This window comes from Plectropomus leopardus, chromosome 7, assembly GCF_026936395.1.
Source record: "Plectropomus leopardus strain MGB_pleo_1.0 chromosome 7, ASM2693639v1, whole genome shotgun sequence".
In the NCBI taxonomy this organism is placed as follows: Eukaryota; Metazoa; Chordata; class Actinopteri; order Perciformes; family Serranidae; genus Plectropomus; species Plectropomus leopardus.
Window position 1 is genome coordinate 8137990 of NC_142182.1, and position 144179 is coordinate 8282168.

The 144179-nt window shown below is 38.7% G+C and overlaps 3 protein-coding genes across 4 annotated transcripts; 2 read left to right on the forward strand and 1 right to left on the reverse strand.

The window, feature by feature from the left end:
* Window positions 1-23408: 23408 nt before the first annotated feature.
* olfml1 (olfactomedin-like 1) lies at window positions 23409-28692 on the forward strand. Its single transcript, XM_042496412.2, has 8 exons — window positions 23409-23907; window positions 25448-25551; window positions 25652-25842; window positions 26112-26215; window positions 26743-26934; window positions 27578-27758; window positions 27842-28001; window positions 28258-28692. Exons 1-8 carry the CDS (start codon window positions 23764-23766, stop codon window positions 28412-28414), a joined length of 1233 nt encoding a protein of 410 aa, XP_042352346.1. The 5' UTR covers window positions 23409-23763; the 3' UTR covers window positions 28415-28692.
* A 1572-nt stretch (window positions 28693-30264) lies between these two features.
* Window positions 30265-95050, forward strand: LOC121950580 (uncharacterized). Of its 2 annotated transcripts, none has more exons than XM_042496620.2 (15): window positions 30265-30519; window positions 33000-33087; window positions 33589-33696; window positions 34553-34745; window positions 34936-35061; window positions 36509-36632; window positions 37322-37391; window positions 40256-40370; window positions 41147-41264; window positions 46896-47008; window positions 68557-68661; window positions 70630-70820; window positions 73837-73943; window positions 78658-78951; window positions 94677-95050. In XM_042496620.2, exons 1-15 carry the CDS (start codon window positions 30377-30379, stop codon window positions 94741-94743), a joined length of 1962 nt encoding a protein of 653 aa, XP_042352554.1. In that variant the 5' UTR covers window positions 30265-30376; the 3' UTR covers window positions 94744-95050. The 2 variants fall into 2 exon arrangements, with proteins under 2 accessions (XP_042352554.1, XP_087935911.1); XM_088079785.1 differs by lacking the exon at window positions 30265-30519 and adding an exon at window positions 31708-31973.
* A 23200-nt stretch (window positions 95051-118250) lies between these two features.
* rassf10a (Ras association domain family member 10a) lies at window positions 118251-123219 on the reverse strand. Its single transcript, XM_042496771.2, has one exon. The coding sequence runs from the start codon at window positions 122757-122759 to the stop codon at window positions 121308-121310; it is 1452 nt and encodes a 483-aa protein (XP_042352705.2). The 5' UTR covers window positions 122760-123219; the 3' UTR covers window positions 118251-121307.
* Between the last annotated feature and the right edge of the window lie 20960 nt (window positions 123220-144179).

Sequence of the window (144179 nt, forward strand, 5' to 3'; positions counted from 1 at the left end):
CGCAGCATCACCTTAACATTGTGTATCATCAGTTATGCAACATAAGTTTAATAGTGGTCCTGACAGCTGGTTCTTACCGCGGTTAAAATGAGCAGTCATTTCAGAACACCTGGGAACGCCAGCTGCCACGTAGATTTTGATGCTGGTCTGTTATGGTCTGTAATGTGCTTGTAGTGGCCGAAAGCATATAGAAAGATCTGTATTTCAGAAATAATTTCTCACATTTGACACAGTAAAACAACAGTAAATTGAACATTATATGAAATCTACTTATAATTAATTTTGAATGTATCTACTGTACTGTTTGTTGTGTTATAAAAGGAGCTCCAAAGTTAAGTATCAAATAACAAATAAGTATTAAATGACCCTAACTATGACCATACAAAGGTTCATATGGTTTTGTGTCATTTTGTGCTTAGTTTTTAAAGTCTTTTAAGCATTATTGCCCTGTTCAAAACATTGGTTAGAAAAGTAATCAAATGTAATATTTTAGATTACATTCATGAAGTTGTGAAAATAATTACATAACATTACATTTTCACAGGGTAACTGGTCATCTGTAAACTATTTCTTTTCCAAAGTATCCTTCCCAACAATGATTATTTACTACAATAATCCTCTGATTTTATCAAGTGGAGACAATGACAATGTTATGGTGCAGTTTGTTGTAAGATTCGATGTTACAATCTGTTTTAATATGAGTTTCTATAATTCAACACGTTATGTTGTAAATTATGTTAGAGTATGATTTTTTTACCTTTGAGCACAAACCCTTGTATAGGTCTGCACAGCCCTGGTAATGTGCAATCAAACTGCTCTAGCGCTGAAGTGATCTCTCAAGATGTCATCCATTTAGGAGCCAGATGATGCAATCCTGTCAGCTTAAGTGGTCAGCAGGTCCAAAATATCAGCACAACATCGAAAAGCAATTGCTGTGCATGATGATGCAGAGCTGTTGGTTTAAAACCATGTTCTATTCAGCAGTTGTTGTTGTTGTTGTTGTTGTTGTGTGTGTGTGTAGGAGTGTAGGAGTGTGTGTGGGCGCCTCAGCCCTTGTGTTTGGTTTCATCTCTGTACACATGTGCATATTTATTTGTTCGTTTCCAAATGCGTGTGACTGACACTCTTTGCATTTAAGCGTGCACGTGGACTCATCGGTGCGCCTGTGTGTGTGTGTCACCTTGGCGTGTGTTTGATTTAGCATTATTTGGGAGGATTCAGCCAGGCTCGGAGCCAGCCCAGCTGCCTCAGAGGCACAGAGGGCATCTGTTCAGCCTCCACACCGGTTGCTCTGTTCTTAAACGCTTCTCATAAAGCAGCATCTACATAGAAACTCCTAACAGAGGTTAAAGGGCTAATCGCTGTGATTTTAACTATCCTGTGGCTAAGAATGGTAATTTTTATATATCTGCTTATTTTTAAAAGATTTTGATTTTTCTCTTTTTTTTTCAATGCCACTGACTTCAGCATTATTTAATGTATGTTGGAGGTTTCTAGCTTTACACTGAAGGCTGTGCTTTAACTGTAAAGCCTCTGTTCATTGGAATGCCAGCGGTCAATGAGGTCGTGTCGACCTGTAACTGAATTGTAAGTGAGGCGAAGGAATTCCCATATAACTTAAAAGCACCGCTGCTTTCGCAGTGCTTTCGGCATAAGATCCCGAAACCAAAAGCCACCTTTGATGTCTGCATGATAAACCGCTGGACGGTTTCAGCTGAGAACGTGGCCGGGCAGAACCAGCCGCAGTGTTGTTATACGCCACCGAGCAGCAGGACAGCACCTGTCAATGCAGCTTTATACGCAGCCCATCGGCGTCAGTGAGAAAGCAGCCAGACAGAACCTGTCACATCCAGATGATACGCCGCTGGATGGCGTCAGGTTGAAATGCTGCCATTAACGACATCATATAAGGAGTGCAAAGGTGCCTTTGGGGTGAGCGGGATGGGTGTAGGATAGATCAAACAAACCTTGAGCTTTCATGCGTGAGGGATGGTATTTATTTCCCATTTGGATGTGATGTTTTTTGCTACACCTTACCATAAACCTTCTTCCCCTAAACCTAACCATCCATTCTCGTGTTGCCTAATGCTACCCCCCGTGCCAGCATGTGCTTTTGTTGACATCCTGGTGTTTGTTATCATGTGCTTGTGTTATCGAAACATAACCACGAGCAGCGTCATCCCACCATGTGCAGTTGTTGACATCACAGTAGCGGCATACCGGACCGTTGACAGCAGAAGCAGGGGATTACCCAGAGCACAGTATGTAGATGTCGAAGTAATATGCACACATCCTTGCACTGGCCACCTTGTATTGTTTAGTCTTAACTTATTTGTATTATTTTATGGTTTTGCCACCACTAAAGAGTTGCCAAACTGACTTTTGTTGTTTTTAACAGTGACAATAAAGATCTTATATTATCTTACCTCACCTGTATGTTTTTTTGTTTGTTTGTTTGTTTGTTTTTAGATTTGACTCCACCCATATAGATACAGCAACAGATCTGTTGCTGGAGACTGTATTGGTCTCTTCAAGGAACCACTTTTGTATTAGTGGCAGATGTAGAATTCACGTGCAACCCCTTTTACAGTGCACATGTCATTTATTCTATTTTTAAGATGAACATTTTATTTTATTTTCAAAACATAACCAAATAAAGGAAGAACACACTCAAACAATGGTACTTCTCTAATTACTGAAGCAGAGAATGGACTCTATTTCGCTGGTCAGTGACCAGTTAATGAGCTGTTAAGGTCACTGGTTTGACAGTACATCCATGGACATTTAACCTCGACAGACAGAGATGATAAACTGTGTCAGCTGTCCTCCAGATCTTTGTGTGTGTTTGTGTTTGCTCCATATTACCTCCTATAAAGAAAATCAATGAAACCCATCTGGGGTTGCGACACTGTGTGGAATCTACATACTAATTGAACTGAACAGTGCAGCTATGTAGCCTCAGCCGGCTTGTAGTCACATCCTTTATGTGAAACCCCTCAGTCAGATTTTTAAAATGTTACTGAAGGGATTGTGAAAGCACCAGTGCTACCTTAGGAAAATAAAGATTCTCTAAAAATATAGTTTTTTTCTGTATTTGTTTGCAGATTTCCATAATTTTATCTGTTAGTCTGGTATTTTTCTGTCAAGGATAGCAAGGAAACACATTTAGAGCAGGTCGAAGGGAGAGGAGAAAACAGGAAGAGAGGTAAGGGTGCTGGGGAAAGGACACAGCAGAGAGGATTGAAGAGAACAGTGAGGCAGTATTTTGAGGCACTTGGTGAACAAACAAGTGATTCTTTGAAGGTCTTGGCATTTGACAGCAGGATGTGAGATAGCAGAGAGAAAGATGTGAGGGAAAAAGTTAATTTGGTTTTTTACAATGGAGAGTCTAGAACCCTTGGACCTTTTCTAACCATCCATCAGTCTGAAGCTTTTATCAGTCAGCCCAAACACCAACAAATTCGTCTTTAAAATCAGTCTTGCTGACATATTTCCCTGCATGAAATAAAATAAAAAGTTTAGTTTTTCAAAAGGTCATGGTCCTGTAAATATTTATCCATTACTAACCTCTGTCACTTTAATATTTATTTTACTATTCAGCAACTAATGTAACAGAATAATGATTCAAGCATGGCAACTTAACACACGGACTGTAAATACAGTCATATCTAAGTCGGCAGTGTTTACAGGGAAAATGTTGTGGTGCGAACTAAACAGTGTAGCAGCAAAAAAAATGTCACCAAATATCATCACATTAATTGTGGTTATTAGCATCATATAGATGGATTAGAGGGTTCCTCTACAACAACCAGTCATTAAATATTGTTGCTTTTGCAGGGATTTTGGCGTAAAATGTTGACGCTGAAAGCCAACTTTCGTGGCTGTATGATACGCCACAGCATCAGCTGAGAAAGCAGCTGGACAGAACCATTCAGGGTGTTATTGTACGCCACCAGACAGCTGGGTAGCACCTGCCGCATGTTGCGGACGCAACGTCCGCATGATGTGCAGTTGGAGGGTGTCAGGTTAAAACGCTGCTGGTAATGACGCAATTTAAGAAGCACAAAGGTCCCCATATGGCTGGCGAGAGTGGTGGTGGATGTGTCCAACATCCCCTGGACTTTCATGCAGCAGTCTGGTGTTTGCTTCCAGTCTGAATGCGATGTTTTGTCTACACCTACCTATGTGCCTTTTTGCTTAATTCTCACCATCCATTGCAGCATGTGCTTTTGTTGATGTCCTGGCATTTGCTGCCATGTGCATTTGTTACCTTAACATAACCACATGCAGCAAAATCCTCATGTGCCTTTTTGACACTCCAGCATTTACCAGCATCCTGGAATGTCAACAGCAGACACAGAAGGATACCTAGTTTGTATGCAGACGGGGAAGTCCAATGACAAAAAGCAGCAATATTTGATGACATTGGTTTTAAGAGCGAGAAAGTCCACATAGATAAGTCAGCTAAGTGGTAGATGGGTAAAACACAAGACTTTCCCCTAGGAGACAGGGGTTTGTGTCCTGTGTCAAAATCTTCACATAGAATTTTTTTTATGATACCCTACACATTAGCTCCCAATTAAACATAAAGTTAACCTAGCAATCCTTAACATAAAGTTACATAATTAACATAAAGTTATGGTGGTTAGGACACCACATACGAGGGGTTAATGTCATTTATCAGGAATTAAAGGACTGGGAGGCCATCAGGTGCACAGTCATGACTTAAAAAATGTTGAGGAGAGCAGCAACAGTCATTTACTTGGGACAAACAAACAAAACAGAACTAGTTAGCATTAGCAGCAGCAGCAGCTGCTGCTGTGGCTGAGCAGGCAATGAATAAATGAATACAGTGCCAGGATAAATTCTTATAAAGCAACAGCACTCTAAATGTATTTTGTTCTCATTGTGGTTTAAATATTTGAGGATGGAGGAATGAAAGCCACTACAGAACTAACAGCAGTCTGTTGGTGAAGCTACACAGCTTTGATGAGACTCAGAGAGACTTGAGAATATTTACAATTCCTCACAATAGCATCCACGTTGCTGAAATTTTGAAAGGCTGCATTAGAGAGACAGGGTGTGCTTGTGTCCAACAGGCAGACTGTGTTGTCGTCTGTTAAACATAACTTGGCTGGGCAGCTTCTCACAGGAACTCATGTGAACTGATGAGAGACAGTCAGAGCTGCTCTAGTTTTTTTTCCTTTTTTTCCATCTCGATGTGGGAGTGCTTGCTTGTCAACTGTAACAACTTAAGGGTCTAAATAAGTTCCAGCACAAGCTGTGTTGTTGTGCACCTTGACATAAGCATGGAAACAGGCATACATATAAAAAATAAAGTAGAGCTTTTAATGATCCTCTCACCATCCTCTTCTTGTTTTCTCCCTTCTTGTGTGTCCAACAGATACAAATGCCTTCAGCTACTTAAAAAAATGTAGTTTGATCTTCACAGCAACTATACAGCTTTTGAACTGGAGTAATTTTAGACTAAAGCATCGCTAAACTGCAAGTGCTACTATGTAGGATTTTAAAAGAAAGAGTTGTTTTTTTACACCTAGGTTGGTTTTTAGTGACCAACTCCACCACGCTGTGCCACAGAGGGTTCCTTGTTTTCTGTGGACATTGAACTCGACAAATCTATTACCACATGTCGAGAGATGGACTGCAGAGGCATGAAGTGCTGAGGTGGTTCCAGTTTCCATTTCAGCGCTCATCTGCTCTGTTTGTTTAATCGCTCATTTGCTCCCTGGATTACTGTCTCCCTGTGGTTTACAATCATCACAACTCGTTGATTTACATGAAATAATAGGTCATATTTGTGCAATATTATGAACAATTTCATGGACATAATCATATACATTACGAATTAACCATAAACACATATTCGGTCTCTAACAGCACCTGAGGGAAATATTGCCTCTTTAGTTGTTTTTCTTGTGAAGAAAAAAGAAAATTATGTTTACATTTTGTGTTGATCACCACAATGTACTGTGGGTAAAATGACATTACATTAAATTAAATGCATTTCCTCATCTGCAATTGTTAAAACTCATATTAGGCTAATGGTCATCTTCTTCCTCTGCATTGCTACATTTCCTTGTATTTTCCCACTACGTTTCAAAGGGGTGAGGATGGAGGATTTTATCATGCAGCACATTTATTAAAATGTCCATGTTTTAAGATTTATATAAGTGACCTTTTTACAAGGTGCTGCCTGATTATATTTTTTTCTGTATTCACTGTGTTCTTCCTCACTTTTTTGTATCTTAGTATTGTATAACAAGTATGTCTTCCATTTTGTATGCCTCAGTTCTGAAAAACTACCACTCCCAGGAGGTGGAGCGTATACCACCAAGGTTGCGCACAGGTGTTGTTGCATTCTGCCGGTGATTAGACGGGGATTACTTTTACCTGCCTGTTCAGTGTTGATTCAAGTGTGCTCTGATGAAGGTCTGACAAACCGAAAGCTCAGGATTAGGTGAAACTCTGCAAAGATGTGAATGTGCAGTAATCTTTCAACAAGATTCCACACAGCACAGTGTGGTGCAGTCTTGGATGAACTTTTATCCAGACAACCACGTAAATGTGTAGGGGTAATTCCCTAAACTTGTGGTTTATGGCCGTAGAACTTAGCAAATCAAAGGCCTTTCAAGACTGAATTTACTGCACACATGTTGCTTGTTTCACCTTTGTGACTCTCCAATAACTGATCTGCTGATTTTTTCGACAACAGTAGATGGGATTTACAGCAGATCTTAAATTAGCTGATGGATTTGCAACCTCTTCCTCATAAAGAAATCAGCTCAGCTAATCTTGCAATGCAGCAGACAAATACACTTTGCAAAAACCATTGAACACATAGTAAGACAGTCATTGCATTGGCCATACACACAGTACATACCCGGGTTTGTCTTACAGTAAAGTGATGCACACCACATTAATGCTCTTGGTCAGCAATGGAGCATTGAATTATTAAAGGGTAAATTAGCTGCAAATGACAAACAGGACTAATCTGTTAAACTGCTCTCGGTGGATCAAGAAGCATGTTGTTTTTTCCATCATTTGTGTGCATGTTTTCAACATCTGCTGTGATACTGATCACTGGAATTGAACTGCAAAAACAGAAAACAGTATAAAGACACCTTTTCAGACCAAACGTAATTGAAAAAAAGTGAAGAGTGTTGTATTGTATCAAATCAAGCTTTAAGGGGACTTCAGGTCTCCACTCCACTGGAGCCTGAAAAGATAAGATGATCGTCAAATAGTCTTTTTTGACCTTCGACAGAGATTTTGTTCTAATCATTCACTTCAAAGGCGAAGAGCAGACATCACTTTATTCCCTAAGATGATTCTTAACCATCTACGAACATCTTGGCTTAGCCCTCACTTCACAAAAAGAAAATCAAATGTTTTTTTTGTTTGTTTGGTTTTTTTTTTACAGTTTAGATTTATTTTCTAGCCATTAGTTTGCATATATGAAAATAAAGATGCTTGAGTTGTATAAAGGCACAGGAGGTGCTAATATGCTGCCTATGCTACACAGCCTGACAGACATTCTGTAATCCATCACAGTGAACATTGCATCTGCATTCATTTTTGTCAGTGCTACATAATGTTGGATTATTACAAAATGTTGGCATTGCTTTGCATACTAACCAAACTGAAATGAATGTAGATCTGATGTTAAATGCAATCGATTACGTGCATACTAACTGATTTTCGTAATGTTATTCTTTGAAATACAAAAAATGTGTTTCATATATGTGTCTAGATTTGGAAAACACAGCAATATTCGTGCAAAACAGTTTAAAGCAGCATTAATTGTCTTTTCTGTAGCAACTTGGGGGAGACAGGACAAGCTGTAACCACATGATGAACATGTTGAAGATGTAAGCAAAGAGCTGACTATTATCATAGTCATGTTTATAGCCATCTAACAATTGGGAATTTAATATTTTGTGTCTTTTTCACTCCATTTTGGTCTCCACTATCCCCTGAGAAAAATATTAGTGACTTAAGCTGCTAAATGGTCTGCTATGCTCATCAACTAGTCACTAACTTAAGTGTTTTTTTCCTGAGGCCAGCATGGTTTCTTAAAAATATTTTTGCGGTGGGAGTGCCACGTAAATACAGATTGTTCTCATCTCAACTCATCACATGGTGCCACTTTGTCAGTGACCTTCTGTGTCTACTTATGACATTTTAAGTATCCTTATGCGTCAGCTGTTTATACTCCAGATGCTGTCACTGCGATGCTTACAAATGCACATGGTGGGATGACAGCACGTTGTTATGTATACACAACAGCACATGGCAACCAACACCAACCGTGACAATGGTTAGGATTGGGCAACAAAGTCGTGACTGCTTAGGTTTAGGCAAAAGATGCACAAGGTAAGGTGTGGGGGAAAAACAACGTACATCCACATGGGAAGCAAATGCCGGACTCCCGCATAATAGTTGGTTGTTTGTGGGACCCATCCACATCCCCACCAACCCACCCACCCTATAAGCACATTTGCACTCCTTTTATTACATTGTTACCAGGAGTATCAATACCTGACGCTGTATTTAAGCATTTCATGCGCAGGCAACCTGTCCATTCAGCCCTGTGCTCAAGTGACGCCGTCTGTGCACATTGCACATGGACAGGCCCAGCGCTGTCCGACTGTCCGCTGGTGTATAATAACAACTGCATTGGTTCTGTTCAAGCGCGTTCTCATCTGTGGCCATCTCGCCACGTTCCAGTTGGATGCAGAAGGTGGCTTTTGGCATCACGCTCTATGCTGAAAGCATTGACAGAGTGGACGTATTTGACAAATTTGGAGTGGGAACAGCTGGTATATATCGCTGCACTACAAATGCCAGCAGCGTGAGGAGGCGCTGGGCATAAAGTTGAAAAACTGAAAGCTGAAAAATGTTCAACTTTGGTTAAAAACACAGGGAACATCACTGTCAATTCAGCCATTCACTCACAGTGGAGAAGGGACAAATACATCAAGGACAAACTGTCATGTAGAAGTACAGGAACAAGTGCTGAAAAACAGGAGAAATATGTTAACATACTCTACATGTATCATGTTTCCTCTCATGAAGCAACACAGACCGGCAGGCCCGTCCTCTCCCTATATGCTTCAGCCATCCTGACATCCAAAGCAGATACTCTACCTTGTGCCGACATGTTTACGTCTGCGTATATTCCATAACATAGCAACCAGATGCAACCAAAGCATGTCAGCTAAAAAAAAAACGTGGTGCCTTCAAAGTGCTCTGAAACGCTCCTAGCTGGGTGTTCTCTGAGGAGTGGGAGGCGTTTTCAGTAGGGGAAAAATGGTTGGATGGACATGGCCCCTAACTTTGTTGCTGTTATGTTGGTAGGCACAGGACTTGCAGCTTCAATGCCTAGATTGTAAAGAAGTTCTCCCCCAAAAGGCAGATAGCCATATTGACCATATGGGATGACCTTCAGTGCGATCAAAAGCAATCAATGATTCCTTTCATCCCCTCAGTCTGCAGACTGATTTGGACAATACTCAGGCCATATCTGTTCAATAGCTATTGAACCATCTCTCAGTTTATGTCTTGAGTGTGCATTTGAGTGTGAGTATTATACTGTTTATGCAATGACCCATTGGTCACTCTCAAAAACATTTTAACCAGCTTTGTATTCAGGCATAATTGTAGTATGAAAGTGCAATAAAACAATGTTATCATCTCTTATGATTCATCCCAATAATCTGATACTACAGCATTCATTAGAATAAACTGGTTCTTTTTATAATTTTAGTATTTCTGGGAAAAGCTTTGGACCAGCCGGATATTATCTCCACTGTCTAACACACCCTGCGAATTGAAAGGTTCTTTTTTATGGCCTGGAGTGAATTTATAATGTAATCTGGGGAGGATTTGAATTAGATTTTCCTATTAGCCAGTCCCTGACTGAACCAAGACATCTGCTTTGAATCTCGCCTTATACAATAGAATTATCTCTGAGTCTGTTCGGGCAAGGTCTTCCTGTCCAGTCTTTCTTTCGACTTCAGCTCTCCATCATATCTTACACTCCTACTGCTGTTTGTATTTTTCTTTACAAAGTCTTAACGTTGCTACTGCACTATTTTGATATGTACCTGATGGGTGGATAGCACTAACCGTTGATTTTCACAGCAGCATATTGTGTTAAGTGAGAATCTACACAAATGCTGACAAAGTGTTTGGACTCTGTCTATCTCTCTCATCTTAAAAAAATTGTCAAAATTCGGAGTATAAACTGTTTGTTCTCTTAACTAACATATTTCATTGTTATAACTTAAGTATTTTGCTTGCCACTGATGAAAAACCTGTAATGTAAAATATGTAACTGCAACTCATGTGCTTTTAAGCAGCAGAAGTGAAATTGTTTTACAATGTTGGATATGTAACTACATTTCCATGGCAGAGCTTTTTTTTAATGAATAGATTTCTACTAAAACTCAGACTGAATGCAGACTTCTCCCATGTGTTTTTAATGGCCTGATAACAAATGGGTAAAAATGGTATGCAAATGCAAATTAAATGAGCAGATAACGGCCTTTCAACCTAATAGTGGGTGTGTCAGGCCACCTCAGACTCATATCTACTAGGCTTAAAATGACAGATAATGGCCATTAAATAGGCTGATAGCATCTTAACATGGTTGCACAGTTTTGTTAGGTTACACTGTAACTCTCATGTTCATGTGCAAAAACTATGTGTTAAGTTTAATAAAAATACAATATTGTACACAGGCGAGAACAACAGTCAGTGATAACCTTTGGTTACCCATAGGTGAAGGTTGTGTGTTTCTTTACGTATCTGCCACCCCTCCTTCCCACCTACCTACTTGACAAAGACTTTCTTTGTCCTTATACTACATCTCTTTACTCCTTTCATCATTATTACAGCCATAAAAGGATTAACCCATGTTTATTAATAACTACCATACCGATACCATGTTCTTGTGGGGCAATCTGCGTAAGATAATGAGGACGGTTAGTTTGCACACAAGAGTCCGTCTGACGAACTTCCCTACTCACATCAACTTAGCGTTGGCAAAACGAACTACGCAACAATCTCACTACAATAAGATCACAACAATAAAACTGAATGGACGATTAACACATTATGTAATAATAATAATGCTGAAATACTCATCGTAGGTGTTCAGGAAAAGATGTGGTAAACATTGCTTTCTATCTGAAAGTAATAATATTTACAGATTTCTCTCAGGACAGCTTTTTTGTCTGTTTTGCACAACCTTAAGTGCTTCCCAGCAAACATAAACATGTTAGGTGTGAGGTGGGGGAGTGGGGTGGGTATTTATGCAAATAAAATCAGATCACTCTATTATGCCCATGCTATTTTAAGAGCTTCTTTGCATTAAACTAACCAAATTATGACCTCGACACAGTTTCTGTTTTGTGAGCATTAGCAGTAAATGTGGCCACTCACGCAGATGCAGACTTGTTTATAATATTGTTTTCCAGTAATTACATTATCTCTCACCTGATAATCAGAGAGAATTGACATGTCAAAATGTCTTCCATAAAAAAGGTCTGATGACTTTGTATGCAGTCGCACCACCTCTAAAATTTGTTCCATCTGTGATCACACCTTTAAGCTGCTTTAAATGGATCGATGGGGTTCGTCAAAATGGGGCTGTATGAGACACTAATCCATAGTCAGTGTATCATATATAGTATGTCAGTCGGTAAGCGCCCACTTTGGAAAGGCAGGGTGCCATACTGACACAGAGGCTAAGCAATGTACTGTTATGGACGGAGGCAGCAACAAAATGTATTTTAACCACCTCTTGTCGAAACCACCTGTCTCCATTCAGAAAAACAATAATTTAAGCTTGCTGAACACAGGAGCTTTAGGTCTGCTGCTGCTGCTTTGGTCAGTTAGATAGTTTGTGTTATTGTTTGATGTGAATCCAAATGAACCCTTTTAAATTCCAGAGTCACACATAACACCAACTAACTAACTCAGAAGTGTCAGAATTTTTATGAATGGGTGCCAGATTAGATGATGTGAAATGCCTACGGACCAGCTGCTTCTACTTCCACCACTCCTAAAATTGAAGGCCCTCACTGTTGCTGTGGACACCTAGCATGAAATGACTGCTGCCGATAGTCATGCCATCGTGAGGTGAAGGGAAAAAATGCAAAGTGATCTTGCTTGATTAACCAATATCGTGTGGTGAGCGACATATAATATATTTTGAAAGACAGGCTGGGAGCTGCTTAAATGGGTCGGTGGGGCGATTGGCCCTGGGGATGGACTTTTGACATGCCTGAACCAACTAGAGACCAGCGGCTTCAGTGATTTTAAATCACTGTTTTTCCCAGTGGAGTCAAGCTTTCATGAGTTCAGAATACCGGCTTTGTTTTCCCATTTGAAATCACTGTCTGACATCAACGTAAAGCAGTGAAAATACTCTCAACACTCTCACAGCAGTACTTTGCTTAGCTTCGATGTTGGACTCCAGCCTGTGTGCTGAATGAGATCTACTTTTGTCATATACTGTCTATGAACATCTATTAAACTTCATATAACCTCACTTCAAAAAATCGGAACAATCCCTTTAAAAGTATTAGCATCACACTTACACACTCACACACAGCATTTCAAATTTATCCTTATCTCAACTGAAGATGTACAGACACCGTGTGTTGTGTCCTATACAGATGTTAAAGGCCCACAAGAAAAATAGGTGATTTTGTGATATTGGGCTATTTGAGTATAAATAATATTTACTTAACTTTACATTTTATCTTTTTACTATGTCAATGAATAAATCCCATGAAGGGACAGAAACCTACATCAGAATTTATTTTCCAGCAAACACACCTCTGTAGCTGTAGCTTGGAAAAAAGGAAACAAACAGCACACTTTTCTGCAAAAGAACTTCACTGTCATCCAAAACCAATTAAGTGTGCATAAAAGAGCTGTACCTTAAACTTAGGTGACATATTTCTTCACCATGAGCGGATCTAGCATAGTTTATTCCTCTCCTCTTGTTAAATCGGGAGCTGCGTATTGGACCATGTGCAGACACATCTGCCAGATCAACACACCGGGCTGCTTTCCAGAGATCGATAATACTGTTGCAGAGTTTTTCAGGAAAAAGCAACATGTCACCAAAGGGCATCTGTGTGGCCTCTGTATGTGTTTTTGATTGGTTTTGGACAAAAAAAACTATAGCTCCCATGAAAGTTTAACCCTTACGAGACAAACTTTTATCTCAGCCAAGGCTTGGATAGTCAGATCTCAGTCCTCATTGGTGTATTACAGGTGAGGTAATAACAAATATTAAGCGTGCAGGAGGTGTCATGAAATAGAGTGTGGAAGCTTGATGTTTTACTGTGATAAATATCATATAAGACCCAGCAGAAACATTTGAGGGGTTAGAGTGGTTTGTTGGGTAAACAGGAGTTAAAAGGAATATTGTGTCGAGCAGAATACTAAAGAAATAATAGCCAACTTTCAGTTTTAAAGATTTAAGACAAGATTAGGGGAATAGAAAACAGTTCAACCATTAAATTGTGTAGCTCAAGAATTCCCACGGCTCCTAATGTTCCTATGAATCTTCTTTTAAGAGGCTGTTTATTCTTACATAACTCTATGCAGGCAATGTACTATTTCATGAACACTTATTCTTATGTATCGCCAATTAGCTTCAGACAAGCTTCGCTTAAAACGATCCAAGAGAACAAGGAGCACATTCTTAATCTTTGGTTTTTGTGTCACATCTAAAAACAAAAAGAACATCTGCTCTGAGATATCCTCCCACTGAAACTCTCAACAGGGATCAATGGACACACCTGGTTGCACAGCACACTTCAGTGAGTTGCATTCCCCGCTGATTGTGTGTTTGTTTGTCCTTGAATGAATGAGAGCATTTGCTCATTAGCAGGGTGTGGTTTCCTGCATATGCACCATGGAAATGGGCTTCTAACAGTAGCACTTTACTGAGAGTGCTGTGATGGCCGAGATAGCATCAGACCCTCATGGAGCTATGCATTTGAGTAACGTCGGTGTACGGATATGGTTCTGTTTGTTATTTATACAGCAGCTAGCTAATTAGACTGACTGCATCATTATACAACATTAAGTTGTTGTAGAAGTTTATTATCTGCATTTTATATAATGTACAAGCTCTTAAATCATGTGCAAGCAATAACAAAGTCGGGTTTAGTGGTCATAGTGCATGTCTGTTCTGGCATTAAATGCAATTATGAATAAATACATCATTGCATTATCTTTAAAAACATATTTCCTGATCCGAAATCAGGGAGAAATGAACATCAGCAAGCAAGATTACAATATGGAACAATCGATATTATGAAACATCCTTCCATACGTCCATTATCTGTACTTCATAAGGGTTGCAGGGGGCTGGAGCCCATCCCAGCTGACTTTGGTCAAGAGGCAGGTTACACCCTGGACAGGTCGCCAGACTATAGGGATGGCACACAAAGACAGACAGACATTCATGCTCACATTTACACTTAAGGGCAGTTTAGAGTCAACAATATGACCTGATCTGCAAGTATTTGGAGTGTGGGAGCAAGCTGGAGAATCTGGAGAAAATCCACATTCAGTACATTTACATGCACAAGAAGTTGAGCCATGGTTTTGTAGCTCAATTAGGTCACTTTATTAGACTACTCTCCTTGTCGAAGATTACAAGCAACGGGGGAGAATCAATTTCTTGCTGGAAGTATATCCAACTCCTCCAGGTGGCGCTTTGCTTCCTTTCGGCTAGTTGCGATTGGACTTTATTCCAGTTAATCTATTATGTCACATACCAAACAAGTTAGCAAGTGGCAAACGGGTTGCATGTTGAATGGTGACAACACAGATGACTTTTCGGTGCTGTACATTTGTACGTACTCTACTACTTTTTGTTTATTCCTTCATCTTGTCATGTTTTCTTCTCTTCCTCTTATTTTTTTTTAAAGGTTACTTTTTGGGTGTGAAAACTACACACAGTACAGCATCAGCTCTCAAAACCGGAGAACAAGGTCCACATTTTAGATGTTTATTTTTTTGTCAAAGCTGCTGTGAGGCAAGAGCTGCTAACTGTTGCAACGACTGGCAAAATAATTAAGTAATCAAAGTAATAGTACACTGATTACTCTAGTTACTGTTCCCATGTGTTATCCTGACCAAACATTAGTCGTGTCGGACCAGTGAGACTTAACATAATGAGGCTTTAACTTGATGGATTGGGTGTATCCTGTACGATGTAGACATAACTGAAGGTGAAGTTATAGATCTTACAAAGTCACTTGTGATGTTTCTTCAAATCACAGTTGCATGTTTCATATGTATTTTATCAAGGTTTCTAAAGTGACGTATATAAGCTGACTTTGTCAGCAGGCAGCAGAGGAGATGGTAGATGGTGTGACACCTGCAAAGTTGCACAGCACTACAGACCACGTTTCAAGACCAATTAACAACTCAAACATTTGCCTTTTGCTGTGATTTGAGCACCTTTATAGGCACCAAATTTGGGTGTCTTTTTAGCAACCTGTGGCCCTTTTGCCAGTGGCTATTCTGCCCCCAAAGGTAGGTGTTTTTAGGGACCTGTTGCTGGGTTTCTGGAAGGCACAGTGCCCCCAAAAGTTGTTTTTGACAGTGACATTGTTGCATTTTCTACTAGAATAGAGGCAAAAAAAAGCTTTTTTTTTTTTTACATCACTACTCTTCTAGCTGATATTATGCCCCCAAAATATGGTATTTCAAGCCAAAATGAGATATTTGCCTCATCTAAACCAAGTGGTTTTGTGCCTAAACCCAACCTCCTGTTAACTACAGCTTTCTTTAAATGTGTCGTTTTAACATATCCACAATGTAATAACATGGCTTACAGAACAAATCAGTGTAATGAATCCAAGTCACTGTTCTGCAAGATGAGAATTAAATGTTTCTATCCTTAATTAGATGTGAAAGCTCTGATGCAACATTCCCCTGTGCTGAAGAAGGTGTTTTGTCTCTCAAAATGTGTTTTGCAGCTCATAGAAGTCCTGAAAAGGTCACCCAATAAAGCTTTGGGTTGCGTGTTGCTGTGTATGCCCATGACTGCTTTTGTGTGTCTGTGGAGAGGTGCTTTGTGACCCTACTATTACATTCCTTCACCAGTACACCTATACACTTCACTCCAGTCTCTATAGCAACTAATGTCCACTGTGGTGGACATTAGTTGTTCTTCAGAGCCTCTCCACTGCAGTGTAGTCTCTGCAATCATTTACCAGTTACTCATCTTCCATTGTATTTCTTACTAACAGTGATTCTAAGGTTCACTTCGTAACTTCCTGAAGAAGGCTGGACGCCAAAACGTGTCATTTTTTAATCACGTTCTACTTTTTGAACCTGCAAATGAAATAAAGGCATTTTAACTTTCTTTTCAAATAAATAAATGCATTGAAACAAACTGCTTGTGATGCATGTGTAAACAGACTTAATTGGACGTGAAAAATGATCTAACAAAAGTAAAAATGCTGTGACCACTGGTGCCAGATGCATTACTTTTAATGCCTCTGAATATCCTGTGATTTTGGCAAAACAGCATGAAGAGTTTAGAAGTAAGGTGCTGTTAACAAAAACACATTTGTCTAGTGGTAGTCATTAAGACAAAAATGGCAAAGTCCACATGAGGCAGGCCACAAGTATGCAAATAGCAGGTCAGTACAATAGTGTAGTGATTAATGACTCGTGAATGTGCTGTGTAGGTCATTTTATTTCAGCACCACAGACAGCTCTGCAGGCAGAAAATCCCAAGGCTGTTCATGTGAGATTTTGTTTACCCTGAATATAGCCCTGCAGCCAGGCGTTTCTTTCAGTCTTTGCACACATTACACATCCTTTTCAAACAACAGATTTTTGAAATAGTAATTTAACATAAAGCGAGGTGACACATAATTACAATTTTTTCAGTCTGTTTCATTATTTACTTTGTCCCTGTGTCTGGCATAACTGATGATTGCATGAAAATATTTAACTACAATGATAAATGATCCCACTCATGACTTTTCTAAAAAGCATCAAATGACTCACATTTGAAATGAGATTTATGCCTTCTCTCTCAGTTGCCTGCTATAAACAACTTCATTTCTTGTCTGAGAGTGTTGGTGTATTTCTGATTCAGTTGAAATGCCCTGGGCACTAATTGTTCTGTGGATAAGGAGCTTAAACTTAACACTCTTTTTTAGCACATGGCACCTTATTGCTCAAAGGTAATAGTGTATTTCTGACATAGGGCTTTTCTTTAAACCTGCATTAATCTATTTTCAGACCACTTGCGGGCAGCTCAACAAGCTTTGAAGACCACTCTGACATCTCATGAAACTAGAAATCACTTAGCAAACAGTTGACAACATTAGTGTTTATATTGGGTTGTATATATTTTCACCTGATAAATGTGAGTCCAGTATTCAGTATTGCAAGGGTGGCATGAAGTACGAGTGCTGCTGTAGATACACGCATTGACTTAGCTTTAATTTACCATTTTTGTCTACACTATCCATACCCACTTTACTAACATGCAGTGTCTTACATTCCTGATTATAATTTAGTATCAACTTATTTGCATGTAAAATTATTCAGGCTACACAACACTCACACATTACTGCTTCTCAGGTTTAAGACAGAAATAAACCTATAGATGAAAATGTGTTTTACTCAAGTTGTTAAACAGTTCCAACTGAACATATCAAGGCCAGCTGCAGATAGTGTCTTCAGTCTCAGTCAGATCCCGCCCTTGCTCCTCTACAGTGCCAGCCTCTCAGCCTAATATGGCCACTTCTGGCTGTAATACACCAAAAATGGCTACAGCTAAAATGCCGAACTTGAGGATTAAAAATAGAAACCAAGGTGTGATCTCACACTAGCTATGTCCATTTTTTTTAATCCTTTGTAGTGTACAGTGGGTTATTACTGGGGGAAAAAAACAAGAAACCACTTGCTATGGTACTGCAGCTGCAACACAGCAATGTAAAACATATTGATCCAGGGTTGTAAATTTGGGCGGGGGCAGTCTCTTTACTGATTGTATATCAGAAAGAACCAGACATGGTGGAAGCAAGAGGAGAGTCATAACAAAGGGTAAGACATTTTCCATTTGTCTTATTGGGAAATTAAGCTTTTTTTTTTTTTTGCAAAAAATGTCATAATAAATTTTAAAATTTTTAAAAATTGGGAGATGACAAGATGTCACAGTTTGAAAAAGAAATATGTGCATTATAAGAGACTAAGGAATATACAGAAAGACGGGACAAACAACAGCTGATATACAGTGTCATGCACCTGTGTTGATTTACCTTAGAAAATCATTGTGATAGTCTTGCATACTTTGAATAAGAAGAGTTCTCTCTTTAAAGGATTAACCTCGTTGTAGTTGTGTTATGTTCGCTCTAGTTACATGTTCATTAGCAAATGCAGACAAGTCTAATTTGCTCTGAAATATAAATAATGGAAAGGGTGAAGTTCCTGACAGTAGAAAGGTCACAGTGAAGTAACAATACATTTTACTTGAATTAAACCTAATTAATTTCTATACCTGGGGTTGACTTGGCATTCACCTTGACTTACTGCACCAGGGAGCGTCCTGGTAATTAAATTTTTAAGAGTGGAACCACGGGAAGTCAGACGACCCACGGAGTGACAGAGAGATGGATGAAGTGAAAGAGTGAGGTGGAGAACAGAGAGGGAAGGTCAGAGAGCAACTGTGGAACAAGAGGAACAAGACGCACTTTGACACACAGGAGATATTGCACACATGCCGTATGAAATGGGAAGGTTAAGGTGTTTTATACAGAATAGGATGAGTAGACGAGAGTAGAGAAGGATAGTAGTGAAAAACAGAAACAAGACTATGAAAATACAGCAATGTTAGCTAATCATGACATTACCTGTAAGCAAGATTTCATTAGCTGTATTGATATAAGGTCTTCATCTGCATAGACAGATACCGAAGCAGTAGTCTGTCAAATTAATCCAAATCTTTGGGGAATCAGCATGAAAAAAATAAATAAAAATTTCACCTTATGGTTTCTGTTGGGGGTTTTTTCTCCATGAAGTGACTGAGTTCGAGTGAGTGTGATATAGTGGACACATGTCTTTTTTCACTCTCTGTCCTCCACATTGTTCAGCCTCTACAGAGTCAGCTGTCTCCAGGCGGAACCTGTCTGCACTGGCTGGCATTAAAACCTCATCATCTGCCAGAAACAAAGACTGGCAGGAAAGGTCAGAGATGATGTCAGATTCCCAAGAGTGATGGGAAGTTGGCATCACTCAATCACTCACACACACGCACACGCGCACGCACACGCGCACACACACACACACACACACACACACACACACACACACACACACTATACTGTAAAAGTAATACATTGAAAGCGCATCCACAAACAGGTACTAACACAAACTAAATGTAAACACATATACAACCTTGGCCTTGTTGTAACAGAAAAACACATTTGCAACAGTACTTAGATAAAAATGCACATACAGTGTAGGGCCATTATTGTTGCAGAATTATGTGCAAATGTGTGTAGAGAGCAGGGGTAAAGTATAGTTTATTGTTGTGAGAATACTGTGATCACCAGGATCAGAATGGCCATAAGCAATACCCAGCCCAGTAATGTCCAACTGAAAATCTCTGAGTGCAACTGCTGACTGGCCGAAAAGCTACTGAGGCACAGTGCAGGCAGAGCAGAGCAGTACAGGCAGATCTCCACAAGATCTCCTGCCTGAGTTGTATCTGATGACTCTCTTTTCAAGCTCTCTTCTTGTATGCATTCACAAACATCAGTAGGCATTTAGAGATTATTTTACGCATTTACAAATTTGATTAAACAAACACAGATTGATATACGGTTGGACTACTCTCCACACACATTTGCAAATAGTTCTGCAGCAATAATGGCCCCATACACATGCATAAAAACACACACAGGCTTCATACACAGACCCACATGTATACACAAACACACTAAGATAGTAAAAAAAATATACAGGAATACAGTAAATATGAGCAAAAAAGTAAACATATTGTAAACATACTAAGTACAGAATCAAGCACAAACCTAGCCTACACACACACACACACACACACACACACACACACACACACACACAGTTCTATGGATTGCTGCTGTGAGTCCTGAAAGTGAACCCAGTCGGATGTCTTGCTGAGACTCTATGGATATTTTATAGGTCTCTTCCATGAACTGGAATGAATCTTTCATGAGGTTACATCCCATTGTGTGTGTACATGTAGTTGGTTTGTGTGCCCACATGTGTTTAGAGCACAGTTAGAGGACTACAAAGTAGCAGTTAAGACTATCAACTAAAATTAGATAAAATCTTACTTTACCTTACCTCTCCACATGTACCTACTCCCTGAAGACGGATACTTAGCATAGGGTGATTCTTGTACTGTATTCTTCTATGTTTCACTCTGTTTTGTCAAACTGAATGGTCCAGATGGACTTCAATCTCTGGAAAGTATTTAGGTTGGCAGTGAGTCCAAAATGATATGCAGAGGAAAACAAAATGTTGAGCTTAAGTTATCAGGATGGCGTTATGAAGCTACTGGCCTGGAGGGTGTGGAACAAAAGATTTTATTTTGTTACTGGAGCGTTGTGAAAACACGGGAGAAAGTTACAAGTTGTGAGTAACAATAAACCTACCAGAATTTTAGCAAAAACAAAAAGAAAAAAATGTGTGAAAAAAAAGATAAATATATATATTGATATGCCTTTGTAGCCATGTTTTCAAAAGAAGTCAAATCAGTTTGCTTAAGGTTTTGAGGTTTACATGCATGTGGGGAGCATCTGAATGCAACACGAGAAAATTAATTTATAACAAGGCAAGGGTGGCAAAAAAAAGGTTGTAGAGCCTCAGTTGTGTTCCACTAAGACAGCTGTCATTCTGCATCCATTCATTATCCATAACAGCTTATAATAACGGCAGACTGGAGCTAATCCCAGCTGATATTGGGTGAAGGTGGGGTGGACCCAGGGGGTACACCCTGGACAGGCTGCCAGACTTCGCAGAGCTGACACATATTCACACTCACATTCATTCTTACAGGCACTTTAGAGTCAACAGTTAACCTAACCTGCATGTCTTTGGACTGTGGCAGGAAGCTGGAGGATGCTGGCATCCTCATGCTGGCACAGCGGGAACATGCAAACTCCACAAAAAAAGAAGCCTGAACCTGAGCTTGAACCCCAATCCCTCTTGCTGGGAGGTGACAGCACACCCACTGAGCCACCCTCATTCTGTATAATGAGTACTGTATTAGCACTTAAAGTACTCAAGGAAAGGTTGACAATTTTTGAAGTCTGTTTATGCTGACCAATAAAAAAAACTCCATAATATGCATTTAATGTATGTGATAGATTACAGTCCACAGTTGTTTCTCTGCAAAACAAAATATTCAGAAGTTTTAGCTTTCAAATGAGGCTTCAGTAGTTTTTTTTCAGTCAATCTTTAACCGGGTTGCCAGAAGAAAATGTTGGCATTGCACTTTTCTGTAAATCACGCACTTTTTTGTACCTTTCATATGGATCAAATAAAATGTCTAAAGTGATGTAGTTAATGAGCTGACTTTATCATTGGGAGGAGGTGTGGATGGTGTGACTCTTCACTCTGTTTTCTGCTGTTTTTCAGCACCTAAACGTAGACATTTTTTTAGGGATCTGCAGCTGTGTCTCCTGTAGCTTTTTAGTAAGAAACATGGATGTTTTTAGCAACTAGTCGCTGTTTCTACACTTGAAATAATACCACAAAAGCAGTTTTTTTTTTTACAGAGACGTTGCTGTGTTTTCTGTCAGTACCAAAATCAGCTATGTCAGCCAAAATATGCTTTTTCCCAATGAAAACCGTAAGGATTTTCTGTGGAAAACTAACCGCACATTAATCATAGTGCTGTTGAAACATAAAGAAAGTAATGCACAGTTGTAAGATATTCTTGGTTTGCAGAGTCCTTTCAGTGTTTATACATTAGGTATACTGCATGAGAGACTATTATAAACATATTTCAGGGCTACATTTAAAATAGCTTATGAGTCATAGACTGAAGTCACACACAGAGATTTTTTTTTTTGTATTTAGGCGATGCAAGCCAAAAGGTTAGAAGCCACAGCAGCTGAGTGCATGTCTAATAGGAACCTGATTGGTCCCTACGTATTCCCAGCTGCCTTATTATTACCACTGCACCCTACAAAGGATTTAACAGTAGGCTATAATAACAGACCACAGGTGAATTGGTGGGGAGGTGGGTGGCTGTGGTGGGGACATGGTGGTTAGGTCGGCTCCTAAAAGACTAGTGCAAAATGTTGTATGTGGTATTCCTTTTGTGATGTGGCGCCATCTCATGGTAGAATCCTTGTAAAAGCCTGACAGAAAATAAAATACTCAAGATCTCAACCGAAGATGTTGAAAGGGATATACTGTATATTTCTTTGTTAGCATGTTAGTGTCTTATCTTCTATTGTCCTCGTCTTGTTCACATAAAGTTGCTGCTCTAAGCAGTGCTCTGTGTTCAGTATGCACCAGATCTAGCAGAGTGTTAAAAGCTGACAGCCAGATGTTGTCTGTCATAACAAAAAAAGCCCAGGAAGCCAGCCCAGGTGGCTCTGAAAAGCACCAGATGGAGATTAAAGTCGTCAACCAAGAGCAGCAAACCACAAATTATCCATAATGGCAGTGACAACTTTTGGACCTAAATCAGTCAGAGTGTCACCAAGAAGGGTAATAAGACCAGAAACCTCACTGCCAAAAAATGTTCGAACTTGGATTCTTAAAGTCAGATATCTGTTCATTTTGTTTTGTCTGACTTGTTAAGCCTTCAGTCTCGTCGGTCAAAATAATCACTACTTTTGGGGTTATGGGGACATTAGATAATAGCATATCTTTTACAGTATAGTCTAGAATTAGTAGCAAAAAATTACAAGGCAGCTATGTAATATTTGCTTTGTGTCTATATAATATAATATCAAAATACAAACCTGTAATCCTGCAGGTGGGAACATCCGTTGTGTCTCACAAGATAACAACATACTTAGTGTGTTTAGTTTTCTGATTTCAGTATTCTTAACTGTGCTTAATTTTTATACAAAAGGATGCGATGCTGATGCTATTGTAAGTTACAACCTTGTTAACAACTTTATTAAACAGCCTCTGCTCTGTTTGAGAACTGAGGACGTGTCAGTGGGCCATCTGGAGAGTATTACAACAAAAAACTTGCAGGATTGACCAATAGGATATGAACTGTCTTTGTTGTTTCTCTCTCCCCCGTCTCTTTTGGTTTTTTTCCTCATACCTCAAGTACACAAACTCCAGAAATGAGAAGAGTGGGCGAGAGACAGGCAGAGAGACAGAGTGAAAGAGAGAGAGGGGCTGGGAGGGACTGTGGGTGAGGTTCACTTGGATCCCTTCCACTAGAGCAAAAATTGTTTAAAGAAGCAAGACGGAAAGTTCTGGAGCTCTAACAGTGCTAAAACACTTAGTGAGCACAGCAGGAAGAAGGAAGAATATTCATCCATTTAAGAACCATTAGGGATTTCTTTTAACACGGAAACAAACTGGAACTGAAGCCACATGGATTGATCTTTTTTCTTACTTTCAGTGTTCAGACTGTGTCAGTGGGTTTTACTCAGCAGGAGTGCTGCAGAAAAGGAGAAAGAGTGAAGTTTTTACTGCAGCAGTTTCAGCGGTGACTTGTTGATGGAAGTTCGAGTGATGTTGGGCAGAGTGGTTCCTGTCCTGCTCCTGTCTTTCTATCTGACTTTGGGTTCAGTCCAGAGCCAGGGTTCCTCTCAGGATGCCTTTATCATCCAGTACCTGGAGAGGAGGCTGTCTCAGATAGAGGTATGTACAAGCTGCACTTTTTCTTTCTTTTTTTTTTTTTTTTTTGCACAGCTAAAAACATTCATTTTTTTCACTGCTTACTCCACCTGATAATGACTGCAGACATATCTTAAACTTCATTTTATATCATTTTGAATAATATTTTTATCTTTGCATCTCTTGTCTGCACTTTTGCTGTTTTCTATTTTACCTTATATGTCATTAATTGTAAATCTGTATCTTTTATTATGTTTCGAATTTACATCTAAACATCAGCTACCTGCATCCGTCAGGCGACATCAGAGCACTATAATTTAAACCCTTGCAGCTGTTGCTCATACATGACTGACATGGAGATTTTCAACTTTTCTTGCTATGATGTTCTTTTAAAAATCACATGTTAAAATGAGCAGAATAATGAATTACGTAATGACAATACCACATGTGTTATGGTTATACCATGCTCAGATTATCTGGCTTCCACATTTTTGGCATCCACCTAATTTTATAATGTCTTCCTGTCACTGGTAAGAGCTGAGTCAACAAATCTCTAATGAATATCAATGAATGTGTTTGCCAGATCTGTAAAAATACAGTGTACTGCATGTCTCAGTGAGGTTGTGTGGTATTTTATTTCAGTGCTGCCAGGTTCTAGTGTGAATAATCTATCATTAGCATCGGCAGCGTTTAATGCTCATGCCGAGACAAAGTGCAACAAATTGTACTTTAATATACTTTTGAGGTACTTACAATTTACTTGAGTATTTCTATTTCACGCTACTTTGTACTTCTATGGCATTATGGAGGCAAATAATGATTCAGTTTTATTCATTGTGATTAAACCCTTAAGATGAACCATCTTGTTTTTGAGGACTCCTACAGTAAAATGTTTTACTTTATACTCCTTTACATTTATCTTGCAGCTTTTAAATCATGAATACATAAAAAAAAATCAAGTAAAACTAAATATGATACACGTTTATTATTTAAGACACCCATCAGTATAAGTAAGCTCCACTTGTACCACCTGCAGCATTAATGCATTATGTATTATAATCCAGTAATGTTTTGCATATGATTCTGAAACGGACAGCTATGCATAGTGTGTTTTTACTTTTGGCACTTTAAGTATACTTTGATGCTACTTGAGTAAGATTTTGAATTCAGGACTTTTACTTGCAAAACAGCATTTTTATACTGTGGTTTGTGTAAGTGATACTCATGTGACAATAGTAACTCAGCTCGAAAATATTGGTGTAATATCAACTTAGGCCCAGACACACCTAAATGACATCAAAGAACTAGTAGAGACAAAGCCAGTTGTTGCGTTGCTTCAGGTGTCTTGTGTCTAAGCAAAAAGTTCTTTGAAAATACCGCCAAGACTACAGCCAGAAGCCATCTTGCACAAATGTTCTGCACCTAATATGACGAGCCTGTTGAAATGAGCAAGGGTGCATTTTATTCCCTTTGAATTCACCAATTGTAAGAAGATGCATTCTTAAAAGGTGATATATTATTGCTTTAATTCTGTATTTATAACATTTTTCTGTGTCAATGCCAGGAGCGTCTGAGTCAATGTGAGCAAAAGACAGTGAGCGTTACCCAGAAGACCTATGACCTCTCCTCTGAAGTCAGAGGTTACCTGTCCACTCTCAATGTTCTGAGGTAGGCCTGTCTGTAAAACTAATGTATCATGTGACTTAATGAAGGAACCACAGTAGTTACTTAGTGAGATCTGTGATAATTAAATTGTTTTGCACCATAGGTCAGAAGTGAGGAGCCAGGTGGACAGCGTATGCGTGCGTGTAGACAGGGTGGAGAGAGAGCTGGAATATCTTGAAAACAAGATTCCCACTCAGACTGACATTGAGATGGAAGAGGCGCTGCTGGAACAACAGATAAAGGCTGCAGAGCTGGACCAGCTGAAAAAGAGAGCCACGATCAAAGTGGAGAATGGTAGGTACTGCACATTGTGTTTGTGTGTGTTGCTACATAGCGATTTTAGGGTTTGGGATGGGGGTAGGCCTTTGATGTAATAGTTAAGGAATGGGTAAGAGGTTTCTGCAAAGATAGAAGTAAAGGGGTGTGTGTGTGTGCTTGGATGGTATTAATGATTACCACATTTAGCTGTTTAGTGGTCAAAAAGAAAAAAAGGAACGGATACAGGATGTATTGCACAGGACATTGTGCTGCAGTTCATTCAGTCTTCTTTCCAACATCCCCAGACTGCAGCACAGCTTTGAATCAAATCAAGTCTCTCAAGATCGTGAAGAGGACAGGAGACCCTTATGGTTCCTGGTTCAGGGACCCAACTGAAGGATCAGAAAAGGTCTCTACTTTTTAAAGATGACATGATTACTGTGATAATGGACTGTTTACAGTGGAGAGATCTTTCTGTGTGGGCAGCAGACTTTCTCCCAGTATGGGGCTGCTGGTCAACAAATCTTAATTTTTGTACTTATATTTAGGTCTAATTACGGAAGCCCTGAGGGGCAAGTTAAAAAAAAAATTAATGTATGAAATAGAGTGGGAAAAAAAAATATTTGCGAGAAAAAAAATTAGAAGAAAAAAAATAATTTAGCAAGAAAAAAATGTTCTTGCAAAAAAAAAAAAAAATTCTGCACTTTATTTCACGCATGAATGGTTTTTTTGTAACTTAGAAAATGGATCACCAGAAAAAAAAAATCTCACTTGTCCCTCAAGGCTTCTGAATCTAATACACCCATTGATGTTAAACAAAAGGAAATTTGCCAAATGCATGAACACCACAGATTAATTAATAATATAATTGTACTTATAAAAAGAATAGAGGCCAAGCTGCAACTTCTCAACTGGTCACAACTGTAAATCTTTCAGGTCTACCTGCTCAGTGGAATTCGAAACGACACTCTGCTGGAGTACGTTTCTCTGCACAGTTTCACTGAGAGGACCACCAAACCACCAGCCAGGGTCGTGCAGCTGCCCTTCTCCTGGCAGGGAACAGGTCATGTGGTCTACAGCGGATTCCTCTACTACCACAAGGCGGACACTCCCAACCAGATATTGAAGGTGTGTGACTGAGTAAAGTAATCAGAGTCAGGCAGTTCTTTGTTACTTCTATGTTTGTATAACATAGGAGTTGAATAAAACAGTTTTTTCCCTGTCATGTTGAAGAAACACATTGCTTGGCAACAGTTACTGAGAACAGTTACTGACTGCTGATTGCAGTTCACTGATTGTGGATTTTGACAGTGGAGGTAAAACTGCAGTGCAGCTTTTGTCTGGAGACTGACTTTAGACCATTTCAAAACGGCTCAGACATTTGGAGATGATTGTTGCCTTATTTCCTGTTAGCTGAGGTCAGTGAGCTAACAATGCCAAAAGAAACAATTTCGTTCCAGTGAACTGAGTTGACTTTTCTCAATATACTCACAGTGTTTTGGAACAGATAATTGAGAGTCTACTGAGAAAAAGCATGTTTTAAAAAATAAATAAATACAATTATACTATTGGAAATACACTAGCTTGCAAACCCATGAGCACTGAGCCTAACTATAGCATGTTTAACACGATTATATCAGAATTGGATTACCATTATTGTACGCTTCCAATTGTGTACCTAAAAACATGTCTAATAAATCTAAACAAAATCAGTACTATAATGATAGTATTTCTGAATGTTTCCATTGTAATATGTTTCCATCACATAAAGGTAGACCTGTTGAATGGTACAGTGGTTGATAGCACACTGCTCCCAGGAGCAGGCCGACTACCAGTCTACAGTCTGAACCCTAACACCTACCTGGACCTGGCTGTGGATGAGCTAGGCCTCTGGGTCATCCACGCTGACCCCGAGTATGGAGAAAACCTGGTCATCACCAAACTGGACAAAGGTACAGAGTGTTTGTACATGTATGTATGGGTAAGGTAACTTGGTCAATAATTGGCTTTTTTTGTTTTTTGTTTCTCACCTCAGTAAGTTTGGCAGTGGAGTATACCTGGGATACACAGTGTAGAAGCCGTGATGCAGAGGGAGCCTTCCTAATATGTGGGACCCTCTATGTGGTCTACAACACACGTTATGGAGGTCGCTCCACCATACAGTGTCTCTACGACATCCATGACACCATCCACAGGTTGGATTACATACTAACAGACCAATAAGATACAGTATAGCCAAGATACTCGCACAAACACGAATTCTTATAATAAACTACCCCCATGTGTATGCACATGAAAACAAAGAGCTAAACTAAATGTTAAATCACAATGTTAAACTTTTTACCCAGCTCACACAAGCATACTTTGAATTCACATCATCATGATTTCTCGGCTGAAGCAATGTCTTAATTGGATTCTACATTTTCCTTTTTCTGTGCCATCCATCTGCAGTGGTGAGAGTCCTGTAATGTTCTTCCCAAAGCGTTACACCAGCCACAGCAGCATTCACTACCACCCTGGAGAAAAACAGCTGTACACCTGGGACGACGGCTACCAGACGATATACAAAGTGGAGACACGCAGAAATGACCAAATCCCTGCAGAATGAGGATGATCTGCGGTGTTCATCCTTTTAAAACGTGTGTTATCTCTTCAAAAATAATAAAAATGATGCAAAAACAGCACTTATAGAAACATCAGTTAAGGAAACTTATTGATAAGCAGCTTAGATTCAACTGTTGCTCAGTACAGTGATCCTTTGCTGGCAATGGATGCTACCTTTATCACTATTAATCTTACAGACATAAAGATCATGTCCAAGCAAAGGCTTTTTATACATTATGTAGGCTTTACTTTGTATTACCACAATAAAAAACATTAATGTGTCATGTGGATTTTTTAGTTGCCCTCAATGAATGATTTAAAATGCTACAATAAGATAAGAGTGCGGGTCCAAATGTGGCATACAGTTGTAAATGTGGAAATTTTGGAGCTTTCTAAGTACTCTACTCTTTTGCTTTTTATTTGAAAATAACTTACACCTGTGTCACTGCTTAAAGGCAAAATATCTATCTATCTATCTATCTATCTATCTATCTATCTATCTATCTATATATATATATATATATATATACACACACACACATATATATATATGAATGAATGACACAATAGTTTCAAAAACTACATTTCACGTCTCATTAACTTTTTTTAAACATATTTTTTTTTTAGCAGAATAGGAAATATAAATGAACTAAAAAGAAGTTTCTTCAACTAACTTACTCACTCAATCATCTAATAATTGATCTGAATGTAATAACATATGAAAATGTTGTAATATCTCTTTGAAACAGAGCTCCTTTATAGCTATCTATTGTTATTACCAGAATAACTGGAAGAACTATTTGTATCCTATGGCAGGATATTTTGGAGATAACAATGGCCATCAGCCTATTAAACATTTACCATTATCTGAAATTTAAACAACTAAAGAGGGTATTGCACCATTTGCATGATCCCCACATGTTACAGTAATAAGTCAGGAAAGAGAAGACTAATCCACATAAATTAGTGATTTACCAACAGAACTGTATCGTGAAACCAATATTCCCAAAAAAGGGGTTGTGTCCTCGTTATTTAAAATGACCATAGACAGGCTATAAAATCTTTATTTACAGTGTGTGCATATGACACACTGTGTATATTCTGAGTCATCCCGCCCATTTTCAGTTGACGGTGACGTAATTGAATAAAGGGGGCAAGCTTACTATGACCGTTGAATTTGACAGCAGCGACTCCACCAACAGGGGACTCCCTGAACGGGGGCGGTGCCTTACGTCCTGCGTCACATAGGCTGTTGTGTGCCTGATGCGCGTTCACGTCGGCTCGCAATGGGTCGTCTCGTCATATTTTTTTTAAAAAGTCAAACCAACAAAAACGTGACTTATGAAGTTGTTTTTTTTCTCTTTCATTAACCCCAAATTTCATGTCTTTTTTAAAATATTATATATATATATATATATATATATATATATATATCGATATATATATACTATATATATATATTAATGATGATGATATATACCAAAACAGTATATATATATATATATATATATATATATATAATGCAACTGTGACTTAACTCCCAGTGCATATTTTCATGACTTTTATCTCACTGCTCATTGACCAGCATAACATTATATGATATTTCTTCATAGATGACTAGCCCTTGCATTCCAGGCAAAGTTTCAAATTTCCTGTTTGCTACACCGGTGTGAAACCAAAAATATAAATTATAGGGGAACATGAATAGTATTTTCTGTATGCTTTCACACTTGACATGCATATAACTCCCGTCATACTATATACATGAGCGTGCACACAGAGCACGAGACGGTTACGGAGCTCGCTGCAGCGTGCACTGTTACGTCCTGCTAAGCCACGCCCACCGCTCGCGCACCACCAACAGCCGGCCGAGCATTGTTCATTGCGGTCATTTTTGAAACGGAGCAAACTGTGTCCAGACAGCGTTGCTCCTCTGTTAACCTCCTCTGGAAACCCGTGGACAACTATGAGAAGGAGAAGCAGTAGTAACGCCAGCAGGAGAAGCTCAACTATTAGGAGACGCAGTGACAATTTGCGTTTTGATGAATTCGGCTTTGCTCTCACTAAACGAAAGGACCAAAAACTTCACCATCGATGTCACGACTACAGGTGAGGGACACGGAAGGTAACGTCAACGCTAGCTCCTCAAAACAAAACAAAAACACAGTTAAAGCTCTTTAAGCTTTTTGTTTGCTGTTATCTGAAGCTAAATTGACAAGACCAAGAGCATTTAAAGTTCGCGAGGACGGTTAATTTTACGGTTGTGTTCACTTTTTAGTCGTGTTGCCGTACTCGTATCACTTTGTTCCTTTTTTTAAATGGTTGTCAACGTTAAACCTCAATAAAATTGTGTCAGGGGTAACGTTAATGAAATCTTGTTTAACCAGTTCGGCATTTGGAAAAAGTGAAAATTACACCCATGCCTTTGTGTCGTTTAATGTGTGTTTAAAGTGGTGTTTTGCTAAATTTGAGGTAATATTCAGCCAGGAGCGTTTCTAAGATTTGAGGACAAAAGGGGGGCTTAGGTTAGCTCTGTTGTGTCAAAGACTGTTTCCCTGTCAGTATGGGTTTCCATTTATCTAAACCAGAACCAAATCCTTAGGTATTTATGGTTTGACATTTACAGCACAAATCGGTTTATGGTATAATTACAAGACAATAAAAAAATAACAGATAAAAAAAAACAAATAAAAAAACACAAGAAAAGAAAACACTGAAGGACAAAAACCTGAAAATAAAAATCAGAGGCCAGAGGGTCAATAGTAGAAAAAAAGCACTGGAACCACTTCTATTTGAAATTATTTAGATCTTTTAATTTGTTTTTCATAGATGTATTTTCTTATATTTTAATATTTCCTGATCTATTTTTTCTTTTAAATGTTTTATATGTTGTATTTTATATTGTTTAAACTGTCGTTTTAGCACTAGAAATTTGATCAATGCAATCCTATTGTTCAGTGGTGAACCTTAGGAGCTACATAACCAGTCCTGCTTCTGCCCCTCCTTAGCATCTTGTCCAAATCCATTTTATATGATTTTTATTAGAAAATCAATCAAACAAAACAATCTGTTATTACCTCCTCGAGGATCCTTCTCTAGAAAATTTTGATGAGCAAGCTTTTTTAAATGCTTTTTGTTTTTTACTTTGGTAACTTAAATACCCTTAAAAAGATTTTTTCCCAAGTGAATTATGAATTAAACATGGATCCATATTATCCTCTTTAAGGCGCGCCCTTATTTTGAAATTCTGTGTCACCATGAGACAGCGTCCGGCGGATGATGGCGAGAAGCGACAGAAAGATGTTGAGGATAAAGCTTTTTACTCGGGAATAAATCATCAGTGTGGAAATGTTTTGTTTTCGGAGAAACTGCGAGTCAACAGACAGCACACGTCATACGTAAACAAAAGCTGTATTCAGGAAATAGGATGTACCTGCTGGGCCACTTCACAGACTTCTTGCTAATATTACCTTAGCAATGTTGACTGAAAAAAACGTGCATGTAAGACTGAAAGTCATCCGTGCTGTTCTGTCAGGAGATACAGGGACTTAATCCAGCGGCAAGTAAGTCAAAGCATAAATAATAAAGTGGTAAAGTTAGGAGTAGAGGCAAACTCCGCTAGCCGCTAGGCTAATTTGTGCAATGTAAAATGCCATAGGCTTATGCTAACGTCATTAGCATGTTGTATATGTGGGCGTAATGTGACCTACCAAAGACAGTTGTTTTGCCTGTTATGCTTGATAGTTATTATTGAGTTTTATATTTTATCGAAAAGCTGTTGTTAATCCACGTTTTGAGGATGTTGAGAGAAGTCTGTAGTCATGCCAGACAGCCCTGAAAGGGGTTGCAGCTTATCCTGTAACCGCCTGTTAAATAAGCACATAGTATTGGCTCATATCGGTCGCAGGCCCCTAAATCAAATCGAATCGAAAACGTATCGTGGTAGACTTTGCGTTATCGGCAAATATCATATTGTTGTCCAAAGTATCGGTATAATATTGTATTGTGATTCAACCAGTGATTTACACCCTTAGTTAACAGTGGTGGAATGTAACTAAGTACAATTATAAGTGCTGTTTGAATGGAATGACAGTTTATTAGATGTGGGGATAAAAATAGTCATAAAATTAAATAATTTAAAAATAGGCCAATTTGGTGATTTCTTGTCAGACAAACCTTTGAGATAGAATCAAGATTATTAGAGGTTATATAAATGTCTCCACTGCTTGTCAAATTCATTAGTTTGGGGGGAAAAGTCCCGTTACTTCCAGCACTTCTGAAAGTAGGTAACTGGAGCTGTGGAGAAAAGTCCCTCAAACCACACTGAAATGATTTCAGCGATCACAGGATGAAAAGCAAAAGTAAAATCTAGTCATGCACACTTTATACTTAGAGGGAAATAGAAACTGAATGAGGTCAGAGGAGTCACATCAAGTCAGGCCGGGTGTGATCATTGATGATCATCCGTCTTTGAATCATCAGAAGATGAACGCTTGATGACCAGTGTTTACAGTGAAAGCCAATATCTGCCTGATTCCTATAACTGCTGAATCAGTCCGAGCTCACCATGTTGTTGTTTTCTCTTTCAGCTACCCCCAGCTGAGCTCAGTGAGGGTGAAAGAGCTGTGTGAGCTGCTCAGCTACTGGAATGGAGCCAGCTTCATCTGCAAGAGCCAGGTTGGACACTGTGTCATATAAACTGGCTCACATGTTAGACAAAAGGAGGGAGAATACACAAACAAGGGCAGAGGTCAATTATGAAACTATTTATCAAATGATTTCATTTAGAAAACAAATTATGAGAACGATCAGTAATGTCAGTGGTGTATGCAAGTGCCAGGGTAAGTGGAAAATAGCGTATGAAGATGTTGAATGCCAAAGATAAAACAAAGCAACCATGTGGGAGTGGAGAGAGCTGTAAGAGAGCGTGGCGGACTAAACAGGGCAACTTTTAAGGCTCGCTAGCTCACAAACAACCTGCACTGCCAGCCCACTACCTCAGAGCGAAGGAGAAACCCAAGCAGGCAAAGCAGAAACACAGGAGAGGGTCATCACACTTGTATAAACTGAGAAAAAGTTAAGATGTTAATCATCACCCCTGATTTTTCAGCACTGTTACCATGCAGTTATTGTTTTATCAGACAACTTGTGTTCTTCACTCTCTTGCTGTGTTTTCAGATTGAGCGATTTATCAGGATGGGTGTTCCTCCAAGCCTGCGAGGGAGAGTATGGAAGTGTCTTCTCACCATTGACAGCCTCAAAGAAACCAGTGATTTCAACTATCAGGTAAAGTGTGACATGCAATGGAACAGACTGCTTGTGTTATCCTAATATAAATAATCTTGCAAACTGATTTGATTTGATTTATTTAGTACATATTAAAAAAAACAGCAATTTTATACATTTCAATAAAAGGAGGCATGCAGGGGAAACAAGTGAGGTTCCCCATGAAACTATCAATCAGTGCATACAGTCTCTTATCATTGATAAGAAAAAAAAGTTATAAAATTGTTTAAAAATATATATACATATAGGCCATAATAAAAAAAATCAGCTTCTAATGTATGCAAGTTGACATTCCCTCTACGGTTTGCTTTTGAGCTGAAACAGTTAGTCAATTAATCAATGTCACAAAGTGAATTAGCAAATAATTTGAGGATCAAATATTTGCTTCAGCAATTTGTCAAAACAAAAAAAAACCAATATGACAATTTCAGATTCTCTGATGTGAAGAATTACTGCTTATCAGAGAGGTGCTGGGCTGTTTTAGAATATGAGATGTCCCTGCCAATCTACCACAGTGATTAAAGCAGAGCTGTAGACTGTTTAAAAGTAGTCACTTTGTTTAAAATAACTTTTATTAAATAAATTAAATCAGCAGTGAGACCACTTGTATTCTGATTTACAATTTTATCCTTCCCATAAATGCTACACGAAGCATTGGCCGGCAGATGTCCCCATTTTGCCTCATTGTGTCAGAAAGCTTAATTTTCACCATCGCTACCCATAAAAATACTTTTATTGTAGTTAAACAGGCTGGCTCTGCATGTTTTGCTGCCTGAACAATCCTGGTCATTCAGTAGCAGCAGAAATGTCACTAATTGATTTTTAATAGTGAAATGTGTCGGGCTTTCGCCAACAGAAGTGTTTGTTAGAGGTGCGAGGGCCCCTGGTGGATTTGGGAGTCAGTGAGTATGGCATCCTGTCGGCGATCACCACACTCAGCGAAACCCAGAATGATCTGGGTTTGAATAATCAGCAGCCCTCCAGCTGCCCCGAGCGCAGATACTCTGTGGACGACATCACACTCTTCAGACAAATCGCCCTCGACCTACGTGAGTTCACAGGGGGGAATTAAGTTGTATAGGACTAAAGTGTGTGTACTTTGAAAGTTTTGTGTTGAGAACATGGTCTCAGTTTTTTAAAGGGAGGATGTTTTGGCGATTGAGAACAAGCAGATTTTAGATCTATTGTCAGGGAGGAAAAGTAGAGGCATACGTTGGACTAATTTGATCTGTTCCACAGAACGTTCCTTCCCGACGCACCGCTCTCTGATGGGGGAGAGCCCAGAAGCCATTGAGGGTCAGGCGAAACTCTTCAGGATTCTCATCGCTTATGCTAAATACAGCCCAAAGGTTGGATACAGCCAAGGTAATGAGTGGTAAAATCATATGACTTTGCTATATTTATTTAAATAACACATTTGGAATCCTAAGAGCAGTCTTAAACCAGTATAAAATGCCGCTCTCTTTGCCTCCCAGCAAATAACATTTAAGTGATTATAATCAGGCAGTTGGTTCTGTTTCAAACGCCCATTGAGAGGATGTTTATGCAAATCATTATTTTCCACATTCTTCAGTAATTTAATGAAGATATCTGCAGTACACACTGTGAACACTTGATGGAAGCAGAGGCCTATTAATCTAAAGAGTAACCGCCTTATGTTTTTCTTTGGTCATAAATTCTGAGTGAGCTACAAAACACATCTTTTTCACATTATTAATTACACATAATATCAACAATAATATTTTTCATTTATTATTTATAATAAGCCAATGTTCTAATTGATATGTGTACATATATAAGACACATTTGAATGTAGTTTAAATATTCAGTAAAGGTTGATATTGGATGAAAAAAATTTGCAGTACACAATGTGGACACTGGATGGAAGCAGACGATTATTAATACAAAGAGGTACAACTTCATGTTCTTCTCTGCTCAGGAAGTCTGAGTCAGATGAAAAATGTATTCCACATTATTAATTACACATAATAGTAATAATAATATTTTTGGATTATTATGTATAAGAAACCCATGTATTTATATATCATTTATTTATTTAAAAATATTTATTAAAGGTGAAAATGGGATGAAAAAAACAAAAACGCCAATCTGGGTGAAAATCAGATTGCAAAAACATAATTTATGTTTTTATTTTTATTTTTTTCAGTAGCTCTGGATTATCAGCAGCTCTCTTTAATTATTATGTTAAGATCAGAAACTTGTACAAAGCGGTTCTCGCCATTCTTGAGAGGCTGCAAAACCTGAACAAAAAAGATCTTAAACCTGAAGTCTTGAATCCCTATATATTTGATATATTTTCCAAAGGACTGCACATTCATTTTTTAGTTTTTGCAATTTTATTGCTTTACTTTTTGTTTCTAGAAAATAGTGTGTCCATTGTGATAGCATGGCATAGCAGTAAGTGGAAAAATCTAATGAAACTTTCCTTCTATTCTTGATTAATATTTTATTCATGGTTTACATTTCCCACTCTCCAGTGATACCTCTCCGCATTACACTTTGACCTGCCATGTATGGAAACATTAACCACTGCATCTTTCCTTTCCTTATGGCGAGATCAGATATGCATATTTTGCTATACAAAGCATGCTGAGGTTATGCTCTGCCATCTTGCTTAGTCATGTACTTTACTGCTCCTTCTAATGAAGTATTTTTGTCACGTCAGCCATTTCAGAAACATGTTTGGACCTGCTTCTTAAATGTTTATAATGTAGTGTATCAAACACCCATACCTGATACTGTAGGTAATGCAGTTTTAATTTTGGAAAAATTCTGTGCGTGTGTCTCACAGGGATGTCCTACATAGCTGCAGTGCTGCTGATGCAACTGGGAGAGGAGGAGGCGTTTTGGGCTCTGACAGCCTTGTTGGATAAACCCAAATATTTGGCCGAAGTGTTTGACCTCAGCCTCACCAGGTAAAAATGGGCTAAAAGTAAATAATAAATAAAGATACATACAGTACATGTAAATAATACTGAACTGTGAACAATAACTCTAAAGTGATTATACAGATGATTTAAAATGTACCACAAACTACTGGATGTAATGAACTTTTAAAATAACAAAATTTCTTTAAAACAATAATAAAGGGAAATCAGGAAAAAGGTAAATTTCTGTTTTTACATTTTTATGGTGCTTTGTGATGCAGTGTATCATCAAAACATTACCAAGTCTGATCCACACTCAAAGTGGCATTTTCTATTGTTTGTTTGTTTTGTGCAAAGAAAGATTACTTTTTTTGTTACATATAAAATAGGAAGAAAGCTGTTGGAAAGAGTAAAGCCAACTATGTACAAACAGCAGGGCACTTGTAGCAACATAACTTTTGCATGGGGCTCAATAGAAGAAACCTAATTTCAATCCGTTATACAGGTTTGACAAACAACACTTCTGTGGTGTAATTTGTGTATGGCCATATGATGTTGATATATGTATATATATATATTTAAAATTCCAACTACTCACTTTTTGCAGTTGCACCTGAAAAATATATCTGCTAAAATTGTTCCGAAACATTTTTTTAATGTGATTCCCAAACTCTGTTGCTGTTTTCTTGAAATTCTTGATTCAGTAAACTAAAAACAATTATCGTTGGTCTTCTCAGGGTCCAGCATCAGGTGAAGGTGTTTGACCAGTTCCTGAAACACAGGAAGCCACAGCTCTCTCAACACTTGGTGAGTGTTTTTGGATTTTTACTTCAGGTCAGATTTTCTCTCACTTGGGTTTTACTGATGACACACTTCATTTCACTGTAAAGTGACAAGCTGAGTAGGAAATGTTTCAAGTATGAATCCTATCATGTATTTATGCTCAGACATTGAAAACTGGGAAGGAAAATAGTATCTGATTGTACTGAATTTTTGTGAGTTGACTGAGAGGGAAAGGACACTAAAAACACAAAGACAAGAAGTATCTTAAGTGTGTGTGTGTGTGTGTGTGTGTGTGTGTGTGTGTGTGTGTGTGTGTGTGTGTGTGCGCGCGCGCGCGCGCGCACGCGCATGTCAGTATGTGAGTGTTTGCAGAATTTGTTTTTTAGGCCAGATATGGCCAGGTGTTGAGTAGTTCCTCCCATCTGCGAGGAAGAGGTCGCTGTAATGTATCCATCAGCAGCTGGGCCTCTCCTGTCATTCACTACATTAGGCTCTAGGCTCGTCATGTTCAGCAGCATGGGGGGTTGCAGCCTACAGCTGTGTAATTTCCGTCCCCTGCCTCTACTGTTATTTAACTATTTTTACTAACTTCAAATAGCCCCCAGCTCTCCCACCTTCCTCCCAAATGACCTCCATGCCAAATTTAAGCCTCCCAGGGCTTGATATCTTGATATGGGATGGATTGCATTGGAATTTTGTACAAACATTCATTGTTTCCAGAGGATGAATCATACTGACTTTGGTGATCCCCCAACTTTTCTCATAGCGCACCATGAGGTTTATATTTCTAGTTCTCAGCAAAACATCTCAACAGCTAATAAATAAGTTTCCATAGAATTTGGTAGAGATATTCATGTCCACTTTTGAAAGAATTGTAATACATTTGGTGGTTTCTTAACCTTTCACTTTTTAATTTGTCCAAAAATCTTCTATATGGCTAAATGCCTGCAAAATTGACATTACCATCAGCTTCAGCTGTGTCAAATTGCCAAATCATGCTTTACTATGATGACTTGTGAGAAAAATTATACCTAATAAATATAACAATTGTTATTAGGGCTGCAAAATATGCAAAAGAAATCCTATTGTGATTATTTTGACAGACAGGGCATTGCGATATAAGTTGCAATTTAAGTAGGAATAGTACATTTTATATTTCTTTTTTCGAAAAAAAAGAAAACGATGTGATTTTTGATGGCATCTGTAGTAAACAAAAATGCTCCATTTTGTCTGGAATGTGCTTTGTAGGCTGGAGCGTTTCTGTAGCTCAACAGTGTTTAGTTTTTTAATGGTATCAAAAATGCAAGAAAAGGAGCGCTTCCTGGCTTTAAAGTCAGTCTGTTCGAGGTTCTCTTTTTCGTAGGGATGCACCGAGACTTGAAAAATCAAAAGAAAACTCCAAGATATTCTCTTTAAAAGGTTGTTTTAACATTTTAAAGACTGTGCCTTGGAGTTTTCTTTTGATTTTTTAAAAATGTATAATGGTATGTTGTGACAAATTTTACCTTTATTAAAAAAATGTAGCTCCTGGAATTTGAATATTGCACTTGATAATATTGTGAGTTTGATAATATTCTGATTAATTGCTCCACCCTTATTGTCTTTGAAAGCATGTTAGCATGTTTATGTGGACATTTAACTCAAACTCTACTGCGCCGAAGTACAGTCTCATAGAGCTGTTTGCATGACCGTTGACTCTGAAGGCAGCAGTATGCTTCATCAGTTGCCTGGGTCCAGACCTTTGAATCCGCCCTCTCAACTGAGTTTGAGTTGACTGATTCTGAGGATGGAAACTGTGTCACAAGTTGACAGTTCTTTCTGATAACATGCAACTTCATCTGTGCTTGTCACATGGTCAAACAGCTTCAGAAACTGTCCTTAGTCCCTTTTGAAAATAGTGAGCCTTCCTCTGAGTGTTCCTCTTAGCCATGTTACAGTTGCAGTTTAGTTCTCCACTGTTCAGAATCACTTCTACCATTTGTGCTGCTCAAGTGTCTTTGAAGAGATTGTTATACTTCACGTCGACTCAGCAAGTCTGGGAGGAAAGCTGCCCTTTTGAAGCCAACACACATACACACACACAGCACAGGGGCTTATAGTAGACACAATAGTTACCCGCCCTTACAGAAAAAATCTATTACACATCAGTGGTCAGCGTTTCCTTTGTAATAGAGCTGTTGAGTAAAGTAAAGTAATTTTGTACTTGGGCTGTACCCACCAGACCCGAGCAAACAGCGACTGAATGCATTGTTAGTGCCACACATTAAGGGCCCATAATATTATAGTCTTTTTTGTGAGACACATGTCCACAATTTCAATGATTAACTTAACAAGACATGTCCTGCAAATTACAAAAACAGTATTACTATAAAAAATCAATAAGGTGTATTGGGGCAGGGGTGGGATTATTAGGTATTATTGAAAAAACAAGGGGAAATGTAAGTAAAACTAAAATTCTAGTAATTACATATTCAAAAAAGAAAACAAAAAAGAATTTACAGAAAAAAATGACAAAAAAATTAAATTTACCTCTTGTCTTAACATTGTTTTCTTCGATTTTAATTTCTGTTCTTTTTGTTTATTTTTAGGTAATTTTCTTGTAACCTTTTACTGATTTCTTGCTCATTTTTTGAGCAATTTCTTGTTAAGTTTCTCATTACCTTATTGTGTTTTTGAAAGAAATCTAACCAATGTGCTTAGGTTTCAAGGGTTAGGAAATTCATTCAACAATGTCTCCACATCAACTAAACTGCATATGTCTTGGAAGGGTGTTTCAGTGAGGAGCTCAGTAAAGGAGTAAAGTTGACAGAAACTGGCAGAGAAGCAAGTCTTCAATCCATTTGCTTCTGCCAAATCACCCCCCCACTGTTTTCCCATCCTCCCTGCAGGAGTCAGTAGGAGTCCTATCAGTCCATTTTGCGATGCCATGGTTCCTCACTCTCTTCACTTCCCTGCCCTGCTGGGACTCTGTGCTGGCTGTCTGGGATCTCATCATTCTACACGGTATGTATTCACACATGCACAAATGTACAAGCAAGCTGATGAAACAGACTGACATTATTGTAGATTTATCATTTGCTCACATTCACTCAGTGGGAAAGGGGGAATAAATTAGCTTTAATCTGTAGTCTTAAATGCCCAAGAAAATAATTATCTCTTTACTCCGACTTTTTTTTTTAAATTAATGTGTGCATAATTCAGTTTGATCCAGTGCCAGGGAAAAGATAAGTGCGTAAATTAGAGTGGTTAAAAGGAATACTTCACCCACAAAAAAACTATTTGTCGAAGTCAACTTAATTGTTAATTCTGCCATATGTAGAGGACACAGTTCATCAAGGTTATGCTCACTTTTCACTGTTGAGGCATGCAAGGTAAAAAAAGGTTTTGTTTATGAATTCTGTGTTATATAATGTGAGTAATGGATATGCAAATGGTCATGTTTCGGGTGAATGGGCGCCTGGTGGCTCAGTGGATAGAGCAGCGCCCCACATACAGAGGTTGTATCCTCGCCACAGCGGCTGCGGGTTCGATTCCGGCCTTGACCCTTTGCTGCATGTCGCCCTCTCTCTCTCCCCCTTTCAAGCTTAAACTGTCCTGTCCATTAAAGACAATGAACCCCCCCCCCAAAAAAATGTTTTGGGTGAGGTATTCCTTTAATTGGTCGGTATGTCACATGTAATTATTTTTTTCAATCCTATATCCTTCACACCGACTTTGTATTGAAAAAGTGTTTTGTGTATACAGTAATCATTTCTGGAAATCTTTCTGTCTCTCCTCAGGCCTGTCAGCTGTGTTTCGCACTGCTTTGACCATCATGGAGCTCCTGGAGCCTCAACTGATGGACCTGAGTGATGAGGGAGCAGTGTTACCCCTGCTGTTGAGAGTGCCTGTTGATGTGTGAGTAAAATTAAGTTTAACATCAAAAAAGCATCATTAATGAACACTGCCTGGTCTGTAGACAAACTGTTGTTTCTGTGCTTGCAAACAGAAATTATCTAACATAAAATATATAAATATACATCTCAGTGACTTATGAAATCTTTTGGTTTTATTCTTCCAAATGTGGGCAGTTTGAATCTGTCTATAATCTACATTTTGTTTAGCACAAAACACCATGAGACATGTTGTCTGAGACCTGCATCCATGAATATTGTCCCGGACCACCCTCGTGAAAGTATTGAAAGCGATGGTTCTTTCTGAAGAATGTGCAGCACAGTTCTCAGTGCTGAGAGTTTTAGACCCGGTCTTAAATAAAACCCCAGGCAGCTCATGAATATCAATCAGCTCATCAGCACTGGACATATTTTGACACCAAGCATTCCAGAAAACGCAGAATGTCATTGTTTTGCCGTGGTTGTCTTTGTACATGTTTGGATTAAACATCCTTTATGCTAAATTAGTTTCTTCAATGGCAGCCCACGCTGCTTTCAGTGGAACCCCTCTGTCCGTCTCTCACTACATTGAATATAAACGTCACATGCAGACGGGCATGTTTTGTTGACATGGAGCTGTAGTTATGGCAACTCAGCAGGGTCACTAGGTTTGTGTATACAGCCAGTGTGTTTGTGACGGACTGGTGCACAGTTATCCAGTTTATCATATTTGTTTTAATAGATAAGCTCCCTTTCAACTACTTAAATTTCACAGTCGTATGTGCTTGTGATTGCAGAATAGGCCCCACTGTTTGGGCCTAAGTTTGTTTACTTTGGACAAAGATCTGTTCAGGAGACTCTGGATAAATGAAGGCCATACAGCCAAGTGGTTTCCATGAAGGTAGCTGTGTCACAGGCCGTGATAAAGCACTTTATCATGAGCCAGAGGGGGGTGAAGGCGTACTAGGTACGCACCAATGACTTGCAAAGTGGATTATGAAGGACAAATCTTTGGGATTATTGTGGGAAACAGCTAAACGAATGTTTAACTGGCCGTCTGATTAGTCTTTTAATGCTTTACTTGCAACATTTTATTGCTCGTTTTCATAACCACTAAATAGCACAGACAGGCTCCAATAATAACTTATGTTTTCTGCACTACAACGAAAGAAACAGGACATTCTGATCCATGTGTGAACCTCTTCTTCTGTTTGTATATGCATGCATCAAGGGCAGCAGTGACAGTCCCGTTTTGTTCGAGCTCTGGTGTTCAGTGGGCAGCCTGCCACCATGTCACATTGAGAAGTCCTTGTTGCCTGCTTGGCATCGTTACGAAAGCCTGGTCAGAAGTCAACACTAAGTGGTCCGACTGTCTCCCAGGGCAGGATCCTCTTACGCTGGGAAGATACTGTTGAAGAAATAGGGGAAGGGAGTGAGTGTGTTAAAGAGCGAAAGGAAGATGAATGCAGGGTCAGAGAGAGAGAGAGAGAAGATACACTAATTGGGGAGGAGGAGGGGGGCAGAAAGAGAGAGAGAAATTAAGGAGAAGAGCAAGGCAAGATCTTCAGCCTCTCTTAATTTTCCTAAGGATCTCAGCTCTTTAAGTCTCTGTGAATGGCATAAATAGGAGTTGTCATGCACCAATAAAGCCCATTCTGATTAATGGTTGGTTGAAAGGCTCATCCATCTCATGTGTCTGTCTGTCTACACCGGGCTGTCAGTCAGCTGTCACCTCAGTCATAGGCTGCAACAATGACTCCCAGCACACCCTACGTCACCAAAGAGCAGATTCACACTCTATGAAGGAAAAACACTTTGCTTGTATTTCTTTATCCTTATCCTCATTTAAACGTTTGGTTTCGGTATAGATAAGTTGAGCAGCACTTTTTCTTCTCTCCCCCACTAGTCAGTATTTGTACCAGCTCTGCTCTCCCAGTCTGTTTTTAGCCATCCTTTTGGTGTGGCTCCATGGATGACAATGTCCACCTGTGGGTCTGTCTAACATTTTGGTCCAGACTGAAATATCTCAAGACTTACTGGATGGATTACCATTCAGTTTGTATCGGGTATTCACAGCCTACTAGAAAAATATAATCAATTGTTTCTTCATGATTGAAGTTAAGTGGGCAGACTAAAAACATTATCTTATAAGATAATAGAGGTGTTGGCGAAGTTTTCCTTTGGGAGCGTAATTTGCAGTTAAAAAAAGTTAAGATATTGCAGTGATATTGTGTATCATGACCAAAATATTGTGATAATATTGTATCATCAGGCCTGATTCCAACCCCTGTGTCCCTGTCAGAATGAGTTGTAATCACTTTGGGAACTTTTGAGTGGGAAAGTTTGCCAATTTTCAACTAGCTCTGTGTCACTGCATTGTGGGCAGTGTGGAGGAAAGCCAGACACTGTTCATCTGCACACACTGCCCAGACAGTGGTGACACTGAGCTGGTTTGAAATTTGCAAAGTATCCCTTTAATTTTTATTCATTGTGCTGTTATCAGGAACATCAAATGTGTAGTCTGCGTGAGCTATTGATTAGTCACAAATTAATATTTGTTAGTCCTGTCATCTGGCTTGAACACAGTGTTTGTGTTTGTGGTGAATCTAATTATTTATCACAGTAAATTATAGCACTATACATTTTTCATCATTGCTCTCCATACAGCCTAAAACATCCACTGTTGCACAGCTGACTTACTTTCCTCTCTTTCAGCACCTATATTTCATTGTTCCTCCTCCAGTGTCCATATCTCCTGTGCCCAGTCCTGCTGGCCTGTTTCCCCCTTCCCACTCACTGCCTATGCACACTGTTTTTCCAAATGCCCTCCACCGGTCCTATCTCTTTCTCTTTTGTTTGCCCCCTCCTTCACAGTAGTCAATTCCCATAAACCTCCCCTGGGCTGTCCCTCCTCCCCCATGTTCTCATTTACTTTTCGGCACCCCCTCTCCTCCTAGATGCCTCTTTTCATTCAATCATTTATCCTCATTGACACAGTGACACCCTCGTTCAGCCTGAGGGGTCCACACATCATTTGTTTACTTCACACTGACAAGGCTGTCTTCAATAAAGTCTCTGCTTAACTTTCTTCCCTTCTCTTTTCTACATTTTAAAATTCCCAAATGCATTTAGACCGAGGATCACTCCGTGGGTCTCGCTTGTGTTCTTTCTTCTTTTGACATGATATGCATTTCAATGATGAGCGAACTAATTCTTTTCACAATATTAGCTCTTTTGAGTGTGACATAAAATTGTTTTGATCCTTTTGAGTTTTGATACTTTTTGCAAAAAAAGGTGTCGGTTTCTCTGTGACACTCCGTTATGGTACATGCACGTTTAACAGCCAGTGCTGCCAGCGCCTCAAAACTCCTCTCCAGTGCATTACCAGTCATCAAGTTACCTCAATCAGATGATGATCTTTTGTTCTTTGTTTTAGACTATTTTTGGGGCCTTTTGCCTTTAATCAAGAAGACAATTTTAGCATGAAAGGGGGAGAGAATGACTTGCAACAAAAGGCCAAGGTTGGAATCAAACCTCCGGCCGCTGCAGCAAGGACATAGTCTTTGTACATGGGGCGTCCGCTCTACTGGGTGCGCTACTGGGTGCCTCTGATCTGTTGTTCTTTGAGGAACAAGTAGCAGATGTTCCACTTACTCCCACTGCCTTTTTCTTTATATTTCATGGCTGATCTCTTTCCGTTGCTTGTCGTTATCAATTTGTTGTTTTAATTCTAAAATCCAAATTTTAGACAAAAGAGCTTTTAGAATATTTTATATTCCTTAAGTTAAGCTACTTACAAACTGAATATACCTGTATGGAGGATGCAAGTCATATCTGTGAAAGTATACTGAGGTCAGTACAGTTTCTGGACACAGAAAAGTCAGATGATATCTAGAGTTGTTCAACTGTTGCCTGGATCTACAAATGAGTGATTTACTTAATGTAGCAGGCAATCATTAGTGAAATACTTGCTGGGATCTTTTTAAATGAGCTGAAAGGGTCTTATACACATCATTCATTCTTCTTTTCTTATGATCTCTCTATTTTCATTCTCTCCCAAGCACACTTTCTATTGCTTTCTAAAACCATTTATCTTTATATGAGGATGGATAGCTCAACCATGTAATCTATCTCAATTACATATCACTGTTTTATCACCTTCTCCCCTCCTCTGTCTCCGTCACCTCTTCCTCCATTATTCTCTCCTCACATTAATGTTGCATTATATTCACCTGCATGTCCACACCTTAATTAATAAGAGCCAGGGACAAATGATAGGTTCACAATTATTTATTTATGTTTGTAAACCACACCTAACATAAAACACAATGACAAACAAAACATTAGAATGTTCATAAGGGAAGAAAAATGTATACTCGTGTGTAATATCACAAACTGAGAGGGGGAGTGTTACTGAGAAAAATCATAGAATAAGAAAAACAGAGTATTTACATATCATATGCATAACCATACTGACATATTCATACACTCAAACATTCATCTGCATTCATGCTTGTATACTGTATGTACATACAGTGCACACTGTAAGAAATACTGGCCAAAATAACAAAGATGCACAAAGTATCAAGGTTATTTCTTTTGTTTTGAATTTATTAAAAATAACAGACCACTTTGTTGTTTATATATAATAACTCTTGCTCTGTCTTTTTGCCAGTATTATTTCATAAGATGTTACCTTTATTAAAGAATCACGCCACTCCTCAAAGAAAGGCCTTTCAGAGCTCTTCTATTATTTTAGGACTAATCTGAGCACTGAAACAATTGCCATGCATAGAATTTTGGATTTTACATTATTCAATTCGTCTGCCTGAGATCTGACACATATAAGCTAGGTCCTCGAGTTCTTGATAATAGTTCCCCATGACTATCATCCATGCTCTGTAGGGCCCAAGTCAGCTCTGCTCAAAACATTACACAGGATTCCCCTTCCCTAGCTTCTGTTTTATTCCTCCCATATGTAACCATGTCGCCCCAACTGTTTCATATTTTAAATCATTTTACAGTACAATTTTCAAGTCTGTTGTAAAGCAATAACCAGGCTGTCATATGAATATTGGAACCCTTTTTTCCTTGCTGTAACAATTACCCTGTTCAAATTGGCCATTAAAGGGATAGTTCACCCAAAAATTAAAATTCAGTCATTATCTACTCTACTGCTGAGTGAAAGTCGGGTGAAGTTTTACAGTCCACAAAATACTGCTGGAGTTTTATAGGGAGAAGGCATTGCACGCCAGTGATGTTTTTCAAAACAACTTGGGACAGCGGGGCTTTAGGACACTTGGATTACTTCGGACGAGTAGTATGGAGACATTTTGTGATTTTATAATGTATTTTTTTAACATTTCAATCCTGGTCACCATTTGCTGCAATTGTTTGGGAGATGAGTGCAACGCCTTTTCCCCGCAGTGTTTTGTGGACTATAAAACTTTACCGGACTCTCCATTGTTATGAGGGGGAGTAGATAATGACTGAATTTTCATCTTTGGGTGAACTATCCCTTTAGGATGAACCTTTGTATTGCCATATCAATGTAAGTGGTTTGGTGGTCCATGCTACCACCACCTCTGGTTGTAACCAAAATTCAGTTCCAGGTAGCACCGTCTCACTATCCTGTACACCCCATTGTCATCTGCAGAGCCCAGTACTCCGTGTTGGTCCCTGCCCTGTGGAATACTGAAGTCCAAGACTGGGAGCTTAAATGTATGAACAGTCTGGTGCTGGATGAGAGCCACCATGGACCCAAAGCAGGTACAACACATACACACACACACACACACACACACACACACACTACTCACACAGAGCAGTTGTTCTTAGGCAGGAGCTAATAATGCAGCGGGACGCAGGGGACCACTCAGCATACAGTCCCTTAAACTTTGGTTACTTATTCAGGCTACATCACTTAACCTTGGCGCACACGCTGATCCTGTTACACACATACACACACAAGTTTTGTTCTCTGGTCTTAATGTCAATGTGTCTGGTGGTTGGACTTTGGGGAAGACATCTCCAGCGTGTTCCTGAGAACACTGTGACAAAAAGAGGAAACAATCCCCCCTTGTTTACCTCTTTCCCTTAGTTCTTTTTCCTATGTGCTACGCCCTCTAATGGGATTCACTATTGGTTTACTCTTAGAGGGTCCACCCCAGCAGCCTGAGAGAGATCTCTACACTCACTGCCCAAGCAAGAAGTAGCAAGCAGGGGCGCCAAGTAGCTCAACTGGTAGAGCGGGCGCCCCATGTACAAAGGCTATTTCCTAAGTCCTGTTCAGCTCTCTGTTCACCATGATAATCTGGTGCAGTGCCCGCATCACTGCTGACACCGCGCTAAACTGCCTGTCCAATTCACACTTCATTTTACCTTCTTGTGAACAAGATCCCAAGATAAGTTCGCTTGAGACAGTGACTCACTTTAAACCTAGAGGGGGGAATCCAAAGTTTTCTGGCAGAGAGTCCTGGCCTTGTGCTTGCTTGTACATTTACATTTTCATACGTTTACATATCACCATATTTTTCTTGTACAATAGCTAATATCCCAACTCAAGGGGTTGTAAAACAGAAAAAATCACAAAGGCAAAAATAAATATTTCTGAAAAATAAATGGTCTCCCTAATTTAAAGAAGCTATCTTTCGCTCCTGGGAGGATTTTTTTTTCCATGCTTAAAAAAAAAACATCACATCACTCAGCTAGATTAAAAAGAGGGAATGGTTTTTGACATTTCCAAGATAATGATATATAGCCTATGTATTTTTTTAGTATCCTTTCATGTAAACTCTTCATTTTCATTTCATTCTTTTGCCATTTCACAAATGAGAGAGCAAAACAGTTTGTTCATCTGTCGGAACTGGAACTGGACATTTAAAAGCTTTACCTCATACTGCCCTATAAACAAAACACCAATTAGCAAAAAATGGGAAATAGTTCTCTGATTCTGGGCAAACAGCATCTAAATGGTTTCAAAGAGATTTTGTCTTATTTTATTCTGGCTCGACAACAATAGATGGGCCTTGAAGAAACAGCTTTTACTTTTAGGTGTGGCATCAGTTGACAGTCCCCAAAAGACAGTCAACTTCACCCTGCCCTGATGCCAGAGTTCATGTAACAGGCTGCTAGTGTGTGTATGTGTCCGTGCTGACTATAACTTGACAGATCAAAGGAGCTTTTACCTTTTGAAGGTTGTTCAGATATCAGCTCCTCAAGATCTGGAAACCCCTCACCACTGGAGTCTCATCTTCACAAAAGATTGGAATGCAGACCTGATTTTGTGTGTGTGTGTGTGTGTGTGTGTGTGTGTGTGTGTGTGTGTGTGTGTGTGTGTGTGTGTGTGTGTGTGTGTGTGTGTGTGTGTGTGTGTGTGTGTGTGTGTGTGTGTGTGTGTGTGGTTTTTTCATGACTGCAATTGTGCACATATGTTTATGTCTGTGCCTACTCCTTGACTGACTCTGAAAGGCAATAAGAATGACTCACATGTTGGTGGCTACAGGGCTGTGTTTGCAAATGCAGCCGGGAAGGCGAAAGAAAGAAGGGCAAGAAAAAGAAAAGAGTAAGTGTGTGTGTGTGTGTGTGAGAGAGAGAGAAGGAGAGAGAGAGAGACTGAAAGAATGAGTTGTGTAAGTGAGAGAGTATTTGCTAAAGGGGCAGAAGAATCCGAGAGTGCACGAGAGGTTTCCTTTCAGGGCAACTGGAAGCAACAAAAGCATGTTTTACAGGGGGAATAATCCATCACTCTGTGTTTGTGTATGTGTGCCCACCTGTGTGTGTGGTTGTATGTGAGTCAGGATGAGTCATCCTTATTTGCTGGCCTGTCAGACTGTCTGGCCCTCAAGGCAGCAGGGGAAACGAGCTGATTCATCCGCTGCCTCTCCGACACAATCAAACATTCCTGTATTTTCTCTCTCACACACACTTTCACTCACTCTCTCTGTCACTGACACCCACCACCGTCATGATGTTGTTACAAACATTGTGGCATGTGTTCCACACTCTAATAAACAGTTCAGGACCTTTACCCCTGAAGCCAAATTCATGTTGTTAACAGCTAATTGGAGGGTGCTTCTCTGTAAGAGCTGTTGCTGGAAAACATTATTGTTTGCGTGGCATCAAGAAATCCTCATGGATGAGTGGTCGTAAAGATAGAGGGTGCTGAACGCTGTAGAAAGATTAGGATTTATTCATGATTTCTAGCTCTAAGGTGAAAGTAAACTTTAACAAAACAGAAGAATTGAATAAGGCATCAATTTCTTTCCCTTGTTCACTGTTTATCAAATAATCTACACTAAATTACATTTATATGTCAGATGTGCAGTAGGGGTTAGCAGTATGGATGCATTGTGACAAAAATATTTTCCATACAGGGCTCAAACTTAACTTTTTTCATTGGTGTTCCAAACTGCCCTAAAATACAGTTTAAACTGTTCATGTAAATATTTGCCGTCCCAATTATAAAATTACTGTTTTTTTACAAAGACATAATTTCCGAAATTAAAAATGTTGGGTGGCATAAATTAAACACAATGAAAAGTACAAATTGGCTTACAATGTGTAAGAACATTTGTTACTCATACATAATCATTAATTCATTCTTATCACATGCATTCAGTTCTTAAATAGGCAGGTTATTTTTAATGTACTATCTGTAAACTTTTTCCACTGAATGTTTTACCTGTTAGGCCGCTGGTGACAAATAGCCTAAAATCCCTTCTTGCAGCTTTGTAAGTACCTGACAGCCACGACAGGTACACTGCTTTTAGATGTCACTGTCACGGTTCATTTTCCCCCTGTGTATGTGTCTATCAGTGTGTCACAGTGATTCGCTAGAGATTAATGTTATGGTTAAATTATAGTTGTTTTTTGTTGTTTGTTTTTTTAGCCTACCTTCCGTCCCGCAACCATCACAAAATATATTTATTATCTTTCGCGATCATTTGTTTGCCATCCCCTGGATGGCAGGATGCCCTTTAGTTTGAAAAATGTATCTACATATTTGAGATGGTGGTTCAAGTGGATAAAAAGGTTTCATGTGGTGTATTGTCCTTAGAAGAGGTGGTGTTGTGAATGGTGTTGTGAAGTTTCACTTGTGACAGTAGGGTTTTCTGGGGCCTGTCCAACAGCAGGCTGAGTCAGCAATAAAGAACAAAGTTGATGTGACTTCAGGTTATGCTGAGTCAGGTTTAGAAGCTCTGAAAGCAGGTAGATTTGTCCCTCTGTCCTTCCGTGGGATACTTTCCTATTGTATTCTTCTTGTTTTCCTGCCCCCACCTCCTCTTCCCCTTTCCCCTAATCTTAGCACTTTCCTCTCCTCGTCCTTCCCCTATCTTACATTATTCTCATTTTTATTCATCTTTCTTTTCACCCTTTCCTTCCCTCCATTGTTTCAGCTTCTCCTCCTCTCTTTCTTTACTTTGCCTCTCCTGCCCTTGTATCTATCCTTTTTTCTGTGACTCCGGGTGTAGTGGCAGATGCCAGAGTCCTGTTCTCCTCAGCAGGCTCCCATGATACCTACACCATTTGCTTCCTGTCCGCCTGCTGCTCAAGCCTTTGTGCAGTGACTCAGCATTCATTTTTTTTATTCAATGCCCCTATACAACCTCCTACAGCCAGTGCTGCTCTCATACTTCATGCACAACAGATTTTAACTTTATGATTTTTCATAGTTTGATCTGATCTTTATGGCAGTCCTGGCTTTGTAGGATGTGTACAGTGTCATTTACTCATGTATTTGATCGGCAGGATGACCAGTTGATTTAATAAGTTTCCTACCCTGAGGATCCACATTTCTCATTCATAAATAAAACACAATTAGAAAATGCTGAAATTAGTATTTACTAGTATATAGTGTTTTGCTTATTGTACTGCATGCCTGTGTTTCCTCAGTCTTCTCCCAGTGAACTCTATGTCCATCTGTTCTCTAAATCTCTCTGTTTTATCCCCTTGTTCACACCATTTTTTGACCTCGCTGTCCATCTGTTATTGGCTCCAGCACACTCACTGCAGTAGTTTATGTATATTAGTGTGTGTGTGTGTGTGTGTGTGTGTGTGTGTGTGTGTGTGTGTGTGTGTGTGTGTGTGTGTGTGTGTGTGTGTGTGTGTGTGTGCGTGCGTGTGTGTGTGCGTGTGCGTGTGCACGCGCTCTCCGCTTCCTTGGCTTATGATAAATGGATCCAGCACAGAATGCTTACTTAGTGACTCAGTGTCATGCATCTTTCATGATTTTGCTTTGTTTCAGATAAGCACAACAACAGAAGATATTTTCTTAAGGTTTGTTTCTTGCACAACTTGGATAAAGAGAAATGAGAACATGCGCTGAGGGAAAAGGGGTTTGAAAAAGGAGCGGATAGTCCATGTTGAAACAAGCAAGGTCAGGTTAAAAAGGAGGGTCAATAGAAATTGGCCAAGGTTCAGAGCTGGAGCGACCACACACACAAACAGATTACGAGAGAGTCGATGAAGGGTGTTTCAAGGGCCATAATGTGGTGTTTATTGCCTACAGAAGGTGTTCTCTTTGTAACACTACTGTTGGCACCCTAAGGGCTGGTGCAAGGGGTCATGGATTCAGGTCACAGGTGTCCAAATTGAGAGGTTCTTTAAAGTTCATTAAAGGCGATAAGGCTTCTGGTCCTTGCCAGGCTTGTCAGAGCGTCCTTAGAGCCTCTTAATAGATGGCCTCACCCTCAAACTAAAGTGTATTTTGGAACACAGAGAAGTGTTCAGTGAGGTAAAAGGCTATTTTGAGTTAGAACCGGAGCAGCACACCTAATATATTACATAATCTTTACATTGTAGATTTAATAATACTCAGGACCTTCAGAGCAGTAATCTGTGATTCTGCAATCTGATTAGACTAATATTAGATCAATTCAATTGCTCAGCCAACCTTGAACTGTTTCAGTAGATCTGTTCTATTGATCAGACAGTGGAAGTCACCTTGGATAAAATAAAGCTGATAGCATATTCAATGCTGTTTGTATCATGTAAGATGGACCTGTGTTTATATAACAGCAAATGTAGTAGTAACTGCAGACTTTGCATAGTGACAAATTAGGGTTGGTCCGGTTTAAACATTTTCAAATCGGTTTGATGTTAAACCAAACACCAGACCAGATTGGTATACTGAATTTTGCCATTAGGTGTTGCACTTTAATCAGCAGCCGCTCCTGAGTGGAGTGTAATGACAGTGTGTGCCAACAGCAAAGAAGCATCACTGGAGCACTGGAGCTCTCTGTCCACAACAAATCCATTACCTATGCACCCCTGTAACTTGAGATCAGATTGGAGACATAAACACTTTAAATATGGGTGAGGACATTACTTGCTATTTTTCATTTGTATTTAAAACAGAAAACACGTTTATGTTGTGATATTTATGGGAAATGACAAACAATATGGCCAACACCAAGCAGGTTGTTGTTAGTGATGGTCATTTGCGAGAAACTTTCAGCTCTCTAGCAATTTCCCAGCAGCCAGCTGCCACCTTTTTTTACTTTTTGTAGTGAAATAGGAATGCATTGTTTAGGTAATTACTCATTACAACTTCATGAATTAGTCATTCCTTTTCCATTGGGGTGCTTTCAAAGCAAGCGACAGGAGCAAGTGGAAACAGGGCATTTGACAACAGTTTAGCTCAAAACAGCACACTGTGTTACTCAAGGCCAGTTAGGACACGTCTTTTGACTACTTTAGATCCAAAATATTTTCTAATTTAATCTTCAGCGTCATTATTTGTTGCCCCCAAACACATGAACTCTTTGGCAAGTGCATGTCTCTCCCATTTCCACCTCCATTGATAATTGATCTCCATGTAGCCAGCCTCAGCTCTGCAGTCAATTGAGGATGGCCTGTCAGACACCAGTGGCTCTATTTCTCTGTTAATAAAGAAACATAACATTATGTTAATCACATTGTCAAATTGCTTAATACAAGTTTGATTTAGCATTTAGCATCAATGGCACACGTTGCTGTCGTAGGCTACATTTTAATTTGCCATGTCATTATGAAAAATGCTTGTTCAGCTCCTTTGCATGAACTTAAACTGGTTTAAAATTGTACACCAGAGTGGAGCAGCAAAACCTGACATTGACCCAGCAGTACTACAAATATTTTTTGTGATGAAATATGTTGTAGAAATGGTGTTTTTACTAGTATGTCCTAGTCAAGTTAGAGGTTAAATGGAGAAGGTTGAAATGTCTGGGTCGTCATTATTATGGTCTTGTCGTTGGAGGCCATTGCTTGAGCTGGATTGCATCTATAAGTCCCACAAGAATGTAACCTTTGTAACCTAGGTAAGGCTTTTTAGCCATGGGCACTTAGCCTACTGATGACCTCGTAGTTGGACCTGCTTTCTAGTAAGCTTTGCTCTTTGAAAAGATTTGTTGTGATCCCTCCTCCTTCTCTATCTCCATGTGTTTGTGATGGTTAAAGTGGAATGCCACCTGCTTGATCAGCCCGAGGCTAATCTACAACCCTCATTAGATACCTTTCTTGTGAGCGGGACCTTTACCTGTATAATTTGGCCACATTCTGCAGCCCATGGCGGCTTTTAACAGATTCCATTTCTATCATATACAATACTATACAGGAGTCTATATCTCACTATGTATAAGCTAGACTTGGTCAGGCTTCCAGCAGAAACAAAGGGTCAGGGTGCTTGTTTAACTGTCTGTGATGGTAAATGCCCTTTTTCAACTGACCTTTCTCTTTAACTCCAATGGGATGGGGGGGGGTCACGACTTTCTTAAGCTTGTTTGTGTTCTGTACACCAACAATGACCTAGATTCTGTACGTTGTAAGTTCTTTTGTTCAACTTCAACTTGACTAGCAGGTCGCAGGAAATGAGCCAATTACCTGAGGCAGTTGCCTGGCTGTTCTCATGTTGACTGAGTTGCTGTAAATGTTGTGTTGTTGTGACTCCAGCTGACATTTGCATTCAAATGTCAAGTCATACAAATGTAATTGATGTGTCAGATTTTTACCTGGCAGTTTTTTGTTATCAAGTAATGATTTTCATATTTGTACTTGTCAGTTTCCCAATACATGTACATAAATGAGTGGAAATTCTATCAGTGCTTGTACTGTTTACAGCACAAGAACAGTTAATTAATTTGGATCTGTAATAAGCATTTCTTCAGTTCAGCACAAAGGCCAAAGAAAGCAGTTTAATAAGAAATTAAATGCCCACCAAAATGTCTCAGAGCCCACAGTGACATCTTTAAATTGCATGTTTTGACAACAGTCCACATCACCTCTAATTGTCACGTACGGCAAAGAAATGCAGCAAATCTTCACTAGTGAGAAGCTTTTTGCTTTGCTGAATTTTTTGCTTGAAATATGTTAGAAACACTTAACAGGCCATCCAAATAGTTACATTTCTTTAGAACAACTCATGGATTAATTAGTTCATTTGAAGAGTTTGGGATTTTTTTTGTAATTCACCGTTCTCCTGAAGGGTTTGTAATGTGGAAGTTGGCATAATGTTGTAATTTTACTAGCTTCTCTTTGTAAATAAGGAGTTGTCGAGATTTAAAAAGATGGACTTTTTGGCAGGTGAACTATCTCGGCAAAAGCAAGAAAACGTAGGTTTGCATCACCTCATCTCCCCTCATTAAATCAGAGCAAGGCAGCTGGTTAGGGATTCTGTGCTTGTTTGCATATGGTCCTTAATGAGATAAAAATTTGTATGAGAATTAATTATTTGTGATTTGTGTATAAATGTGTGAGATGATGGGATAAGAAGCCGCAGGTAGGAGAGGAGATGAGAGGGCAAGAAGAGAGAAACTAATCTGTTCAGAGGGGAAAAAAAAGGAAATTAGCGCTGGCTTGGATCCTGCCAAGCCCCTCAATACTTTCCTCAAGGGTTGGACCCTTAAGGCTTTCCTGCCTGCTTGCGTTCCTTTGTATGTGTGCGTGTGCATGTTCACACGCTCCAGCTCTTGCTTTGTTTCTCAGCACTACCTTCTCGCCCTTTACTGATGTTGCACCCTGTGGAGCCCCTGTGGCTATCCTGGAGTGTGTGTATTACTACATAATTGAGGTAAAAGGATAACCAGTTGTATGTGCTGGGTATTTGTTTGTGTGTGTGCGAGAGAGAACATACACTGTTTTGCGTTCATGCATGTGAATAAAGCAGCTTTGTTTGTATTCTGAAGTAGAACTTGGCTCTCAAACTCATGCAGGGGATGTGTGATTTTAATAATTAATAGATTTTCTTAATTATGTTTACTTCCGTTAAAATCTAGGGCATAATTTGTTAAAGAGGTTATGATGGGGATTTGCATACACTTAAATTTAGGTCGTCCTTTTCTTGCCAAAAAAAGACAAAAAGAGCTTTCTTGCAGCAATTTGAGCTGAAATACAGAAGAAAGAAAACATGGATAAGAAAGAAGGCATATTGATAAATGTTTGAGAAAGTGTGATTGTAGGTCAGAAAAACAAGGACAGAGGGAGGCAAACTGTTTGAGAATAGTTACTTGAAATAGAAAGACCAAAAAATGCAGAAGGCCAATGCACACAATCTGTAGAATCACACATGAACACTCTGACCCACAAAGAATTTGGAGGGCTGGTCTGACAGGCGATCACAGAGGGAAAGATCTTAACTCCATTTAACTGTGTTTAACCATACCATGACACAATAAAATATTAAATTTGTGGAGTTTAAATTAGAGGCCCAGACTCTGTTTAGATTGCTCATCACTCTAGTTTTGGCAGATATAATTACAGGTTTGAAAGTAGAGATCTGGCTGTTTTAGTTCCATTTCTGTCCTTCCAATTTCTCTTCCCTACTCTCTATTCATCCCTCAATCTTCCTCTCCCTCCCCTTCCCATTTTTCCTCCCCTTACTGTCTTAATGTGGGACACAACCTCAATTAAAAATAATGTATAATATATTAAAAGCCTGGGAAAGTTCAATCAATATTTGTGCTACTCTCTCTCAGAGTCAACAACCAGAGAAGTAAGTCTCAATATTGTGATTTCATAAAAGATAAAGTCTGGAGCTGCCTGTTTATACGTAGTTTTACCATTTGTTTTGTTAATCTGAACACAAGTTGACTGCTGAGAAAGATTGCCATTTACTTCAGGTCTATCATGTACCTCTAGTTGACACAGTTTTTGTTTGCTTACTTCACTTACGCTGGTAGGTCAAGGGGCCCCATGCACAATTACATCCACACTATTACTGGCTTCTTACTTGCATGCTTGCTAGTCACATTAACAATTTTGTTGGTACAGCTGGAGATATCTCTGTCAGCAGAATTCAACATGACACCTCCCCTAGGGAAAAAAAAAACAAATGTTAGGCAACACTTTATCCAGCTCGTAGTAAATTTGGCACCTATTCCTTACTGGATGAGATGCAAACGAGCCAACAGTTTTTCCCAATGAAGATGCCAGACCAACGAACAGCCTAAGCTTCATGTCGCTTGTTCAAAAAACTGTTTACCCTGGTTCTATATTTCCATGCACCTCCAACCTATTTTCAGAGCAACAGCAAACTGTTGCTTAGGTTTGATCAAAGTTAGATAGGCCCCCCTGTAGTATGTCTGGACAATTTTTTGAGTTCCATTCACCAGGGTGTATATTAGAAAGAGGTGTTAAAGAGCTTTGGTGTGCTGTCACCAAAAGAACCACCACGCCCTGCACTGATGACATGGTCCTTGTCGGGAACGCATAAGGACGCTTGAGTGTTGACACCACAAATGTTTTGAGAAGATCTGGATACAGCACTGAGGTGGGGCCCTGTTCATTCATATGAGAGCTGTTTGGTAGCGCATGAAGCAAAAAAAAAACTCTATTTCTGCAGTATGAAAGTACCGGGATCTTCCGCATTACTGGACCCATGAGGCTTTTGCACTAGAGACTTACAACGGCTGAGCACACCTAAGTGTGCCCGAGCGGGTAACTTCTGCCAGAGGAGCAACTGACTTCCAATTTAGCGCTTCACTAGCTTAAATGGTGGTCAAAGAAAATGTAATCATGCAGCTCTTTTGACTTTACAAATGTTATCAAACTGAATGGCTTAAATGTGCTTAAATAGTGAAAGGGGTCATTTAATGGGGGCTTTGGATGCAAAAAAAAAAAAAAATCATCCACTGATTTACAGATGTCTCTTTCCCAATGTAAGTCAATGGGAAAAAGTCTTTCTGGGCTTGTGGGCTTCATGTGACGCACCCAGACGGTGTATTTTCACTTTTGGCCACTGCGTAAAATTCGCCTCAGACCTGGCGTACTTCTTGGGGACTTGGTGGATCCTACAAAACAGTTGTCAAATGCGTCTCAGACCATCCGGGCAAGAGGTTTAAATGATCGGATCACAATGTGTCTTGATGGTCGTTTACACTTGTATTTAGCCCTGTCCACTTGATTGGATCACCCGAGGCGCATGTTAATACCAGGTATAAGGCTCTTAGACAATGAATAGAAGTCTGACTTTGTGGACCCACAGAATATTTTTATTTTGTTTTATACCCAAATGAGTTTTATTCTGTTGTAATGTTCTCAGTTGTGAAACACAAAATGCACCTATATACTCAGAGCATCCCCCTGGATGCTTTCTGTGTCATATAGAACTTCTTTCATCATTCATTGTATTTTGGACTGTCTTAGACCATAGGAATAACATATATGAATATGGAAAAAGGGCATATTCCTCTTTAAGGGTATAAAATCTGTGGCTTTGTCAACCTATATTCTACCGTGGCTTGTGTTGTGTGTTACTTATTGCTCAGTGCCCAGCTTCTCGTAACCCAGCCTCTGGAGTCCTTGTTGGACCTTTGCCCTCTGGGAATGAACTCTGACCTTGCAGTAGGCCTAAAGGCGCATTAAGAGGCAGACTCTGAATGACAGGGTGTGGTAAAGGTCAAAACTCACAGGTCAGTGGGGATCGGGGCGAACAAGCCCACTCCCTTCCATTATGTCTTTCTCCTCTGTCGTTCTCCAACATCCCTTTCTCTATCTCCATCCTATTTCGCCTCCTTTGCTTTATTCCTTTTCTCTTATGGACCTGGCAGCTTCTTTCACCCTCCACTCATTTATCTGATGTGTTTTTTCTTTTGGCTGACATTTCCACTGATTTATAAAATCACCAATTCTTTGGTAATTTGTAATTGTAAGATTTTAGTCTTAGTTGATTTGGCAGCTGTTTACTGCTGGTGGTAACAGTAAGTGTGGATTAATACTTCATGCTCCAGAGTACCCATGGTAGCAAACTCTCCTTGAGCAGCTATTTTGTCAGAAATACAACAGAAGAGCAACTGGTGTATCTGTTCACGGCACAACCAAACACATTCACATCATTTTGATAATGAAGTCAGTCAATAATTGGCCTCTTTCCTAGATGACATGAGTAACTCGTGATCTGATTTCATGCTGCAAACAGTGTAAGTAGTTTTCCACACAACAGCAGCGCACAGTAAAAGGACTCGCCTGCAGCTCTTCATCAAACAGCTCATTTTGGCTGCTCCCCTCTTCTGTTACTGCCAGTAATATTTCAAACTTACCTCCTGTCAGTTTCTCCGTATTGTTTATTGTTAAACAGTTGGAACTAAAGCCAATCCTTATCAATTGTAAACTTAAATTTGCATTCCTAACTTATACCCACCTCTGAACCTCTGTCCTCCCCCTCCTGCTCTCCTTTCCTCATCAACTGCCTTGCCTTCGTCTTTTCTTTGCTGTTATTTTGTTTTTCGTCTTCCCACACTCCCTCCCTGCTCCTTCTATTCTCCGAACCATGCCCTGTTGTGGCCTCCACACTCTTAAGCCATTGATTTACCAACGCAGGGACTTTCTTTGAGCTTTGTGGGTGTGAGTGACTGAATCTGTGCATTTGTATTTCTATTAAGGGCTCACTTTTTTCCCTCTGATTGTCAACAGACACATGTTGACTGGGGTGTCTATTCACAACCACTAATTAATACACACTCAGGACTAAACAATAACTTTTAAAAATGGTTGCCAGGCATCAACTTTTAATATACCTAATATTTTCAATAATTTAATACTATGCAGTTGTACTTAAACACTTTAAGTCAAATGCCAGCTCAACTAGCACAACAGAGCAAGCTACATTTCAGCTCAGTTGAGGAGGATGCCGTTTACTTTTTGCGCTTTTACAAACGCAAGCCTCTGGTCCATGAGTAGATGCTAGCTTCCCTCTGCACGGTGATATGGTTGGCAAGGGTAGTTTGGTAGAAAGAAAAAAGTTCCTACAAGCAACTGCTCACAACAAGGTCTGTGGATTATCTTGAACTATTTCGTGATTTATAGAAAGAGATATTGCTGTTGAGTTTTTCAGATGTTTCTTTCATTGTTTTGAGAACCAAAAGCCAAGTGCCATCTAGTTACATTATTTTGGAGAGAAGGCAGACATGTCTGCGGTTGATATCTCCAGCACTCAGCAACTCACAGCAAAACAATCTCAATTCAGAAATAGCACTACAGGAAAGAGGAAAAAATGTATTTTTGATTTTTGGGGTGAACTGACACTTTAAATGCCACTTATGCAACACATATCCAATGGCAACCTGGCAACCGTTATTGTTGAGCCCTGCACACTACTCGGCTTTTCCTGTCTGTCAGTTACACACACACATGCAAAGCGGTAAACACACAAAAACCAAACAGCGGGAATTATGCAGCTGCTGTCTGCTGTCTGATTAATGAGGACATACAGTCTGTGAGATGAGATGTTGATCCCTTTGGGTACTGAAGTATTATAACAAACCCAGACTGCTGCGATAAATATGAGTGTGGGTGTTCACGTTTGACCGTAATTCTGTTTATGTGTGTTTGCTCTCGAGGACTGCCTGAGGACAAGGATATTTGCAAGAGGTTTGAACAAAATTGATTAGAATTCTTGAACGTAATAAGGAGTGATGATTGAGACTGTTTGTGGTCTGATGCTAATGAGGCTAGATTAGATATTGTAAACACTTGTTGCCATCAAGTGACTTAGAGCTGAAGTCATGATGAGAACTGAACAGGTTGAGGCCCTGCTTTGAATTCATGACTCAAAGACTTCTTCATTCATTGTAAGCAGAGGAAAGTTATCAAGTATTCATGAGGAAAACACAAAAAAAAATCATATTTTATTGTATTTTTGTTAATTTTAATTAGATTATCATCTGCATAGATGCATGAAATACTTACAGAATGATTAGAGGGAAGAAAAGAGCTGCATGACAGTACTTGCTGGAGAGTCTGGCATGTGCCTTACTCAAAAACACTTTACTGTATGTATATCTGATGACACTAATTCTGCATGTTTTTTTTCTTTATTACCCCAAAAGCACAAAATCTAGATTTTTTTAAACCAACCCACATACACAGTCCTTTGTCTAAAAAATACTTATTAAACAAACAAATGTGTGCTGCAAGTAGCCCCTAATAAATGCACTATTTATCTCACTTTGAATAATGTTTGCTAAGACCTGCAGTGACCAGTAACCTTGTTTTAAGGGCATATGTCTTGAGTAGGAACCAGTGAAATGGGGGCTGTTGAGTTAGCAAAAACAGCAAGTATTTGCGCTTCTGGTTACAGTCTTTTCATGGGATTATGGAGAAATACTAAAAACAAGCCTTATCCTTTTTGTTAACACCACTTTGTTAAAGGTTCTTTATATGACATTCAGAGCATTAATATAGCAGCAAACCACTTTTTGCTATGTAAAGATACAGTGGCCTACTGGTGTCCTGATCATAGAATGAAGTCAAGCTACATCTGTGTGAGTCTGTGTGTGCTTTAGTCTGAGCTTCTCTGTGTTTTGCTGTGGTAAGCCAGTTCGACCACATATGGCAGTTGTTCAGCGCCATTTCGAGTTAGCATCATTAGCTGCTAGCTGCTGACTCAGCTACCTCCATGGTGAGAACGGACTGCAGGCAACTCATACACTCTGAATTTACACGCGTAGAACCCCTTTAAATAGTTTGTTTAATTGTATAGTAATATAATTAACTGGCTTTACTAGGTCAGATGAGAAAAATTTGGTCTTCAGTAACACATGTCTATGAATGTTCATGCGTCTGAAAAAAAATTCTGGTAGATTGTTTCTTTAGCTGTTGTTCTGCTGTTTTAACTTTGCTTTTTTGTGAGTGTGTTTTACAACATTGGCTCTACTCCTCAATCTTAGCTCTACTCCTGTCAGTGTTTTTCTGTATGTTGTGTTTCTTTAACCTCATTATCTATTTTCCTCCATCACTTGGCCTTTGACATTTCTCTGACCTCATGCCAATCTAATGTTTTTCTTTCTTTGACTGCACATACTGACCAAAATACGAGAAGACATGATATGTCTGTATGACAGATAATAAGAATGAGAAGCAAAACAGACTGAAGTGTGAACCTTTCAGACGCAAACATTTTTGCACCATCAGTTTAGATATTGTCATTGTGCCACTGATTTTACAAGGATTTCATCTGACATCTGACATTGAGGTAATGTTAGAAAGAAGTGTTGAAATTGTAGCATACGAGTGAAGTAAAAGAGTTTTCTCTTGTGACTTTGTTCTTTGGTTGAGTGTTTTTCTTTTTAAGTGGACCACATTCTCTCTGTGGAAATCCCCTTGTCTTACTCATAATCATTGCCTCCATATTTCTGTCTATCTCCTCTTTTGTCTTCATCTTCCCCACTGTTTTTTCTCATGGATATTTTTTTACGTCTGTTGTATGAGTCCGGGCAAAATAAATGAGCTGTAGTTAATTGTTATTTTAGTCACCACATTTTAGCCTAGTACAGCCAAAATGATACAAGACCTAATTTATCCAATAAATCTTTCGTTCTAGTAGAAACATAGTAGGTTGTTCTTTCAGGCCAGTCAGATCAAACACTACAAGGTGGTTTATTCTTCATTGTAATAATACCCTTAATTTAGCCTCTTGAGTTTGGAAGAATCATTGGACGGCTGCTGAGGGCTTTGAACTATAAACAACTTTGATGTTAGAGATGAGCTAGACTGATAAAATAACTACATGTCCACACCCCTGGCCTCCGTCTGCCTGGATAAACCTTGTTAAACCCATTTGAATAAGAAACTAATACCTTTGTTCTGTGATTCAGCCTCAAGTTCCACTTACTTACCTACAATTTCTAGTGAGAAAAAGTTGCAGAAATTGAATTGTTCTGGGTGAAATATTTATTTTTTGTCTGGTACCATACATACATAGCAAAAAAAAATGTTTTTTAAGACACAAGACTAGAATCATATGCAGTGCAATCCTATTTGGATTCTGATTTGTTTTTCATTCTTTTGGCCTCAACAGTGGATGTCAAATGGGACAGTGACTATGAGATTTTAAGTGCTGTATGGTCTCAGTCAAACATTAAAAAGCCAGCAGTATGACAACATTCACTGATCTACTGCATTGGTGTTTGGGGGGGTGCACAATTGTGTGTATTTTTGCACTAATATGTGCTTTTATTTAAGTAAGAGAATCTGTGCTGGAAAGCTGTCCTTATCTTTGTTTTCCCTTTTGTCAAGTTGTCAGCTTATCTCTAACTGCACTTCAACATGTGGATATTATTGCGCCATTTTTCTTTTTTCTCTCTTCTTACTCACTGTTTTCCTACTTTCTGTCCCTCTCATCTCCGTCTCTCACCTTATACTTTTCTGTTTTGATATAATCATATCTTTTTCCTTGTGTTTCTCTTCTCTGCTCTTTATCTTGTTGCAGGCTGCACCCAGTACTAAAAGTTAAAACAGTCCTTTGTGTTATGTGACCCAACAGTGTGCAGAGGAAGGACATGGGATGATGGGAGGTTGTTCAGGGTCATGTCCAGTAGGCTAAAATAACAAATAACTGGACCATCTCTCACTGTTGTCTCACTGTTGACCAGCCAAAGATTATTTCCTTCAGTTCAATAGTGGTAAACTGCAGCAATAGACTGATGATTTGTTGGTAAGAGAATCTTGCATCAGCATTGTTACTGTCTTTCCACTGACTTTAAATGCCAGCTTTAAATATCGGTTTGTGTTGTTTGAAATGTTAAAAAAAAACAAAAAGATTTTTTTTCAAAGACATGTCAAATAATTGTTGTGCCACTTGGTGACAAACACACTGCACAAATCACAGGGATAATATGGCCTTAAATGTAAATAAAAGGAATGATGAAAGCAATCTCAGCTAGAACTGCCTGGAGTGAAATCTGCATGAGGTGCTCACACTCTCACCACAAATTCTTCCTTTATAAATACAGGTCTATACGTAGGAAAAGATGCATGCATGGTTTTTGTGCATGCATATTGTTTGTACATCTGGCCCCTGGCATGACCTATAGTCACCATAAAATCCAAGTCAATTTGGCATTTGATTGATAGATTAAATAATTATAAATAATGATCTGAGTTATGCCTTCACTCAACTGACTGTATCTGTACAGTCAAAGCATTCTCTTTAACACACATAATTATCTCCCCCAGGCTCAAGCCTCGAGTGGTTCATGCATTTTATTCGTGTGTGTGCATGCATGAGTGTAAGTGTGTATTTTTCTGTCTGCAGCTTATACCGCAAAGTATCGGAAAAATTAGCCTCATATTTTGTGCACATATTTCTGACTGTATCCTGAAGGACGTCTTGTAGTTATGGTGATTTGCAAATGTTAAAAAAAAAAACAGTTTAATTAACTGTTCAATACTATTATTGACTCCTGACTCCTTACTGTTCCCAACTGGTCAGTAGGGGCTGCAAGTTTTTTTTTTTTTTAATCGGCTTGGCTAAATTTTGGCTTTGTAAAACATAAATAAGGAGTTTATTTTTCATGAGCTTCTGAAATATGCTGTGGCACATCTTGAATAATCTTGAGTGGCTGCGATTAGCTCCTTTGGCCACCTTGCAGAAATCTGCATTCTACTGAGTGCACTTTTCTTCTTGATTAAGGTGTTTTTCTGATGTTGTGCTGGTGGCAATCCTGACAAGACAAATCAGATTCCAGTCTGTGTGACCTGAGCTCAGCATGATAGACTCTTATTACTTTGAAGAACACATTAAAAAAAAGCTTAATACAGATAGTTTAAATTTGCCTTTAGGTCACTGTGTAACTGTTGGTATTGCAATCTTGAGAACCGCTCCCTCTTTTCTCCTTACTCCAATTAAACCTAATGTTTTCTGGCTTGTCTCTTGTATTGAGCTCAGATTAGTTTTCCATTTTTTACTGACTGTGCAACATTTTCCTTGGAGAGCGTAGAGGCCATAATTTTCAGGTGTAGCATTTGAGTTACTAAGACATGTGGTATGAATGCAACCCTCATCTTATTTCTGTTTTGCTTTTGCCTTGGTGTCAAGGTTGTTGTGGAGTGGAGTTTTTCAATTTGTCTTCATGTGTATTTTCCCCGTCTTTATTCCTTCCCTCAGGACATTTTTGTGTCCATTTCTCCTTTTTTTCTGTCTACTTTTCCCCCTCTGCAAAGGATCAGCACTTCAAAGCTGCCATTGAGCAGTGTCAGTGAGCTCCCAGGCCACAGGATCTGCTGAGCCCAGCCTTACATTAGAGCTTATTCAATCCTAGCTACAGGTGTGCTGCCCCCGCCAACTCCCAGAGGACAGCAGGCGCTTCAAACACACCAAAACACAACCTTCAAAAGGCTGCATGTCATCAGCATTAATTCCTGAACACTGAGGAATCAGCAGAGTACTCTGTCATCTGAAACTGACTTTGAAAGACACACAGGGAGAGAGAGAGTGGGCAGTAAAACCTACACTGTCATTCATACCTTCTCATTATATCCCTGAGTCATAGAGAAACCCCGGAGCTGAGCTCACAGACAGTGACGATCCCAACTGCTATGTGTGTGAGTTGTTATTTAGCCCGTATGTTTTGATTTAATAGCTTAACGTTACAACATCACATGAGTTACGCAATTTTTTGTCTTTTTTTGGTGTCTGTCTGTAAATATACTGCACATGAGTGTGTGTCTTAAAACAGACTTTGAGTTACACCAATAATGACAACCTGGGCTGCCTGACACAAACACGACCCTGACCCCCTTGCTGTGTGTTCAAGCAAGTGTTGACCTGGGTCAATTGCAATAAAGTGACTGTGCATGCAATTCACTCACTCAATAAAAGAGTCTATAGTCATGCCAGCACGCAGCTCTGTGAGAGTATACTTAGGCGAAAAAGTGCTTTGAGCTAAATGCTAACATCAGCATGCTAACACATTCACAATAACAATGGTAGCATTCTGATGTTTAGTAAATGTATAGTTTGCCATGATAACCAGATTAGTTTAGCAACTGTCAGTATGCTAACATCATGTGCTAATTATAAATTATAGACCATCTTGCAGTGGGCTTACCAGCTCTGATGCCAAACCATGCCTTAAAACGATTGTGGGCCAGGGGCAAAACTTCAGGGGCACACATTTTCATTTAAGCATTAAATCAAAAATTCAGGGAACTGCCAGAATTACAGCAATCAGTGGATAACTGAGGACTTTGTCCTGCTGATGGCAGTAGAGGAAATCTCAGAGAATCACCAAATACACGGGTAGGAAGGCATTTGGTAGACTTAACTGATTGACGTGGTGACGAGGTGTCAGATGTAACCCTGTGATATGTTGCTCTGTTAATACTACCAGAGACAGCAGAAGGACTTAAGTTCTCACACTGGTTAATTTTAGCTGTTTGGCCCTTGATATCAATATTAAAGCCTGTAATTTTAAAAAGATATGTTCTGGTACACTTCACTGAGCATTTGTCTTCTCAGACTAGTGATTCACTTTAGTGTGACAGAACAACCTGTGCTACAAAAAGCTGCTGTTTGTTTTGGATGTGGCAGTTAAATTAAGGCTGTGTAGGATCCAGGGTTAATTCATTTGGAGCAGGTGCTTTGATGTCAAGCCAACTTCAGCTGAATTATAATGAGTTTAAACAGCTTGTATTGTTAATGCTATGACTTCACTTTTCAAAGTAAAGGCGGCTGTTTTCCCAGTTAGTGAACTGAAGTAGACCAGGAAAAATAAGAGCAAAAGCAACCGATTGTGTTTTTAGACTAACCAAAAAATGATCAGTGTCGACTAAAGGCCAAAATGTTTAACCCCACAACAAGTAAAATACTTAGGCCTGAGAAACAGAAATAAACTGACATAATAAAAACAGGTTGTATCACACACACTCTGTTTTCAAACCTAGCCATGCTGAAACTATAAAATTAGAAAGTAGTGCAAAACATAACTGTGCCAGTCCAGTGAAAAATATGCAGAACGTATAGTAGCTCTCCCTCTCTTTGCTTCTGTCTCCTAACTGCAGCTTTTCTCCAACTGTGCTTTATCTGAACAACTTTTGCAGTGTCCTTGACACTGGTTGGCTGCATGACATTTTCTACTGCTGTTTCAAAATCATTTTTTCTCACATGATGCATACTTAACCATTAAATGGAACATGACATCCTACAGTAAAGTGCTCCACGCAGTGATGTGGCTTTGTTAACCAGCGGTGTACTGCAGTTGTATACTAAAGATGAGACAACTCTTCTCTCCTTCTGCCAAACTAGACTGAGAAAGACTTAAAACATCATAGATTAAAGTAAAGAATATTGCTACAGGTGTGGCATTGTAGTTCAGTGCTTACTGAGACACAGCCAGAATGTCGGTCCAAATTAACTGGCCGCAGGATGTCTCCACCTTGCACCAAATATATTTTGAAATAGGCTGTGGCCCCCTGTGATTTTGTACTCTATAAGGGGCTTTACACAATTATTAGAGGGACAGAATATTGATATATTTAATTGTCTTAATTTACCTGTTGTTTTATTCTTTCAGCCTTGTGATAGTCTGGCGACCTGTCCAGGGACAGGCTCCAGCCCCCATTACAGCACAAGCAGTTGCAGCTTATGAATGTATGAAGTCATTCTGTGTACCGTTCTGTGTTTTCTCAAAAGCTTTTTCTTTTTAAAGAGCATCTGGACTTGTGAGAATGAATCTGACTGATGGGTGACAGCCTCAGGAGGAGTAGTAGAACCTGTACAGAGCTGAACTCAAGCAATAAATCTCACAAACACAAACACACACACACAGTCCCTCAGACCTTTTAATTACAACCTTGAGTCATACAGAAACTGTGCAGGTGAGCTCATCGGTGTTAATGCATCTGTAGTTTGTTTGAGCGTGCACATGCGTGACTATTTTGGATCTATGACAACACATTTATACCTATAATATAAAACTTATATATGATGTCAGTTCCTTTGGCTGTAGTCAGACAAGAGAAGTGTGGAATTGCTAAAAATGGTTTCAATTTGGTGTCAATGGCAGTGAACATATTGTCAGACTTACAATAGTTGACTAATTCCCCGTCTTAATTTGTTTCAAAATGCCATATGTTCCTCTCTAGTTAGTCTTTGGGTGGGAGACGACGGGAGATGTGCTGTGACATGTCAGTGTTTTTGAAGTTTGGCATTTGGCTGTGGAAGGGAACCTCTCCTTAACCGATGTCTGACAGTGATTGAGATAGATCGGAGGGAGGGAGGGAAGGAAGGAGAGAGAGAGAGAGACATGAGGCAAATGGAGAGAGCCATGGGCTGTAGGAGGTGGGGAGGGTGTGTCTGGGAAATGGAGTTGTTTTAACATCAAAGATAACCCTGCTCAGGACTCTGCGAAGACCTCACATTAGGCCAGGAGACACTGCACTTTATCATTGCCTCTTCCTGTTTGGCAGAAGCTTTATCCTTGAGGCTTGTGTTAAAGCACTGATATAGACTGTTACAAATTAGAAGTCAACATCACCTCCCGGCCTCCCACGACACAATCCTGCACACGGACTAACGTCTTGGCCTCACTCTGACCCAGTGAGTAAAAACATACAAACTAGACCTGGCTTTTCCAGAATCATTGATTATAATATTGTAAATTTTGGTCCAGTAACTCACTAGTTCAGTCTGACTTGATAGACATACATGGCAAAGACTTAATAACTTACTTTGACAAAAGATGAAAATAGTCAGCTGAAAATTAACAAGCAGTTGTATAACTGTATTTACCAGTGACAACAAATCTCAATTTTATTGGACATACTGCTGGACAGAAGATGCTGTTGGCTAGAATGGCTAAACTGGGTCAATAATTTCCAAATTACTGTAGATCTGACCCAAATAGCAACTTCTGCAATGTTTGAAAGTATCCGAGTTCAATTGACAAACCGATTGTCTTGCCTTGTTATTTTTTTTTTTCTCTGCAAGTGGCTTTGTGATCCTCCTAGGGTTAAAAACTACATGAACTGTGTAGAAAAATGATAAGTGATCAAAATGATAAGTTCATTACTAGTTGCGGCTAATGTAGCATCATGTATTTAGTATGTTGTTGTGTCTTTTACAGAACAGTGTCAAAAACAGGGTGCCACACTGCCAGCCCAGCAGAGTGGAGGTAAAGGAAAAGAAAATGCATCAGCACCTTCAGAAGAAGAAAAGACAACTGAGAAAGGTGTGTGTGCGTGTTTGTGTGAGTGTGTGTGTGTGTGTGTGTATGTGCACACGCATATTTTTAACATCTGTCTCTTTCTATTTTTGGGGTGTGGTGAGACATCATTAGTCTATGCAACAGGTCTAGACCTCCCACCTCCATATATCTTAGCCTGACTGCTGAATGGTCTCAGCTCATTCAGGAAAAAGTATGTCAGTGGTACTAAATCACTATCAATTCGGCAGGTTCATCACAGCGCATACTTGCATGCAAAAGGTTGACAAGTACCAGCCTGCATAAAAGTGCATTAAATCACAACTTTGTAAAAAGACAATCCTCTGAAATATTTTAACTACAGTAAATTGCTTGTCATTGACCGAGGACCTTAAACAATATGTTAACTGGGGGCTGCAGCAGCTCTATTGTACAACAACAGTAAATCACTGCTCACTAAACAAATGTACTTTTTTCACAGTTGTCCCAAGGAAAGTCATTTGTGCCATTTGTGACCTCTTGGCACTCTACAGCCAAATAACAACATAACAAACCTCTGTCACATGCAGAAAGTGTATCAAATAGTACTGTTTTATTAATAGGGTTTGGTAGATAATCTTGATAGATTATGTCTCACTGCAGAAATGTTAAAAATCAAGAGTTTAAAACCCAATTCTCAACACTATGCACTACACTAACGCTTTTTAATTCTTAGTGCCACAAGGCCAGCATCCACACTTTAACACACATTCATACGCTGATGGCAAAGGGGCAATTATAATTCACAAACACTCACACACAGATGGCGCAGCCTGTATCAATTTTATAAGACTGAGCTGTAGTTCCTGACAGCTGAACCAACTAGATGTGAAATGTAACAGATTCATACTTACCATTGATGTATTGATAAAAGACAATGGAAGTAAATTTATCTTTTTTTATTTTAATTATGAATAATTAAGAATACACCATGTTTTAAAGGTAGCAAATAGTCTGTAAGGGAAAATAAATCTAGAGAAATGCACTGAAAATCCTTTTATAATAGTATTGTTACCCTTTGTATTGGAATCAAATTGTATCTAAGTTAGTCATTTTTTTATTATCTTATGCTGTTCTGCAAACTGATAATTTAGAACCAGAAAACACATGAAAAATCTAATGCAATGAGCATGTATCATGTTAACAAATGCTATGTACAGGGTCCAAAATCTGCATTGCTTCATACGGCAGAGCGTGTGCGCAACCTATGGTGCATTTAACTAAACCTTGTAAACTCAGTAATCTAAACTGGAACAGCCATGAAGGTCATTGAAATGGGGGTAGTAGTATACTGCCATAAAGTTGACTCCAGAAGATAGCAGAAATTGTTCTAATGCTAAATCAGTGTTGAAGTTAGATTTGTCATGTTATTAAAACGATAAATCAAAATAGATTTCCTTACATTACACAGTCTTCATAATTGCCACATACCATTTAACCATTATGTTCTCCTCATGTCATTAAACATGAGCCACGGCTTCAGAGTCGGTGTGATTGTATGCAGGGGTGTGCTTACACACAAACACGGACAGTACACTGTATAAGTGGGTCTTTGTGTTCACAGCTTGCCTAAGCAGGCAGATTCTGCCCCCTGAGTAAATATGGTAAGCCACTGATAACATTAATTTGTGTATAACAAGGACACATTCACACACTAAAACACACACACAGGCGATTCAGTAGGGGTATGCCTGTAATGGAATGATAACTTGTTTTGTTACTCTAACATGCACTGCTTACAGTATCATTACAGGGTCGTCCCCACAAATTTGTAACTGAGTGGTTCTCAGGCTCTGGGTGTCTGCAAAATACAAGTGTGACTATAATAAGATGGAGTTTTGCATTTTCAAACCATCATAAATTACATTTTCTACTCTTTGTAGAAAGCCCCTGATGATCACAGAACTCAGTCCAAGGAGGATTTATGATTTTGACTCATTGCTTTTTTACCTGCAGACTCAGTTACTGGGGCTAAAAGCGTGCTGACCCGGGTGATACGTCTGGCCCAGCGGTATCTGTTGGACCCAATGGGTAGACAGAGGGTTGAAGTGAAAGGTCCTCAAACACAGGCCAAGCCCAGACAGCGCAGTCCTGCACCTGGACGAGTGTTCAGGAGTCGGACTTCAGCTTCATTAACACAAGCACAGGTAAAGGTTTGTCAGTACACTGGTAATCATGGCTCGAAACTACCTCATGCATCTTCTTGATAACTATAAACATTTTTTCTGCAGCTTTTTTTCAATTTGAATCTTTGGAAAGCAAAGCTGCACACCATAACTCATTCTCTAAAGTAACAGATTTTCTCAGAAAATTGTGCTTTTCTTTTTTTTCTTCTTTCTGTCTAACTTGTTTCGAAAAAAGTGACATTTCAGTTTTAACTTTTGAAATGCAGCTTTAATTGCATTCAGTTGATGCAATACAGTAAAATTACCATTGTACTGATGCATTTTAGTCATAGAAATATTTTACACATTTCTTTCCGTGATATTAGGTCAACGTGTTGCAAAATAAAAGTGGGAAAATCAAGAGATGACAGAACTTTTAATTACATAAAAGCCACACCCTTAGCCTTTGCCTTGCACATTTATTATGTTGTTTATTCTTGTATTTGCACTCTTAAAGCCATAGTTTGACATTTTGGAAAACAAGGCTACAGCTATAAGCCAGTTAGTTATTTTAACTTATCTTAGTTTAGTGTAAAGCCTGGTGCTGGAATATTTTTTTGCATGGCAGAGGGATTTCCATCACTATGAGGTTGACACACAGCAAGAAGAGACCACGGGAAGTAACTGCTTTGGGACAAGAAATAGTCAGGTGCATAACATTCCATAAAACAGCAACTTTGTGTTTTTAGACTGTGACTTTTGTGCAGATTAAATGTTGTAAACTTAAATGGAGCTGGTAGGCAGATTTTGTTAGTTTTGGACAGAGCTAGACTAGCGGACTCACTGCCAAGCTAAGCAAACCAGCTGCTGGCTGTAGCCATATACAATATTTAGCAGACAGATGTGAGAGTCTGTGTCTTCTCAAACTCGTTGCAAGATAGGGGAGAATTGTATTTTCCAAAATGTTGAACTATCCCTTTAACTAACCATACAACAATATTACCACCCTGGCACGTGTTGCTTGTTTGCTCATCCGTCTTCATTTGGTGGGTAATATCTCTCATGCAGCACCTTGATTGGCACAGCTGGATAATGATTAATCACCTTAACCCTTCAAATTATATTCCACTTCACCCAGTGAAGCCCGCCTCACCCACCTCACCCGTGCCCATACAGTGTGCCTGCAAGAAAAGAAAGTTTGCTCGGTCACTCTCCCACTGTCCTTGTGCACAAGACCTGTTTTTCTTTTTTTTTTTTTTACCTCAGCTGCAGTTCTCAGAAACATTTGTCTCGACTGCCTCCCACCTAGAGAATGTCTCAAAGACTCTAAACAGTATATGGTTTTGTTTAGCAATTAAAGGAATCAGGATTTTCTGAGAGCCAGCAGTCTGAAAGTCTCAAACAAAGAACCAAGTGTCTGACTACCAGATTTCCAACAGTTTAATTTAAATGCCAAATCCTTCTACTTAAACCAGACTGGGCAGCAGGGCCCACTAAGTTGGCTTCTGATGTTTAACACTTTTGACACAGCAGGGATTATCTCTGTTCTTACTGTGTTTAGTTTTCATAATATTTGGTAACAACGTTTCTGAGTGATTTTGTTCTTACTGCCAAAGTAAAATGCATAGGCCATTAATATTGCTAAATGACTAATCACATTGTAAGATGGAGATGACTGTTTTTTTAAGGGCCAGCTGAGTTTAGTCCTGTGAAACCACACGTCTCTGTACACAGTGGCCTCACAATCTTACTTTCAATGCAATGTAAGGTTTTATGTGACCTTCGTGCATACAAGCTGTTGCTCTGACTGCTCATTAAAAAAAGGGCCACAAATGTATACATTTTTTTTATTGTTACCAAACTATGAGGAAGAGGGATTTTATAAAAGCAAGCAGAAGACAGATAAACAAAATAAGAGAGAGAAGGTGAGGGAGGATAAGAGTAGAATTAAGTAAAGACAAAACTCCATCTGCACGCTGTAACTAGAAGATATTCTGTTTATTTATTTCTGTTTTTTCTCTGATAAGTTTTCCTTCTCTGATCATTTGGGAAATGCTGCTCTTTAGAGAAGTTTCTCCTGTGACCCAGAAAAGTTCCGTTCATGTTGAAAATTGTCTCTCCTGCCTGCCAGCTATTACGTCACATACAACTCCAGACACCGTTTGAAAAATTATTGGAAAATGTGATTGAAACATTGCCCAGGGGATTTATCTTGGAATACATTTGTAGCGTATTGTCACAGTGACAAGAGAGCTGTCACTGTTTGAAAGACCTGGGGCTTTTTCTTTTGAGTGAAGATGATCCAAATTTTAGTCCAAATATTTCCCCCTCTTTCATCCTGTCCCCCTTTGACCCATTCTTTAAATCATTCTCCCTCCCATCAACCTATTCAGAGTTGTAAGAAAAGATCGAAGACTTTTTCTGTACTTCTTTTGTTTCTTTTTCTGTTTTTAAGAGCACTTCCACATTTGCCAAGATAATCCATCCATCTGTCGGATGGGACGTATCACCGTGCTGATTAAATAGCATGATTATTACACAGGTGTGCATTAGACTGGTCATAATAAAACACTACACTAAAGCTTGCCAAAAATGGAAAAGGAAAAAAAATGGTGTATTATTTTCTTGTATATGGTTTCTAAATACCAGTATGATTTTTCTGAAACACACTACAAATGCCAGGGAAGTCCACATTAAAAAAAAACAAAAGAAGAAATAAATCCTGTAGAATATGATATTTTCATGAGGAAAGTGGGATGGAAAATAAGCCTCTTACAGTACAGAAGATGTGGCTTTAAGTGCCCTCCAACACACTCACACATACACCCACTGGACTAAGTCCAAAAACTGATTAAAACACATCCTTTCAGCAGCACCTTGTTGATGTTGGTTAACCACAAAGACTACAGAGGGTGGGGATTGTGTCTCAGTATGAAGAGGAGAAATACCTCTTTACTTTGATGAAGCACCCAGTCATCTCGTTTATGGTCAGATAGATTCTTGTCATAGCTTCTCTCTTATTCCAGCTCCTTCACCTTCTCTTTCTTTCCTCTTTCAGATGAGATCCAGGAGACGGAGCCAGCAGAGAGACGGGGCACAGCAGCCTGTGGTGCAGGACAACAGTGGTGATGTCACCGTGACAGCTACAGCTGGGAAAACTGACAGGTGAGGACAAAGGTTAAACATCACAAACACAACATGACATACCTGCACTCATGCATGCCAGCTCCTCTCTAAAGTGTTTGTTTTTTACCGTTGACTGTGAATTTTAGCATGTTACTGCTAGTCGTCCATGTTCCCTCCAGATCTTTGTATACCATATACAGAAAGTGAGAATAGTAACGTGAACACCTGCACTCTAACTGTACAATTGCAATCAAATACATAAGGCCCACAGTAAGTCTTTCTGACGTTCATGTTGTCATTCATTAAAGGTGCATTATGTAAGTTTCAGCCACCCAGTCCAACCAAGTTGGGGGCAGTATTCCACCCTTTAAATGTCAGTCTACTATTGTGTCCATACAAGTGCAATTTATAGCCATCAGTCATAAATAAAGGCAACTCATAACTGGCAGCATAGCAAGAATACAGCTGGTCAAAGTAAGGCTGGCTGTCTTATGATCTTCACATGTGACGTTTACTTGCTTATTTAGCTCAGTTTTAGCAGTGCCACAGTTACAAGAAAATAGTCACATTATGCCATCTGAAAAGTTGGCATGATATGATTGTAACACAACTATAAGCCTACAGTTTGTGTTGTCATTAGTTACACTGAAGATGTTTTGTTAAATAGCCCACGTTAGATATAACTCACTAGTCTAAAAGAAACGTTTCAACATTACATCCAGATCTTACATAATACACCTTTAACTATTTAAAGAGGTTTAAATAGACACATTTAAATAGACTTTAAAGACCATTTCATGTGGACAGGGCAGAAAGGTGGTAAAACAGTCTGCGTCTGTCTTTAAATGAATATGAGTGATTCTTACAGTATCTGTTGTCCACAGCGGCTTCATACTATATGAAAAGTTTCTCCTTTAGTTTATTAAATCCCTGCAGCCGTCTGAAGGTAGCAGGACCCACAGAGTATGTTGATAAATCTTCAGCCTCTAATTTGACAGGCTCAGCACAGTGTCATGATGCACTGCCTTCCCATGTGTTTACCTTTATTAAATCATGCTGCTACTTAATAACCGCACGCACATCTACACACAGCTGACTGGTGGGCTTTACCTCATCACTCTGCCTTTTTCTTCCATTAACATATAAACAATTTACAATCTGAAATTCAGTATATTAAAGACTGAAGTAGTGCTGGATTGATGTGATCTCATAAACAGATTTACAAAACAATATCTCATATTTATTGTTGTAGTCACTGTGCGAATGAAACATAAAACATAAAAATTGTGGTGCTGTGAGTTTGTGTTGTGCCGCTCTGCAGCAATCAGACAAAGGTAGGATTTCCTAAAGAAGCGCCTTTACATTTGTTGAGCTGTTGTTGACATAAATTCCACACAGCTGCTTCAGGGCGATGAGACCACTGATGTGACTGGCTGAGAGTGTATTTATATATCACCACACCCTCTGATCTATATTCCTCTTCATCCAGCCTTTTTTGCACTATGTGCTACTGCACATGAACCAAAATAGTGCAGAGAAAATTAATGAGCTTGCACATGCAAAAAACACCTACACTTTACAGCATGCCAGGCACACTTTTAAACATGCATGTCCAAATGTGCCTTTTTAGCCTAGTTTATTATCATGTAAATGTGCACAGCAGAAGAAGAAAAAGTGGGAAGGACAAGTTATTAATTTTGACTTGTTTCTCACATGCTGTCACAGGTGCCTATATGTGCTTGTCAGTTTAAGTACAGATGGTTCCACACTGTATTCTGTGTTTGACGTCTGCGTCTTTAGTGGAACTCCATTATTTACCAATTGAAGTTGTACTATTTCACTGTGTCTTCAGGTATTGTCTCTTTGTAATAAAACCAGCTGGTCCTTCAGCAGCACTTAGAATTTCACAATAGTCTTCTAATCCTCTCATTGTAATGCTGTTTTTTCCTCTGAGAGGCACACTGCTCAAAACAAAAGGCTGTCACTCTTGTGTTAGTGTGTGTGTGTGTGTGTGTGTGTGTGTGTGTGTGTGTGTGTGTGTGTGTGTGTGTGTGTGTGTGTGTGTGTGTGTGTGTGTTTCCACCATGTTTATGCATGCACGTGTATGTGCGCGTGTTTCAAGCATACTTGTCATTCCTCACAGACTTGGCCTTTGTGTTTTGTGGTTTAGGTTGTTTTAACCAGGCTGTGGGGCACCAGGGGTCATCAGGGGTCACCTAAAGGATTATTGTAATTGGGTGGCAAATTAGTGTTAGACGAACTGGACAGCGTTGTCTGCCAAGTGTTGAAAACACAAGTCCATAAAAATAAAACCAAACAGTGACATCAAGACAAGTTGAAAGTGGTAGAACTCTAGAGAGGGAGTTATACATTTGAGTTAAAAACAGACACTTTATATATAAGTCTTTAGCCCTTTCACACATGGGATATGTATGATTATTGTCTGTATCTGTTAAGAATATAACTTTTGTTATCATCTGACCTTGTGTAAGTGTCTTTTATGTAAATGACCCTTACAGCTTTATTCAGCTTTATGGAAAGAGCCACAATGATCACACAATATATGGCCCCTGGTCCTCAAGAGGATAACAGCAGTGGGTTGAAAATTAATATTCGAAAAAAGAAAGGCCGTTTTCTTTTCTCTCACACACTGCATCATTGTTCCATTTTTTAAACTTATTTCACTGTTGGAGTCTTAATTAATGACCATTGTGAGGGCGAGGGACACTTGCTTCCTTCTCACTCAGTGACAGCCCTGCCACATTTTCTCATTAACTTTCATTATAAAGTGAGTTCTGCTGCCAATCTCATAATGTTCAACAGTGCGTGAGCATTTAATGACAAGACTAAAAGTTTGGACTCATTTAATTCCTGTTTCTCATATGCCATAAGTAAAGAGTTTTGCTGGATATTTATAATGTTTTGAACGCCGTCAATGTACGTCCAACAGAAGTGCTTGTTTTTGCCGCAGGCTTCGATTGTTATTCTAAGTGTCTGACAACAGTTTTGAAAGGATCTCCACAAAAATCTACAGTGATCATAAAAGAGTAAGATTTTTTTATTTCAACCATAAACAGCCCCAAAACTGTAATAGCTATACACACCAAACTCCTTTTAAATAAACATTAGGTTTATCGTGTATAGAGATATCACATTTTTACATCTTAACTGAGTTAATCAAGTCTTTATTTTAACCAAATCAGAGACAGTGATTGTTGGAACAGAGAAAAGACGAACCAAGACAGATTTGCGAGTTTTATTTTGCTTCTGTTGATTTTGAATGAAATGTGTTTTCTGATGATAAAATTACTGTTTAATTTAAGGTCCCTTTCAGTGGACTTAATTTGAATTGGCAGTCAGCATTGGCTCAGTTTAAAAAAAATGTTGTTCTGATTTGTCACTAAGACACAAATGCATGGAAGAATAAGGTACAGGTTGGAAAATACCAAAGTTACCCTGTAACTTAAAGCTTACTGTAAAAAAAAAGCTCTGCCTATTTATTTATTTATTTAAGTAAAACAAAAAAAAACATAAAAACCTGTAGAACTGCCCATATTTCAGTTGGAGCAGGATAGGATTTAGGAGCTAACGGCTGCCACTCCAGACATCAAGGAAACAGTTTATCTTGTGAAGACTTGGATCATATCAGACTTTGCTAAGTGGACCCTGCTTCAGAGGGGTCAAAGTTCAGGGCTCAGTGCCCTTACTTAGCCTTAAGGGTCACACTACTTGAATACCACGGTCACTTGACATTATACCATGACCATGTCACATATCTCTTGCCGTACTGTATTGTCTAAGCATCTTGGCTGTCTATATGTCTTTGTCTCTGTTAGAATTATAGTCAGACATGTTGAATTTGTGAAGAAACCGGTAGACAAAACATGAAGTCAGCTAGAGGACGGGAGCATTTAAACAATAGTAGGAATGCTCTGCGTTCCTTTGTGGTATTTCCCTCTTTCAGATTTTCCCCTGTCCTCCTGCCCGCCTCAGCAGGTTTATATGCACCCTTACATGGACCCTACACACTTTGATAGTTTGACAGCTGGTGGCTTCTGTCCTCAGGTCAGGACCTAAAATCTGTCTTTGGATGATCTTTGTGACATATGACTTTGAAGTCCCAGGATCAGCATCATTTTAGTATTGAGAGCTGCATTACTCTTATATGTTTCTTTCATGTCCTCAAATATTAAGTTACAAACTTTGGCGTTATTTTATTCATTACATATTGGTTTTACACCTTTTACCTTTAAGATACAATGCAGCACTTTCATCTTCATATATTCAGAATACATAGTGTCACTACATGTTTTTCATCATTTGCTGCTTCCAATTCTTGCAGAGTTAGCAGTGCTCTCTCCCCACAGTGTGTTTCAGTGTGCATCACTGCACCCCCACCCCTGCTCTGTAATAAGCTAGCCACTATGCAGGTGTTGGTACTGTAGGCCGCACCTGTCCTGAGGATAAAGGGCACAACACATCACTGTGGATATACAGTAATCCCATCTGAGAGTTGGGAGAGGTGGTGAACCGGAGAGACGCATATTCTCTCTCGTTGTTGTTGGTGTTTTGTGTTGTCATTGTTTAAGGTCTTTTAAAATTTTAGAAACTTATAAGATGCGCAGATTGACCTCTATTTTATTTTGCCATTTTAAAAGTTTCATTTCTGCAAGAAGAATTTGGTGCCACCTAAATCCAAATAGGAAAATGAATGCTAAACATTATGAATAACTCCATGTGATTTTGTTCCCAGATCAGAGCAAACCTTCAAGAGGACAGGTACAGGACCTTTCAGCAAGGTGGCCAGTCGCCGTAGCAACCACAGCCTTGCACAGCCCAACAGAGTCAAGTCCCTCCGTCTTCTACGAAATGGCAAGAACCCGCAGAACCAGACCGCTCCCTCCTCCTCTGTCCTCCCCTCTACCCTCCGCGCCTCTACCCTTCCTCCATCTTCCTCCATCCTGTCTTCAAGCCCTCCATCGTCCAGTGGTCCTCAGAGCGGTGATCAGCAGAAGCAGCCAGACACACCGAGGACGGCTCTCATCAAGTAAGAATCTCTTCTTTTTTTCCAGTCAAATAGTTTGAAATAATAAGAGCTTTTTCACACTGAGAATGAAAACTACTGGCAGCTCTGCAACACTTTTACTGCTCTTAATGTGCCTGCTGTGTAATGGATAAAATCCCACATCACATCACCCCCCGCCCCCTCCACACACACACACACACACACACACACACACACACACACACAGAGGAAAACATACAAATACACAGCAACATACAATATAAACAGTGCACAAAATCTTCATGTATCCATTCATCCACCCCTGCTCAGTGTCAGTGAGGCAGACTAGATGTTTAGTGCCACACCCACAGGGCTAAGGACAATTTTGGTATTTCCATTTAAATCTCCCCACACAGGGACTGAATTATTTATCTTATATTTTAAGTTAAGGTGATTTAGACTTCATGCATCACTGAACAACAGATAATTGTGCTGCATACTTATGTGTACATTAATTGCTCTGATTAATATAGTGATATAATATTGTTAATATATAGCTGAATAATCTTAACACAGTTGACTTTTAGAAGGATGATCGAGATTGCTTGGGGATGAAAATCACATTTTTCTGTGGCTATTTCCTGTGACAGTACAGTAAAGCATTTTTAAAAATGAAAGTTCTAAATAATGTAAAATTATTTTGTTGGGACTTTTCAATGGTATATATGGTTGTGTTAGTAGTTAGTTACACATCATACAAAACAGCCATTTAAACACATTAAAATTTGACAAAACAATCATTACTTATTACTATCAATCATTGACATCATACACAACATTCAGCATTTTTGGGTTGAGCTGTAAGATGGAACAGCCTTACTGGCAATTACCAATATCAAACTTGCCAAAAAAGCCCTTCTATTTACAGATGACGGATGTAGAGGAAAGCTGCAGTCAAGCTTAAAGTAAGTCTGGTAAGCAGAGTAAACCACATCAAACAGCATATCGAGTTTCACACCATCAAACCAGCAACTTGTAAACCTGTGTTAATCTGGTTTGAGGCTCTGCGTGGAGGAAGTGTGCTTATTTTACAGACAGCGACGCCCCACATCAAACATCTTCTCACTGATCAATCCAAAAGCTGCCAGAGAAACATTTTTTCCTTGTAGCGTGTGTGAAACAATTTGTTTTCAAGTGAGCTAATCTGATTCAGATCTGGACCTATTTATTTATTTATTGTAGTATTTTTTGTGTGTAATATCAAACATTTGGTTGAGGTGGTTAAATGACACAACAGAACATCATCAAGCTAAACACGGCTTTACAGCCTCGTAGCAGTGGTGATGCAATAGTAGCATATTTCGTTTATAGTCTAACATTAGATTTTTACTACTGTAGATTGCTTTTACTTTTCAAAAATCCTAGAAGTGGTGTTTTTTTTTGTGAAGATTATCTTGTTGAACAAAACGTTCAATTTCAATTCAGTTTTATTTATAAAGCCCATTATCACAAAACACAGTTTGCCCCAGAGGGCTTTACAACATACAACATCCCTCTGACCTTAGACTGTCACACCGTCAAAGGAAAACTTCCCCAGAAAAACCTGTAATGGGAAAAAAATGGTAGAAACCTCAGGAAGAGTGACTGAGGAGGGATCCCTCTTCCGGGACGGGCAGACGTGCAATAGATGTTGTAAATAACAATTAAATTACATAAATGACAAAAAGGAAAGGGGGGGGGATCATAAACACTTGTTTGCCACAGAGCTTTTTTTCTGCAACAAGCCAAAAATCCAATAAAAAATCTCAAAGGCCTTTTAACAAGGGAACCAGGGTGATGTTAGTTTTCAGGTTGGCCTCCAGGAAAATGTTATCCTTGTTTCAGGCACCCTCTGTATCTTGGTTGATTATTCAGTAATAACTGAAACCTGTCAAGTTGTTGCCAAAGTGATAGGAAACACACAATGTTGGGAAATATAGCCACGCTGCTCAGTTTAAAAACAACCTTTTAATCTGTCACCATGTTAATGTTGATGGAGCAAGACTGGTAAATCATTAACCACAGATATTTTTGTCCAATCATAATATTTTGATTCTGATGAATGTTTTATATTGCTAAATGTCATATTTTTAACCACAAAAACAAAACAGAGCACCACAGCCAGGTTTCTGGGTGATTATCAGACTGATTGGCTTGTGTCATGCCTGAGTGTAAACACCAATAGTAAATGATGTGTTAATGATCTCTTTAATGGGTTTATGAGATGAGCATGTGTGAGCGACTGGCAGACAGAGAGAGTTAACCCTTCCTGTTGTGTTTTCCATAGCATTTTACAGCAGGGCAGGGTGGGGTCACCACAGCACAGAAATAGACCTGTAGTTTCCTGTTTAGTAGGTTACACACCTTCTACACAAGATGTCCCTCCCAAGAATCTCATGGGAGGTACAAACATCGACTATTGCCAGAACAACTTTTGTTATGCTTGTATGTACAGTCCTGTTTGGGAATTTACATTGATAGATTTGTTTGTGGCTGAGTGAGCTGCCTGTGATTGAGTGAGTGATGTGCAGTTTTTCTCTGTGTGTGGGAAACAAGGAAATACAAATGACATGCACAGGAAGATGAGCTCAGCTGTTCCGTCTTCACCACCTCACTGATGGACAGTATCTGCCTGCTGGAGGCTTCGACACACCCAGACCGAAATTATTTTTCCACTTTCTGTAGCTTCCCTCATGCAGCAGGACAGATCAGAGGCAGGATACAATGAAGGGGAGTGAAAAAGAGATTTGTGGTGCAGTAAACATTGGATACTTAAAGGAAAGGATGGATGTCTTCATACACAGATCCACTTCTCTATTGGAGATTAGATGCATTCTTGCCAATGAATACAATTTCTCACTAACAAAGGAAAACAAGCAGGTACTTGGAATATATTGAGCCTTTTAACCACTATATTTATATTATACATCAAATACCTGCTAAATACCCCAGTTTTAAAGCCAATACAGAGTATTATGATTCCCCTCGTGTATAAAAAGTGGATAGGGTTGATGATACTCAAAATTTTAGTGAATTTGCTCGCTCTCACTCTTTTTGACATGGATTAAGCAAATTACCTTAATTATCCTGCTGCACAACCAACTGTCGAAGAGTCTTTTGCCAAGGTGAGAATATGCTCTCTAATCAAAACAAGCCAAAGACCCAAACTAATATGTGGCTTTTGTTTTTTGTTTTTTGTTTTTTGGGTTGTTTTTTTTAACTTTCCTCATAAATAATCATGAAAATGTAGTATTTACTCTGAAACTCATCATGATATCAAAAGCTCATGTCATGACATCCTTAAATTGGACTCCCTGTCCCTGATCAAAATAAACAGGTCAAAGAATAAATGCACATAAAACGGGCATGAAAGGACGCGATGCAACCACAACATTGTGATTGCATGCCTTAGATGACTGGACTACTGGGTCACTCAGCAGTCATTGTTATTTTCTTTTTCCTTTCTTTTCTTCAGTTAGTATTAAGTAAAGTTTTAGAAGTATTAAATTGTTCTGGAACCTACTTGAGCTTGACATAATCCCAGAATTTAATGCTTATACGTCCCATTTTCATTGTGTTGTCTCAGCTCTGCCAACGCGCACGTGTTACTAGCATTGCGACAGGTTGGCAGGCAGGAAAACATTATTCCAAGTGCGAATCACAGTGATAATTATGACTGTCACTCTGCCAGGTAACCAGCTTAACCAGTATTCTGCCACTCAAACACACAAACACAGTCTTTTACACTTGAAAACACATTGGCATTGTCATTACGTAATCATTATTTTCTAGATTGCATGCTTTGTTCCATGTTGCGTGTGTTGTCTGTCTTATATATTTTTGCAGCTTGTCTGTTAACTATAAATTATGCGTATTTTTATTGAACCATCATCAAAATCAACATTCGTGGACACACTGACAGAGAAACACACACACACACACACAGTCTCTCTTTGGCATCTTTTTACAGAAACAGGGTGTGTAAGGTTTCTTAATTAAGTCTTCCAATGACATGGCTCACTTACTGAATTATTAAAGGATTTATTTTTAATCTCTTTTGTATTAAATTATAATAGACAGATATTCTCAGGAGACATAACAGCTTGTCATTGTGATCTCTGCTTCGGGAGTGATCTTGCTAAGAAGTGCTGGCTTAAAATCTATATCTGGTTTGTTATGTCTTATAATCCTTGCATATGTAAAGGGCTTAACACTAACTTTTAAAAAGTGGCGTCAACTTTTGGTTGCTGAAACTGAATATGATTGCCATTTTTAGTAGCCTTTTATTTTTAGTAATTGTCAGCTTAATAATGAAAATGTGACATAAAATAATAAACACAATTAGAAGATCCAGCAGATGAGGTAAGGATGTAAAGAGTTATTATTTTTTTGCACAACATAATAGGTGTTGAAAAGTACAATAAGGACCTTTCGGTTGGCATTAATTTTACAAATGGCGGTGTTCATCGGCCTGTAAATGGGTGTGTCAGCTCTTTCAGCCTCCACCTCGTTATGTCGTTTGGCTGCCAGCTTGTGTTGCTTCAGTTTTTAGGATGTGCTACCTATAAGTGAACTTGATATGTCACTTATCGAGGTGTTGTTTTACATGCTTTGCTGTGAAATTTTCCATCTAGCTCAAAGATGCCATATCACTAGTTAGGCTGTCCATGGATTCCAAATCCAAAAAAATAGTAGCCACCTTGCAGTAAAACATGATAATGAATGCTCATTTCAAACTATCAGTAATGTTGATAAGTTAATTTAGACTTTTTAGACTAGAATTTAGGCCAGTACCTTCATTATAAGGCTCAAATATGTTTTGCCGCTCAAGGCAGATTTTCTATTTTCTGGACCTTTTGACCTCTTTTGATTGTGTCTCTAATGCCTCCATATGCATGTAAATAAAACAACGTGCATTGCAGCATTGTCATGAGACCACTGTCCACTGCTTCTAGTTCTGACTTTAACTGTAATATTTAAATATCATCAATGTAAACAAATATTTACAATGTATTTTGGGGTGTATGCTTTGCATTTTATTGTCAATATTCTTTATGTTTTAAAAAGTGGTTGCCACTGATGGCAACAAACATCCAAGAATTGGCTGCCGATATCCCCAAATTGCTGCCAAGGGCAACTTGGCAAACATTACTGCCAAGCCCTGATATGCGAATTTGTCCACCTGGGCAAAAATTGTGAAGGTTAACCAGCAGTTTGGTTCCTTTGTATGAAGTCGATCATTGTGTGCAGGGTACAGAATAAAGTCACTGAACCAATTAGAGCTATAGTTTTTCCCACGTTACAGCAGCTGCACATATGTGACCCCTGCAGCCTGCCAGAAGTGTTGGGGCTGTGTGTGTGTGTGTGTGTGTGTGTGTGTGTGTGTGTGTGTGTGTGTGTGTGTGTGTGTGTGTGTGTGTGCGTGTGTGCGTGTGTCTGTGTGTGTGTGTGTGTGTGTGTGTCATTGACATGATCTGTCAATGCTTTCGTACTGCCTTTAATGACAAAGGCCAAGCAGTGTGTCCAGTGTAGGTGGCATGTGTGAGAGACATGGTATGAAGAGACAAAAACATGATTCATGTCTGTGCATACTGCATGAGCTTGTGTGTGTGTGTGTGTGTGTGTGTTGGCTGAAGCTTGTCATCTGATCCTCTTGGGTTGTAGGCTGTATGTTCAGCAGTGTGGGAGCCACTCTCCTGTCCTGTACTCACCTCTCATCTCCTCTCCCTGGGGAAATGTTTGTGGACACATGTTTTACGTAAATGCACACACACACACACAAATCTATACCATCAGTCTATATTAACATTCTATACGTGATCATGTGTTTTGTAACATGGTTGTTCATGTGTATGCTGATGTGCCTTTGAGTTGTGCATGCTTCGTGTGATAAAACCCGATGCAAAAATAAACCTGATTATGGCCATATGCATGAAAAGTTCTTAATCAGGCAAATTCAAGCATATGGGTGGATGTACACACACATGCACACCACCTCTGCCATTGTTAAGGGAATCGTTAAGATGCAGGTGTAGTGGTGTTATGTAACACGGTGGTGAGGACACAAGACGGATGAGTGATCAAACACATACACACAGCTCAGCCTATTTAAAGAAACAAAGGAACAGCGGAGGCCTTACTGCAGTTTTTGGTGCTCAGACCAGCCAAGCGATACCTTCATTCCCCTGACTACAACAGACAAATGGCTTTGTTTTTTAATGTACTGTAGTTTAACATAAAAAGTCTAATTTCTTTATTTTATAATCTCTATAAATCCATTGTGCACTATGTAATGTATTATCAACTCACTGTTTGGTTTCTAAATAGTGTAAATTGCTGTTTTGTTTTGTTTTTCATCTATACATGAGATAGATTCTATCGGCAAGGCCTAATTACCCTATAGTAACGTGCAGAGTGGAAGACCTACAACTACAGATGGTGAAATACTTTAAAGAAAAAATGTTGGATTTTCAACAATGGTCCTAGTGTATAAATTGTAGCCAGTTGTAGAGATTTGGGAAACAGAACAGAAAAAAGAAGCTTCTTTAAGCTTTCCAAAGCTCAAATGTATCATAAATCTTTTTCTTTATGTTTCAAACACAGAAGATAATCCCCTGGATTAGCTCTTGTAATTTAGTGTGTATCTATCTAACTGTGGGGAAACTTTCCAGCTACAGGAATTAGCCAACCACCTTTTCTTTTGGAGCATTAATCAACATTTATAAGTTATCCTCTTGTTCATGCTGGTATTTTACTAGCGGGACCCCATGAAGATTAGCCACTGCCCTGGTAGCAACTAATACGGATCCTTTTAAAAAAGAAACAAATAAATATATTTCCTATAAAGGAGCTGTATGCAGCATTTAGAACATAAATATTGTGGCATATCACTATTTCCTTTGTAAAGATAAAGTAAAATAATGGCATCCTTATCAGCAAATGAAGTCACCCTACCTGTGTGAGTTGAACTCTCTGTTTCTCTGTTCATTGTTGTGGTAGATGGTCCGGTCGCATGTCGCATGTGCTTTTGAGTCCCTGTCAGTGTAACCCACTGGCTAGTTTCTCACTTGCGCTCTGCACTGTGCTAATATGATGGTTACCGCTGATATCAGGACAGAGAGGTTGCAAAAGCCTAGTGCCCAGTTTATGGAGTTAGCATGGTTAGCTGTTAGCCACTGGCTCCCTCCATCATAGATATGCTGTGAACATTGCATAAAGCTCCTTTGAGCAAGTTAAGCTCATTCTATAATGAACATTTTATAACAATGTGACGGGAGTAGCTTTTTCATGAGAACGTAATGCAATGGCCAAAAATGGGCATATCCTTTATTACACAGTTTGCCTTTCACCTGTCAAGTGTTTTATCACATGTAAACTTCAGGGTTAATTTTAAATATATATTGAGAAAAAACTGAGTTTGTTAAATTTTGCCGCCTGTCAGAGCTTTTATTTTGTGTCTTTTTCTTGATACAGTGGAAACTGTGAATGCACTTGGGGCTCAAGGACCCATTATGCAACACAGAGACTTTTGTTGAGCAGCTTTCATCTCAGCTGCATGTACTTTAAAGTGATCTGGAAAGGCTTATCAGATGATATGGGATGTGAATATGCTCTAATTGAAAGGTTTTTGTTGCCCAGAAAGAGAAGCTACTACTTTCTTTATCAAATTTACTATAATTTTTGTAATTTCATGAAGACAGGAATAATTGTATCCATTACTGGCAATTTAATTATATTAAGACACTGTGATATTTGGTACACCTGTTCGTAAAACCTGTTGCATAATATGGCGGGCTCAACCAATGTGAAATGTGAGTGTTTTAATTGATAATGAGATCATTACTGCCCTTTTCTGTTGATGTGCTCAGTTTTTGTTTTTTTCAGATTTCATCAAATATGCATGTGTGCTCTCCACTTTGTGTTGAGCGCTGTTCTCTTGACACAATACACCACTGTAATCTTAATCATTCATGACATCACTCCAGATTTCCCAGCGATGGCCGGCTGTTGTTTGGTCTGCGTGTGTGTTTAAGCTGACTGCCACTGCAGCAGGCTTTACCCTTGTCAACGATAACATTCTTCAGGTCACACAGGAGTGAAAAAACAAGACTCACGCTGATACCCCACACTGTAGTGTTTGCTTGATCTAAGATTCAGCCTCAAGACTTACATAAACACACACACTATACTTGTTAAAGAACATGTTAAGCCTAAGCCTGTATGTTTTGAAAGAGAAATACAATAGCAGAGGTGAATTAACTTTTTAAACTCTGGCTGAACTTTATTTCCCCTGAAGGTTTTGGCATTTGTCACCTCCAGTTTGTGGTCTAAATGTCTCTTTTTGTTTCCAAGTCTTCTTTTCATTTTTGATATATCTGTCCAAAACCAAGGTAACCTCTTATTAAACAGTCGCTTGTCTAATAAGTTATTATTATAGCCAATATAAAGACTACTCAGATTTCTTAAGCTCCTTACTATAGTTTAAACCAATTCAAACGTGACCACTTTGGGTAACCCCTTATCATGCTTGTCACATAATTACAGTAAAACTTGTACATGTATAAACAGAGTGTTACATTGAAAGGGGGTCAGCCTCAAGGCAGAGGTATAGCATAAGTGAATGGCAGCTTTGGCCCACGCCTTGCTGTTTATCTAGAAAGGTGAACAAAAGCCAACAGGTATAAATGTAAAAGTGAGTGAACCATGAATGGACCACACCTCGCTGTTTTTCTAAAAGCTGAATGAAAAGGGTTCCCCCCATGCCTGCAGTGAAAGGAAGTGATAAATTGAATAGATTAAAAATAAATTGCTGTGTGAGGTAGGCTTGTTGTTTATTTCTTTCAGTGCAACAAAGGGAGCTGTCATTGCTGATAGAAAAAAAAAAGTAAAATGTATAGGTTTTTTTTTTTGCTGACCCACAATCTTAATGAAAGGATTGGTTTGAATGCTAGTCATTGCAGTAAATGGAAAAGGTCAAATTTAATTACTTTCAAGGAAAAAGGGCCTTCAAGGTTAAAAGTAGCAAAGTAAATAGAGCCGGGATTAAAGGACAATGCAGATTCCAAGTCTTCTGATGCAAAGGGAATGGGGATGTTTTTGTGCAGCTATTCATGCAAGATTCAAGGATTTATTTATCACACTCTCATATTTCCCAGTATGCACAGTGAATCGCAGTGGTGGCATACTCTAGAGAATTTCCTTAAAGGTCAATGTTCAATAGGAACCGAGTCCATATAGCAACTTTGACAAAACATCTCAGCCTATAGGACACCTTGTATTCCTTCACATCTTTTTTAGCAAGTCTGGAGCCTCAACCAGCAATAGGGCCACGCAATCCAGTGGCAAAAAAAAGCTTGTGAAAATGCAGTCTTGATTTTTTGCAGATTTTATTTCAACTTTCTGCCCTCTGCCGCATGTCGTCCCCTCTCCCTCACCCTTTCATCCTTTCTCAAGCTGTCTTATCAAATAAAGGCAACAAAAAAAATGATAATGAGAAAATAACAATAAATGTTTGGTGGTTAAACAGCCACTGGAAGATGCAGCAATGACTCACTAAAAACAACTGGTTTTGTTGTGTGTTGGCCCCAAACATTGGTCTGTAAATTGGCCGGCATCTCGCCATGGTGCAAGCCCTCCATCAACTCCTCCACCTCCCAATGGCAAAGTCAGCTTATATACTGTGTCACTTTAGAAATGTTGATTTAATACATGTAAAACACACAACTGCAACCAATCTGTGCTTTGCAGAAACTTACAATACCAACACTTTCTTCTTGCGACTGGGCTTGGCCATCCAAAGTAGCACGGATGATCCATTAACCCATTAATCTGACCTGGAAGTGACCATACAGTCACTGTGGGGATTATATTATTTGCAAGCATTGAAATGAAGCTTGTCATTACTTCCATAGACTCACTGATGTTGTCAGAGTTGTATTGGAACATATAGCATCTTAACACCCCTGTAACCCTACAAGATGTTAAACACAGCCCTGCAGAGTCAATTGCCTCTTTGTCTTGTTTCTGATTTGATATTTTGTGTTTGTAGCAATATCAACAGCAAGGTAGTTAAAATGAAATATAAGAACTATAACTTGACAATAACATTTGACAGAATGACTGTACTGACAAAGAAAAGAGCATCAACTACAGATATTCAAACACTAGAGAAAGTTATTTGATGGATATTTGAAAAGCAAAGAGAAATTCAAAAGAATCACATCTTTGTTTACCCTGTATAATAGCAGAGGAATTCCCCTGAGACCTCCTGCAGTTGAGGGAGTAGGACAATAAGTGAATGTGCTTCTACAGTAATGTCCCCCATCTCCTTGAGTTTGTGTAAGAATCAGACAAAAGATTCCCCTGTGGCTCCAAGTGTGGCAGTAATGGGAAAGGTAAAGTGAACTCGCTGATGATGTCTGTATCTTATTGCAAACTTGATCAATACGGAGTTGCCTAGAGGCTCAGAGGTGTAACATAAGACATGTAGTAAAGGTAGAATTAAACTATCATTACTGTTAAGAGAACAGTGGAAACAGTGTAAGATATCAACTTACTACTAACCTACCCTGATCTACATTTTATTTGTTTTTAATGAACCGCATGCTAGAAGTCTTTAGTAACTTCCCAGGACTTCCTCTAGCCCGTATCTAAGATTGTATCTGGTCTCCGCTGTGTCCTACCTTGAACACCTGCTGGGGACAGGATGAGGGTGATGGGGCTGTAAAGGTTGGTGGTGAATGATAGAGTCTATTGTTTATTTGTCAAAGGCAGAGATTGTCGCTAAATTGCCAAATGAACATACCAATGTTAAATAAAAAGAACACAGGCAAGTTAAAAAAAATCTTTGACAGAACAGCAATAAGAAATCGCCTCAGTGAGTCCTCTTTCTAACCTATAGTACCATCAAAGAAGAGCCAGATACATGTTAAACCCAAAGCCCCCAATTCAACTCTCCTATAATATCTTCACGTCATTGTTTACCTGTTAACCCGCCTCTCTCCTCTCACAGAGGATGTTTGAGTTCAGACCTCACCTTAGGTCATTTCTTAAGTCATTTTTTGTTAAACTTGTTTGACAGTAACTGAGGTAAAGTTAGCTTCCAATTTCATCCTTTGATTTTATGTAGTTATCTCCAGTAAAGTCATGGAGTCTCACTTTATTGCGACAAAGATCTGCAAAAGATAACTTCATTGCCAAGACACATTCTTGTGCATTGCCAGTTGTAGTTTTGCTTATTGGAGTCCTGTCATTAAAGGTTTAGACATACATACAATCTCAGAACAATGCCATAACTCTGATAAATCAACTCAAACATGAATACCATCATAGAGATCTTAGTGGATATGCAGATTAGCTGATTAATTAACAATTTTGATAATTGACGTAAATGTTTTAGTCATTCATGAAGCAAAACTATGTGGTTCCAGTTGTGACCAGTACTCTTTAGCAGCATGTTGTACAGACATTCATGTTCGCCTCGGGATTAATCATGATAACTTTTAACTATACTTTTCATCCAGCGCCATCATTAAGTTAAAATTTTAATGTGATCCCTCTTTTGGGTTTATATCATAACTATTATATTTGTTGAGTGCTAATAAGCAAATGTTAGTATGTTAGCACATTGAACTATAGTTGTGAACTTTCAGACTGTTCTCTGTGCTAATTAATTAGAGATCATTTATATGTTTTTTTTTTGTTGCTGTTTTTTTTAAGGGACCATGTACAGTTTAAAACATGAATGTTAGCCATTGGATGCACCGTACCAGATTATATCTCAAAGCATCTGCAGTCCCTCTGCAGGTCAGAACAAATACACAGCACAATGACATGACAAAGTTGTACAAGAAGAGGAGAAAAAGAAAAGACACACACAAGACAAATAATGCACACAGGATATAAAATGATACAAAGAAGACACAAGACAGACAATACAACAAAAAAACAACAAAAAGCACATCACTTACAAACTTTTTTATATGTTGAAACATTACCTGCTAAACATGAACGTTATCATTAGCATTTAGCTCTAAATTTTGCTGCGCCTTAATACATTTATATATCATTTTAAGCTAAATGTCTTATTAAGTGTTGTTCCCCGTATGCTAACTTGTAATCTTGTTATGAGCATTTTTTACTATATTCCTAAATCTTACAGACTTATTAACGTTTAGCAGTCTTATGAATGTGGTGTCGACATGCTTACAGCACCATACTACAGGTACGCATTGTTCCTCTGAGGTGCATTTGACAGTGGTGTCAGGTGTCACTGATGCATCTCTGTGCTAACAACTTAGTCAGGGCAGAAAGAGCTGAGTAACTGAGCCCAGTTGGCGTGACTTGCCGAATTGCTGCAAAGGAATGGTTTTACTGGTGCAGCATATTATGGCTATCAATGAGTCTCTCTCCAGTTTCCTTTTCCTTACAGTGTAATTGAATTTAAATTATGCATGCTGTATGTCTGCTGGAGCAGAAAGGTAATAATCACTTTCTTTGTTCAGGTGTGTCTACGGCACACATGTGCATCTATACATGTGTATGCACGAATAGCAAAAAGAAGCAACCTGAGCTTCTGTTCAACTAACTGATGTGCCTGGCTAACACTTTCCCATTACTGTACCAGACACACAATAGACGTACAGGACTCTGTGTGTGTGTGTGTGTGTGTGTGTGCATGTGCGTGTGTACGTGCGTGTGTGTGTAACAGAGCTCTGCTCACCTGACTATGTCACTTCACCACCTTTGTCTAAATTATTCCCACCCCACTGTAGTGTGGTCCCAACTTGACACCCAGTCTAAATGTTTTAGCAGTTCCATTGTGGCTCTTTATGACTGGAAACTATATTAACTCAGCAGTTTGTAGGACTGTGGAGCAAACTATTTAAAGCTCTACATTATTTGCCAATGTGGAGCCAGTTTGGATCACTAGACTTGTGCTCATTTTTCAGTTCAGTAATTCCTGATAGACATGAATGTTATCATCGTCTTTTTTTTTTGAGGTCAGAGGTTTGGAGGATGTTTATAACAGAGGCATGCCAGATATGAATCATGACTTAAACCTCAGTAGTGTTCCATATCCGTGGTGTATGATTGTTATCACGTTTTCACAGCCCAGAAACTAATCAGTTGACAATATCTGCAAGCTGAAATTTTTATGAATGCTTGTGTGTAAACAAGAAGGGCAGATTTTCGGGAATGTCTCTCTTTATCTATTGCATACTTTGTACGCAGATTTGCAGCTAAAATACTAAGCGCTGCCATACTGAGTGGGGTGGGGTAATTTGCTTCATGAATGTCTATGCAACATCCATCCATCTTGTCCTGACAAAGTTTTAAAAAGCATTGAATTCATAAACCAACCAACCAGCTGAGATGACTACATGGACAGTTGTTCATTTAGAAATAGCAACAGTGCCTTATTCCCTCAAAATTAAAAAATTGCCATTTTTGAATTTGTGTTTCTATAAAGATTAATCAAGTTTTGGTGAGCTTTAGAGGTGGGGGCTGGGATTTTTTTACTGCTGGCACACAGAGCCAGACGAGCTGTTTCCCCCTTCTTCCACTCTTTTTGAAGTCATTTTCATGGAGCTCCATACTTTTGACATACGGGCATGGTGTCCATCCTCTCATGCGTGCAACACTGTCAGATTACAGCCAGTATTGTTTTTCAGTTAAGTGCACTTTTCATGCATTAGCAGAGGTAACATGAGAGTGATGGATATAATGGCAGGAATGAAGGGACTGAATAGAGATCAAAGGTATATGTTGTAAGGAGGAGTTATTGCTTTTACAAGTCTCGGTGTCCACCTCGATGGGAGGAAACTGCATCTGCACACATGTACACAACATGGACTGTATGAAATAATGGACATAGCCACCGTGACGTAACCGATTGGTTTATGAACTCCAATTTTGAAGCCCAAGTTTGGCATTTTGGCTGTCACCATCTTGGATTTTAGGAGCCAGAAATGACCACATTTGGGCCAGGATGTGAAACTAACCCTAACACAAGCTGTTTTTTCAGTTGGCACTGTGCATTCAGAGCTTTGGTTATCTGTGATAATGCTAATGCAAAATGTTGCTAGCATAAAACAGGCTTAAAACCAATTAAACAAAATGACATTTCTGCAAAAACTACATATCAGTCTCAAAAAGCTAAACAAAACTTTTTAGGCAAATGAAATGTCAAAATTAACTTTAATGTAATGAAAACACACTGAAATAGCAACAGCTATGACTTCACCTATACTCTGTGAATCAGGGATTATGCCATGGTACACAGACCAAACAGATTATTCACCATGAAGGTCCTGCTCCAGTGATTGTGTGAACGCATTTCTGTGTGCTGGTGACAAAGATGCCCTTTATGTCTCATGTTTAGTATTACCTCTGTGGGTGATAGGGGGTGTATTATTCTCCTGCTGGTTTGTATTGTTTCTTCCGTTTGAGCCATATGTTGTCTTACTTTGGTACCATTCTGAATACTCAGGGAATATCCATTATATTAGGTGGACTTTAGTTTTTTTGGGTGTAAATGGGATTATCTAAGTTCATTTAAAGGCTGTGGACTGAATGGCGTGGGGCCCACCTCACTGGTTGCTCCATAGGCTTGTGCTGCTTACTGGCAGTGACTGACTTGGCCATACGCTTGTGTAGCATGGGGGCCGATGTCATGGAGCACCATTACCATAGAGTCAATTCTTCCATTGAATTACCTCCACAGACTTGTATTGTGGGAAAGCCAGACTGAGGCCTGGCCCCAGTGAATGGCTGTTTACCATCAGGTTGGGTCTGTCTGCAACCACATGCAGCTAAAGCCACCGTAGCTAACCTGCTCAGGGTAATCGCTGCACACTCATACTGACTCAAACACATAGTGAAGATCAGACCAATCAGCACTGACTCAGTCAAACACACTCGAGAAGAAACAACTCATATCTCTCTTTAAGGCACATGCGCTCCCCCCTCACACACCCTCACACAACAGTCTAAATCAGACATTTTAATCCAAGGAACTGTGAGCCGTGTTTATTTCATGTGGAGTCAATGCACACTGGGCTGTAAGTGGTTGATGGAGCAGAGTTAAGCTGCACTGACAATAATGATATGCTCACTTTGAGTCTGAAAAGGGGCTGTCATGTCGTGTGTTGTTGTTGAGATGACCAGATCCAGGGGTCTGCAGCATGAATTGAGCTTAAAAATAATAGACCCAAGGGTCGCTCAGCTATGAAATGTAATTGTGTGAAAAAATTAAATATCCAACAGGAAGGGAATCAGAAACAAGCAAGGAAAAGCAGGTGGCATCTGAAATGTTTCAGAGCTTTCAGCTTTTTGATTTAAACACTCCCATGGCCTCGATCTGAGAGGATGCATTTTTGCAGCTTGCTGCGCCTTTTTTGTTCTTATTTTTTCTGGACAAAGAGAATAAATATCTGCACACTGGAGTAAAGCTCCCAATATTTAATTGATTACAATAACATATTGGGAGCTGTACTCCAGTGTACAGATATTTTTTCACCTTGTTACATTAATATGTAGTTTTATCAGGCACCTGGCCTCAAAACAGGTTGGATGTTTACACAACTACTCTGCTGAGCTTCGTCATTTTCCATGGGCAAACACGAAATAACCTTCAAGCTGAAATGGATTAAATCTAAACTTTAACTGACCACATTGTCCTGTATTTGTTCTCTGAAACTATTAATTTATTTGCCTTTTTCTTTCAGGGAGTTATCTTCGAGACATCAGGCCAGTGTCCCATTCAGGAACGCCAGAGAGTCCAAGATGATCTGACACTGAAGTGTGTTAGAGTGGACAAGTGAAGTGACACAATGCACTAATTATATTTGAAGTAAGTAGTTATGTAAATCAGATGATTTTAGTTGGACTTCAATCAAACTAACTCACATTAGGAACCTATTGCAGTATATGCCATGAGGGGACTCAACGTCCATACCAGCATACGAACTGCAGGTCATCTGAATTCATGTTTACATCCTGGAGTGCTGTAGAACCAGATTTCTACCTGAGGATTTGCTAGAGTATGTTAATACTTCTTATGTTTTTAATATATAGTGTAAGTTTTTGCATGCATGCATGCGCACATGTGCATGCTGCCCAGATCTATTTTGATACAACTTTGCACTGCAGTGGAGCTGTTTATTTTTCCAGTTGACCCATAAAAGCTTAAACATGACTCTGTTTTTATTGTCTTACACAGTTGGCACTAATAAAATATTGATAATCTTTTTAATGGTGACTTGTTATTTATTTAGGAGGATGTCTGTCCTGGACTGTAGAGCCGCTGTGCTTAAAGTGGGAGTATGGTGAGATCTCTTCATTCAGTTCTTCCTCAGTTCTCCGTCAGTTTTTTCACTGAGCCAAAACCTCACTCAGATCATATAATTATCTGAGTTGGAGCTTCTCATATCAAATGAGTCACAGCTAGACAGTGCTGACAGTTCTCACAGTCTGTTATGTTTATTACGTTTTAATTGAGTAAAAATGTTTTATGCTTTTGAAATTCAAATGTCAGTTGGGTTTTATCAGATATGCTCTAAGATAAAAACAGCGGTTGAAATGCTTCAGATGACCACATTTTACTGAGTGTGACATCTAGGGAACATACAAATACTGACAATAACATTCCTTGAACTTGAGCCTAAACAATTGCAGATGTTCGACTTTTTATTTATTTATTTTTTTCTGAGCATTTTAAGTACTCTGGTGCATATTTTCATGTCCATGTGAAGTTACTGAGGCTGATATCAAAACTCCCAAAGAACTCTGCACTTCTTTGTTATTTTCCCTAGTCTGTCTCCTTTTTCCCCTCATTTCTACACATTTAGCAGCTTTATTTCTATTGCAGCCACCACATTAGCCATCATGATTTCCAATGGAAGGCGATGTAGGCGTGTTATGTGAGTGATAATGGAAAGGCAAGCCCCTTATACAATTTAGTAATTGCGGATTCAAAACTTCCAGTTGATCCACTCAACTTTTGAAGAGTTATGAGATACGATAACACCTCTTGTAGCGCCTGCTGCATCATACCTGAGGGAGTCACTTCCTACCAACAAGCACATCGCCATAGCTGTTTATAAACTGGCTACCTGTGCAGAGTACAGGGTAAAAGAGAAAAAGTTTTTTCAAAATTGTCGTGTTTCCATTAGGCATATTTTATATTTGCAATTTCAATTTGTGCATTTTGAGGGTTAATTATATACAAATAGTCATTTGTGGGGTTGAGGTATTCCTTTAAGATATGATGACTTTTTCTTTTACATGTTAGATCTCATAGGCAGTACTATTACAACTATAACATTGTATTCAGACTGTTTCCTCTGTTCCTTTAATACCTGGAAATCCAGGTGTCTCAGTTCATTAACACTCAGTGTCAAGATAGGACAGCTTGATTTACTGCTAGAATTAAACTGTCATGAGAGAAAACACAGTTAATTGGATTTGCAGTGGATGGATGAGGGGTGTGACCTCAAACAAACACAGTGAAACTTGGCTCAATGATACTTAAAGTTGTTTCCGAAAAAAAAAAAATGGCAGGTGAACACAAAGAAGGGACAGATTATGGGAACGTTTTGGTCTCTCCTCCAACAGCTTTCTTCTTCCTGTGTTAAACTGCTTTGTTCGTCCCATGCCTCTTTCCTCTGTGTGAATTCTTCTGGTAGTGACCTATTAAAAACAGAGGAATGTACAGAGTGGACCCTCTGACCTTGTAATGGTTTGACTCGGTAGTTCAGGATCAAAGGCAAACTGCACAAACTGACAGAAATGCGGGGGTGGACAGAGGGGTCGCATACCTCTGTTCACTTAGCCTGCACAGTTTCAGTGCGTCACATTATGAAATCATCGCTGTATGAGAAACATTAAGCCTTAACCGCTTAGAGATTTGAATTTGTCACAGTGTCTGGTGTATATTTTGTAACTGGCTTTACAGGAAACTAAATCTATTTTGAGGTTGACTGTGAAACAAAACATCAGTTCAGTCAAACATTAACATTTCGGCTGTTTTATTCATAAGCCCCTAAAAATATTGTTAATCGGCTTTGAAGATATGTGTTTATTTAAGGAGGTGTTAACACTACAAAAGCACACCTTTTTTGCTTCAGCATGATGACTAACGGGTATATTTTGGTGCTGAAAATGATCTTTTCTTTCCTGGATGATATGTCATCATGAGAATTGTTTTGCCCTTGTGATGATTCACAGGAAGAATCCTGAAAATTGCTGTTTGGGATGTCCTGGGAGCTGAAGGATGTAAGACATGTAGCGTGTTATTAGTAATTGTTCCGGTTCTTGTCTGTTTGTTTGCATGCTTGACTTAAGGTCTCAACGAGTATTTAACAGATTTTAGTGAATATATGTGGAAAGAAAGGTCATGGAGCAAAAAGGTTTCTGGTGTGTTATCACAACTATGTGCCCAAGAGAACTTTATCACCATCATGATCTCATCCTTACTCATCAAATTTTGTTGCCTGGGCAAAAGCCAATATTATAATAATGACACTGGGCGCAGCCTTTGCGTTGTATCTTAATAGGGAAGGGGTTTTGAATTAAGTCATATGAGTCGACTCTCATGAGTAGGAAGGAGTATGTAGTTAAGTTTCAGATGGGAATACACGACACAGCTTTAGACAGGATTTTCTAAAGGATTCACAGTTGTGATGACTCTCTCCTAGTCCGCACCAGTCAGCACGAGTCGCGTGGCAGGTTGGCACAAAAACTGTGTTCTTCTTCTTCTACTTCTTCAACTTCTGCTTCTTCAACTTCTTCAACTTACAAGTCAAAATAACTCATTGACTTTTGGTTTTAAATGGGACACAAACACTGTTCTCCTGGGTCAAAGTCCTGTGCTTGATGGACCCATTGTGCTTGTTACATAGCGTCCACTGCACTAAATATGTGATAATGACCCAGATGAGTTTAACTTGGTGTTGGCTGAAACTGCCCAAGTGGTGTAGTGAAGTTGTGGCAGTATATAGAAAACCTATATAGAAAAAAGTATGTTATTTATCATTTACTTTGCTAAAAATAAATAAATAAATAATCAACTAATTATATTGGTGACATTCAGACGCTAGAAGTATTGGTCAAACCTCTCTCCTTATAGGTCAAGTCCTGTCAGTCACATGATCGAAGAATTCAAAGTTTTGATGACCGACTTTAATTCCCCTGAAACATTTAGTTTGGTGTCATAAATTCAGATTTGTGAAATACAGAAAATTCAAGGTTTTTTATATTCTAAAAAGTGATAGTGGGGGAAAAAAAGTGAATTTTTTTTTAAAAAATGAAATTAAAATCAGATTCATTAAGATAGAAGGCTTTCAGAAAAGGCATTTAAATTTTAACATTAAGTCTTACATAGTAATTGAAGTGTTTCAAATACATATTTGCTTTAAAAATGTATTTTTTCCCAGGCTTTTTTGCTTAATATGTGTTTCATTAGTTTGCCCTGTGCATCAAATGTGCATTACATGGAAACCGCATCCTTATATGAACTTAAAGCCCATCTGCAATGCCCACTTATATTATGTACAGTTGCAGGCAAAGGTCTTAATCTGTGTGCATCCAGAATATTCCATGTAAAATGTGAAAAGTTGCAGTTTAAAAAGCAAGAGAATGACAGCAAGTAGAAACATGCAAACAGGAGAAACAGAATAACCATTTTAGAACGACGGAGAAGGGAATTTTTGTGAGAGGAATTCAGAGCGAGTTTGAAATCCATAGCTGGAACCGGAGGTTAATGATTGCCTCCTGTTTCCTAACATCCTCCCTGTTGAGCTAATCTACAATCACATTCCTTCATTCTGGGGGAAAGTGGAGGAGAGTCCCTCTGAACCTGATATCACAACACAGTGGATGAGCACTAAGGTGAACTAACCAGGGAGTGTCTCGCTTTCAGTCCTGGCAAGGACCGTAGTGTCATAACTAATGATAACAACATAAATAATCACTTCAAATGTGTATGCATGATTAGTTCAAGTACTGGCATGAGCAAACATACCAGTGGTTGCACAAGAAGGTATAGGACAGAGGCTACAGGTGTATTTTCTTCTGAAGGGATTTTAAAACAATTCTTGGCACAATTCTTCAGATAGTGAAGACACTTTGTTCTCAGTCAGTGTATGAAAACATTACAAAAAACAAGTTCATTGACGTGTTATGTGCTTTGGCTGCACTCTATTCTGGATTAGATTGCACCAGCTATTTGTAAATTTCAGTGGAAAAGCATCCCTTAATTCTTAGTAGTACTTCTTTTAAACTAGTCATTTCCCAATTTGGGTTGCACCCATAGACTGTATAAAAATAATGGATGTAGCCCTGTGATGTCACATTAATTTGTGGCCTAAAACCATTACAACACAACAAAAAACCACCCTTGTGCTCTTTATGGTACGTTGTTAACAGCAGCAATTTAACCTGACGCCATCCTGCTGCGTGTCATGTGGGCGCTGTCGGTGCTGTCCAGCCCTCTGCCGGTGTATGATAACACTGCAACTGGTTCTGGCCAGCCAGGTTCCCACCTGACCTTCTGCAGACGTTAAAGATGGATTTTGGCATCATAATAGTACACCAAAAGCATCCTCAAAGCTACAGCATTTTACAAGTTCTGAATGAGAGCGGGCTAGTTTGCTCTGAGTTTTCCATTTAGCCAAACACCAGCAACTTGTGGTAATTAGTAGGTGCAAACGTGTGAGGTAGTTTGTCAGGTGTAACCTTTTTTTCTTAGTAATGCATGAATCTTCCCTTACCAAAAAACAGTATAAATGCATGATTAAAAAAACATGTTTTGAGAGTTTTTATGTAAAAATCCCTCTCACTTAAAAAGTAAAACATTTAAATGATCATGCAACTGCTGAGGTCAGTGATGTCAGATTTAGAAGTATGGCACCTGAATGACCTGCTTGGGGAGTAAAGGGAGCAGTAGTTTGGCTGAGCTGATGAGCCAGAGAGCAGAAAATAGAAACTGGAAATTAGGGTCTTTCTAACCCCGTCTCACACACACTTTTCCAGCTGCTGACGAGAGCAGAAAAGGAAAGTTAAAATGCGTTACACACTCACACACGTCATATACAAACACACATGGTGCAGAGGTAATAGGAAGTGGCAGACAGGAAAGCAAAAGGCAGCATCTGTTTCCCTCTATTCATGTGTGGGTGACGCTGATGAAGCTGGAGCCAGATGAACATCCTGCATGCCGCCTGCCCTATCGCCTGGTATTTCACTCATACACACACATCATTCCTCTCCAGATGTGCAGCCTTGCTGTTGCTGCTTTTAGCATCATCTGTAAAATCACTAACGGTGCTGTGTGTCATTTCTCCAGAGACGCCACCATCCAATAATACTGGATGTCTGTTTGGTTCAGTGGACACGAGCATGGGACTGAACGCAGCGTTTGAGCCAGATATGCATCAGTTGGTTTTCTCTGGACCAAATCAGTGCACAGGTTTACAAGAATAATTCATTTTAAAGTACACATATGCGTTTTAGACCAATGTTATTTGAGAACATTGATGCCACTCTCAGATTTGAGAGTTAGGAATTGAAGTTATTTATTTATTTTTCTGAGCATTTTAAAGGTTCTGTGTGCGACATTCAGAGTATAAATACGGCATGAATCCCCATATTTGGTGTGAAAGTGAAGTACTGCTGTTTTTAGTGGAGAGTGAGGTCACACTATCTGTGCTTGCTGTTTGATGAGCTTCTCTATTCGCTGTTGTGTTAGAGCAGGGACTCTCAACTTGCTTTGCTTGGGAGCCACTTTGCAGTATGACAGAAGGCCTGGGGCCAGTAGCAGCAGCCCAATGTATGTTTCTAGGATTTTAGGACATTTCTCAGATTTTAGGATGTTTCTAGGAATTTAGGACCTTTATAGGAATTTTGCACGTTTCTTGGATTTCAGCATGTGTCTAGGACTTTAAAATATTTTTACGGTTTTAAGACATTTCTTGGTTTTAAGAACATTTCTCAAATTTTACATTTCAAGGATTTAAGGATGTGTCAAGGATTTCAAAACATTTCTAGGATTTAATTACCCTTTTTTTAGGATTTTATGGACATTTCTTGGATTTTAGGGCTTTTTTTAGGACTTTAGGGGGTTAGCTAGGATCTCTTTCAGGAGTGCTAGGGTTCCTCCACTGGCACAGTCCTGTCCTGTATACACCCTTCGCTCTGTCAGCACTGTGGGTACTTTGGCACTTTTTATGAAATTAGCACCATTAGCTCCTAGCTGACAGCTCAGTCACCTTCATGTTGAGACTCATGTCCAAGGCCGTATTAATTTGTTGTACCTTTGTCCTTGATTTCTTTAAGTTCACTGAGTTTCTCAAACACAATTCCTGTGCACTCCCAGGAAGCTCATTTGATGGATATATTTTAAGTAAGCTGTCATTATAACAGAGGACTGAATTATATCCTGTCACTCCCATTTGAATGCTGTTTATCAAATGCAATACTTCCAGATGATGGATTGTGCAGCAGGTAGAAAGCAGAGTAGAGCTGTTACATGGGTGTCATGAGCTTTTTTAACACGCATGCCAACAAAGCCCTTGACAAGACTAAAACCAACAATGGATTGCTCCTGCTAACAAGTATTGCTCTGTCATTACAATGAACTCACGCTGTGTTTATTTGATGTCAGCCCCACACACACAGTACTGCTGCCATATATGTGTAGTGGAGCAATAATGTGTTTTTATCTGTTTTAGAAACATTTGCTGAAAACTGCTGTTTGATGAAATGTCTAAGCCTTTTAAAATTGAAACAACATACTTGTGAGCCATTTTTAAAGATTTGTATAGTAAAGTATAGTCTTGGGGCTGAGAGGCATAGACATGGTAAAGGTGGAAGTCACATGGGATTGAAAGACAGAAATATTGTTTCTTTTGGTGTTTACATTTCTGTAGAATCAGTTGATTTTGTGATTTAACTCTTTGAAACTTGAGAAAATTTGTTGTTGTTTTTTTTTTTTTCCAAAAGCACGGGGAGAAGGTAATGAGCAACTTAAACAACTACAAAATTAGCAAGATATTAGTATAAAAGTACCTGGAAATAAGAAAAATTAAAAAAGATATTATTAAAAAACAAACAGAAATTGTCTTTAAGGAAATTCTTTTGATGTGATAAAATAACATAATTGATGATTATTATTATTTTGAGAATTTTTTTTTTCCTCTTTTACACAATTTAAAATATATTATAACATTTATATAATATATAAACCACCCTTTTTTAAAAAAAAAAAATAATACCATTTGTCTGTTGAAGGGTTGATATATTTTTGTATCTAAGTTCAGTTGATTTCTTTTTTCATTTGGAGAGCAATTTTTTACATTCTGAACAAACCTATCAGAAACTATCAGATCTCGTGTCACTAATGAGGTTGTAAACCCGCCACAGCAGCCTGTCCCGCGCCTTTCTAAATAATAATATATGGTATAATTATGTAATTAGCTGCCCAACCTCAGGCTACAGTATGTGTGTTAACATAACCCAACTGTGACCCCTCTGCGTAATTACAAACCCACCCTGCCAGCATGATAGTCAAAGGGTGGGCTTCATTTTGTCCCGAGTGGTCTGTTTTGTGACACGGGGGCACCACAATTTCAAAGTAAAGTTAGCTCTCTAAATACATTATTAAAATCACATTTTAAAATCCTCAGAGGAAGATGCAGTTTTTCTTCTTCCCCTAAATCTATTAATCTCAGATCTGATGAAGCCATTAAACAGCTTTGCGCTCTTTAAGGCTTAAGCTGCTTCTTAACTGATCTCATCAAATTTCAATCAACTTCCTCATTTAGCTCACATTATACTGTGGCATGACAACACACATCTATGCAGGAAGGAGGGATTTACACAAGTGCCCCAGAGCCTTTCATGTCTTTTACGAAGCAAATATCAATGTGTGTGTGTGTGTGTGTGTGTGTGTGTGTGTGTGTGTGTGTGTGTGTGTGTGTATGAGTGTGAGTGTGTTTGTGCTTTTACAAAGTGTAAAGCATCATTACCTGTCTCTACATCCTATGGAAGATGATTGATAAGTTGTTGATGCTTAGCTCTGATACCACCCACGTGTGGGAACTCGTTTTCTTGTATACACACACACACACACACACTAACAAAGTCGTCATCTCTTCTCTGTCTGGAAATATTTTGAAGTCTGGTATGAAAAAAGATGTTACACCATTTCTCCTTTGTAGTCAAAAGTGGCCAGGTCAACATGTCATAGTTCCTAGGCAACTTAGTCTGCAAGTTGTCTCGGTTTTGACTTGTGTGCAGGAAAAAAAATTAACAAGGTTTATTTTGGAATACAGAAAAATATAGCAGGCAACGTCCGTCCATAATCCCTATCTCACCAAAACACAAACCACAGCCAAAAACTTTTATGGATCCACCTATTCTCCTATTCTCTCTTGTTATGCGCACTAGACAACCTAACGACACCATAGCTGTGTTACATAACTTAGCCTGCATTCTAACAGAAGTAACACAATAAGGAATGCAACGATAAAATAACTTTGGTTTAGTTTATTACTGAACACCATTCAAAATCTGTAGAAACTGTTGTAAAAACTTTAATAATATTAAAACTCATATATCTCACATACCAACATTTTTTTCAAGTATAAAATATGTATTTAAGTGTTGGTCACTGTTCACAGATCTGGTTAACGTCGTATCCTCCACTGTTTAAAACAGTCTGACAAAGGCAGATCTGTTTGCCTTTGACAGCCGTGAGGAACGTGAGGTCAAGGCAGATTCAGGCAGCGTGTGTTGACTCCTGGTTGATGTTTAATTCAGAGTTTACATTACTGCCATGGGTGGAGCACAGTCTCCATACCTGCCAACATATCACTGACTGATGCAGCAACTACCTCACCCAACTGATAAACACGGCTGGAAATACACTGGTTAATGTGTAACCATATTTAAAATCAGTATCATAGATATTGAAATCACAGTTTGAATTACTTTTAAAGCAGATGTGTTGGTATTGTATGTTTCTGCAGAATCGCAAATATGTTACATTTGTATTATATTAAGTTTTTTTTTTACATCAGTGTTTTTCCAGCAGCTTTCTATACACTAAAAATGGGTGTTTTTTAATGACCCCTCACTATGTTTCCAGCAACTTTTTAACCACCAACCATGCTTTTTAATCATTATTTTTCTGGCAACATAAGAGCCACCACACCTGTATGTTTTTTAGTAGCTCATGACTGTTTTTCTGGCAGCTTTTTTGCTGCCCACATAGGTATATTTTAATGGCCTGTCACTATTTTTCCAGCAATTTTTCAGCTAACAATCATGTTTTTTTGTTTCATTGGAGATAGTGCCACGAAAAGGGGTTATTTTTTACAGACTTTGCTACATTTCCACTGGGGTTTGTGGCACTGAAAGCGAGTATTTTAAGCCAAAACAACTAGTTTTTGTGCCTAAACCTAACCTTGTAATCCACAGCATTGTTGCAACGTATAGATCCGGACGTTACGTTTCAACATATCTGCTACATCATAACGTACATAGTAATGTACAAATGTAACAGTTAAGTGGTTTGCAGAAATGTATAATGCCAGCAGTTAGGCTCCATAATTGGTTTGGATTACACATGCTAAGCAAGTGATATCAAATAGGGTCACTTTCTGCTGAGGAAATAGTCCCAGTATGAGTCTGATATCTCAAAACCAAAAGTCTCTGCATTGCTTAATAGCTGTAGCTTAGAACATGTTTATGTGATGTGGGTGAAATGCACCTTTAAAAGATGCAGCTTATTTCATTAACTGAACAGAATTTAATTTTTTTTGCATCACAAATCTGTTCTTTTCTATCAGCCTGATGGTGATACCTTTTGTTCCACTCCATCCGACCCGGCCCAGCCCATCTGGAAAACCAGTGACTAAAATAGATGAGTACACTTCCTCTGTGATGGTACTGATGTCAACATCACGCCAGATAAATTGTTCTGATGTTCGCTGCCAGTTTTTCAATGTGCTTCTTTGTCTTTCATCTCTTGTTTTTTCCAACAGATGATGCACCGAATGTACCTTCCCTCCTCAACACACATGACCGCCGGCTCTGAATCAGTGAGTCCTCTGTTGGCATTTTCTGTTCTCCAAACTACACTTCCCTTTTCCTCTGTTTTTGTAAAGTGGTCAGATAGGAGAATAACGTTGAAGAAGCTGTTGATAAAGCTTAGTTCTGCTGTCGAGAAGATGCAGTTCACACCCACAGTTAAATGATCCTACTAATAAACGTCTGTGTAGCCGAAGACTCATTGCTCTGATTGAGCTCCACTGTCATTCAAGAACTTACACATCAGTGAACTACCATGGATGAAATGTTTTTGAATAGGCCTTCTAATACTTTGTGATGTCAGTGCTAAAGGCACCCTTTGGCGTCTTTATGAGATGCTCTGCACTTTTATTTGACTCCGATGTAAATCTGCAGCAACAGTTGATGCTGAGAGCAACTGCCGTAGTATAAAGAGCGAGAAAGTCAGTGTTGTTTTAATGTAACGTAAAATCACGTACGTACCTCTGGCCTGCGTGAAACCAAAAGTCATTGTTGTTTTAGCATGATGTTGTACTATTTATGAGCAGTCATCAAGCCCTGAAGTTACCTATCAACCATACTTCAAAAAAGAAAAAAAGCATTATCTTTTTGTATTTCTGATAACTTGAATACAAGCTGACTTTGCCATTGGGTGGTGGAGGAGGGAAAAGTGGACGGAGAAACTCCGTCCGAAGTCCAATGTTTGAGACCAACAAACAACAGCAAGACATCGCTGCATTTCCAGCGCTGATTATGCCACCAGAAGCAGTTATTTTAAGCCAGTGCATGATCTTCAGTATCCATAACCAAGTGGGATTTTTGCATAAACATAACCACGTTTATTGATGGTTAACATGTATAATGCCAAATTATGTTTATCATCTTAATTCAGCATGTTAGCATGCTAACATTTGCTAAATAGCAATAAGCAAGATAAAAAGTTAGATGGTGACAATCCATCCAATAGTTGTTGAGACATTTCAATTTAAAAGCCACAAATGTGGACTGATGATGTCTAAGGGAAATTCATAATGTGAATGATTGTCTGGAGAAAATGACCATTAACTCAAGTCGATGTTGAGATATTTAATGGAACGATTTAAACTTTGATCTGCTGGTGGTACTGGATGGAAAGTTGGTATCACCAAAGCCATTGCAGTTCATCCACTGGGAACCTCATTTGTCTGTACGACACTCAATGGTAATTCATTTATAGTTGTTGAGATGTTTCAGTCTGCACCAAAGTGATGGACCGACCCACAAACAGACAGACACACAATACCTAGAGCAGGAATACTCAACTTTCTTTGCTTAAGGGCCACTTTTGCAAAATAACAAGAGGACAAGATTTTAGAATGTTTCTAGGATTTTAGCATATTTAGGATTTTAGGACATTTCTGTGGTTTTAGGACATATCTAGGATTTTAGTATGTTTCTAGAATTTTTGGACTTTTCTAGGTTTCAAGGATTTTAGGATGTTTCTCAAAATTTTAGGACATTTCTAGGATTTCAGGACATTAGGCGCTTAGCTAGGGCCTCTGTTGGGGGGTGCGGGGGATCCTCCACTGGATCTTTCTTTGATAAACAAGCTCTTTTTGATGCTGTTTAATGCATCCTGGCACCTTATGTATACTAAAAGTACAAAAAGAATTCTCAGTGTGAATCACTTTATTTTTATGGAGAATTAGAAAATGATTAGGGAGCCACTTGGCACCCTATCAGGGGCCAGATTTGGCCCCGAAGGCCTAAAGTTGAGTATTACTAACATAGAGCCATGCCACTATAGCAAAAATGATGAGATCATTTAACCACAGACCACATATTGAGTTACTATCATCTAAAGTTTAGGGATGTGTCATATCATTAGGGTGGAGGTTTCATCCTTTTGTCGTCATATAATGTAAATTCCAGATTTGAGGTCTTAACATTAAACTTTATGAAGCATGAAGAACACATTTACAAGTAAAAGTTGAAGTACAGTTTTTTTTAACCACTTCAATGCAGTTTGACTCTTACTCAAGTACAATCCCAGCAGTCAAGTCATCACTACTGATTCAGCAAGTTACAAATGACATGAGGAAACCAGCAGCAGATCAAAGAAATCTAATATAACTACAGATCTTCAAACCTGGTTTTTATTCACACGGATTCAGTGAACTCTCTGTGGAGCAGCTGTTCTTTGTTTAGCACTGGAGCTCTTTAGTTTGTGTCTGTGTTTTTTTTTTTTCTGTCTGACATCACCACCGCCACTCTGTCTGTCTGGCTAAGCTGCTTTCGTAAAATATTGATCATGTCTCCGCCCTTCCCTGCTGGCATTTGCCTTAATTGACTGGCAGCCGAGTGCAGGAACAGAGCTGGAGAGATGATTGAAGTGACAGAATAAAACAGAGAGGAGAAAAGAACAGAACCGGCTCGTCAAGTCCGTAAACGTCAAGGCCTGAGTCCTTCCCTCTTCCGCTATAAATCACAGCGTCTCATTCTTGTTTATCTGTTCTCACACTCCGCTCTCACTGCACTGTGGCCTCTCTCTTGTTGTGATCTCACTCCATCCATCTCCGCTTTTTGGGTGATGAGAGACTAAATATGACGGAGCATTTTCAGGGCGACACACTCCAACGTAATCCAATTCAAGACGGTTGTGTTTAATTATATGATGTAGATCAGTGTGTGTATTCAGAGCTGCACTATGTAAACTACTGACAGATTTTACCAGCGTGAATTACAACGTGGTGCTGCAGTAAAAGTATCCCATCCCCGTTGTTTACCCAAGGGAGGTTTTGTTGTCCAATCAGGAAGTGACAAATCATGGGTTTAAGGAATAGTTCAGTATTTTAGGAAATGCTTTTGTTCGTTTTCTAAAGCGACATGAGAAGGAAAGCATCAATATTCTCCCTCTCTGTTTTACACACTGTTTAAGCTGCTGTATATTTATACTTCTCTTTTACTACATTCCTGTTCACTTTAAGTTTATTCATTTGCAGTTTCATCTTATATTACTATTTCATTTTAGCTGAAATCCAATGTTGAAAGAACAAAGCATATTTACCATGCGTCAGCAACAACACAAACTGTGAGGTCTTGCTTTACTTTCCTCACATCTGTTTTCTTAATGTGCGCTGAGCTGATTTCATTCCCTGTCAGGCATCGCCTTCACCAATTCAACATGTTGAAAAAAAAGCCTATACAAGTCTACAATGGTAATTTAGGGCCAGCAGGCAAGACAGACTGTAGAGGTTTGGATGACAGGTGCACACCAACAGCCAGAAATTGACTGTCGGCTGACCATTGGGGCTTGGTATGTCAGGGCCTTTAAATTTCAATATACCAACAACATTATTAAGTACAAATGTGAGGTATCTTAGGATTCTGGTTTGGAAGTTGAAATCCTACATTTAGTTGCTGCCATTTTTAGAAAAAAGGTCGACCCAAAAACTGCAGCATTGTTGAAAACATGTTATGTAACCTGCAGACAGTAATAGAGTAATGTTAAGTGTTTGGATGTATTTTGGTCTCCAGATTTGTCAGGCAGTAGGGAATGCTGTCACTCCAGACAAGCAATTGTAAAATAAATTCTGACGTGGCAGACTTGTGTTGGTATGAAGCGTCCCAGAACCAAAAAAAAGTACTAGTTGTCAGTCTTTCTATCTTTCATTCTTGTCTCTGGCACACAGCATATGTCGAAACCTGCATTACTTAGCTGAAATTGTCTTCTCACATCCATTCCCATGAAGCGTGGCTTACTGTCTGATGACTGGAAAAGCTTGTTTCTGTTTTGTTATTGCTCTCTCCATCGACATTAATCAAATGTATGCAGTTATTAGAGATGCCCCTAGGCCTGCTTTGCCTCTAGCATTTGAGAAGTCAAGTCACAAGTTGGCAACACTGACAAAATGCATCAAGTACACACCTGTTTCTGGAAATGTTAAAACACATTGTGTAAAATGTGGGAAACCACCAGCAAACACCAACAGACCAGCTGATGGGTAGTTACATCCTCATGTACCTACTGTGGTCGATATCCATAAAGTGCTCTAGTCTGATGAAGTTCAACTTTCTCATCGTAATCTTTGCCGTCTAATAACTTTTACCGTCTTTGTCCTGCTTTTGTTACACACATGTCTGAAGTAGCCACAACCATAGATGTATCATAATAACTAGATACCAGACCCCAAGATGCCGCTTATTCAGTTCAATGGAACCGCTCACCCGTTGCATACGTTTCCACAGTAAACGGTCCACTAAATATTTGCAGTAGTTTTTCTCATGGGCCTGCGAGTTCCCGCTCGGCTCATAGACTTTACATCGTGATGACATGACAGATTTTTAAAGCGCTTTTCTTGGCTCAAGGAAAGATTCACAAATAAAAAACCACTTGGACACAACCCCTTGACTTGTCCATGGACTTGCTCATTTTGTCGAGCTGTGACGTTTAGTCTGTGCATGTCTAGATAGATAGATAGATAGATAGATAGATAGATAGGCAGATAGATAGGCAGATAGATAGGCAGATTGGCAGATAGGTATTTTTACTGCTTTCTGATAATAAAAAAATACTTGCAATAGAACAGAAAGTTAAAATTCTACTAATATACGACTAATATATGTCTGTACTCTGAACTGTCTCAATTACGGCATGAAACATTCTGTAAACCTTTCTCATAAATCTATTTCCTGTTAACTTTGATTCAAATATTGCTAAACTTTTAAAAATGGAGCCTCGGCCATCAAACCATTGAGAAAAACAAAACAAAAATTCAACATCAAGGGTTTAAACTTATCATATTCTGATCTCTATGTCATCCTCCTGGATTTTCCCTGTCACTTTCTTCAGTATATTACTTTAACAGGAGCAGTGATGACTGCACACCGAGTTTCAATGTTTTTCTCAGAGTCACTTCAGCAGGAAGGAAGCTTCCTTTTTATGGGGTTTAAACCACATCATCCTTGTAAAAGTGATCCCCACTGCTCAAATTACATGTGCTGTTCGAAAATCTTTAATGCTCCCCTACTTTTTTTTTCACTGGTCTCTTACGTTCCAGCTAATGCATTTTGACTTTCTCATAGCTGATGTCACCACATTGTGATATTCTAAGTAAAACGCATAATATTTCACCTCCTTGACAGCCTCACGAGCGTTTTAATTACGGTTGACATAGCAGAACAGCAGCTCTGGCCCTACAAGCTGTTACTGCTTTATTATTTATGTGAGGATGTGAATTTAGACACAATCTGCCTTGTGGTAAAAAAATAAATATAAATAAATAATATAACTGACAAGCGCTATAAATCATGAGCTAATCGACTTGTTACTCAGGGGTCAGTGCTCTACGTAAGCTATGATAAAAGGTTAATGAAGGAGTGGGATCTAATAGGTCATGGTCACTGCACAATCCTGCTGTAACGTGTGATGGGGGTCCAGCAGAGAACTTTTGTCCATGTCAGCCTTACAGGGAAGCGATGACATTTGGCCATTCAGACATCACTTTAGTTTAAAGTGAAACAGCTACTACTGACATTCAAGATCCCCAGCAAATAAATCCTAATGACTTTGGTGATCCCCTAACTTTTAATCTGGTGCCATCATTAGGTTGGTATTTTTGGTTTGGAGTTAAATGTCTCATCAACTATTGGTTCGATTGCCATGAAATTTGGAATGGGTATTAATGTTCCCCCTATGATGTATTATTATAGATTTGCTGATCTCTTAACTTTTCTGCCATCAAGTTGGACGCCCTGTCTCTATTTATTCCCGTCGCTCAATTTGAAAGCTCCCCAATAGTCAAAAGCTGGTTGATTCATGAAGCTGAAATATGGAATTATCGACAAAACGCCTCCTTATTAAGATACAGAAACCTTTATAAGGTGGCAGCTGGCTGGAGGGATATCATTAGGAAGCTGAAAGTTCAGGTAAATGTCCATTGCTCATAACAACTTCTTGCTGTTGTCTATTTTGTATGTCATTTTTAGTAAATATCATGATATGAAATGTGCGTTTTCTGTTTAAAAAATACAAACATAGATAGACAGTAAGTGCTCGCCCATCTTTTAAGGGGTTGTGTCTATAGTCGTGCGCACAGCTTTACTGATTTTGACATTTGAAAACTTGGCAGAAGCCAGCAGGAGGAGAGTCTGCAGACTGGTGACCTGATTACCTTATTATGATTAGTGTTTCACAGCCACATGCTACAACCATCTGAAGGGAACCACAAAAAGCACCACCAACACTTTCAAAATTGACATAAAAGCATAAATTTAGGCCAAAATCAGCAGAGGAAACTGGAGATGTTTGTGCATATGTCACTCCCATTTACTACCTCATGCAATATTTTTACAGCCCGTCATTTTCATATTAGGGACAGAATTCTGCATGTGAAATGTATTATATGGTACCCTTAAAAATTATTATAATTATTATATAATTATTTCAGTTGTATTTTCAGTATTAGGTATTGTCACTCCTGGATTTCCATAGTTTGGATTTAAAGATCTACAGAGGAAAGACATTTTTTGTTGTCTATGTACTAAACTTGTCCCTTTACAAGCAGTTGACCAACAAGTTGATCTCCCAAATCCTGCGTGTACTTCGGTAAGATGATAGAAGCCACGTAGGGACTCAGCAGGAAGGTTAGGTGTAGGTTTCACTCTTATCACAGCAGCTGATCGCTGCTGGCACAAAGCTGCTGAAACACATAACACACGATGTTAACCAGGCTACAGAAAATCAACAGAATATCCCCACGTCTGTCTGGTGCAGTCTAAATAAATCCCTTTAAAGGTCCTGTAGGGTTTCATTTTAACTGTGGATGAACTCTTGATGAGGTGTTTTAAATATCCAAAACCAAAAATTAATCTGTCACCAGCTGTGTGACCGACGGCTGTCCCTGAGCGCTGGCAACACACACACAGCTTAAAATGGCAAATTATTGCACTGCTGTATCGTTCTTGTTTCCTTTAAATCTCAAATTTGATGATGATCAACTGTCCGAAGTGTGAGTGCACAACATCAGACGTCCCTCCGCCCTCCCTCCACCCGTCACATCTGTTGTGACATGAACAGAGAGTTCACTGGGTTAACTTAGATGAGCAGAAATGGAGCGCTGAAGAGCTGAGCCACCAGAACGTCCCATGTCTATTCCGAGTTTCTAATCCATCCCGATGATGAAATGCTGGTATTGTTAATAAATAATGCCAATGATGCCAGCTGTGTGTGTGATTTGGAGGGCACATAAACCTCTAGAGAACCCATCTCACCCGGATCACAGACACTACACACACACACACACACACACACACACACATCGTCCTGTCTGCAAGCTCTCGTCAGGGATTAACTCTACTGCACATGCTCACACACATTCACACACCACCTCTTTCATCCAAGCAGGACAGCTGTTCATGTATTCATCTCCTCAGCCTGAAGCACTCAGCAAAACTAATTTATTTTAGCCGTTTGTTCTTTTTTACCGTTTTTTCAGTTCAGTAAAAGTGTTGCATTTTTCTTGCACTTCCCTGCCTCTGTAATCACCCAGACACACACAAAGGAACACATAGATAAAGGGTTAAGAGCAAGGGTGCCCACCTTTTAGCAACAATGCAAACATGAGAAGGTTTGATATGTCTTTTTAAGTCTAAAGCGGGTGATGTATGGCCTGTGCAGAATTTTCCAACCGTATTACCCCAAATATTCCTCTAAATTCTGCCCTGGTCAAGTGGGATTGTCTTGCTCCCATCTTTTCTGTGTCTGTAATATTGCTATTGTAGACCAAAAGAAGAAGTTTATACATGCCTAAAACCATCTCCCTCTCATTTGCAAATGTTTTAGTCTGTGATCCAGATGTGCATGGCAAACTTTATAGGTTCATTTTGAGGTTATTTTTGTGATAATAGCTTTTCATTTCAAAAAAGAGAGAAAAGAAATTGAATTTTGTTCAACTCTCCGTAAATGGGATTATAGCATCATCTTTCATAATTTGACCTATCTGATGTATGTTATGTCCTTGCTTAGGTATGTTGATTAATGGGTTAATTTTTCCATAGCAGACATGAATGAAGAGAAGTACCCCTGTTACTTAACTTTGTATAAATAATTTTAACCACACTAATGGAAAATTGTATAAATGCATTATTTAAGCTACATGTTCTCATCCCAAGTTGTCACATATTCCTGCTTTGCAGGGTTAGGGACTTCAGCGTCTACATATTACGCTTTGAGTATCCTTTTGCATCTGCTCTTTCTGCTACGGGATGCCGCAACCGTCAAAACAAGCACGTGGTGGGATGGCGCTGCATGTGTTTATGTTTAGTCAAACAAAAGGACATGGCAAACAATGGTGAGGCTTCAACAAATGCACATGCTGGCATGGATGGTTAGGATTAGGGCAAGGAGGCACTCGATAAAGTGTAGAAACAAAACATCACATTCAGACAGTAAGCGGACACCTCACTCTCGTATGAAAGTCCTGAGTTTGTTCGAGCCACACACCCTATAGGCTCCCTCGTGCTCCTTCAATTATGTCATTACCATCACTTTTTCAGCCTGATGCCACCCTGTTGCGTTTCATGTGGACATGACAGTCCACGTGAAAATGACTGGATGGCGCTTGAATTCTTACATTATTGTGAAGTGCACACAAAGCACATCAGTGCTCACACATTATTGTACTCCTATAAATAGTATGCATGTACATAAGCTGTTGGCTAAGTCAACTGATGTTGAAACACACATACAGCATGTGTTTTCAGGTCTGGTTATATAAACTGTAGTGTTTTTGGTAGCTGTGCACATCTGCTGCTAACTGGCCCTTATACCACCTCGCACTGTTTCTGCCAAACACAACACCAGGGGGTCCAACACACACAAAAAAATACTCTAACAAGGTTGCATAATCTAACCATATCGCTCGCTCTTCCAGTCTATCTATCCCTGTTTGTCTTTGTTTATTCAGCCTCACACACACACATACACACACAGTTTTAAGTATTCCCTGCAGCCTGAACGTCAAGTTACATAAATTCCAGTGTTTTGAGTAAAATGAATAGTCTCACACTGCCTATGCCAAGCATGACACTAAGAGGTCAAACACACACACACCTAGTGGCCATATACAGTAAGAATAGTTAAGCCTTTTATATAATAGCATGTTTGCTCTCTTGTACAATAGTTTATTTTGAGATTTGCAGTTTTTCACAGAGAAAATAATTTGTGGTTGGAACATAATGAGCAAAACTCTTCTGCTGTATTTGTGGTTTCAAAGTTTCGATTGGTGTTTTTTCATGTTTTTCCTCTGTGAAAACAGATTGTATCCATTGTAAATGACATGAATCTAAGCTGTGTTTGACTGTCTAAGACAGATGTTGAGTGGAATATTATCTTTTGCATTTTAGTTTTTACCTGAATTGTTTTCCCTGTGCTCTTTAGAGCTCACTGTGCAAAAGTTTGACCTTTGCAGTTGTAATTCAAGTGTGCTGCTTTCTGCATTACAGTGGGAGTGAGACTTGAGTCTAGAAAAGAAAAACAGTTTATGTACAAGCTTACCCCCACCCCCACCCCCACCTCTTAAGAAAGTTAGCAAATTCTTGAGGACCACTGACCTGTATTGATACTGACATCTAAGGCTTTCTCAGCATCTGAAGACAATCAATGGTCATTTTGACGTTATTTGCCTCCCGATTGTCAAACTCTGAGAACCTGTTGCTTGTAGAGGCTGTTAGGTCAAAAAAGAAGGGTGAGGAAAGCAGAGAAGAGAATGAGGAGCCCATCAAATGAAACTGAGAGTGTAACTGAACCGCAATCTGCTACTAAAGACATAGGAGAAAGTTGGTGTCAACTGCAGGCGTGAATCACTCAAACATTTGTACTTTCAGTCCTAACTGGACAAAGTCAGCAGCCAGTACAGCTGATGTAGCCACCGATGAATTCAATAAAAGGTGAACAGGAACCGAGACTGATTTAAAAACCAGTCTGTGTAGGAATGAAATGGATGGTATCAGATGACAGCAGGCATATAGAGTGACACATTTAAATGAGACAGAGACCAGCAGGCTGGCAGGCGACTGAGCTGTCAGACGGTCCCTCAGGGAGAAACGTCTTACCTCCACATGATAATATAAAAGTTTTGGAGACGCTCAAATATTTCCTGTGTTGCTGCAGCAGCCATGTAAAACATACCATATGCTATTACTATATTCATTATATGAAAATATGTAGGGAATAGTGAAATATTTGTTGTTTTGTTTTGGGTTTTCTTGTTTTTGTTTTTGTTTTTTCTATCAGGGTTACCTGACCCCTGAAATTATAGTCTTATGACATATTTCAGGTCAACATTTTTTAAACATGTTTGATATTAAGGAGTTGAAATCTGGATGATTACGATTATGGTTATGCCAGTGCTTCTCCAACAGCAAGAGAGACAAGTCTACAAGGAGACATAAGTTAACAATAGTCCTGTAGCAGCTGACAGTGTTGCATGGCATTAGGAAACGTTCTAAACTTAGAGGATAACAGCCCCAAATTGTCAATTGCCAAGTTATTTTTATTATTGTAAGACACACAGAAACAAAATAAAACAAAACTTTGGTTCATGTTCCAACAATCACCAACTCTGTGATTGTTGAAATACACCCTTAATTCCCCCAGGCAGATGTGAAAATATGCTGGCTCTATACATGCTTAAATTACTGTTTTGTTTTTTTTTTTCAAATGGAGTCTGATGGGTTTGACAATGGCAATCTGTGAGCTGTTTCTAGTCAAACAAAAGGAAACTTACTCCAAAAAAAAAAGAGATCCTTTCCATAACTTGTCAGACACTTATAATAACAATCTGAGCACATCAGTGCCAAAATCAAGTGCTTTTAGTGAACGTAAGTTGATGCGCGGTCACGCCCTCAGTGATTGCATCTCAACCTGTTTTGCTGCAGCAGTTGCACTAAATACTGGACCAGTTTCAAAAATTGTCATTTCAATAGTCATTTCAACATAACATGGGAAAGGAGGGTCCAGGTTGAAAAAATGCCAAAGTTAGGTCGCCCAGTAGTTCACCCAGTAAAGCGAGTTCCCCATGTTCAAAGGCTGTCGTTGCTGCAGCAACCGCAGGCTCTTTGCTGCATGTCTGTCCCTCTCTCTCCCCCTTTAACGCTGAGGCTTTCCTATCTTACCCTTCAAATCAACTCTTCAGCTTAATTCAGTGTTGACGCTTTAACAGAAACTTCAAATCATGTCAGCACTTCAAATAGCTTCCATTTAAACTTGTTTCATTAAGTATGTTTTGACTTCAACTTTTTCAGTATTTCAGCTATTTTAATTACTTTCTAATGCAAATTTCCAGTATCCAGTGCATGAAAATTTTGCCTTTAGTAGCTTTTGACAACTGACAACTTTTTTTAATTTATTCACTTGACACTAATATCTTTCCGAATATCCACTAAAGTTAAACTTCACTACACTTGGACAACTTGAACTCCTTTTGGTGCTTGAACTTCAACTGAATGACTTAACCTTAACGATTGTTACTTCTTTCAGTTACAGTTTTTGGTTGCCAAGTCAACTTAAACCACAAATTATTTCAGTATTTTGGCTACTTCAAATGTTTCAACTGCAAGTATTCCACATTGAGCACACATATATTTAGATTTTCCTTGTTCTTACTGCATTTTTCAAGACAACACTTACCCTCCTGTGTGTGGATTTCAACTAACAGGCACACACTTTTTAGGGATTCCCCCACTGATGCTTATAATACTCACAGCTTGTTGGGTAAACACTTGCTGCGTTGGAGCCTTTTTCTCTGCACTCATGAGAGCATTTCCACTGTGGATGTAGATCTAAAGCTTATTTCATGAACAGGCTCTGTAGATAACGCTACACATGCCAAACGTGCCTCAGAACACCAGGGTGTGGTATAATCATCAGAGATGTGCATCACAGAACAAGGAAAACATGCACAAAATTATAACCTTTGTTAGAAGACATGTCTGGAATTCTCATGGTCTAGTAGGTTTGACAGGTGCTTTCGGACCAGAGGACCTTTTTCATAGATCTAGGTACCTAGTACTAGGAATAATCGTCCTTAAAACAGCATTTTAGTGACTTTGTTTTGGCTCCAACAGTGGTTTTATGTTCCCCCATTGGTGAATGTGTAACTAATTTGTGCTGTTCTGCTGCTCAGGATCCGTGGGCCTGAACCCTCCCTTATCTTGTGCCATTGGCTGGTGGAATTTGGGAACCTGCAGCCAATTAGTCCACCTGGGGTAAGTAAAGGCTGAGAAGCCACTAATCTCTGTTTGCTGCCATTAATGGATGCGCTTTTATGTTGATGAAACATTTTGTAAAGACAATAATGTGTGTCTTTGTCAAACTGAGTAATTAATATTGCTGCTGTTAAACTTTGTTAACATGCTGTTTACCTGTTGGGCCAGTATGGATGTTTTTTTTATTTATCTGTGTTAATTGTCATTTACCTGTTGAAATAATATTGCTGTTGTTAGATTTATCAATACTTAGCTAATGTTACCTGTCGCTGCTATTTTGTCTAAATCTTAACCCCTAAATTTCTTGCCAGGAGGCTCTGTAGGGGAGAGCTGCCAGTTTTGTTACATCCCTTTTCTCCAGATTTTCCTATTTTGTTTGGGAGTTTTAGGTTTAGGATTGTACCTTTTCAGGGTTCCCACAGTAATGAAACACAAAACAAAAAAAAACTGAAAAATCATAGAATTACCGGTCACATTATCCAAGACTTGAGAAGTAATGGAACTAGTAAAACTCATTGAAAGTTTTGGAAAAATCATGGAAATGTGTTGTGTATGGGAGGCATATGTGGAGGTATGTGTTACTAAATGGTAACTTGAACTGTACAGCTTTGCTCTCTACATCCAGGTCTCTGTTTCATCCTGTCATAATTAATGCAGGAGTTCATGCAAGAGCGATCAGGAAGCAGCAATTAAGCATAACTATGCATGACGAGTGTGACAGAATAACAGGAGCAGAGCAATATGCACTTTACAAAAACCACAGATTCACACATGCCTTTCACTGTCATGCACTGCGGCCTAGAGGTATGCATACTATCTTTCTGTTCAAAAACCACACATGAAACGCAAAACTATGTGTGGAAAAGAGGTTTAGCCGAAGGGGGGAGTCGTCTCTTAACTGTGGTGTAAAAACACTGAGCTGCTTGCACATAAAAATGCTTTCAGACACGTCAAACATGCCAAATAAAGCCACACTACAAGCAGGATAGGTTCTGCGTTTTATTTCAACACAAACAGTCGTGTAATAATGTGCTGACTGGCATTATGATGCAGCCACAGTGCATCTGAGAACGCTTGCTGTAGCCTCAGAGTAGTTGATATTTATCTTGACAAAACAGGCTGGATGTCATGGACTGAGAGGCCCAAACTATCCCTGATCACTGACATAAATTAGCCACACACAGGTCATTTTGGTATTTGGATACAGTGAACAGCTAACTCCACAGAAACAGCATCATCGGTCTCTTCTAGTTGTTTCAAGGTTATTCATTCATTTTACAGTTAAAAAAGCATGTAAGATTTGACATCACAACAGCCTGACAAAAATACAGAGATTTAGTAAAATGTTGATCTCAAAATAATGTATTGTGGTAGTTTCTATATAATTTTCTGTTGCTTGTTGTTTATGCAGCACCTGGAAGAGCGTACCAGGAAGCACAGCTAATGCTGCTCTGCAGCAACTTTTTTTTTCCAGGATGTAAAAAGTGAACTGAAGCTTAAAATAGTTCACTTAATGTCACAGTGTTCAGAGATACAGGGACTGTGGGATTACTAAATAGGGTCATTTCTCACAAAAGCAACTTAGAATCCAATTTCATAGGTGTTTGTACTCACAGATGGCCTCAAATCACCTGGCTGGAACATTATCACTCTAATGAACAAGACGTTTGTAGTGGTTATCAGCATTATAGATAAAGTCTTCGTTATCAGCGTATAGTTTAGAAGCTATCAAACGGACGTGTTTCTTGCGATGTATATGAGCTGGCTTTGTCAGCAGGAGGTGGAGGGAATGGTTGATGGCTTGACATCTAGGCGAGATGCCTGCCAAGCTGTAGACCACTGTCTGAGAATAACACACAAGGCAGTTGTTCGGTAGTGACACACTGAGGCGTTTCCAGGGGCTTTGTGCCACCAAAAGTTTTTTTTTGGGGGGGGGGGGCAAAAACATGATCTTTTTCTAACTATAACCATGTGTTTTATGTGTAAAACACATGAAATGTAAAGACACGTAATGTTTGGACATTTATTAAGTTGATAACAACAACCTAAACACACTGGCTGGTGTAGCAGCAGCCCTCTAATCCATATCTATGACGCTGATAACAGTGGGACCAAGATATTGTTTGTTTTACAAGTCACAGGTATGTCTCAAGTCAAGTTCTAAGTTAAGTCCCAAGTCCTAAACGTTGAGTTTTGAGACCTTAACAAGTCATAATGTGCACTTTAGCAAGTCTAATACCATTTTCACAACAGAGTAATGACATTTTACAGTTACAGGTATCAAGTATTTTCAAGTCAAAAGATTCAAGTCCATGTCAAGTTACAAGTCATACGTAACATCCAAGTCAATTGCAAGTCTTGTTTGATTTTGTAAAAGTGAAGCCTAAAGGCATCAAATTGTGCCTCAAGTCCTCACCTCTGCTGATAACCACTACAAACAGCTATTTAATAATATGACACCATTCAAAACAGGAGCTTAAAAATGCACAGGCCTGGCAACAATGTAAAGACTTACATGAAAGGGCATGTTTTAAATAAATGTTACATTTTTTGTTACACTGGACATGAGAATAACTGCATCAAGTTAGTTAAATATGAAAAGCCAAGGAAGCTGAAAACATAAATTCTAATATAATGTGTTTTTCACCTTGCTGGCTTTTCATACAGTATTAATGTAGATCTAATGTGTAGGCTCGAATTTGTAGTCCTGTTATGTTCGTTTTTACTCGCACCATAACTTGCACCCTCTGATGAAACGTTCCTTCGATAGAGGAAATAATTCCTTGACTTGAAGCACGATGTAAACGTGAATCTTTTCATGTCTGTTAAAGTTGATTTTCGGGGAAAGCAAGCCACCACCAGAACAGTTGGCAGGAAATCTAACATTTGTTTTTTTGGAGTTTGACCCAAACTAGTAACTAAAAATCAGAATATCTCTGTCTGTGCTGCTTAAATTTCAACTATTCTCTATTTTTTTTTTGTTGTTTTTTTGTTCTCTTCGGGGTTCTTTAATTCTTCAGAGTAAAGAATCTGAGCAAAAAATCACCCTCTGCTTGCCTGAAATGCACACAGCTTTTGACTTTGTCTTGTTTTAAAGGGGCACAATGAAACAGCCACAAAAGAGCTACTATGCCCAAAAAAATAATAATAAAAATTAGGAATCAGATATTGCGTTTTAAATCCAACCTATGAAAGTTGACCAGTACAGGACATATTGTTAAATAAATAGGACGTTTTGTGCTTAAAAGACTGACACTATTATAGGACAATATCAAAAGATCTACTCTGCTTAGCCAGCAGAAAGTGAGTGTTTCAGCTTCAGTCCACAAGTTGTGCAGTGTTCATTTTTTCCAAATACAGACAAGACAAGAAGTCACTTTTAACCGGCTACAATTTACTTTAAATTTCCGTCTTATTTTGAAGAGGCTGAGGTGACGCTGAACCCAGGTTGATCATGCATTTGTTTGACTGAAAGAGCTTCCATAGCACGTTGGCTGGACTGTAGGTTTAATGTTTACTGTGCATTACGGTACACTTGATGATGACCTTTTAAAGGAAACCTGTCTGTTTGTGTCCATTAGGCACACTTACAGAGTACAACACTCTACCTTACCTCTAAGTCGCCTCAGCAAAAAGTCAGACTGTATCCTGACAAAAGCAAGCTGTGATTAACTCTTTGTAAACCTGTGATCATGTTTACCTTAAAGTTAGTTTCTTGCTGAAGACTACAGATTACAAGTGGCTTATTATAATACTCCTCTAGGCTAGTTCTCTTAATAAGTGGTACTTTTTTTGACTCTCATGGAAGTCAATGGTCAGCTATGGAGCAGCATGGCCTATCAAACCTCTCTAAGCATGCTGTCCCTCCTAGCTTATTGTGCAACTACATATAGGAATTATTGCTATAGAATTACAGTGTCCAGACTGAGGTGCATTATGGGGAGGGAAGACTCGACCCCAGTATTGCCAACACTGATTCTCTGCCCCTGAGTTTGTGGCTTTGAAATGCATAAAAGTCCAACATGCTTCCAAACAAAGTGAGTCTATACGAGGGACTCGCACACAGGTGGGTTATCCGAGTCCTGGCTGTGCATGGAGCTCAGACCTGTGTCCGAGTCTTCATCGTTTGTGTTGCAGGCCTTGGACAGACCTCTGGCCTGCTCCACCCAAACGCTGCTCTTCTCTGCTGACTCCGGCTCAGCCTCAGCGCTCACTGCGCCCAGCTCTGCCTTCCCATCATCAGCCAGTGTGCTGTTCACCTGCTCTAGCTCCATGGTCTCGACTTTGGCCAGTAGGTCCAGCAGTTCACTCTCCCTGGTCTCCCAGAGTGCCAGACTCAGGTCCAAGTCCCCCCTGATGGCGTCAAGGTCTGTCTTCAGCCGCAGGCCGATGTACAGACTGGTGTCCAACTGCGTTTTGATCCTCATCTCTTCCAGCGCGCACTCGTTCTCAGACAAACTCTCCACATCTGGTTCCACAGCTGGAGCGTCAGACGCTGCCAGGCACATCTCCTCCGCGAGGCTGTCTGTGTCCTTCGCCGCCTCCGCTCCTCTCTCCTCCCTCCCCTCCCGCCGCCGCTTCATCCACCGCCGGTTGAGCTCCTCCTGGATCTCCCCCGTGATGCTTTCCACGAGCGCCTCGCGCTCCGTCAGCTCCTCCTGCAGCCGCACCACCTCCTCACACCGGCGCGCGTACTCCTCGAACTGCGCCACCGCCTCCGCTGTGCACCGCGCGTCCTGCCGCTCTGCTTTGCGCTTACAGTCCGAAGATGCGGGAGCCTCCGTGGAGGAGTCCACCATGTATGTGTCCTGCACATAGTTCACCCCGTGTCTCTTGATGCGGTCGAAGTGCACTTTGGCTTCGTACCGCTCGATCTCCCGGTCCAGCTCCTTGATCCTCTGGATCTGCTGGCGGATCGTGTGGTCCTGGGAGATCACCAAGTGAACCAGCGTCTCCATCTTCTCCACGGAGCCCTTATCTTTAGAAACAGCCTGCTCTTTCTTTTTGTTCATCTTATCCAACTTCCTGAAAGCCTTCCTGACTATGCGCCTCTGTTTCTCCTGGGACAAATTGGCTGCAGCGGCAGCGGCTGTCCAGCAAGTCCTGGCGGTGCCCTTCAGCACTCCGCCCGGGCCGCCGCTCTCCTTGCTCTGGACCACCCGGGCCTCGGCGCTGCGGGGCCCGTTGTTTGGCAGCGAAGCCTCGTTCTTCACCAGGACGAAGCGGACATTCTCCTGCTCGTCCCCCCAGGCGCTCCACAGCCTGAGGATTTTGGTCTTGTTGGGCAAAATCCTCTCGAAGCCTCTCCACTTCTCCACCACGCAGTAGGACTGCGGGGAGCCGGACAGCATCGCCGCCGAGGCGCCCTGCTGCAGGTTCTGATCCTCCAGCAGGACTTTGACCACGTCGGCGCAGGTGGTTCGCTTCGTCAGCCCAGAGACAAGCTTCTCCTCCCGGCAGACCCACACAGAGATCTTCCCCTCCTCCGGCTCCATCTCAACGAGAGAAAAAAGTTTCTGCAACCTCAGTCTGTTTGTGGAAACTCACAAAGTTAAAGAAAGTAGTCCTTATATTTTCTCGCTACATTTAAAGTTGAGTTAAAACTTCATTTGGGAAAAAACTGAAGCAAAACATGCACCCAGAAGCAAAGCCTCTGCGCTCTCGTCGCCTTAAACACGCTCAGTCAAAAAAACATAACCTTGTAACGCTTTGTAGGAAAGTCAGAGTCGTCCTCAAAAAAATAAATCCATTCATATTTTCCCAGTCATCTGTTCCCGGTCTGCCTGCCGGGACATCATCTCTCTCTCCCGGGCAGATTGAGCTCAGCCCCGCGCGCTGCTCCGGAGAGGAGAGGGGCGTCCTTGCATGAGGACAGGCTGCTCTCTCTGCTGAATGCGGGACAAACAGGAGGGTGCTGTAACGGCTGGGACACGCCCCCCCACTCCTCCTCTCTGTCTCTCTCTCTCTCTCTCACACACACACACACACACACACACACACACACACACACTCCTCCTACATAGGGAAACCTGGACTCAGATGTTGAAACAAACCTGCAGTAGTTTTTGTCGAGGTTTGACTCCTTTTAAATCCTTCATAATCTCTGCCATGTACACACTTATGGCCTGACTTCTGTATTTACACATGCATGACAGTGTGTGGTGTTTTTGAGGTCAGTAATCAGTGTCTGGATTTGTATCAACAATAGTTGCAAAAGTAGATTGTCTTGAACAGTGTTAGGGAGTAACTAGTTGCATGTAACTAGTTACAGTCATTAAATTACAAAATAAATGTAACTGTAATCAGTCACACTTTCTGGGAAAACAAATGAAATTAAAATAAAGATAGTAATGAAATGTTGGTGATTACAAAAGGATTACATATCCCCTTATAAAAAATTATAAGGTTTTTTTAGTAAAACAGTATGCATGTTGAATATGTTATATTATTATATTATAGCATATTTTTGGACAGCACAGGAACAGCAAACTACTATAACTAAACTATAAAACTATACTATACATGCTTTATTTTTAAATACTTATAGACTGTGCTAATTGTTTTCCTTAAATGTATCTGTTTTTATACTTATATTTTTATATACTTGCTCTTGTACTTATTTACTTTCGATAATTCTCTATGCTGGCATCAGAGCAACTGTAAGGAACCACAGTTTCTCCTTAAGGATCAAGAATTTTTTTCTGATATTTGAAGGCATTGAGACAAATTTAAGTGCAGTGTTTTTGCCCTTTTATTTTTAGGTCTTTGCAGCTTTGCCCTATTTAAAACAAAAAGTATTCAAATGTAATAACTTACATCACTTTGATGAAGCAATTGACATAGTTATGTAACATCACATTTTAACAGGGTAACTTGTTGTCTGTAATCTATCACATTTTAAAAGTAATCCTTCCAGCACTGGACACAAAGTAAGAAAGTTTATGAACTGAACTAATGTGAAGTGTAATTTTGAGGCACTGGGTTATTTACGTTATATTCTACATTATACTTATACTCCAGAGGATCTTTTGTCATTGAGCACGAGTTTTGTAAAAAAGATCAAGAATTGGAAAGGACAGCACAAGAGGTAAAGGATGCTGTGCCTTGCCACAGAATAAGCCTCTGTATAATAACCTCTGTATAATAAAGCTTGTTCTTAAAGGTGTGGTTTCCCCCCTGTATTTATAAATAAAATTTATATTCAGCTGCTTACAAATCTCATTTTTCTCAGTAGTCATTTTTAATTTAGCCTTTTTTTTTTTTTGGCTGCAGTTATGTGGATTATGTCGCACAAAAGTAGATCTAATGAGTCCAGGTTACAAGCCAAGAAGAACCACAGAGTAAAGCTAAAACACAGATGAAGCTCTTACTCAGCAGTGTTGCACTGCAGTATGCATTGTTATACAGTTTCATCTTCATAATCCCCACACAGCTGAACAGAGCTCAGCTGGATTGATCATAAAGCAGAGCGAAATCCATCTATTACACTGCGGGCTGCTGGTATAATGTCTGACCCCATAATCTGCTCTTTCAACTATTTCAGGCCACAATATGGTAGCTTAGACTCATAAAAGGATTTTTTCCACAGTGAGTGTTTTGGTGTGTGTGAGTATTACATTAATAGCAAGTGTTCATCCCCACCAGCTACCATTAGTCCATGAGTTTTTGTACTTTAGCCTTAGCTCAGAGGGATGCATCAGGACACATTTGTTGGTAAAATAACTGCGCAGAAAAGCATCTGGGAATGTGTGTGTGTGTGTGTGTGGGGGTGTGTGCGCGCATGTATGTGTGGAAACATATCAGACACAAACACTCCATGTTGCTCACAGCAGCATGTGTGCCCACGTTCAGAGCATGCATTGCAAACACAATAGATCTGAGTAAAGAGGATTGTTGGTACTGCGTCTGGGATGTGAGATAACAGAAGGTTTTTCTAATCTTTGATCCCATTTCCTGTGAGGTCATCACTTGCGTCTGACCTGCAGACTTCTTATTGGTCATCCAGGGTTTGGTACTTCCAGTGTTACCACAATGCATGTGACCACAAGGCAAGTCGGACTAACCCAAACATGTACTGCCACAAAAAAGTTCTGTTGTTATTTGATGGTAAATGTAAATGTTAGATGAGGTTTTTGCACTTTTATGATTGAAAACACGATGTAGTGTTTTGCAAAGGTGGAATCCATGACATATACTGAGATGTGATAATGATAATGATTGTGCATTTTTTGGGCTATTCATGCAAATGTGTGCATGAAAGTGTTGCTTTAATCTCATCATGAATAGATGTATAGAGGTTTGGTGGTGCTGCGTGTTAAATGCTTTGATTATGGCTCTCTCTGGTGTTCATAAAGGAAATTACATGATAGGAATCATTGGAACCTTTGGGCTTGAAAATATTTATTTTTTTCCCAAACCCAGCGATTAAAAAGCATGTGCAATATATTTTCCTCCCGTTTAATAATTTTTCCTTCCTTCCATGAACACTTGACTTGAATTCCGATGTTTTCATCTATTTTACTGTACTTTTTTCAATTACTTCAATAACTTTTTGTGTATCCATGATTGTTACTTCAAACGTACATACTGTGAATTGAAATGTGAAGGTTAAATGCACCTGCAGAAAAAGTCACCATGTAGAGGATGCTAGTGTTGTGGTGAAACAAATTTATACAATAGTAGATCAAAATACACTTATAGTATCGTATGTCTGAAAAAGTGTACAGTATAAATAATAAATAATAGCTTAGCATGTCATTTAAAATATTTTACAAAAAAAGTCATAGTACAATATTTGGCTCAAAATATGAAAAAAAAGTTGTAGTATCTTATGATATACAAAATATAAAACAGTCAAGTCAAGTATAATATGTGGTTTAAAATATCACAACAAAAGAAAAGAATGTTGTTAAAAATGATAAATATGTGATAGTATAAGGTTGTTCGGAATATAATAAAAAGTCATGGTATGTTGTAAAAATCTCATGAAAAAAGGGTTTGTGTATCATCTGTTCATTTAATTATTTAATTCCACCTGGAAAACTAAAAAGCCTTTGTTTTTTGGTTTTTCTGTCAAAACCAAGGCATTTGTTTTTTCAGGATTTGCTTGAAAGGAAAAATGAAATAAACAAGGAAACAAAAACAAAACAACAATTGAATTTTACATTGTTCTTTATTTTCTTTATTTTATTTATCATTCTGTCGCAGTTCCACACATTGCACATGCGATGCTAGAAAAGTTAACGCTCAAAGTTTAGGACATGAAGGTAAAGAAAATATCAAAAATATTTTAGGGAAATCAGAGCCGAGGTCATGTGGGTGAAAAGTCCAAATTGGAGCTAAAGGTGACAACCAACTTATGTTCTGATATGATACGTCTTTCAAAATTTGGCAAAAATGACATAGTATAGTATGTTGTTCAAACTTTGATGAGAATGTCAAAGTAAATTTTGTCGTTAGTATGTCGATCAAAGCGTGACCAAAACCCCATAGTAAAACATGTCATTTAAAATTAAAATTGAAAATTTGTGATGAAAATGTCACATTATAGTATGTCATTTAAATTTACTGAAAACTTCATCCTATAGTATGTCGTTCAAAATTTGACCAAATTGTCATACTATACTATGTCATTCAAAATTTGACAAAAATGTCAAGAGTACTTGTATGTTGTTCAAAATTTGACCAAAACGTAATAGCATAAAATAAACGTATTGTTATGTTTGTATAGTTTGTCATCAAAAATCTGGCTAAAATGCCTTGCCATAGTAATTTATCAAAAATGTGACCAAAACCTGACCAAAACATTACACTGTAGTATGTCATCCAAAATTTAACCAAAACGTCATAGTATAGTCTGTTATTAAAAATTGACCAAAATGTCATACTATAGCATGTCGTCCAAAATCTGACCAAAAACTCATATTATAGCATGTCATCAAAAATCTGACCAAAACATGATACTATAGCATTTTAATATTTTACATATATTAAATATTTTGACATTTTTCAACAAACTATACTGTGACTTTTAAGTCAATTTTTCAACATGCTATATTATTATTATAATGCTATATCATGATGTTTTTCCCCTTTTTTTCAACATACTATACTATCACGTCTCGACATGCTATTTTATATTATGTGGTTTTCAGCTGTTTTTGTCATATTTTGATATCTTCCAAATACAATATTATAATGTTTTTGGACATTTTTTCAACTTTCTGTGCTATGATGTATCTTGACATAGTATTTTATCTAGTTTTCAGGTGTTTTTTGAACATATTATATTTTGACATGTGGTTTTCAGCCATTGTTGGGACATGTCAAAATTTGAGCTTTTTCAGCATACTAAACATGTGGTTTTCAGCCATTTTTTCAGCATGCAATATTATAACGTTTGGGCCTTTTATTCACATACTATACCATGGCACATCTCCACAGGCTGTAATATGCAGTTTTCAGCCAGTTTTGGGACATGTCAAAATTTGAGATTTTTCACCATACTATACTATGCAGTTTTCGGTCATTTTTAAAACATCCTATATTATGACATTTTGGACCTTTTTTCCCCACTTGCTATACTATGGGGCATCTCTGTGGGCTGTAATATGCTGTTTTCATCCATATTTGGAACGTCAAAATGTGAGTTTTTTTGCCATTATATGCAGTTTTTAGCCTTTCTATACAACTTCGACTTCCTATACAATACCGCGTCTTTACAGGCTGCAATATGTTATTTTCAGCCATTTTTTGGCCTTTTTGTTTTCAAAATTTGACATTTTTCAAAAGACTATACCATACAGTTTTTGGCCATTTTTTTGACATACTATATATGATATTCTTGGCCTTTTTTGACCCTTTTTTCCAGATGCTATGTTATGAAGTGTCTCTACGAGCTATAATTAGCCATTTTCAGCCATTTTTTGGAAATGTCAAAAACATCGATGCTGTGAGGTTTTTAGCCATTGTTTTGACATGATAGATTATAAAGGTTTTTTTTACTTTTTTTTTTTTTTACCCTTTTTCCCCACAAGCTATTCTATAACGGGTCTCTAGGAGATATTATGAGCTGTTTTCAACCTTTTTTGGAAATGTGAGATTTCAAAGAGAGATTTTTTGCAATTTTGGCCATATGTTCAACACGCTAAATTATGACTTTTTTGGCCATTTTTGCACTTTGTATGCTAGCACACGACTCTGCAGGCTATAATAAGCCGTTTTCAGCCATTTTGGGGGCATTTAAAAATTTTAAATTTTTCGGCATACTTTAGCATGCGATATTTGGCCAATTTCTGGACATGCTAAATTATGACTTTTTTGGCGGTATTCTTTCAACTTTGTATGCTATTATACAACTCTACAGGCTATAATATGTTGTTTTCAGCCATTTTCAGGGAATGTCAAAATCTGACTTTTTTCATCATATTATAGCATGAGATTTTTGGCAATTTTTTTGAAATTCTAAATTGTGACTTTTTTTGCATTTTTTTTAACTTGTGTACTATAAAGCGACTCTACCGGCTATAATATGTTGTTTGCAGCCATTTTTGGGGCATGTCAAAATTTGACATTTTTCGCCATACTATGACCTTACTCCTTGGTCATTTTTTCAACATGCTAATTTATTGGTTTTTGGACTGTTTTTGGATGTTTTATCAACACTGTATTCATTACATGCCTAGACATGCTATTTTCAGCTGTTTTATGGAAATCTCAAATTTTGACATTTTTGCCATACTAAAGCCTTGCTTTTTTTACTCATTTTTTCAACATGCTGTATTATTGTATTTATGGCCATTTTTGCACGTTTAAATGCTATGGCGTGTCTCAGTGCGCTATTTTATGCTGTTTCGAAGTGTTTTCAGCTGTTTTTATGACATGCCATTTTTTGACGTTTTTGCCATACTAAAGCCTTGCTTTCTTGGTCTTTTTTTCGACATGCTAAATTATGGTGTTTTTGGACATTTTTGCATGTTGAAATGCTATGGCATGTCTCAGTCTGCTATTTTCTGCTGTTTTGAGGTGTTTTCAGCTGTTTTTATAACATGCCATTTTTTGTCATTTTTGCCATACTATAGCCTTGCTTTCTTGGTCATTTTTTCGACATGCTAGATTACTGTTTTTTTGGCCATTTTTGCACGTTTAAATACTGTAGCGTGTCTCACTCCACTATTTTCTGCTGTTTTTAGGTGTTTTCAGCTGTTTGTATTACATGCCATTTGTTGACATTTTTGCCATACTATAACCTTGCTTTCTTGGTCATTTTTTCGACATGCTAAATAATGGTGTTTTTGGACATTTTTGCACGTTTAAACGCTAAGGCGTGTCTCACTCCGCTATTTTATGCTGTTTTGAGGTGTTTTCAGCTGTTTTTATGACATGACATTTTTTGACATTTTTTCCATACTATAGCCTTGCTTTCTTGGTCATTTTTTTGACATGCTAGATTACTGTTTTTTTGGACATTTTTGCACGTTTAAATGCTATGGCGTGTCACAGTGCGCTATTTTCTGCTGTTTTGAAGCGTTTTCAGCTGTTTTTATAACATGCCATTTTTTGACATTTTTGCCATACTATAGCCTTGCTTTCTTGGTCATTTTTTCGACATGCTAAATTATGGTGTTGTTGGACATTTTTGCACGTTTAAATGCTATGGCGTGTCACAGTGCGCTATTTTATGCTGTTTTGAAGTGTTTTCAGCTGTTTTTATAACATGCCATTTTTTGACATTTTTGCCATACTATAGCCTTGCTTTCTTGGTCATTTTTTCGACATGCTAGATTACTGTTTTATTGGACATTTTTGCACGTTTAAATGCCACAGCGTGTCACAGTGCGCTATTTTATGCTGTTTTGAAGTGTTTTCAGCTGTTTTTATAACATGCCATTTTTTGACATTTTTGCCATACTATAGCCTTGCTTTCTTGGTCATTTTTTCGACATGCTAAATTATGGTGTTGTTGGACATTTTTGCACGTTTAAATGCTATGGCGTGTCACAGTGCGCTATTTTATGCTGTTTTGAAGTGTTTTCAGCTGTTTTTATGACATGCCATTTTTGACATTTTTGCCATACTATAGCCTTGCTTTCTTGGTCATTTTTTTGACTTGCTAGATTACTGATTTATTGGACATTTTTGCACGTTTAAATGCTATGGCGTGTCTCAGTGCGCTATTTTATGCTGTTTTGAAGTGTTTTCAGCTGTTTTTATAACATGCCATTTTTTGACATTTTTGCCATACTATAGCCTTGCTTTCTTGGTCATTTTTTTGACTTGCTAGATTATGGTGTTGCTGGACATTTTTGCACATTTAAATGCTATGGCGTGTCACAGTGCGCTATTTTATGCTGTTTTGAAGCGTTTTCAGCTGTTTTTATGACATGCCATGTTTTGACAGTTTTGCCATACTATAGCCTTGCTTTCTTGGTCATTTTTTCGACATGCTAAATTATGGTGTTGTTGGACATTTTTGCACGTTTAAATGCTATGGCGTATCACAGTGCGCTATTTTCTGCTGTTTTGAAGCGTTTTCAGCTGTTTTTATGACATGCCATTTTTTGACATTTTTGCCATACTATAGCCTTGCTTTCTTGGTCATTTTTTCGACATGCTAGATTACTGTTTTTTTGGACATTTTTGCACGTTTAAATGCTATGGCGTGTCACAGTGCGCTATTTTATGCTGTTTTGAAGTGTTTTCAGCTGTTTTTATAACATGCCATTTGTTGACATTTTTGCCATACTATAGCCTTGCTTTCTTGGTCATTTTTTCGACATGCTAGATTACTGTTTTTTTGGACATTTTTGCACGTTTAAATGCTATGGCGTGTCACAGTGCGCTATTTTCTGCTGTTTTGAAGCGTTTTCAGCTGTTTTTATAACATGCCATTTTTTGACATTTTTGCCATACTATAGCCTTGCTTTCTTGGTCATTTTTTCGACATGCTAGATTACTGTTTTTTTGGACATTTTTGCACGTTTAAATGCTATGGCGTGTCACAGTGCGCTATTTTCTGCTGTTTTGAAGTGTTTTCAGCTGTTTTTATAACATGCCATTTTTTGACATTTTTGCCATACTATAGCCTTGCTTTCTTGGTCATTTTTTCGACATGCTAGATTACTGTTTTATTGGACATTTTTGCACGTTTAAATGCTATGGCGTGTCTCAGTGCGCTATTTTATGCTGTTTTGAAGTGTTTTCAGCTGTTTTTATAACATGCCATTTTTTGACATTTTTGCCATACTATAGCCTTGCTTTCTTGGTCATTTTTTCGACATGCTAGATTACTGTTTTATTGGACATTTTTGCACGTTTAAATGCTATGGCGTGTCACAGTGCGCTATTTTCTGCTGTTTTGAAGTGTTTTCAGCTGTTTTCATGACATGCCATTTTTTGACATTTTTGCCATACTATAGCCTTGCTTTCTTGGTCATTTTTTCGACATGCTAGATTACTGTTTTATTGGACATTTTTGCACATTTAAATGCTATGGCGTGTCTCAGTGCGCTATTTTATGCTGTTTTGAAGCGTTTTCAGCTGTTTTTATGACATGCCATTTTTTGACATTTTTGCCATACTATAGCCTTGCTTTCTTGGTCATTTTTTCGACATGCTAAATTATGGTGTTGTTGGACATTTTTGCACGTTTAAATGCTATGGCGTATCACAGTGCGCTATTTTCTGCTGTTTTGAAGCGTTTTCAGCTGTTTTTATGACATGCCATTTTTTGACATTTTTGCCATACTATAGCCTTGTTTTCTTGGTCATTTTGTCGACATGCTAGATTACTGTTTTTTTGGACATTTTTGCACGTTTAAATGCTATGGCGTGTCACAGTGCACTATTTTATGCTGTTTTGAAGTGTTTTCAGCTGTTTTTATGACATGCCATTTTTTGACATTTTTGCCATACTATAGCCTTGCTTTCTTGGTCATTTTTTCGACATGCTAGATTACTGTTTTATTGGACATTTTTGCACATTTAAATGCTATGGCGTGTCTCAGTGCGCTATTTTATGCTGTTTTGAAGCGTTTTCAGCTGTTTTTATGACATGCCATTTTTTGACATTTTTGCCATACTATAGCCTTGCTTTCTTGGTCATTTTTTCGACATGCTAAATTATGGTGTTGTTGGACATTTTTGCACGTTTAAATGCTATGGCGTATCACAGTGCGCTATTTTCTGCTGTTTTGTAGCGTTTTCAGCTGTTTTTATGACATGCCATTTTTTGACATTTTTTCCATACTATAGCCTTGCTTTCTTGGTCATTTTTTCGACATGCTAGATTACTGTTTTTTTGGACATTTTTGCACGTTTAAATGCTATGGCGTCTCTCAGTGCGCTATTTTCTGCTGTTTTGAAGTGTTTTCAGCTGTTTTTATAACATGCCATTTTTTGACATTTTTGCCATACTATAGCCTTGCTTTCTTGGTCATTTTTTCGACATGCTAGATTACTGTTTTTTTGGACATTTTTGCACGTTTAAATGCTATGGCGTGTCACAGTGCGCTATTTTCTGCTGTTTTGAAGTGTTTTCAGCTGTTTTTATAACATGCCATTTTTTGACATTTTTGCCATACTATAGCCTTGCTTTCTTGGTCATTTTTTCGACATGCTAGATTACTGTTTTATTGGACATTTTTGCACGTTTAAATGCTATGGCGTGTCACAGTGCGCTATTTTCTGCTGTTTTGAAGTGTTTTCAGCTGTTTTCATGACATGCCATTTTTTGACATTTTTGCCATACTATAGCCTTGCTTTCTTGGTCATTTTTTCGACATGCTAGATTACTGTTTTATTGGACATTTTTGCACATTTAAATGCTATGGCGTGTCTCAGTGCGCTATTTTCTGCTGTTTTGAAGCGTTTTCAGCTGTTTTTATGACATGCCATTTTTTGACATTTTTGCCATACTATAGCCTTGCTTTCTTGGTCATTTTTTCGACATGCTAAATTATGGTGTTGTTGGACAGTTTTGCACGTTTAAATGCTATGGCGTATCACAGTGCGCTATTTTCTGCTGTTTTGAAGCGTTTTCAGCTGTTTTTATGACATGCCATTTTTTGACATTTTTGCCATACTATAGCCTTGCTTTCTTGGTCATTTTTTCGACATGCTAGATTACTGTTTTTTTGGACATTTTTGCACGTTTAAATGCCATGGCGTGTCACAGTGCGCTATTTTCTGCTGTTTAGAAGTGTTTTCAGCTGTTTTTATAACATGCCATTTTTTGACATTTTTGCCATACTATAGCCTTGCTTTCTTGGTCATTTTTTCGACATGCTAGATTACTGTTTTATTGGACATTTTTGCACGTTTAAATGCTATGGCGTGTCACAGTGCGCTATTTTATGCTGTTTTGAAGTGTTTTCAGCTGTTTTTATAACATGCCATTTTTTGACATTTTTGCCATACTATAGCCTTGCTTTCTTGGTCATTTTTTCGACATGCTAGATTACTGTTTTTTTGGACATTTTTGCACGTTTAAATGCTATGGCGTGTCTCAGTGCGCTATTTTCTGCTGTTTTTAAGTGTGTTCAGCTGTTTTTATAACATGCCATTTTTTGACATTTTTGCCATACTATAGCCTTGCTTTCTTGGTCATTTTTTCGACATGCTAGATTACTGTTTTATTGGACATTTTTGCACGTTTAAATGCTATGGCGTGTCACAGTGCGCTATTTTATACTGTTTTGAAGTGTTTTCAGCTGTTTTTATAACATGCCATTTTTTGACATTTTTGCCATACTATAGCCTTGCTTTCTTGGTCATTTTTTCGACATGCTAGATTACTGTTTTATTGGACATTTTTGCACGTTTAAATGCTATGGCGTGTCACAGTGCACTATTTTATGCTGTTTTGAAGTGTTTTCAGCTGTTTTTATAACATGCCATTTTTGACATTTTTGCCATACTATAGCCTTGCTTTCTTGGTCATTTTTTCGACATGCTAGATTACTGTTTTATTGGACATTTTTGCACGTTTAAATGCCACAGCGTGTCACAGTGCGCTATTTTATGCTGTTTTGAAGCGTTTTCAGCTGTTTTTATGACATGCCATTTTTTGACATTTTTGCCATACTATAGCTTTGCTTTCTTGGTCATTTTTTCGACATGCTAAATTATGGTGTTGTTGGACATTTTTGCACATTTAAATGCTATGGCGTGTCTCAGTGCGCTATTTTCTGCTGTTTTGAAGCGTTTTCAGCTGTTTTTATGACATGCCATTTTTTGACATTTTTGCCATACTATAGCCTTGCTTTCTTGGTCATTTTTTCGACATGCTAGATTACTGTTTTTTTGGACATTTTTGCACGTTTAAATGCTATGGCGTGTCACAGTGCGCTATTTTATGCTGTTTTGAAGCGTTTTCAGCTGTTTTTATAACATGCCATTTTTGACATTTTGCCATACTATAGCCTTGCTTTCTTGGTCATTTTTTCGACATGCTAAATTATGGTGTTGTTGGACATTTTTGCACATTTAAATGCTATGGCGTGTCACAGTGCGCTATTTTATACTGTTTTGAAGTGTTTTCAGCTGTTTTTATGACATGCCATTTTTGACATTTTTACCATACTATAGCCTTGCTTTCTTGGTCATTTTTTTGACTTGCTAGATTACTGTTTTTTTGGACATTTTTGCACATTTAAATGCTATGGCGTGTCACAGTGCGCTATTTTCTGCTGTTTTGAAGCGTTTTCAGCTGTTTTTATAACATGCCATTTTTTGACATTTTTGCCATACTATAGCCTTGCTTTCTTGGTCATTTTTTCGACATGCTAAATTATGGTGTTGTTGGACATTTTTGCACATTTAAATGCTATGGCGTGTCTCAGTGCGCTATTTTCTGCTGTTTTGAAGCGTTTTCAGCTGTTTTTATAACATGCCATTTTTTGACATTTTTGCCATACTATAGCCTTGCTTTCTTGGTCATTTTTCAACATGCTAGATTACTGTTTTTTTGGACATTTTGCACATTTAAATGCTATGGCGTGTCACAGTGCGCTATTTTCTGCTGTTTTGAAGTGTTTTCAGCTGTTTTTATAACATGCCATTTTTTGACATTTTTGCCATACTATAGCCTTGCTTTCTTGGTCATTTTTTCGACATGCTAAATTATGGTGTTGTTGGACATTTTTGCACATTTAAATGCTATGGCGTGTCACAGTGCGCTATTTTATACTGTTTTGAAGTGTTTTCAGCTGTTTTTATGACATGCCATTTTTGACATTTTTACCATACTATAGCCTTGCTTTCTTTGTCATTTTTCGACATGCTAGATTACTGTTTTATTGGACATTTTTGCACGTTTAAATGCTATGGCGTGCCACAGTGCGCTATTTTATGCTGTTTTGAAGTGTTTTCAGCTGTTTTTATAACATGCCATTTTTTGACATTTTTGCCATACTATAGCCTTGCTTTCTTGGTCATTTTTTCGACATGCTAGATTACTGTTTTATTGGACATTTTTGCACGTTTAAATGCCACAGCGTGTCACAGTGCGCTATTTTATACTGTTTTGAAGTGTTTTCAGCTGTTTTTATAACATGCAATTTTTGACATTTTGCCATACTATAGCCTTGCTTTCTTGGTCATTTTTCGACATGCTAGATTAATGTTTTTTTGGACATTTTTGCACGTTTAAATGCTATGGCGTGTCTCAGTGCGCTATTTTATGCTGTTTTGAAGCGTTTTCAGCTGTTTTTATGACATGCCATTTTTTGACATTTTTGCCATACTATAGCCTTGCTTTCTTGGTCATTTTTTCGACATGCTAAATTATGGTGTTGTTGGACATTTTTGCACGTTTAAATGCTATGGCGTGTCACAGTGCGCTATTTTCTGCTGTTTTGAAGCGTTTTCAGCTGTTTTTATGACATGCAATTTTTTGACATTTTTGCCATACTATAGCCTTGCTTTCTTGGTCATTTTTTCGACATGCTAGATTACTGTTTTTTTTGGACATTTTTGCACGTTTAAATGCTATGGCGTGTCACAGTGCACTATTTTATGCTGTTTTGAAGTGTTTTCAGCTGTTTTTATGACATGCCATTTTTGACATTTTTGCCATACTATAGCCTTGCTTTCTTGGTCATTTTTTCGACATGCTAGATTACTGTTTTATTGGACATTTTTGCACATTTAAATGCTATGGCGTGTCACAGTGCGCTATTTTCTGCTGTTTTGAAGCGTTTTCAGCTGTTTTTATGACATGCCATTTTTTGACATTTTTGCCATACTATAGCCTTGCTTTCTTGGTCATTTTTTCGACATGCTAAATTATGGTGTTGTTGGACATTTTTGCACGTTTAAATGCTATGGCGTATCACAGTGCGCTATTTTCTGCTGTTTTGTAGCGTTTTCAGCTGTTTTTATGACATGCAATTTTTGACATTTTTCCATACTATAGCCTTGCTTTCTTGGTCATTTTTTCGACATGCTAGATTACTGTTTTTTTGGACATTTTTGCACGTTTAAATGCTATGGCGTGTCTCAGTGCGCTATTTTCTGCTGTTTTGAAGTGTTTTCAGCTGTTTTTATAACATGCCATTTTTTGACATTTTTGCCATACTATAGCCTTGCTTTCTTGGTCATTTTTTCGACATGCTAGATTACTGTTTTTTGGACATTTTTGCCCGTTTAAATGCTATGGCGTGTCACAGTGCGCTATTTTCTGCTGTTTTGAAGTGTTTTCAGCTGTTTTATAACATGCCATTTTTTGACATTTTGCCATACTATAGCCTTGCTTTCTTGGTCATTTTTTCGACATGCTAGATTACTGTTTTTTGGACATTTTTGCACGTTTAAATGCTATGGCGTGTCTCAGTGCGCTATTTTCTGCTGTTTTGAAGTGTTTTCAGCTGTTTTTATAACATGCCATTTTTTGACATTTTTGCCATACTATAGCCTTGCTTTCTTGGTCATTTTTTCGACATGCTAGATTACTGTTTTTTTGGACATTTTTGCACGTTTAAATGCTATGGCGTGTCACAGTGCGCTATTTTCTGCTGTTTTGAAGCGTTTTCAGCTGTTTTCATGACATACCATTTTTGACATTTTGCCATACTATAGCCTTGCTTTCTTGGTCATTTTTTCGACATGCTAGATTACTGTTTTATTGGACATTTTTGCACATTTAAATGCTATGGCGTGTCTCAGTGCGCTATTTTATGCTGTTTTGAAGCGTTTTCAGCTGTTTTTATGACATGCCATTTTTTGACATTTTTGCCATACTATAGCCTTGCTTTCTTGGTCATTTTTTCGACATGCTAAATTATGGTGTTGTTGGACATTTTGCACGTTTAAATGCTATGGCGTATCACAGTGCGCTATTTTCTGCTGTTTTGTAGCGTTTTCAGCTGTTTTTATGACATGCCATTTTTGACATTTTTCCATACTATAGCCTTGCTTTCTTGGTCATTTTTTCGACATGCTAGATTACTGTTTTTTTGGACATTTTTGCACGTTTAAATGCTATGGCGTGTCACAGTGCGCTATTTTATGCTGTTTAGAAGTGTTTTCAGCTGTTTTTATAACATGCCATTTTTTGACATTTTTGCCATACTATAGCCTTGCTTTCTTGGTCATTTTTTCGACATGCTAAATTATGGTGTTGTTGGACATTTTTGCACGTTTAAATGCTATGGCGTGTCTCAGTGCGCTATTTTCTGCTGTTTTGAAGCGTTTTCAGCTGTTTTTATAACATGCCATTTTTTGACATTTTTGCCATACTATAGCCTTGCTTTCTTGGTCATTTTTTCGACATGCTAGATTAATGTTTTTTTGGACATTTTTGCACGTTTAAATGCTATGGCGTGTCACAGTGCGCTATTTTATGCTGTTTAGAAGTGTTTTCAGCTGTTTTTATAACATGCCATTTTTTGACATTTTTGCCATACTATAGCCTTGCTTTCTTGGTCATTTTTTCGACATGCTAAATTATGGTGTTGTTGGACATTTTTGCACGTTTAAATGCTATGGCGTGTCACAGTGCGCTATTTTCTGCTGTTTTGAAGTGTTTTCAGCTGTTTTTATAACATGCCATTTTTTGACATTTTTGCCATACTATAGCCTTGCTTTCTTGGTCATTTTTTCGACATGCTAGATTACTGTTTTATTGGACATTTTTGCACGTTTAAATGCTATGGCGTGTCTCAGTGCGCTATTTTCTGCTGTTTTTAAGTGTGTTCAGCTGTTTTTATAACATGCCATTTTTGACATTTTTGCCATACTATAGCCTTGCTTTCTTGGTCATTTTTTCGACATGCTAAATTATGGTGTTGTTGGACATTTTGCATCGTTTAAATGCTATGGCGTATCACAGTGCGCTATTTTCTGCTGTTTTGTAGCGTTTTCAGCTGTTTTTATGACATGCCATTTTTGACATTTTTCCATACTATAGCCTTGCTTTCTTGGTCATTTTTTCGACATGCTAGATTACTGTTTTTTTGGACATTTTTGCACGTTTAAATGCTATGGCGTGTCACAGTGCGCTATTTTATGCTGTTTAGAAGTGTTTTCAGCTGTTTTTATAACATGCCATTTTTTGACATTTTTGCCATACTATAGCCTTGCTTTCTTGGTCATTTTTTCGACATGCTAGATTAATGTTTTATTGGACATTTTTGCACGTTTAAATGCTATGGCGTGTCACAGTGCGCTATTTTATGCTGTTTTAAAGTGTTTTCAGCTGTTTTTATGACATGCCATTTTTTGAAATTTTTGCCATACTATAGCCTTGCTTTCTTGGTCATTTTTTCGACATGCTAAATTATGGTGTTGTTGGACATTTTTGCACGTTTAAATGCTATGGCGTGTCACAGTGCACTATTTTATGCTGTTTTGAAGTGTTTTCAGCTGTTTTTATAACATGCCATTTTTTGAAATTTTTGCCATACTATAGCCTTGCTTTCTTGGTCATTTTTTCGACATGCTAGATTACTGTTTTATTGGACATTTTTGCACGTTTAAATGCTATGGCGTGTCACAGTGCGCTATTTTATGCTGTTTTGAAGTGTTTTCAGCTGTTTTTATAACATGCCATTTTTGACATTTTTGCCATACTATAGCCTTGCTTTCTTGGTCATTTTTTTGACATGCTAGATTACTGTTTTTTGGACATTTTGCACGTTTAAATGCTATGGCGTGTCTCAGTGCGCTATTTTCTGCTGTTTTTAAGTGTGTTCAGCTGTTTTATAACATGCCATTTTTGACATTTTGCCATACTATAGCCTTGCTTTCTTGGTCATTTTTTCGACATGCTAGATTACTGTTTTATTGGACATTTTTACACGTTTAAATGCTATGGCGTGTCACAGTGCGCTATTTTATACTGTTTTGAAGTGTTTTCAGCTGTTTTTATGACATGCCATTTTTGACATTTTGCCATACTATAGCCTTGCTTTCTTGGTCATTTTTTCGACATGCTAGATTACTGTTTTTTTGGACATTTTTGCACGTTTAAATGCTATGGCGTGTCACAGTGCGCTATTTTATGCTGTTTTGAAGTGTTTTCAGCTGTTTTTATAACATGCCATTTTTTGACATTTTTGCCATACTATAGCCTTGCTTTCTTGGTCATTTTTTCGACATGCTAGATTACTGTTTTATTGGACATTTTTGCACGTTTAAATGCCACAGCGTGTCACAGTGCGCTATTTTATGCTGTTTTGAAGCGTTTTCAGCTGTTTTTATGACATGCCATTTTTTGACATTTTTGCCATACTATAGCTTTGCTTTCTTGGTCATTTTTCGACATGCTAAATTATGGTGTTGTTGGACATTTTGCACATTTAAATGCTATGGCGTGTCTCAGTGCGCTATTTTCTGCTGTTTTGAAGCGTTTTCAGCTGTTTTTATGACATGCCATTTTTGACATTTTGCCATACTATAGCCTTGCTTTCTTGGTCATTTTTCGACATGCTAGATTACTGTTTTTTGGACATTTTGCACGTTTAAATGCTATGGCGTGTCACAGTCGCTATTTTATGCTGTTTTGAAGCGTTTTCAGCTGTTTTTATAACATGCCATTTTTTGACATTTTTGCCATACTATAGCCTTGCTTTCTTGGTCATTTTTTCGACATGCTAAATTATGGTGTTGTTGGACATTTTTGCACATTTAAATGCTATGGCGTGTCTCAGTGCGCTATTTTATACTGTTTTGAAGTGTTTTCAGCTGTTTTTATGACATGCCATTTTTGACATTTTTGCCATACTATAGCCTTGCTTTCTTGGTCATTTTTTTGACTTGCTAGATTACTGTTTTTTTGGACATTTTTGCACATTTAAATGCTATGGCGTGTCACAGTGCGCTATTTTCTGCTGTTTTGAAGCGTTTTCAGCTGTTTTTATAACATGCCATTTTTGACATTTTGCCATACTATAGCCTTGCTTTCTTGGTCATTTTTTCGACATGCTAAATTATGGTGTTGTTGGACATTTTTGCACATTTAAATGCTATGGCGTGTCTCAGTGCGCTATTTTCTGCTGTTTTGAAGCGTTTTCAGCTGTTTTTATAACATGCCATTTTTTGACATTTTGCCATACTATAGCCCTGCTTTCTTTGTCATTTTTCAACATGCTAGATTACTGTTTTTTTGGACATTTTTGCACGTTTAAATGCTATGGCGTGTCACAGTGCGCTATTTTCTGCTGTTTTGAAGTGTTTTCAGCTGTTTTTATAACATGCCATTTTTTGACATTTTTGCCATACTATAGCCTTGCTTTCTTGGTCATTTTTTCGACATGCTAAATTATGGTGTTGTTGGACATTTTTGCACGTTTAAATGCTATGGCGTGTCACAGTGCGCTATTTTATACTGTTTTGAAGTGTTTTCAGCTGTTTTTATAACATGCCATTTTTTGACATTTTTGCCATACTATAGCCTTGCTTTCTTGGTCATTTTTTCGACATGCTAGATTACTGTTTTTTTGGACATTTTTGCACGTTTAAATGCTATGGCGTGTCTCAGTGCGCTATTTTCTGCTGTTTTTAAGTGTGTTCAGCTGTTTTTATAACATGCCATTTTTTGACATTTTTGCCATACTATAGCCTTGCTTTCTTGGTCATTTTTTCGACATGCTAGATTACTGTTTTTTTGGACATTTTTGCACGTTTAAATGCTATGGCGTGTCACAGTGCGCTATTTTATACTGTTTTGAAGTGTTTTCAGCTGTTTTTATGACATGCCATTTTTGACATTTTTACCATACTATAGCCTTGCTTTCTTGGTCATTTTTTTGACTTGCTAGATTACTGTTTTTTTGGACATTTTTGCACGTTTAAATGCTATGGCGTGTCACAGTGCACTATTTTATGCTGTTTTGAAGTGTTTTCAGCTGTTTTTATAACATGCCATTTTTTGACATTTTTGCCATACTATAGCCTTGCTTTCTTGGTCATTTTTTCGACATGCTAGATTACTGTTTTATTGGACATTTTTGCACGTTTAAATGCCACAGCGTGTCACAGTGCGCTATTTTATACTGTTTTGAAGTGTTTTCAGCTGTTTTTATAACATGCCATTTTTTGACATTTTTGCCATACTATAGCCTTGCTTTCTTGGTCATTTTTTCGACATGCTAGATTAATGTTTTTTTGGACATTTTTGCACGTTTAAATGCTATGGCGTGTCTCAGTGCGCTATTTTCTGCTGTTTTGAAGCGTTTTCAGCTGTTTTTATGACATGCCATTTTTTGACATTTTTGCCATACTATAGCCTTGCTTTCTTGGTCATTTTTTCGACATGCTAAATTATGGTGTTGTTGGACATTTTTGCACGTTTAAATGCTATGGCGTGTCACAGTGCGCTATTTTCTGCTGTTTTGAAGCGTTTTCAGCTGTTTTTATGACATGCCATTTTTTGACATTTTTGCCATACTATAGCCTTGCTTTCTTGGTCATTTTTTCGACATGCTAGATTACTGTTTTTTTGGACATTTTTGCACGTTTAAATGCTATGGCGTGTCACAGTGCACTATTTTATGCTGTTTTGAAGTGTTTTCAGCTGTTTTTATGACATGCCATTTTTGACATTTTTGCCATACTATAGCCTTGCTTTCTTGGTCATTTTTTCGACATGCTAGATTACTGTTTTATTGGACATTTTTGCACATTTAAATGCTATGGCGTGTCTCAGTGCGCTATTTTCTGCTGTTTTGAAGCGTTTTCAGCTGTTTTTATGACATGCCATTTTTTGACATTTTTGCCATACTATAGCCTTGCTTTCTTGGTCATTTTTTCGACATGCTAAATTATGGTGTTGTTGGACATTTTTGCACGTTTAAATGCTATGGCGTATCACAGTGCGCTATTTTCTGCTGTTTTGTAGCGTTTTCAGCTGTTTTTATGACATGCCATTTTTTGACATTTTTTCCATACTATAGCCTTGCTTTCTTGGTCATTTTTTCGACATGCTAGATTACTGTTTTTTTGGACATTTTTGGACGTTTAAATGCTATGGCGTGTCTCAGTGCGCTATTTTCTGCTGTTTTGAAGTGTTTTCAGCTGTTTTTATAACATGCCATTTTTGACATTTTGCCATACTATAGCCTTGCTTTCTTGGTCATTTTTTCGACATGCTAGATTACTGTTTTTTGGACATTTTGCACGTTTAAATGCTATGGCGTGTCACAGTGCGCTATTTTCTGCTGTTTTGAAGTGTTTTCAGCTGTTTTATAACATGCCATTTTGACATTTTTGCCATACTATAGCCTTGCTTTCTTGGTCATTTTTTCGACATGCTAGATTACTGTTTTATTGGACATTTTTGCACGTTTAAATGCTGTGGCGTGTCTCAGTGCGCTATTTTCTGCTGTTTTGAAGTGTTTTCAGCTGTTTTTATAACATGCCATTTTTTGACATTTTTGCCATACTATAGCCTTGCTTTCTTGGTCATTTTTTCGACATGCTAGATTACTGTTTTATTGGACATTTTTGCACGTTTAAATGCTATGGCGTGTCACAGTGCGCTATTTTCTGCTGTTTTGAAGCGTTTTCAGCTGTTTTCATGACATACCATTTTTTGACATTTTTGCCATACTATAGCCTTGCTTTCTTGGTCATTTTTTCGACATGCTAGATTACTGTTTTATTGGACATTTTTGCACATTTAAATGCTATGGCGTGTCTCAGTGCGCTATTTTATGCTGTTTTGAAGCGTTTTCAGCTGTTTTTATGACATGCCATTTTTGACATTTTGCCATACTATAGCCTTGCTTTCTTGGTCATTTTTCGACATGCTAAATTATGGTGTTGTTGGACATTTTTGCGTTTAAATGCTATGGCGTATCACAGTCGCTATTTTCTGCTGTTTTGTAGCGTTTTCAGCTGTTTTTATGACATGCCATTTTTTGACATTTTTGCCATACTATAGCCTTGCTTTCTTGGTCATTTTTTCGACATGCTAGATTACTGTTTTTTTGGACATTTTTGCACGTTTAAATGCTATGGCGTGTCACAGTGCGCTATTTTATGCTGTTTAGAAGTGTTTTCAGCTGTTTTTATAACATGCCATTTTTTGACATTTTTGCCATACTATAGCCTTGCTTTCTTGGTCATTTTTTCGACATGCTAAATTATGGTGTTGTTGGACATTTTTGCACATTTAAATGCTATGGCGTGTCTCAGTGCGCTATTTTCTGCTGTTTTGAAGCGTTTTCAGCTGTTTTTATAACATGCCATTTTTTGACATTTTTGCCATACTATAGCCTTGCTTTCTTGGTCATTTTTTCGACATGCTAGATTAATGTTTTTTTGGACATTTTTGCACGTTTAAATGCTATGGCGTGTCACAGTGCGCTATTTTATGCTGTTTAGAAGTGTTTTCAGCTGTTTTTATAACATGCCATTTTTTGACATTTTTGCCATACTATAGCCTTGCTTTCTTGGTCATTTTTCGACATGCTAAA

What these genes read in the sequence shown, in the direction of transcription:
- olfml1 (XM_042496412.2), top strand. Translation starts at nt 23,764, where the DNA reads ATGGAAGTTCGAGTGATGTTGGGCAGAGTGGTTCCTGTCCTGCTCCTG. An exon ending in TCCACTCTCAATGTTCTGAG is followed by an intron (nt 25,552 to 25,651) that starts GTAGGCCTGTCT and finishes TTTGCACCATAG; the next exon opens with GTCAGAAGTGAGGAGCCAGG. An exon ending in ATCCATGACACCATCCACAG is followed by an intron (nt 28,002 to 28,257) that starts GTTGGATTACAT and finishes ATCCATCTGCAG; the next exon opens with TGGTGAGAGTCCTGTAATGT.
- LOC121950580 (XM_042496620.2), top strand. Translation starts at nt 30,377, where the DNA reads ATGAGAAGGAGAAGCAGTAGTAACGCCAGCAGGAGAAGCTCAACTATT. An exon ending in CCAGTGATTTCAACTATCAG is followed by an intron (nt 33,697 to 34,552) that starts GTAAAGTGTGAC and finishes TTTCGCCAACAG; the next exon opens with AAGTGTTTGTTAGAGGTGCG. An exon ending in AGAAAAGACAACTGAGAAAG is followed by an intron (nt 68,662 to 70,629) that starts GTGTGTGTGCGT and finishes TTTTACCTGCAG; the next exon opens with ACTCAGTTACTGGGGCTAAA.
- rassf10a (XM_042496771.2), bottom strand. Translation starts at nt 122,759, where the DNA reads ATGGAGCCGGAGGAGGGGAAGATCTCTGTGTGGGTCTGCCGGGAGGAG.